The 141,926-nt window shown below is 46.3% G+C and overlaps 4 protein-coding genes across 12 annotated transcripts; 1 reads left to right on the top strand and 3 right to left on the bottom strand.

The window, feature by feature from the left end:
- Positions 1-33,695: 33,695 nt before the first annotated feature.
- On the bottom strand, positions 33,696-73,979 carry PFKFB3 (6-phosphofructo-2-kinase/fructose-2,6-biphosphatase 3). Of its 6 annotated transcripts, none has more exons than XM_040062199.2 (16): positions 73,808-73,979; positions 48,929-49,054; positions 48,492-48,588; positions 48,190-48,256; positions 47,981-48,055; positions 47,631-47,687; positions 45,828-45,952; positions 44,878-45,085; positions 44,443-44,589; positions 44,198-44,302; positions 43,097-43,226; positions 42,861-42,923; positions 42,199-42,263; positions 40,565-40,735; positions 39,511-39,533; positions 33,696-36,624 (listed from the first exon to the last, which is right to left on the bottom strand). In XM_040062199.2, exons 1-16 carry the CDS (start codon positions 73,821-73,823, stop codon positions 36,618-36,620), a joined length of 1,482 nt encoding a protein of 493 aa, XP_039918133.1. In that variant the 5' UTR covers positions 73,824-73,979; the 3' UTR covers positions 33,696-36,617. The 6 variants fall into 6 exon arrangements, with proteins under 6 accessions (XP_039918133.1, XP_039918132.1, XP_039918134.1 ...); XM_040062198.1 differs by lacking the exon at positions 73,808-73,979 and adding an exon at positions 53,241-53,847; XM_040062200.2 differs by lacking the exon at positions 39,511-39,533.
- Positions 73,980-86,195: 12,216 nt separating this feature from the next.
- Positions 86,196-97,211, bottom strand: RBM17 (RNA binding motif protein 17). 4 transcript variants are annotated; one of them, XM_040062306.2, is made up of 12 exons: positions 97,148-97,211; positions 95,823-95,963; positions 94,581-94,697; positions 93,587-93,753; positions 91,609-91,706; positions 91,028-91,084; positions 89,240-89,381; positions 88,149-88,300; positions 87,442-87,515; positions 87,005-87,103; positions 86,621-86,693; positions 86,196-86,475 (listed from the first exon to the last, which is right to left on the bottom strand). In XM_040062306.2, exons 2-12 carry the CDS (start codon positions 95,943-95,945, stop codon positions 86,372-86,374), a joined length of 1,206 nt encoding a protein of 401 aa, XP_039918240.1. In that variant the 5' UTR covers positions 95,946-95,963; positions 97,148-97,211; the 3' UTR covers positions 86,196-86,371. The 4 variants fall into 4 exon arrangements, with proteins under 4 accessions (XP_039918240.1, XP_039918242.1, XP_039918241.1 ...); XM_040062308.2 differs by having other exon boundaries at positions 91,609-91,703; XM_040062307.2 differs by lacking the exon at positions 97,148-97,211 and adding an exon at positions 96,359-97,074.
- A 16,629-nt stretch (positions 97,212-113,840) lies between these two features.
- Positions 113,841-128,517, top strand: LOC120751999 (interleukin-2 receptor subunit alpha-like). The gene is made up of 7 exons (XM_040062595.2): positions 113,841-114,036; positions 122,504-122,689; positions 122,896-123,018; positions 123,323-123,550; positions 125,275-125,328; positions 126,228-126,300; positions 127,572-128,517. Exons 1-6 carry the CDS (start codon positions 113,961-113,963, stop codon positions 126,278-126,280), a joined length of 720 nt encoding a protein of 239 aa, XP_039918529.1. The 5' UTR covers positions 113,841-113,960; the 3' UTR covers positions 126,281-126,300; positions 127,572-128,517.
- An 8,826-nt stretch (positions 128,518-137,343) lies between these two features.
- Positions 137,344-140,218, bottom strand: LOC120751500 (endonuclease domain-containing 1 protein-like). Its single transcript, XM_040061434.1, has 2 exons — positions 139,934-140,218; positions 137,344-137,889 (listed from the first exon to the last, which is right to left on the bottom strand). Exons 1-2 carry the CDS (start codon positions 140,216-140,218, stop codon positions 137,344-137,346), a joined length of 831 nt encoding a protein of 276 aa, XP_039917368.1.
- Between the last annotated feature and the right edge of the window lie 1,708 nt (positions 140,219-141,926).

Genomic DNA, 141,926 nt, shown 5'->3' with positions numbered 1-141,926 from the left:
AAAAGTGCTTTCCAGTGTCTTAGACCTTTTTCTTCAGCTGGGAGGCAACATTCCAGGATGGACAACATTTTCCTTGGTACACCCTAGACCTTGACTTGCACTGTGTCCATGTTCATCCAGTAAAAGAGAGGAATACATTGCTTGGATGGAGGTAGAGGGGAGTCTGATATCATTAAACCCAAACACAGATGGTCTCTGACAGCTCAGAATGATTCAGGTTAATTGTTATGGAAAAACACTCCCCCCTAAAAAATTCCCCAACAACCCACAACAAAAAATAATAATTAAAAAAATAAATCAAAAAACAAACCAAACCCAAACAGAAACATTATTAAATCCAGGAATGTGAAAATGTTTCCTTTGGACTAGAAATACCAACATAAGGTCTTTCCAGAGACCTGTTTAAAGGGAGGGACAGCTATTCTGGAAATGAGAATATTTCAGACTGGTTTTGACTAATTTGGGAAAAAAAATAATGGCATTTTTCTGGGCCTGCAGCTCTTGTTTCGACTGCCTGTAATGCAGCGTCACATCCAGCATCTCCAGACCTTCTGGAAACTGGAGAATCCACACCTTTCATGAGAAACACAATTTGCCCAGGTTCTTTGGAGGTTGGCTCCTGTCCTGGTGGGTGCAAGAAGAGATGGAGCAAGTTTGAGGAAAGCACTGCAAGAAAAATGGAGAAATAGGATCTGTGGAGAGCTTGTAGAGCCAAAAGATGAAATCATGGGAGTGGACTTGTCTTTGTCTAAAAGGAGGAGGCACAAGTTGAATATGGAGTGCCCAACTGGAGCCTGCACCAACGATTCCCTTTCCAGGATCATATGAAAGGCACGAGTCACACGCTGTCCCCATCCCTACCTTGGAGGGATGAAGTGCAGCATGGCAGTTTGCAGAGCACTCAACTGGAATTAATCTCTTTGGGACAAAAAGGCGTTGTTGGAAGCGGCTGCCATTTCCAAATGCCAGCATTTGGGAGCGTGCAAAGAATGACAGTCACAGGAACTGGGATTCGAACAGGAAAAGCAGTGCCAAGTGCTATATTTGGGCATGATTATTGCTGTGTTTGTTATTATTATTATCACCACTCGAATTATATTCTGGTTGGAGACCGTGCTCGAGATCAGATCTCCTTTTAGTGAGAGCTGTCTGCAAATATTGTGAGAAACAGTCCCTTCTCCCAGGGCAAAAATAAACAAAAATGTTAAAAAATATTCCTTTTCAGTAACATCAAGGTTGCCCTTCATGTACAAGGAGAGGGGACTTCAGGATATGCAAGAAAGTTCTGATAAATGCAGCCTAAATTGTCTATCTGAGAGATAGCTCCTCTTATCAAGATTTTTCTCCTACTAGAAAAGAAAGAGTGAAGTACTGCCATCTCCTTCTGAGGCACAGGGAGAGGAAGCAACTTGCCCCCAAACCCACCAGATCTCCCTTAGCTCAGAGGAGCAGAAACTTGGTTTCTTCTAAACTGGAGTTTGGTCACAGGTGGTTTTGATTACAGATGTCACTGCCTGGACCCAGAACCCACTTCTTAAAGTCAAGCTTCCAAGGAGACTCTCTAAGGGAATCTGGTTGGCCTGGTCTCCTTGGGGTTTCCATGCCAATCACAGCCTAGCTGGTGTTTTTAGGGGCTACTTTAAAATAAGCATCTGTTTTCTAGGGCAGCAGAGTATTGGGGTGTATAGGAGACCTACAGTGCCTAAGGTGACACAGGGACAGGACTCGACTGAGTAAATACAAGCATTTGTGTCATTCTTTCCACCCTTTCCCAGCAGCTCTCCAGCTGCTCCTCCTCAAGGCATGGATCTCTCACAGACCTCTGCCTGCTCCATGTGGGGACATCTCAAGTGAAAACAGACACTTTTGTCCAAGCAGCAGATCCTTCTCTATGTGCAGGTGCCTCCCTGTAACCTCCTGTTACAGCCAACGGAGAGGGCTCCACCAAGCACTTGGAGCTGCCAAGTGTCAGGTGAGGTGTTCTGGCTTTCCTGAAACATCTAAGCAGCACAAATACAAAAGACATAAGACCTTCAGGAAAATTATTCCCTTTTGGAGAGGCAGCTGGAAGGTGGGAGGTCCTCACACAGGGCACAGGACACTTCTGGGAAGTTGAATCGTGCCGACAACCTCTGAGGGAAATCCCTCCCATCCAGTGTATCTGTCCCTGTTGGGTCTTAAAAATCTCTCTTCATCTTTCTTATGAGCTCATCTGTCCTTGTGACTGTTTTCCAGCAGCATCCCAAAAGACTTTCCACAGGAAAAGAATCTGTTTCATGGGTGAGGGAAGTGTGGCACAAGAGGTGAGCTGAGATGCCTGTGGTCATCCAGAAGGCAGAGCTGGGAACAAAGCCAGGTACTCTTGACCATCAATCCAGGCCCTCTAACCACAAGGTGTAGCTCTGCATCCCAGCCTCCTATCCTCAGATCCAGCACAGGAGTCAGTGCACTCCAGCTGCTGCCTGAAGGCTGCTTTTTTCCTGTAAGTGGAGGTTGAAAAGTAGTGAAGTTTCCAACATTCATTTTATCTAAACCCCTAAGCCTCACTCCAGAACTGACTGGAGGACAAATGTCCATCCCATTTACGTTTTGGGAGCCTCAGAGGAAGGTTTGAAGCACGTGATTATATCCCAGTGCTTTGATGCACCCGGAATTCCCACTCCCTTTTGCTGCTGGGCACTGAAAATTTGAAAATTCCCTCTGCCCGTACCCCCTCCTGGCTGCATTGATATTCTCCACCACCCCAGTGCACTGATGTGACTCTGTGCACTGAATTTCAATTAGTGGGTAGGGGGTACAGTCCTCATGCAGAAATCCATTAGAAGCTGCTTGCTATTGAAGGGCAGTGAGCAGATAAATGTGATTGTCTGTGAGTCTGAAAACAAAAGGAATGTGCTGTGATTTTACTGGAAGAAAGGCACTGTCAGTGGAAATAGTTCGATATGAAAAATACTCTCAGCCACTGCATTGAAAAGTCTGAGAAAACTGAGATGAATAAGGAAAGCAATTTAGCTAGGAGGGGGAAAATAAAAGAGGAAAAAAATGAGCTTTATTTTATTAAATTACAGCTGTAGTTTTCCCTTTTTTTTTTTTTTGCCTTTTTTGCTTTGTTTTTGTTTTTAATTTTGTGGGATGGTTGAGACAGAGGTCAGGAGCCTCATTCTTCAAAGCCAGTGTTCAAGCCCCATGCACAGCAGTTCAGAGCAGAGGCTGCCTTTTCACACTGCGTTCCTAAGGTGCCAGACATCCCTGGGGCTTCCTGGGCAGCTTCCTAAGAATTTTCTGACAGATTCTCTCAGCTTTAGCTGGAGCAGCCACTTTCCCCGGGTGCAGGTGAGTCAAATAAAGCCTCCATACAGACCTGTGGGTGGCTGGCTGCTAAAGGAGGCACTGTGGGGTTGTTACCTTCTTTTCTTGTTAGAGCTGGGACTGATGCATGGGAGATGCAGTTTTTCACGTTTGGACTCGGTGTTTATTAATTCTTATCTAAAGTACGAGTCGTGACCTGTAACTAACAAAGTAGAAAATAGATTCCTCTAACCCTTTCCAAGGTCTTTTTAAGAATAAACTATCCAATAACGAGATGACACCTATATTATTTTTACTTTTAACCTAATAACTGACAATTCAACATCCACAATGCAGACCTTTTCCACCTAATTAGAAAAAAAACACCTAAAACCACGAAGAAGGAGAAGAGGGACTTAGCCAACACCTTAAATGCTCCATCTTGCCCCATATATAGTACTATATATTAAAACCTTAAATTCTAAGTTTTTCACCCAGTGAGATCACAAGACACCATTCAAACCACACACCCACAACCCCAGTGCTATCACTCAGTGTTGAAAGCCTCAGGTCAAATGCAGTGCTTGCTTGAGGGTCAGTGCCTTTTAGCACAGAAAGCCTGAAATTCTCAGCTTCCAGGGTTTCAACAAGACACCACATCTCGTTATCCCCATGGATCCAGCCCTTAGAATCCCACTTTTACCGCCCTTATTCTGGGGAAGTCCCTTGGAGGGAACACCCAGTGTCAACCAACAGGACCTATCTGGCCTCCAGCTGCCAGCCCCAAAGGCAGCCTTGTGGTCATGTAGATCTTGGGTCATACCCACCAGCTCCACGTGGATGTCTCACACCTGGGGTGAGTTTGAGCTCATGAATCAAGGTCCTGAAGTGGGGTGAGATTATTGCCAACCCCAACCCTAAACAACTGGGCAATTCACCTGGAGCTGGCGAGGGCTAAAACAAGACAAAAGCCTTGCCAGCAGCAATCCCCTCAAGCTGTGCTGGCATCTTCACCTTCAGGTCTTCAAAAAGGTGTGATATTAATTTAGTTTTAATTCTTCATAATGCATCTCAGTGATGAAAAAGCCCAATCCCCAGCCAGGGCAGGAATAAGCTGCAAACTGACTCAAACATCTGTGCTTCACCTTCCTGTGCCCTCTAAATGCAAGATTTTAACTTTTCTGCCCTGCAGGCTCCATTTCCCTGCCTCCAAACAGCAGCCACGGCACAACATATCTGTCTGTAAGTGTCAGAGCTATAATTTACATTTTAGTGCAACCCTCCAGGGTTTTACAGAACCACTAAATAGGGATGACTCTTTAAAGCAGGGGAGGTGTCTGCTGGTGGTGTTTTCTGCATTGTATCTTCCTCTGACTTTTTCATAGGTTGGCAGGAAGGAAATTCGTCATTCCAACACAAATTAATACCCAAAACACACAGTTTTCTGCAAGGTCCGCGCTGGTATCAGCAGCAGTGCTTGAAACAGGAAACAGATGAAATGAGGAAGGAATCACAGAACAAGTGTAGAGAACTGCTTTATCTGCCAGAGCACTTCCCTCCTGCCCTTTATTTCTGCTCTCACCCACAGCTGTGCGACCTCACTGCCTTGAGGCTCCCTGACACATCCAGATCCCACTAATCAGCTCTTCCAAGCAGACACAAAAATCCCACTTGTGGTCCCTTCTGCCTTGTGGAGTTGGCTGTGACCAAATCCAGGTTGTTTCAATAGCACAGAGGCACCCAGGGCCACTTGAGACACCCACGGGTAACAGAAACCTCTGCAAAGGACTTGCAGATGTGACACATCATCTGTGGGAGGTCAGGAGCAGATGAAGAAGGTGGGAAGACCCACTTTGGATCAAACATCTGTAAAAGTTCAGAATCCCACACTAAAATATACAAATAGCTGTACAGTAGACACGTAAGATCTAGACATCAGAATGAAAATAGTGTGAATCCCTATTGCTCTTCCTGCCTCTTTCCCCAGATTTCTCCACCCAAAACACATCAGATGGTTTCCCTTTTCCCTTGACTTTTAAGACCTTTAAGCTTCCATTCACCTTCTGCAGCATGTTCACATATCCCAGCCTTCCCTTCCAATCAGGACAGGGTTACACATCTGCTCTCATTTCTTACCCTTCCGCAACCACACAGCCTTCTCTGCAGGAATAAAGCTACTCCATGCCTCCATCCACAGTCCAATTCCTCCTTCAGGACACTCTGTTCCCTGCCTGGCAGGTCTTCACTCAAACACCTCCTTAAAACAGACATTGGAGCATCAGTTTTAGGATGACACATCCCATAAAGGAAACAAACAAGGGGAAAAAGTTCTACAGAAACTAAATTTGGATTGGTGCACAGTTGTGTCACCGTTAAAAGACCTGAAGACCTGGTGGGGCTGATGGAGAGCCCAGCCTTCACTGTTGCTTTTTTTTTTCCTAAATTATTCTCTGTTTTTGCAAAGAACCCAATTTTAAGGGTGCTGATTTTACTTCAAAGATCATGTGATAAGAAACATCTGTGTCCTGCGGGTTAAATAAAAGCATCGAGAAACCCCTTGTGTGTGGCTGATCCTTTTAGAAGGGCAAATAAGCAGTCAGGCTCTGGTTTCACCTTTCCACCACGTATCAATACAGAGTGTGCCACTTTTTTAGGCTCTTTACTATAGAGAGAACAACCAGAAATGCTGTTGCTGTCTCCCATGGTTATTTTTTTTTTTTTTCAACTGGGCTATAGCAATGAGAGATAAAACTGGGATTGGCAGGGTGGCCAAAATATTGGAGCAACATCAAGTCATGTGGCATTAATGCACCAGAGAGCTTAATGCTAAACTTTTCCTTTAATCATTAATCGTCTTGTAAATAGCATTAATCTGAGTCTCGAAGGAATTACTCTGCACAAAGCTTTGATCCCAGCCTTTTTGGGGAATAAAGCCCTTTGGGAGTGATTTTAAAACCACTTTCATTCTATCAAATATGATGAATTGAAGAGAACCGGCACCTCCAGTCGTCTTCACTGTGCTTTAAAACAGGACAAAGATTTCCTTAGAGCTGGCCAAAACAGGGGAAATTGCAAACACCTGAATTCTCCTGATTTTACTCAAAGTTTTTATTTCCAGACGTACGTACAAGAGATTATGCCAACCTTCACTGCCTTATCCAGAGTCAGCTGTTCCAGCTCCCCAGAGCATATCACAAGCTGGCATGAGGCAGAGATAAGCCTCGCAGGAGGTCAGAAAGAGTTCAAAAGAGCAGAACGAGGACAAAAGGCGAGAAGCACCCACGATAAAAAAATGCAAATGCATGAGGCTGAGCAGAAAGGCACATGAAATGCAGCTGTATCCGCTCACTCTGAAGCTCGTGGAAGGGCAGGCTGTCTAGACTGTGCAGCTGCAGGACTCAGTGAGGGATGGAGCCACATGTGATGGAGGAAGGGCAGCAGGAGAGCAGGGGGAAGCGTGGTCTGATAGCAGCCCCTGCAATTCCCATCTTCCTCAACCTATTTACATCCAGAGAGTTCTGTTTAAAAGAGATGCAGCATCAGCTTTGGGATTTCTGAGGGGCTGGAGATTATAAAAAGCTTCTCTCAGTAACTTTGGGAAACTGGAGAACAGGTTCCTGATTTCTGGTGCAGGCCAATCTCGCTGGGACATCCCTCTTAAATTTGTTCACACACCACTCCATCACGTCTATACTGCACACACACATCCCTCAGAAGCAAGAGATTTTCTTCCTGACTAAAAAGATTTTTAATTTAGACAAAAAAAGCTGTTAAAAATTACGTGGCAAAGATGGGCACAAAGTGAGTCACGCTGTGAAAGGACACCTCTGAAAGGAAACTTAAACCAGCAGCTTCCCCCACACAGGCTGCAGTGTGCTGCCACATGCGAGGGGTAGAGAGGAAAGTGTGAATGTTCCTTCTGCTCCTTGGCCAGGCACATCCAGCGTTGGAGCCAAAGTCCTGGGCTCTCCCTGTGCTCACACCCCATTTCCCCAGTCAGGGCTGCGGATGCAGAAGTGAGATCAGATTAAATCCTGCCGCACTTCAGCACAGGCGAACGAAAGCTTTGTGTCAAAAAACACCTGATGCTGCAAGTGACGGCAAACTCAGACCACAGGCAAAGTTCCCACAGTGAAGTGAAACTCAGATTTCTTCAGCAGATCAAGCAGAAACACACCAGGGTTACCTGAAGTCAGCAGACAGACGATTTCTCTTCACTGATGCAGGAGAGGACAAATCTCTTCTTCCCTGGTCCTCTGCTTGTCTATACAAAGCCCTGCACCCCTGTAACTAAGATGAACTCATAAGGGAAAACCGGAATTTAAAATAAGAGAAATGTTAAAAAAAAAAAAAAAAAAAAAAAAGTAGCCTTGGGGTTTTGCTTGTGGTTTGGTTCTGTGGGTTTTCTTCAACTTTTTTCAGAAGCCACAGTCTGCCTTGGCCCCATGTGCTTTCAGACACTCCACCAAGCCACCCAGAACAGTGGCAGCTCAGTCTGAATTTATACTCAGTGCAGACCATCAGGGTCTCGTGTGTCCTTGGTTTCTCTTCCCACCCCAAGATTGACCCCTCTCTCCTAATTATCTAGTGACAAAACGCCTCCCACCAATCCAGTGGGTAAAAATGAGGAAGAAAAATTAAAACTGCATGGATTTTAGCAGGCAGTGACTATTAAAAGATGCCTGCATCCCAGATTTTTAAAAAATTATGTTTCCAAAATCTTCACCTGTGATCATTTGCTGAATTCATGCAGGATCCACAGCAATTCAAACCTCTGATTCATGCCAAGACCACCTTCTCAGCCCAAGTCCTGAGCCTTTAAAGTCACTGGGACACCAAAGCCCAGTCCTAACCCACATATTGCAATTCTGGGTCAGTTAGGAAAATGAACAGAGAGGGAAATGTGTTCCTCAACCCACCACGGAGGCACTGGTTGCTTTCTCACTTATCTGAAGTGGTGAAGAGAAACGACACTTTACAATACAGGACCTCAGGTCACACACGAGCATGTTGCTTCCCTTTTCCGTTCCATCCTTAGAGAAATCATCACAGGGAAATATTCTGCCTTAATTTGTCAGCCAAGCTGAATACTGACATTTAACCCAAGGCCACAACTTGCTCTGAACACTGTCCAGCTTCCCACCACTTCCTACAGGAAGCTGCCACCAGCTTCTAACATCTTTCACCTTAATATTTACTCCTCTTCCTTCTGCTGACATTTCCTGGCTCTGCACTTTCCACATGACTCAGAGATTTCCCAGACCTCGACTCGGGGGTGACATCAGCTCTGAGAGCTGAAGTTAATAAACACCGCTCATTATGTCAAACTAATTACGGGGGAGGCAGGGGGAGAGGTCGTTTGGCTTTTTTTTTTTTCGAGTGAGGATGTTGAGTTTCCTCTAAAGCCATATTTAGACCTGAGCTGCAGCACGCCTGCTGTAAGGAATCACTGTGATTTTAATGGCCAAAGGAGAGAAAAGGGCATCACAAGGCTTTGTTTTGGTGTCTCAAGTGGCAGAAATATGTGTAAAGTAAACGGTGCTGCAGAACACCTGGTACAGACATAAGGCAAAAGTCCAGCAGAGCTTCGAGGTGATTTCCGTGTCCTGAAGTCACCTCTGAGAGTGACTTCATCTCCAGGAGACTCAGTGACTTAAAAAAAAAAAAAAAACACCCAAAACAAAACAGTGAAGATATTTCAGACATGCCCAGCATCTGCCTGCTCAAGCAAACATCAGTAACTCTATAAATACATCTGCTTTCCCTGCTAGGATGTCGTACATTCACTTTTTTACTTTAAAAAGCAGCAAATATCTCATCCTACACGGGCAAAGTGAAGCAGTGCTGGGGCAGCATGTGAAGGTCAGAGAATCATAGAAAGGTTTGGGTTGCAAGGGACCCTAAAAATCATCCAGTTGCAATCCCCTCCCATGGATGCCCCCCACTAGATCAGCTTCCCTCGGACCCCATCCCTCCTGGCCTTGAACAATTCCATGGAAAGCTGTAGTATTGATACTGTTTATAGTGGGTTTCAGCACAGCAAATTTTGCACCAGTTTAAACACAAGTCCCCTAAAACCCTTCATCATTTTAGAGATTCTGAGTTTCCACTGAGATTTACTTGAAATCACAACATTTTTGTACCTTTTTTTTAATATATATTATTTTTGCATGGGGTTTTTTTTGGTTTTTTTGTGGTTTGTGTGAGGTTTTTTTGTTTGTTTGGTTGGTTTGTTTGGGGGGGTTTTTTTGGTTGTTTGGTGGGTTTTGGGGGGCTTTTTAAATGTGGGGTTTCTTTGCTTTGTTTTGTTTGTTTGTTTGGGGGTTTTTTGTTTGTTTTTTGGTTTTTTTGGGGTTTTTTTTGTTTGTTTGGATTTTTTTTGTTAGGGTTTGTTTTTTTTTTCTTTGCAGGGTTTCCAGGTTCACCTCCCTGATAATCTCAGTTCTTCAGCTGGAACTCAACCAGAGCCACTTGCAACCACGTCACCTTTTCTTTCCAAGACAAGGTGACACACCTGCAAGCACTACCTGGGGCTGGGACTCGGCTCTGGCAGGAGTCACGAGCCCCAGGGACCTGGCAAGCCCCAGGGAACACGTGTCCACACAGGGGGTGACCTGGGAGCTGTCACGAGAACAAGGCGTGAACCTGCTGGAAATGAGAGCCAGGCATCTCCTGTCAGCACAGGAACCAAGGAGATTACCGAGCTGGGGAGGTTCTTGCAGTACTTCCAGGCTGCAACAGGTGACTTTTAATCTGGTTTATCAGCAGGTTGTTATCAATTTCAGAGAAGCAGTTGAATCTACCTCACCACCACGCCCCATTTAAAAAAAAAAAAAAAAAAAAAAAAAAAAAGATATATATAAAAAAAACTAAAGGGAAAAAAAATTCAAAACAAAAAAACCCCAAACAACAAAAAACAAACCAAGCAAACCAGACTTCATAACATAAGCAAGATGTTATGAGAAACGCCCTGGAGTTCTGGTAGAGATATTTGCTTTTTCAGCCTGGATTTTTTTAAAAATTTTTTTTTTTTTTTCCCTTTTTCCTTTTTGGGTGTGTTTTTTAATCTTTTAATAACTCTGTCTGGAATTATTTCTCTGTGAAAACTGCCACCCTGCTCATAAAAGGTAGAAATAATGTTCTAAGCAAATGCAAACAGGCACTTTTTCAATGTCTAAACTATTTGGGGATTTTGGGGATGAGGGATCAGAGCAGACATGTCCAGGTAGGGAAATCTTGCCTACCTGGGGATGTAGGGAGATTCAAGCTCCCCTGGGTTTCAAGGTGGGATTTTGGCAAATATCAGACTTTCAGGGCAGGGATTTTGGGCTGGCTTTTCCTCCAAGGCTGGTGGTTTTTTGGGCCAAGTGTGGCAAAAATGGGTCAGCAGCACCTCTGCCCCTCTGTCATGGACGCAGTTTGAAGCATCTCCCCCAGATGCTTCCCACATTTCTGGGCCTGGGCTTGAAGGTGACAAAACACCTCTTCAGTGCTTGCAGAGGTGAACCTGTCCTCTACCCTGAGCCCTCCCAGCTCTCCCAATTTATCCTCTCCAGTGCCTGTTGTGGATACAACCACCTCAACACTGCTGCTCACAGTCCCCCATGAACTTCTGCACATTTTCCTTGTTGATATTTAAGGTCAGTGCTTTACGCTGAACAGCTGAGACCCAGTGTGGAAGAAACAGGATCCAGAACAGCCAGCAGCTCTGTCCAGAGCTGAACCTCACTTTCCAAGCTGCTCAGACCACGGCTTCCCCTCCAGCCTCAGCCCCTCCCTTGAGTATTCTGTGACTCACAGCCACAGGAAGGCTGTCCTAGGAGAAGGTTCCCATATTTTGCTCAGTCACTGCTGGCAGTGCTTCATGTGGACCATCAATGTGATCCTGTACGGCTGCTCTCATGCTCATCCTGTTCTTACATGTTTGTTTCCTTTAATTTCTGGGATGACATTGGCCTGATCCTCTCTCATCCCACTCTTGTGCTCATCCTGTGCACTGTGGGCTGGAACCAGAGAGCACAAACACAAGTCTTGTACTTATTTGTAGGAAACAACATTAAAATGAGTAGTCAAGGGCCATCTAGTCCAGTATTTTGGTTTACAGCAGTGATCTAAGGGAAAATATGACAAGATAAACACATGGTCACATTTTTCCTGAATGCTGTCCCAGTGAAATTGTGCAAATAACTTTCAAAATCCTGAAAGCAGCAGGATTCTGTCCGTGGCATATTTGGTGATGGAAAATATGTCCCTGGCAATGGAGAACATCTGTGGATACACAGAGCTTTGCTTTTTCGTCCCCTGTGCTTTAAAAAGACTGAGGTGAAGGCGCTGCAGCTCCGAGAGCAGCACCAGGATAGGGGTGAAGGTCTCAGGGAAACAGAGGAGCAGCACACAGCACAGAAGAGCCTCAGACGATAACCCTGTTCCTTTCCTATAGCCAGATTTGGGTTATTTGGGGATGTTTAACGGGACCACTACTATCAAATAGAGAGGATTTTGCCTGAGCTGTGTTACTGGAATAGCTCTGTGAAGGATAGTGCTGCTGCATGAGCAGCAAAGGGTGAATCCAGATGTTTGATGTGCCGGATAAGAAACTCTTCGTGTCCCCAAAAGTTGCCACATCTATGTTGGGCATCCTCATGGGCAGACTTTAGATTTTGCTGGCAGGTGTGTTGGTTGTTTTAGTGTTTGGCTGCAAATATCCCAGAAGAGAGGTTACAGCATGGCTGTGACTCCTGGAAACAGCAACAACAAAAATCTGAGGCTTTAAAGTCAGCTGAATCATTTTGGAATTTAAATGGTGTGGGGAAAAACTTTGAGAAAGTGTGAAAAGGAATCTACAACAGGCTCCCCAGGGAAGTGGTGGAGTCACCATCCCTGTCAATGCTCAAAAATCTCTGTAGATGTGGCACTTCTCAATGTGGTTTAGTGGGCATGGTGAGATTTGGCTGAAGATTGCACTTAATGATTTTGGAGGTCTTCTCCAACCCTAATCATACTATGATTTATGATATTACAGGATCAAATAACTCTTCTTTAAACCTTAAAAAATCCACAAAAAATTACTTGCACTGATTGAAACTGTCAGTGCAATGTCAAGATTTGGTTCAGATCCGGATGCAAGGGAAATATTAATACTGCAAGCCTGTGTGGTGAATATCTGTTTCTCAGACAAGATGGTACTTGAAGAGAGCCTGCTGAAGCAAAATAGGTCCCTTCACACCACTTCACTGGAATAATCCTTGCAGAGGGACCATTTCTGCCTGCCTACTGGCAGAGAAGCAAAGGATTCCGTGGATGTATGAGAAGCATCACTTGGAAGACCTCAGTATATTTAAAGTTTGGGTTTTAGCCCAATCATGGAAGCAAAATTCCCTTGACAGTGTCTTGGTCTCTGGAGCCTCATCACTGTCCCTGTGGGTGCTTCCTTCTGTCTGTACCCAGCAACCCGGAAAGATAAAGCTAATGATAGCAGGAGTAATCTGACTTAGAGGAGGGAGCCTTCAATGAGTCTGACCCATTAACCTTAATCTCATAATTACCCCGCCATTGATCAGGAAGTGTGCACTAATTAGCAGAGCCATAGAGCAGAAATTCCGCACCCAAGGCATGAGTCACAGCCTAATTATCAACATCTCCTCCCAGGCCTCACAAAGGCTGGGACTGCAGCAGGTGATGTGATTGTGTCCCTCTCCTTTTGGGCAGAAATAGCTCACAAGAACACGAGAAAATGACTCTTGTCGCTTGTCTTGCACCATGCTATCCTTGTCAGCTGCTTTAGGGGCAACCTGGTCCCAAAAGAATTTGTGTGGCAGAAATGTCATTATGGAACCACAGAATGGTTTTGTTGGAAAGGAACCTTCAAGATAATTTCATTCCAACCCCCTGCCATAGGCAGGGACACCTTCCACTATCCCAGGTTGCTCCAAGCTCCATCCAACCTGGCCTTGGACACTTGCAGGAATGGGGCAGCCCCAGCTTCTCTGGGCAGCCTGTGCCCTCAAAGTGAAGAATTTATTCCTAATATACAGTGCAAGCCTATTCCACCAGTTTCAAGCCATCCTTCCTTGTCCTATCACTGCACACCTTTGCAAAAAAGTCCCTCTCCAGCCTTCAGGGTCAGCCAAGCAGAATCCAGCCTTGGTTTTTGGGTCACAATAACCCAAAACCAAAAGCTGGAGGACTAATTCTCATTTATGTTGTCTCATTTTCTTATGCAAAATAATCTGCAGCCCCTGCACCAGGCAAAGCAGCTGTATAGCAATGACTTAAGACCACCAAGCTGCAGGATCCACTTTGGATCCCTGTCTCTCTTGCTTTCTCCAACCTCCCCCGTGCCCCGCAGGGCTGTAAGTCCTAGCGGCCCACTGTAGTTGATCCTTGAAGAGATCTTCCACTGAATTTCTCTAGGTGACAGGTTTGCTCCTCCTCAGAAGGGATATGAGCTTCATCCAGCCACGTGTTCACCTGGAAGGGGTCCTGTGGAGGTCTTGAGGAGGGGGATTGAAAGTTTTCACCAGAGAAGGACCAACTCTATCCCCAGTGCTGTTCTCACCAAGATAATGGGAGCTTTGGGGAAGGAAACTCCTCCCTCCTGAGCTCTGCTTGTCCAAGGAAATGGCAGGAAAGGGAAGATCACCCTGCTGTTGCTGTACAGTCACACCTGGGTTTTATTTCAGGAGTTCTTAGAAGAGTTCTTCCGGTAGGCACAAGGTCCAGGTAGAGGCATCACCTCTCCATGTGTTGGTTATCTCCAGGGGAGGAGCTGACTCTTCCCACCATCCTGAACTTTGGGCCCAGGAGATCTCACAGAGCCTGGGGAGCTGGGCCAGCTCCAGAGCTCAGATGGGGGCCAACACAGAAGAAAAAGGAGCTCTGGGCTTTGCAAACTTGCGCTTCTCACCTCTGTTTGTCAGTGAGTGCCTGAGACCAAAAAAACCTGATTTTCAACCAGTTGGGCCTTGTGCAGTGCTCAAGAGGAAGAGCCAGAGACAAAAGCCATTCCATTTGACATCAGCATTCCTACTGAAGATACAGCATTTCTGATCAATGAATCAAAATAAGGCAGTTCTCCTTGATTTTTTTTTGTTAATTTTGCAACCAGAAGCAATTGCAATGTGGGATTGGAGCACTCCTCAGCCAAGGTCTCCAGCAGTCCTCAGGGCCAGGCAATGAGCTCCAAAATGCTGCCCATATCAAGCCCTTCCTTGCTGCATGACCATGATTTAGGAATGGGTACGTGCAGCTCCTCATGTGCTAAATGCAGTTTTACTCTTGGTTTTATTTCTTCAAATTTCTGATGTGGAAGGAAAGGAAAGCAAAAGCAACAAACAAAGGAAATCTGACAAGAAATGTGTTATTTTGCTAATAAAGCCTGAAAGGTGAGAATAAAATTTTCCGGTATTCCAGGAGCTGTCCAAGTCCAGGTCAGCTCCCACACCGAGAGATTAATTTGCTAAGAACAGTTTTATTCTTCCTTGGATTTTTGATAACGACTCGGAATTAAATCTCAGGGTTTTTTTACTGGGCTGACAAATTATCTGCTTGCTTTAAAACTCCATTTTCAAGTCCTGTAAGCAACCTGTGACAGGAAATGTTGTCCGAAGTGGTACAAAGTCCAAATAGCAGCTCACCCTTCAGGAAGGATCAAATTCCACCGATGAATCTGATGTGCAGCTCTCTTTTGCCTTGACCTTGGGATCTTGCTATTTCATGTGCCTAGAAAGCAGAATTTAAATTGATAATAATGGTAATTAACAACTGATAATAATTGCTCTTATAATCTGTTTTTCTTCCAAGAATCTTCAGGTGCTTTAGAACTCCTGGAAGGCTCTGGCCAAGTTCAACATTACACTTCTCCCTGAATTGTTTTTGTTCACTATTGTTCCAAGCATGTTACAAGAAACAAGAGGGAGTGGTGAGAATAATGGAAACTCTTTGTGTTGGATTACTTTGTACCACATGTGTGACTCATCTTTATTCCCTGTGATTTTGGTGGGATTTTCTACTGCCAGTTACCACGATTTCATTCAATCCCTGTGTAAAGTGGCACTGAAAAGGCAGTTCTGCCCCAGGTCCTCCTTGAGGATGGGTGAAAGGCATGGCAAACCGTGTCCTTCAGGAGCTTTTGTTACTCTTACAAAATACTCTCTGTGTGTCTTCCACAGATAACTCAGAGTAGACAAGAACCTGGAAAAATAAAATGAAAAGGAAATAAAGAAAAAAAAAAAAATTGCTAAAGCACTACTGACAGCAAAGGATGAAGGGTAGGTGTAAGAGATGATCCTGTGGTGGGTAAGAACAGATTAAACCTGTCCCTTTTTTTTCCCACAGAGGAAATTTGGGCTGCTCTTAGCTCTTTGCTTGGAAATGTTTATCTCTAAATACGGAAATAGCCACATCTCTGGGAAGGTGCCCCAAAGTTGTCATCTGACTAATTTAACCTGTGTTGGAGTAAAAGAGAAGCAACTTCTCAGTGGAGAAATTCCCTGTGGAAGTCACCCACAGGTAGAGTCAACATGACAGGCAGCTTTAGCTGAGACCAGAGCCCAAATCAGCAGAATTTGATTGCTGTGGCTACTCATAAAGAGTCACTTCTTCATCGAGTTAGAGCCTATTAATATACAAAGCTTTTAAAAATCACTGTTATTGTGTGTTTGGAACAGAATCACAGAATGGTTTGGGGTGGAAGGGACATTAAAATGCTCACCATAACCAACCCCCCTGCCACAGGCAGGGACACCTCCCACTACACCAGGTGAAAACCCACATTCAGCCTGGCCTTGAATAGAGCAGAGTAATCCAAGCTTTTACCTCTTCCCCCTGATTCTGGAGCATTTTCTACCAGAGGTGTGGATCTCTTTGCTTCTGTTGATTGTCATAAGCCAAACCCAAATTTGCCATCACAGGCCACTCCAGAGCATGGAGTGGATGCTGAGGTCACAAACTGAAGCCAGAAACTGAAAGTTATAAGGACCTTTGCATTCCCTGGTACTCGAGGCTTCTCCTCCAGTCAAGCTGCAGACAGTGAGGAATTCATCCCTCCTGCAGAGTTCTCGTTGTTCCTCCTGTTTAGCACACTGGTAATGTGAGCCACAGAGATGTTTAAACGTCCTGGCCAAGGTCTTGGAGGAGTCTCAGCCACAGACTCTGAAACAGAGCTCAGATATCTCCTCTCCAAATCCTGCTGATGGAGCACTGTCAAAAGCTCCTTGCCCCATCACCTCAGGTAAATTCCTTTGTGCTGAATCACTGGTAGCAAAAGGTATAAAATAATTAGAACAATTACCTCCTACATAAGCAAGGCATGATGCAGTTTGCAGGGATCTCCAAGAATTCCTCATCAGTAATTCACATCTCCATAAATGGAAGCACTGGAAAGTCAAATCACTCAACCCCAGGCCTGTCCTTTTCGGTCACAGGCACGTTTGTGGACTCCTGGAACCCAGCTCTCCTCATGCCAAGGTGCTGGGCTGCCAAAGGGGGATGTACAGGGGGACACCAGAGGTGGGTGAGAACACAAGTTAATCTTATCACATGCCTACAAGCCATCCCAGAAAAGCTGCTTGCAACACTTTATCCTTGGAGCATTCAGCACGTGATCAAGGTCACATTTTGCACATCAAATTTCCCAGCTGGAGACCTGGGCAATGCCCATGAGGAATTTGGGTGTGTTTGCAGAAGTGTAGCTTTGTCCAGACATTCAGCATGCCAGGAGGAGCGGCACAAGCACGTCGGCTAGGAGAGATGCTACTCAGGATTTGTAAAAAATGTGTTTTTTTCAGGAAGTTATGCATGATTGAGAGGAGACTGCATTTCTCGTGCCTTTTTGGTCTGCAGGACTAGTCTTCGGAAATGGGACAAAGTCAGTGTTTCAACTGGAGTTCCATCCCTGCAGAAACCACACTGAGGTTTTTTGTTTGTTTTCATTGGAAAAAGCCTACAGGTTGCTATTCAGAGCATTCCTAATTTACCCAGCCATCTGCAGCAGAAGGCTGGTGGTGAATCAACACCAGCTGGGGCTCAGAAGAAGCTTTTAGGTTGCAAATATGCTGGGCTGTGTTCTGAACCTTCATTAATGGGAGCCTCCCAACTGTTTCTAATATCTACTGATGTCCTGATTGATCTGATCCTCACCACAAGAGCAAGCAAGAGGTCCTGACATTGTATTTAACTCCCAGTCCACAAGCACTCCTAGATGACTGTTGTCACTAAGCAAGCTGGTTTTAATAATCTCCAATTTTCAGTTCATCTTGCAAAATCTGCCTTCCTTTTGGGCTACAAGGTCCTCAAAAGCTGCTTCCTTCAATTCTTCAGGAGCCAGAGAATCTGACAGCAGATGAGTGTTTGTTTGTTTGTTTGGTGTGGGAGCACGCTGAAATCAGCTCCCAAATCTCTCAACCAAGATGTTAGATGATGTCCAGGCCCCCTGTAGGATTCCTTGTCCTGTCCGTGGAACACAGGAGAGGAACATAAAGTTGAATGTATACATTTTGTCAAAACTGTGACTTGGTGTCATCCCACAGCCCTTCTCATTTGGTCACACTGATCCAAGTTCCTAATAATTGTTTCAGTAAACAGAAAAATTAAGTGTAAGCAAATGTATGGGGCTCTGCCTGGTCTAGTGGAAAGCATACCTGCCCATGGCAGGTGTTTGGAACTACATGATCTTTAAGGTCCCTTCTGACCCAAACCATCCTGGAATTCTCTGATCTTGGCTATTGGCAAACACAAGAGTATAAGATCAGTCATTGACTGAGTCAATGAGTTGAAATCTGTCATTTTTACATCTCAAAGATTTTGTACTCCATAAATAAGGGCAAGTTCAACTAAAAATCATGGATGTTTTCTCTGGAGCCCCAAACATCTACGCTCACACCGGAGGAGACCTGGGTGTCGCTCATTTCCCTTATGTTGAAACCCTTCTAATGCTCTCTGATGGTTTTATAGGTGATGTAAACCACTCACACTTTGTGGTTCATCTTCCCCTTTGCCTTGCGTGTGGACTGCTGAGGACTGGGAGGTGCCAAAGCTTCTTCACGGCCTTTGGCTTCATCTACAGGACCAGGAGATCTGAACAGAATCAATTTTGAGTCATCATTTCATAAAATTAATTACCACATTCTAGAGCAGGTAGAGAGGAACGTGTGTATATTGAACTCCTGCTACACCTGAGAGTGAATCACAGAATCACAGGGTTGGAAGAGACCTCCAAGATCTTTGAGTCCAACCCAGCTCTAACACCTCAACTAAACCATGGTACCGAGTGACACATCCAGTCTTTCTTTAAACACATCCAGGGATGGTGTCTCCACCACCTCCCCAGGCAGATCATTCCAATACTTTAAGATCATTCCAATACTTTAAGACCAGGAAGGGCAGGAACACACTCACAAAATGCCTTAGAACAACTCCAACTCCTAAATGATGGAAGAGGTGGATTTGGGGGCTGGCTGTCAAGGCTCTGCTCACAAGGATTAAATCCTGGGACACGTCAGAAATAACTTGTTGCCTTGTTCCATAAATTTGATCTTCTTAGGCCTGGAACAGTTTTGAACCTCTAGGTGTTTTGCCCTGGGAAGAGCACAATCAAGTTCTGTTCTTAATACAGGGGCTGGAAATTCAATATATCTTCACTGAGCTGAGCTGATCTAGTTCAAGTTGGTTGAGATTGGAACATGACATAGAGACAGAAAAATTGCTTCAGATGCATCTGTCCTCTCACTTGTCCCTCTAATATTTCTTCACTGTTTAATGTGAGGGATGTTTTGTATCTGTTCACAGGTAACTCAATAAAACTATATTTAATATCCTCTCTGTTACAGAACCACAGAAAGTTTTGGGTTGGAAAGGACTTTTAAGATCATCCAGCTCCAACTCTCTGCCATGGGCAGGGACACCTTCCACTGTCCCAGGCTGCTCCAAGCCCCCTCCAGCCTGGCCTTGGACAGGTCCATGGATCTAGGGGCAACCACATCTTCTCTGGGAAATACATCTTTGTTTCCCTCTGACCTTCACTGAAGGATCTGCTCAATCTTCACAAGTTTTTGCTGGCAATAGGGAACATCCTCTAGGCAGACAGAGATCAGAAAGAACAGCACTGTAGCTCCCTGTCACTATCTTCTGTCTGTAGCTTGCTCATTCTCAGATAACACTCCTTAGGTGTTTTCTTTTTACTTTCCTATGAATTTTTAAGGGAAACGGCGCCAGGTTTTTATCTCCAGACACTGGAGATTATATATCTATATATCTATATCTATATCTATATCTATCTATCTATCTATCTATCTATCTAGATATAGTTTTTATTTTATTTTATTTTAATTTGCAGTCAGCCCATAAAAACAGCATCTAGCTGCTAATTATTCAATCCGACGACCCTGGAAGTGTCCTCTAAAGCCACTACTGGAGGGATCACAAGGGAGCCGAGACGTGGCATGGCAGTAGATGGCGCTGAAAGCCTTGGAGCCCATCAAGAAGCCCTGATCATCCCACTCCCACCTTGCAGGGCTTCCCAAAAAAACCTTCCCCCACTCGGTTCCCCTCTTACAGAACACAGGGGGACCTTGCCACCGAAACTCGGGACGTTTTGAGACCACAAGCTGTGGGTGATGGTTGGAGGGTCTAACTGGGAGTATGAAAATGGCAACAAGCCAGGGACCACAGAAGATCCCTGGTTTTGGCCAGCAGTCCTGTGCCTCTTCCACTACCAGTCTATTTGAAGGGTTCCACTCGGCCACAAAGCAGCTGATGGCTCCTTGTTCTGATCTCGGTAATCTCCCCAGAGGCAATTCACTTTTATAGGTCCGTAAGTGTGTCTCCAATTATAGAAGTGCGGCAAGGTGGCTCCAAGGCACTGTGTGCCACTGTCACTGTGAGACCCCTGGGGACTTGGGACAGCTCCCAGGTCAGGAGCCATCCTACTTCCTCTTATCTGATAGAACACGCTGTATCTCAGCTGGAACTTGACACGTGATTGAAAAAAAAAAAAAAAAGGCTGTTGTGACCTCCCAGTCTCCCCTGCCTGTTCTTCTGATGGTTTTGAGAAAGAAAAGCAGAGGGAAGTGTTCCTTTGGCCTGCTCTGTAGATGTTATACACGTTGTGGGGTGGCTGGAGGAGGCTGTGTCTCACAGTGATTCAGACCTGGGACCATAACATTTTCTTTAGCTGAAAAAAAAAAAAATGCAAATTTGTGTCTATTCCACTGGTGGGTGGAAGAAATGCACATTTCCCAGGTGCCCACAGCAAGGAGCATGACTTCAGGTGGAGCATGTGTCATGTTGAAGCATTTTCTGGCATGACTAAGATGAGTTGTGCCTTCTGTACATCAGAGAGAGCAGAGGAGATGGCCAGATCTGCCTGATCCTGGCTCCCTGTCCAATTGAGTCAAAGGCACATGGGCATTTTGTCACCTAAATCTAAACTGGACATCACACCCGCTGCTTTCTCTGGGAGCTGGGCATCACCCGCGTTTCCCTTGAAGCTAATTTGCAATATGGGAGCTGCTGGGGCACCTCAGTTAAGTACTGTGTGTTCCTGGCAAATTGGTGTCATAAAGGCTATAAAAGTAGATAAGGATAAAATATGTCCTTAATTGCTTGTGAGGACGGGTGCAACCAGCCCTGGGCCAGACAAGAATCTCCACCTTCCCTTAATGCTTCTTTGAGTTACCCTTTTAAATTCAGGAGCCTCACCAGAGCAGTGAAGAAATACCCCGAGGATCATATCAGAACAAACCCCAGCTCCATAAAATACTCAGGATAGCTGAGAAATTCCCTCTTTTTCACACTCTTGTAGACATTGGGAAAAAAACCTTCCCCCGGGGCCAGTTCCCTGACCTCCAGCAGCCCATGATTACTCATCACATCTCACATCATTGTGACCATTTCAGATGGGAAATTAAGCTTCTCAATAAACACCCCTTATCTAATCTCCGTGGTCAATATTTCCACCTTGCTTGCTCTAAAGATATTTCCCTTAACATCCATAAAGCTGGGACAGATCAAAGCAAAGCTATCACGGGGTCGTGGGTGCTCACAGTGAGGGGAAGATTTCTCACAGCTGCATCACCTCCACGCTTTACCTGCAGCCTCATTAAATCAGACCTTGGATGGAACTCTTCAGCAGTCATGTGCTCAAGCCAGGAACTTCCCCTCTTTAGCCACATAAGGACATTTCATTCTTCTCATGGCAGTTACCTTGAGTTGATCAGGAGATTGATGCCTGCACTGGATCAATATTGATTCTGAAAAGTACAACAGGTGTATGATTTTATTATTTTTATTGTTTTTTTAATGAACAGGAACAAGGGCATGTGGTGACAGGTCAAGGGGGAATGGTTTTTAACTGAAAGAGGTTTAGGTTCAATATTACAAAGAAATTCTTCACACTGAGGGTGGGCAGACCCCAGCATAGGGTGCTCAGAGAAGCTGTGGCTGCCCCTCTCTGGAAGTGTCCCAGGCCAGGTTGGATGGGGCTTGGAGCAACCTGGGATAGGTGGAAGGTGTCCCTGCCCATGGCAGGGAGCTGGAATGAGATGGAATTCAAGCTCTATTCCAACCCAAACAGTTCTGTGACTTTTAATTAATTGCCCCTGCTGAGGTTTACTCTGGCTGGGATAACCAGCACTGTGTGTTAACTTAATTCATCCCAGAGACACTCCCATAAAAGCCCATGCTGGTGTTAAGCACACCTAAATGTTCATAACTAGACAGATGGAGAAAAGATGCACGTGTGTGTGCCAAGACTGAAATGGCATCATCTGTCATGCGTTCACTCTTGCAAACATCTGATTTATTCATTATTAATGCCAAGGCACCCAGATTATCATTTCCAGCGTTGTGTACTCATACGTAGGTGAACGTGGGTGGGTACAGATATGGGTATGTTAAATACTTTAGCATACACACATGAATATGTAGAAATTTCTGAGTGCGAGATTAGAAATGGATAGACAAATGTGTGGTGCAGAAGTTTAGATATCCAAAAAGAACTCTTTTGCATCTAGATGTCAAATTGCTAGAAAATCCCAGCATATTTATAACAAATCTTGCCAGCTCCTTTCCTCCCCTGCCTTAACAGATGAAAGTGTGCCCAGGTTTGCTGGGATCAAAGGCATCCATCATCCACGAATGAGTGTGTGCCCCCGTGACACAAGAAACAAATACTTGGATGCTGACTGGCAATAAATAAATACCTGCCAGTGTTTATTCCACACCCCAGGGTGGGGCTGGCACTCAGGCTGATCAGGTGAGTCTCTTTTGTGTTTGTTTTGCCAGTCTCCAGGGGGCTTTTCCCGTCCTTTCCCAACCCTCTGGTGGGGTTTGGCAGACAGGGTCCGACCATGCTGCTCTGTGTAACAAGAAAAGCTGCAGAGGTGGGCTGGGCACCAGCTCATCAGGGAGGTTTAATGAGTAGTGTGGGGAAAGGAGAAGCATCTCCCTAAACACAGAGTGAGTCAAACTCACCTCTGGCGAAGGGAGAAGAAGACCTGGAGCAGAGGAGGCGTTGACAAGGCACCATATGTGCTCTCAGTCACATCCTCTGCTGTTTACTCAAGCTGCAGGGATGTGAGCAGAAGTAAAACCTGATTTAGGTCACATATGCCTTTCTCTTTGCTCAGTGCCAGAGTCAAAACATCCCGTGGGCAAGAGGAGGAGATGAGGACCCAGTGCATTGTCTGGGAGATGAGATAGGACTTGATGCATAGTCCTGGACTAGGAACCAGGCCATTTCTCCCAGCAGAGAGCTGGTTTTGCTTCTCTCTAAAACATCTTTTTCTGTTGTTGTTGATTGATGACAGGTACGTTTGGCTTATCTGAGACTTTATTTTCATAATCAAGCAACTTTGCATAACTAATAAACTCTGTTCCCAGCTTGTTCTGTAAAGCAAACACTAGTTGGCAAGGATTTTTTTTAGATTTATGCACCTTAACAATGGTATGGTTTGCTTCCTCATTTCCTGCCCACCCACCCACCCATGCAGCCTTTCCAGTGCAGCCCCTGGGCTCTGCATAAAACCATGTGCCCTCGGAGTCAGGGAGTCACTTTGGGCCCTCTGACATCCATCTGCTGAGCAAAGCCAAAAGGAGCTGTGCCAGGAGCCCCACTCCAGGTAATCCAAAGCACCTGACCCCATCTCACATGATTTAGCTGTGGGGCAGAGGTAGGGCCATCTTTTCCAGGGATGGGGCAGCAACAGCTTCTCTGGGCAGCCTGTGCCAGGACCTCACCACCTTCCCAGCCAAGAATATCTCCATTTTATCTAATCTGAATCTCCCCTCTTTTAGTTTAAAACCATTCCTCCTTGTCACCAGATGGTGATCAGCCTATGTAAAAAATCACCCTCCTTTTTATAAGCTCTTCAGGTACCAGAAGGTGTTTTAAGGTCTCCCTGGAGCTTTCTCTTCTCCAGGTGATCACCCCCAGCTCTCCCAGCCTGGTTGCAGAGCAGATCCAGGCTCTGGAGCCCTTGGAGCATCTCCATAGTCTCCTCTGGGTATCTCCAGCAGCTCCAGGTCCTGCTGCTGTTTGGGTCCCAGAGCTGGAGGCAGCTCTGCAGGTGGGATCTCCCTGGAGTAGGGCAGAGAGGGAGAATCCCCTCCCTGGACCTGCTGCCTACAGTTGTCCTGATGCAGCCCAGGATGTTCTCGAGTCACAGCTCCAGTTGATTAACTGGGAGGAACCCTGTCACCAGTAGGCCACACGTAGGGACGAATCACAAGATCAGTGCTGCTGGCTGTCTCCGCTGCGACAACAGCAGAGGAGAAAAAGGAGACTTCGAGCCCTGTGACCAAGCCGTGGGAGAGCTCTCCACCATCTGCCTGCTGGTAAATTAAACATGAGCTTTGCTTAAGTACACGGCGGTTACTGGAAAAGGCTGACGGTGACATGCGGTGACATCCTCCCCCTCGCTTCCTCTCTCCCCCCGTGTGAACGCAGCAGTGACTCCGCTTTTGAGCAGCTGAGGCAGCGCCAGGCGAGGATGCAAATCTCAGTCGCTTCTTCCACTCACCACGTGCGGCAGGGCTGCATCTGCCGGGGAAATAACCACGCACTGTCTGAACCACTCACAGCCCCTGCCTGCCTCCAGGATTCCTCCTACCAGGGAGAAGCCAGACCTGCCTGCCTCCTGCAGGCTTTGTAGGAATGGATGGACAGAACGCGCCCGAAGTCCAGCAGTTTCACGGCTTAGCCTGGCTGCTGTTAACATTTTCCAGCCTCGTGGAGAGTTAGGAATACGACAATTAACGCCTGATTGTCAACTGCTGAAGGAGCTGCAAATTTTTCCACTGGCAACGCCTGCCAGGCAAGGCACAGGTTGTAAATCAAAGCATCAGCACTGATAAATGCAATGTCAAGAAGATAAAGAAAGTAAATATCCAGTCTGGACATCAATTAGAGGTTCTCCTGTGTGCTTTATGACTCCTCTGGTCCATCAGCAGATAGTGATAGGACAAGGAGGGACGGTTTTGAACTATAAGAGGAGAGATTTAGATCAGATGTTATGAAGAAATTCTTTACTCAAAGAGTGGCAAGGTGCTGGAATAAGTTGCCTGGAGAAACTGTGACTGCCCCATCCCTGGAAGTGTTCAAGGCCAGGCTGGATGGGGCTTGGAGCAACCTGCTCTCATGGAAAGTGTCCCAGCCTGTGGCAAGGGGTCAGAACACAACGATCTTTAAGGTTCCTTCCAGCCCAAACCACCCTGTGATCCTGTCAGCATCTGCTGCATTAGACAACATCCCTTCCTTCTGCTGCAATCCCCCAATCCCAGCAGATCCTAAACTAGAAGGCAGTGACCAAAGCGAGGTGAGAGCACAAGGTTGATGTGCCCCGTGGAAACACTGCTTGACTGGGATTGCCTAATAGCAGGTCTCAGGAATGCAGAAAATCCCTGACTGGGACCATGGGGGAGGAGGGGGGTGCTGGCTCTGGAGGGCAAGGAGGATGTGCTTCCACCTTGTCTCTCTTTTGAGAGATGCCCTGGCTGTGTTTGAAAGCAGAATGTGCTCCACGTCTGAGCCCTGAGTTTGATCTCTTCCCACGCAGGTTCATGAATCAAACTGCTGGAGGTCCAGGTGGGTGTGTGACTGTTTCTAGAGGCTCTAACAGAAATTTATCCCTCCAGGAATCACTGAAGTACCCCTGGGGATCACAGAGAGTGAGAAATGAGGCAATTCACCACTTCTGTCAGACCCTTCCTGAACAAATAAACCAAACACAGGGTTTGAGCTCCAACAGATCTGTCCTGAATCCACTCCTGGCTCCCAAGGTGCACAGGGGAGCTCATGCCACTCCCAGACATAATAACAGTGATAGTAACAAAGACAACGGTGATAACAGCAATAATAAAAATGCAATTTTTCTGTCCATCAAGGCCAGACCTGCCTTGGGGTGATTTGCACACATACAGACACCAGCGCAACAGGCAACTTTCAGTGGCTGGACAGCCAGAACTGGCAGCTCACAGGGGAAATATTTCGTGCCTCTTGCCCCAGAACTGTGTAAAAGCAGGTGTTTTCCCACAGCTCTCCCCTTCCATGTGCAAGCAGTGGGGATGGAGTTTCCCTCTGTGTGTTGGGGCTTTCCTGGGGCTGTGCACGGTGTGGCCATGCTGTGCATCACGCTCATGTGGCTGCAGCTGCTCCCAGTCCAACCCAGCTCATCCATCACGGTCATTGTCCCCCTGACGGCAGAATGCTGCCCTCAGCTGTGTTCACAGACCCTGTAGTTACAATCCACACAACCCTGTGGTCCACAGGCTGCACCTGTGGTCAAGATGCTTCTCAGGGCGCCTCAAATAAGGAGCTGATTTGAGCACTCTGTTTTGTTTTGGGAGAATACCTTTGGGTAACAGACACACCCAGCTGCTGCATGTACCCAAACTGGGTGATGGATACGGTGTGACTGCATCCCTGAGCCCTGGCATTCCCTGCACTGCTCCTGTTTAATCCAGGCCACACACCAGGGACACACCAAAACACCACTGATGGCCTCTGCCCTGACCCCGTCGGTTTGCCAGTAGAAACTCAGCCTGGCATGTTGATGCAGAGAGTTTCAATTTTTGACAAACCAACATTTTCATCTTGGAAAAAAGCTCACCCAGAAGAATCCTGCGTGGCTCTGCCTGCATTCCCAGCCTTACTTAAACACAGATGATTTCTCCCAGCAGCCACAGCCCTGCTGTGATCCCTGCCTGCTGGGATGAGCTCCTACAGACAGTGGCTATAAATAATCCCAGCCAGCATCAGGAATGACCTCCCTGACGGATTTATTTACTGCAGGCATGACCAAAACACAGTGATTTAGTTTGCTCTTTACACATAGTTGCTTGGGCCCTTTGTTTAATTACCTAGAAGAGGATCTACCTACTGGATCTCCAGCCTGGAATGTATCAGTTTTTGATGGCTTCAGTGCTATACTCTATCTCAGCAGAGAGGATGATAAGCCAGAGAGGGTTGCAGCTAATGGGATCTGTCTGAAACACGTCTAGTTCACCCGAGGACACCAGGCCTGATTCTGATACGGCCATTAGGTCCATTTCCTTGGGTGGATTTATTCCTAAGCCCTCCCAGTAAATGTTTCCTTATCCAGAGGTATCTTGATCTCTGGCATTTGCCTACTGAGGCATGAGGTGATTGTGAGTGAGTGGATCTCCTGTGCAGCCTGGCCTTGCGACTCCACCCTTCAAAACTGGACCCTGACCTCTTCCAGAGATGGATTCCACAGCTGTTTATCTCAAATTAGCTCTTCAGAACAATCGAGGAACTTGGCAGCTGCTCAGTATTTCCCTTTACCTTTGGACAAGGGAAAACACATCCCCTTTTGGAGCAGTTTGCTTGTGCTCATTTAGCAGTTCAACACCGATTTTCTGTCGTTGCAAACACTGTTTATTAGCTGTTTCTTGTGTTTCTTTTGGTGCTGATGGTTTAGTTTTAGGTGAGTCTGTGAGGAGCAAGGAGTTGGATGTAACGATCCATATGGGTCCCTTCCAACCTGAGATGTTCTACACTTCTGCAGCTTTGATCCATAGCCTGCAAGAGTTGCACAGACATGAGAACTCTATCCACAGCCAATGGAAGGGCTGGACCTTGGGATTGAGTGGGCACCTGCACGCTCTTGGCAACCATCACACTTCCCAAAAATCCTGGCTGTGCCAAAGACAAGCCATGAAACCAAATCCTCTCCCCCAGGCTAGCAAAAAAACCCCTTCAGGGCACCCAAAAAGAGAACTGCTTTGCAAAGCATTGTACTGTCATTGGGAAGTACCTGAGGGGCAAATCCCCAGGCTGCATTTGTGGGGGGAAAAAAAGATTAAAAAAAAAATTTGAAGATGCTCCTAAAGAAGCTGCAAAACTCAAATGAAAGTCTCAGACACACAACCAAACCTTGGCAATGACCCCATCAGCCAAACCCAACACGTGCGTGGGCTCAACCCGTGGCATCCCTGCGATTGCCTGCCTTAGCTTAACCCTCCCAGCTCTCCTGAGCCAGCCTTTCTGCAGGAAAATCACCTTCACAGCTGAGGCAAAAAGCCATCCCGAGCTGGCTGACACCCTCACAGCCCTTCATCACCGTCCCGACCCTCGGAGCAGGCACAGGGCAGCAGAGCTTTGCTGGGAGGGGCTTTGGGAGGAAGGTGCAGACAGGCTCAGATCAGCTTAGCAGATAGGAAGGTAATAATTACCCGTGATAAAACCACCAAGGGCAGACAGGTGGGCTTTGTGCTTCAGCCTAGACCTCCCAGCCTCTCTCCCTGTCTGGGGCGCTGCTGACAGAGCTGCCCAGAGCATTTCCAGGGATGACAGTGAGGTGCCAGACACCGCTGAGTCACATGTGCATTCCTGAGGTTGCTCCTCTCTGCTGGGTCTCCCAGGAGGTGCCTGGGGGTGGCCTGGTGTGTGGACAAGGGGGGCATCCAGCCCTGTGCAAGATAAGGGCAGTGAAAACCCCATTTCATCTTGAATGAGTGATAAGGGGTCACCCCCATCCTCCCACCAGTGGTTCTTCTTCCCCCAGCGTTCATTACTCCAGTGCAGCGTTTTCCTACAAGGGAATTTTTTTTTTTTTTTTTTTTTTTTTTAAAAAAAAAAAAAAAAAAAGGCTGAGGTTTCTTTAAAAACATCTTCAGCAAAACAGGGAAAATGATATGTCAGTTCACGAGGTCAAAAAGAGTTTCAGAAATTTTGAAAAATATCAGTTTCCATCCCATTTGGACAGGAAGGTATTTTTATTTTTATTTATGTTTAAAAAAGAAGATCTCTGGTGAACCGAGATCCTTGGTTTTCAGCCAGCTGTAACCAGAAGTCCTTCAAACCCTTTATTACAACTTTTCTGGCTTAATTCACTTTCTTCCCAGTCCCATCTCTCTCCAGGGTTTGCTGATTCCTGCAAGTGATTTTATTTAAAGGAATGCAGGTGGATTTCTTTCCCCTCTGCAACAGACCCAGGCAAAATTTTGCAAAAAAAAAAGGCTTAAATCAGTCTCTGTGCAGTGGTCATGCTCAGAAATATTCACCATGAACCAGTTAGCAAGTCTGGAAAGGCATCCCAGTCATTATTACAAATTAATTATGGTGAATATCAATTATTATTATTATTTTCTTATGCCTTGCTTATACAGCAGCCAGTCCTTGCTGGGTAATTTACAGCCAGATAATAACCTCCCTGAAGCAAGTGACTTCAAAAAGGTGGGCTCATTCACACCAATGATGGTGTGAAAATGTCGCTGGGAATGTGCCCAAATGGATGGTAGGAAAGGCTGGGCCAAAATGCTAAAACAGTGCTGAAGAACGAGGCAGGCAGAGAGAATAAGGGAGGAGAGCACATCTGAACTTGTCATAGGTGAATCAGGGCTGGCAGGAGGAGAAGTGAGTGGGTCAGGGCATCTCTGTGGTGTCACTGATTGGAGCAGGTGACATTAATGCTGTCTGAAAGGGAAAAGAGCAGCCCTGGACTGCCAGGGTAAGTCACAGTCCCTGCAGCAGCACCAGTGGGAGAGGCAGGAAGGAAAAGAGCTGTGAGCACTGGTGCCACCACCCTGACATCCAGGTGGGTTGGCTGAAGAGACACCCAAGGACAGCGTGCCTGCAGCACGGAGTGGATGGGGTGAGCAGGCACCTGTGTGAGAGCCACAGCCTCCTGTCCCCCTCTGTCACTGATGGATCTGTCCCTGTCGCTGATGTCCCTCTGTCACTGATGGATCAGTGCCCTGGGGTAATGAGTGGGTAGAGATGGACCAAGAACCAGAGAAATGCAAGGTGATGTTTGCTTCTGCCTGGTGGGACTCCCGAGGGAGGACATTGGTATTTTTAGGTGCCACCAAGCTCTAAACCAACACATCCCCTACTAGCCAGAAAGCCTGCTCCAAAGCCTTCTCCTCTCTTCATCTCCAACTCTGCCCACAGGTTGGCACCCAGCTTTGGAGGAGGCATCCAACACAGGCTCTCCAGTCTGGTTTGGATGACATTTATCAAAATGCTGGGTTTTCTTTCTGCTGATGCTCAGGCAGTCATTTGGGTGGACGAAGGCAGCAAACGGCAAGACCCAGCTCTGGAAATATCTCCTCATAATGACCAAAATCACAGCTTAATTGTGGGGTTTGAGCTGCAGCTAGAAATATCTGGATTTGGGGCTGTGCTCATTCTTGAGCTGCCCTCCCCCATGGTAATTATTCGTTAGGTCTTAATTACTGTTTCTCTTTGTAGCTCTAATTCAGCCACGTTTTTTGGTCACAACCTCTGCTGCCACCCACTTCTCTAACTCCTTTTCTGAGCCACCAACATCAAATCAGTACAAAGAGCACCCAGATACCTCCAAAAGTAAAGACCAAATAATGTTTGCTGGTGCCTGGCCAGGAGTGGGTGCAATATCAGAGTCTGCACCTTCTACTAGAGGGCAAAGCAATTCGTAAAGCCTGGGGTGTCCTGAATGTTGTCCCTTCAGACAACGTTAGATCTGAGTCTCAGATCAGCAAGACAAAAATCTTCTCACTGTGCAGCAAGCTGGATGGACAGATGCCTCAGCTGGGTTTTCTCGGGCTTGCCCTGGAGTTCCCCAGACTCAGGAACATTGTCACCTGTGTGCCAATTAGATTTTCCTTAGGATTGTGGGAGATAATATCCAGAGGAGACCTCTCAAGGCATTTAGCCCACTATCAGCTGAGTGGGAGCTGCTGGGTCCACCTGTGCCCTCCCCCAGAGCAGACACAGCTCCTGGGGTGGACCACAGAGCAGGGCATGTCCCGATGGAACACGAGAGATGAAGCTGGCTTTGATGCAGGCACTGCAAACTAATTCCCTAGAATAGGATCATAGGATAGTTTGGGTTGGAAGGGACATTTCAAGGGTATCTCGTCCAACCCCCCTGCAATAAGCAGGAACAGGTATTTTGGGGTTATGTCACTCTCACCACTACTCCTCCATCCACATGACGTAGTGTCTTCCAGCATTGCTGACAAATAAATTCAATTTTGATACACTTTTTCTACCCACTACACCGCTTAGCCTCAAAGAGGACACAGCTGGCCCACGAACAAGGGAAATGTGAGGAGCAACCATTCATATCCATAAAGCTCTCCATTAACCAAGAATGCATCCCCTGGGGATGGGGAAGGGACCTTGACATTTGGCATGGAGCAGCCAGGCTGTGATTTACACAGAGCTACAAAATAAATTTTCTATATCTCAGCATAAATATATTCCTTCCCAGGACATCTTGGTTGCAGCAAAACCATGTGAGTGCATCCAGACACCTGGAAATATTGCAAATAATTCCAACTAGAGTCCTTTGCAAAGCAATTCCCAAAACCAGCCTTTTTTTTTTTTTTTTTTTCCCCCTCACAGATGGATAATAAAGAATAAAAATCCCCTCCAATCCCAGATGTGAGGGCCAGTCACTCCCAGCCAGAGGCAGGTGAGCCTGCCGGCTGTGCTCCATCCAATGTGTTGCACTGTGAAGGTTTGCCCGTGGTTTAGTTAATCCCAGACACATTCCTGAGCCATCAATCAGAGCTGAGTCAGCCAGCGTGACTGGTCTGCCCTTTTAATTTTTTTTTTTTTTTTTAGAGCCATCACAAGTTCTCTCGCCTTGTTTGCCAGCAGTGAGCTGGGGGAGCTGGGGGTTCATTCCTTTTTTTTTTTTTTTTCTTTTTTTTTAAATTTATTTAATAAAAATAGGACTTGACTGGGAGCAGGGAAATGTTCCTGCTGTCGAGCATAACCTTTAAAACTGCGCTGCCTCGAGGAGATTCTCGTCTCTGGGATGCTGTTACAAAGTGCATCACATCGAAGAAAAATAAAGGATGCAGCCAGGGATGGCACTGATTCCTCTCCCTTACTTGGGGGTGATGTGACACAAGCCTCATCGTGCACATGGAAAGAGGAGAACAGATTTTTGTATTTTTTGGGGTGAGGGGGATTTTCTCCCAGAGCAGCCTTGGAAATGGTGCCCAAAGCCATTCTCAGGGAGGCAAAACCTTCTCTCCCCAAGTGCTCTTCCCACAAGGACAAAGTTTTATCTCGGCTTCCAAACAGCCCCTGGGGAGGGCAGGGGAGCTGCACCGATGTTGTGGCTCCGTGTGACCTCAGCCCACCCCGGCTGGAGGTGTTATCAGAGCCCCTGCAGCGCTCCCTGTGAGGGGGGAGCAAGGCTACGCTCCTTGCCCTAAAACAAGGCGAGTGTTTTGTCTCTGCCCGCTTCAAGGAGACAGCCAGGTTGCTAGAGATAAAAATGAATAGCTAAAAAAATTTTAAAAAATAAAAAAAAAAATATAAATAAAAATTTTATGGCTGCTGGATTTCCCAGAGAGCGGGGGGTCCTCCCTGCCCTCAGGATGCACGCAGGGAGGAGCACGGCCACAGTCTCGCACCTCAGCACGTCCAGCTAGAAAACATTATTACAAACACCTCAATCGCACTTAAAATGAGAGAACACCCTCCTTGGTGAGAGAGCCCGGAGCACAGGGCAAGTGGGAGAAGCGAGATGATCCCTTTGCACCCCAAAAAGCTGCGGCCCTAAGCAAGGCCTGAGGGGCTCTGCCAGCCCCGGGGAGAGCGGAGCAAGGGCTGCACGTCAGCCAGCAGGAGCCAAAGCACAGAGCGGAGCTGGGATGAGCAGCACTCCCAACCTTTTAGCCTCTCACAACTCCTAGAGCGGGACAAGCCTCTAATCACCGAAGCAGCATTCACCCAAGGTGTGCTCTTGTCAGGTTTGTTCCCCGGCATTCAGGTGGTTTTAGTGTCTTTTTTGCCCTCTGCAAAGCTCTGAGCCAAACGGATGAAAGAGATGGAGCCTTCAAGTTCTGATTTTTCAAGGTTGCATGTTTCGTTTATTGTTTCTTATCTTACAATTTTCTCAGTGTCCAAAAAGATGTTTGCAGCTGCTCGGACATCTGACGACTCCTGACTCCTCCCGAGCTGGGCAGTCATTATCTTTTATACTAATTGCTACGTATTCTTTATTTACCATTAATTGCCAATACCTATCACTTATACTAAACAGGTCATCTCTACTTTGACCCAATCTCCTTAAACTACTTTGTGCCACCGTCACTGCTGAAATGGAGTGAGGGAAGAAGAAAGAAGCAGTAGGAGACAACACCCCAAATTCTCCATCTTGCCCCCATTCACTTCAATGCTATAAACCTAAATTTAATGTTTTTTCACCCTGTGATAAGCTAAACTACAATCTTTCACACTCTTGTGGCCTGCAACCCTTCCTGCAGTGCAGGAAGCCTTTCCCATGGACTGAGATCAAAGCCAGTGTCACTCTGAGATTTGGGCTGGGGTCCCAGACCCCCCTGTCCAGGTCTCTGACCTTCCAGGGCAGCCAAAGAAATGCCCTGGACTCCAACATGCTCTAAATCATGTCAAATTATACCTTTCTCTGCCTTCTCCCACTTTTTCTCTGGAACAATTAATTAATATTAAATTAATGAATAAAACCCCACACACATCGTTACAGGGGAATTTTTTTTTTTTTTTTTTTTTGGCAGGTGGCAGCTGCTGTTCTCTTGCCTTTGGGGCAAAGACAACCCTTCACTCAGCACACAGGTATCTGATTTCAAGAGCTAGACTAGGTTTGAATAAATGCCTAGTCCTGCCTAATTTGCAGCCTAGATTTAGATCTTTCTACTCAAGTGATGTGCATGTAGAGCTTGGATGGCATTTGCTTGTCCTAAGTAGGTGTCAACACTTATAGAATTCATAGAATGATTTGAAAAACACCTTCCACTAGACCAGGTTGCTCCAAGCCCCCTTCAAGTTAGACTAGAACACTTCCAGGCATGAAGAATCCACAATCTCTTTTTTATGAGAATTTTTATGAGGCACAGGAACACATGTGACGAAACACATGGTGACCCTTAGGGCCTGATTTCTGACACAAGGAAAACCAGGTCACATCTGTATTTCAACAAGATGTTTTATTGGTCCAGCAACTGCAAAATATACAAATTTCTGAAAGGCATACCCTGTTTTTAAGCTGGCACAGCTTTATATCAGGCAGTTATTCCAGACATATATACAGAACAGTTAACATACCACAAATTAAAAAAAAAAAAAATAAAAAAAAGTAATCCCAGGTAACTATACCCTTCTCTCCAAGCTTTGCAGTATACATTAAATAAATAACAAGCGCTTTGCTATTAAAAAAAAAAAAATTTAAAAAAATAAATTCAAGTATCACAAAGGAAAACAAACCAGAGAGAAAAATAAAGGTGGGGTAAGAAATCATTGGTGTGGTTTGACATATCCTCTCTCCCCATCCGCCTTGGCTGCGGCATCAACTGCCCAGTCTTTGGCTCCATTAACCAAAAAGATGGACAACACGTTTTTTGGGGCAGATGTGATGGCACAGGGTTGACACCATCCCACCAACCCCTGCAGCACAAGAGGAACTCAAGAGAACAGTTTTCCCAGTGCTGGAAAAAACCACCATGTTCAAATTTCAGGTCTTTGTAGACCTACTGAGACATCTATTATTACTAAAAGATAAAAGTTTAGGGCCATTTTGTTTTTTTTTTCATTTTATATATATATATGTTTATATACACCCACACACAAATACACACCAAAACATCTGTGCAATTACACGTGCACATGATTGATCTCGGGGCAGCCAGACGTCACGTTTGTATTCGCTGGCTTATCTTTTTGCAGCAGGAGGAGGAGGAGAGAGATAAAACTCCCCAAGAAGGAGGAAGCTGAAAAGAGCCAAGTGAGTGGCCTCCCCAAAACATTCATTTATCTGAAAGGCAGAGAAACCAAAAGCGCCGATGCCAGCCAGGGCACAAAGGGAGAAGTCCGCTTTTAATGAAGCTATTAAAACAGAAATAAAGCGAGGGGGTAGAGTGTTCTTTATCTGTACAGGAATATGATACACATATGCACAAGCTCACACAGGCAGGGCACTGCCAGGGCTGTCACCCCTGTGGGACACGGGCTGAGCGTGGCCCCGGCGCCCTCCCGCCGTCGGTGCCGCTCCTGCGCGAGGCCGAAGCGTGAGGCACTGTGGTTCACCTTTTCCCAAAGGAAAAACAGACCAAACCCACCCCCAAAACATACACACGTGCTCACCAAAATCATTTCTCCACCAAACCTTCCCGATCCCATCTCTGGGGATGGTGTTCCCTAGATGGGACACTGGGGAAAGCCACAGGAAGGATGAATCCAAAGGGCTGTCCCACCCCCAGTTCCCCAGCCTAGTGCTGCAGGAGGGGTGGCTGCTTTCACCTCTTGCCTCCAGCAAAAAAAACCAAACAAACCCATGAGATGGGCACGGAGAAGATGCTGCACACTGTGGGGGAAAAAAAAAAAATAATCCAAAACTCTTAAAAAAAAAAAATCTAAAATCCACAGACTTTTGCACAAAGCAATAGTGGTTAACTGCCATCTTTAACTGCTGTCTGCCAGCCAACAAGGGATCTTACAGATCAAACCACTGGGAGTTGGCTGATGGAGTCAATCAAGACCTCACCATGTTCCCCCCCACACCTCAAACACTGTAACTACTCTTATTTTGTAGTCCCAGCTTTCCAGCATGCAAAATACAATTAAAAACAGAGAAAGTCGCCTGTATTCAGGCTTCCCCTGTTAAGGGGTACAACTTGGAAAAAAATAAAGTAGTTATGCTTCTGCCACGATTAAAGTGCAAAATCCAAGCAGTTTCTAAGTATACACATATACACACACACGTGTGCATGTATACATAAAATTAAAAAAATACAGACAAAACTGTCCCTTCTTGTGGCTTTTTGCAGTCAGACAGGGACTCCTGCAACCCAGCCAGACCTCTGGCCACCTTCATGAGACCTGTGTGTCTACAAAATGCATCTCAGCCTAGGGATTCAAACCTTTCCCAATACCTCCACTTCCATCTAAAAAAGAAGAAAGGGGAGATGAAGTACCAGCACAGCACCTCAAACAGTGCTCAGCCTTCCCAAAATTCAGCCCAATGCCTGAACTCAGACCATACCTGGGTGCTCCCCAAGATGAAAGCATCACCCGAGCCCATGCTGGCATGGTTCCTCATGCACTGCAGGCAGCTTTCAACCAGTTTTAGTAGCAGATCTACATTCTCTGCAAACCCCTTTAAGGTATGTTGATTTAAAAAAAAAAAAAAATAGTGAAAGAATGGGTTGTTGTTTTTTTATTGAATCCAGCAGTTCCTGCAGTGAAGGAGTTCACACAGCTGCTTTTACTGGTGCTCACAGCTCTGCATGAGCCAGGCTAGCACGTGCGACCAGTTGTAGTGTGTGTGAGGGACTGCAGCACAGCATGTTAGGGGCTTATTCAAAAGTAATTAACAACATTAATAATAATAATAAAAAAAATGCAAAACCCCTTTACCCACCCTCCCTTCCCCCCATTTCTCCGCTAACCCCGCACCATCCACATATATACACACCCCACCCAGAGATCGATGGGTACCAATCATCTATACAGAAGATCAAAACCACTGAAAGAGAAAATTAAAACTCCTGTGCGCTACAGAAGCACTTTACAGCTTGCTACGACCTAACAGGACGCTGGAGAGGAGAGCAAATGCTGCAGTCTGAAGAGCTGGTGGTGACCCCAGGAGGGAGCCGGGCTCTTCCTCCGCTCTCCTGCATCCCTTCCCCGTCAGCAGCGCGGGATTTTGCGGATGAACGGGCAGCAGCAGCGTGTGAGCGGAGCCAGCCGAGGGTCGGCCTCGCCGCAGCCTGAGGGGGCCGGTTTGGAAGCAAGCTTCGGGAATGGTGATGGGATGAGAAGCTGGCAGCGCCGGCAGCAGCGCCGGCGGCCTCACCACGGCGCCCACGGAGTCACGACGGCTTCTGGGAGTTGTTCATGTTCTGGAACGAGAAGGGAAGGAGAGGCTGTTGGGGGCTGCGCTGGGGTCAGGCTTCAGCCCAGCAGCACCTTCCAGGAACACGTGAACAACGGGATGAGGAGGAACAAAGCCACGCACGGGTCACTACAAAGCACCCAGCACGGAGGAGAGGGCACTGCCCACCTGAGGAGAGGCTGACTCACTGCCCACCCCCTCCTCAAGCGTTGCCTGGTTTTAATTGCAGGGTTAGAATTTAGATATCCCTAAAAACTGAGCTGAACCCAAGGCTACCCTCCCACTCCACCCTGTGTGCCCCTCTGAAGCTGCTCTTTGGTCCACGCAAGGCAAGGTGATGGGACCACAGTGTTTAATCGAGCAGCCCAATTAAACGTCTCTCTCTCGCTCCCCTTGAGGGTGGGCAGTGTCCCCCCTGCCTGCCAAGGACGAGGTTGTTGTTTGTCCATCCTTGGCAATGCCAAGAGCAGGCAGCTCCCACTGGCCATGCCAAGGACCAGCTACCACCAGTGGTAGAGCAGCAGCACAACTCCCCTGGTGACACCCCATGAGATTTCATGGGCCCAAGAGATGCTCCAGACACAGCCCTGGTACAGAGTGACAACAACAGGTATCCACCAGCACTTGGTGAGGACCACAAAACCAGAGACAACCAGCTAAACACAAGCAGGACCAGCCCCAAGGAGAGCATCTGCTCCAGGAGAAGCCCAGGGGACCACAAGGACATTTCCCAACTCACAGAACTACATGAAACAAGGTAGGGAAAAAAAGGACTAGGGAACAGCTAGGAAGGTTTCTCTCTCTCTCTTTTTAAGGGTTTTTTTGGGCTGCATTTTTTGGGTTTTTTTAACTGCTTTTACTACCTAAGCTGCCTCTTACAAGCACCAGGAACCCCAGCCAGGCTGTGAGGCAGAGCAGGCTGAGCTGTTCTCTAAGGAGACAGGAGGAGGGTTAGGAAAAGCCACATGCACCACAGCCGTTTACCTTGGAAATATTAGCAAAGAGAAAACTTTGAGAAAGTGACAAACGGGTCTTCTTTTTAAGCATGAAAAGTGAAGGGGAGAAGAAGGGAGGGGGATCAGGTGACTGTTCAAAAGTGCACTTTGGATCACAAACCAAGCAAAAGGAAAAGAAATCATCACGCCACAAAGTCCCACGACCCCCAGTCAGCTCAATCCCACAGCCAGGAGGACTCTGAGGTACTCGGCCATGTCCCCAGCCTCTCCAGGTATCCCCTGGTCCTCCTGGATGGGGGTCAAGACCCCAGCTGCGTGAAGGCTGATGCAGGGAAGCTCCCACTACCAACCCAGGCCCATGATGCAAGTTGTGAAGGAGGGAACTTCCACCTCCCCAGCCCCATACAGGTGGTGACAAGGAGGGAGCAAACCAGTGTACAAGACAGCAGCCTCCCAGAGCTAACAGCAGCGTGAAGGTCACCCAGCCCCGGGTTTGGCACGTCCTCACAGGTCCCAAAAAAGCAGCCCTTAAGTTCCACACTAGGAGGTGGAGACAGGCTCCCAGCAGCTGGAGGTTTTAAACTTGCTGCTGCCAGCCTACACCTGGCATGGGTAAGCATCAGTGCCTGCTCCAGCAAAATCTGACACCTCCACCTCCCAAACTCAACACCAGAGTGGGTTTTCAGTGTCCCAGCCAGCACCAAGGCATGCAGTGCCTTCTGTTACAATACAGATGTGAGAACAGTGGAGGGAGGGATGGACAAAAACTAAAATGCTTTCAGAGCAACCCAAGAGGATCAGGTTTCATCAGGGGCTTTAGTAGCCATGAGCAGCAAGGGAAGGATCACAGGCATGCAGGCCATGCTGAGCCACTCAACCCCTACACTCACCCAACCCATCCACAAGCAAAGCCAAAGTCCTAACCTCCCTTTTCTCAAAAAAGTTTACTCTAGAAAGGGAAGAAATATGAGATTTAACAGCTGCTAGAGGCAAGCAGAACTGAGCTCTGGCCTGGCCATGTTAGAGCAGATCCCTCCATCTTCAGCCCATAATACAGCCCAAGCCAGGGCAGTTCACAGGCCGATTTGAACTGGACTTGCTGATTTGAACTGGCCCTCAGAAGGCAAAAAGACCGCCTGGACACTACCCAGCATCATCTCAGCCCCAAAGTCTTCCCAATCTTTGAGAAAACACCTGAGCACTTATCAGCAACTGCTGCTCTGGACTCAATGTAGCATTAATTAAGTCCAAAGTCTTCAAGTTTATCCAGGAGCTGTCCTGTTCCTGTTACTTAGGGATTTAACAGCACTAAGCCAAAGCCAGAGCCAGAGCCTTGATTATTCAGAATTAGCGCATCAAATGCTCAATATTTTGCTTTCTTAACAGGGGTAGAGAAGAGCAATTTCCATTCACTCTGCTCACAATATCTAGGCTGACTGTTTCCAAAATCCAAGTCTGCAGAACTGCAGATGGCTGGTCTCAGGATCACCCAGCTCCAGGAAACACATTAATGAGAAGGTCAGAAGCTTCTCACACACCTCTCTGGTGCCATCACTCACAGACACAACTCAGAGCTCTCAGGAGGGACACAGCACCCAGCTCTCTCACCTACAGTACAATGTGCTATCACAGGGGAGACAACTCCAGGAAAACCCAACAGCATTGCCCATAGGCACCACCATCAGAGAGAAAGTCAGAGTTTGCTTAATTTCACAACAAAACTGGAACATCTCATCAAGCTAGGATACGAACCAGCACCCAGAGTCTCCTCTTTGCCTTTCCTAAAACAATTCTCCCCGAAAACAGCAAAATATTAACTCCGATAAATCCGCACCTCATCCGGATTTTGCAACAACAAAACAACCCAGCATGGGATGGCAAGAGAGACATGGAATAAAAGGGTTGGAAGGGGGAATAAGACGCAAGAAGGTACTTACAGGCATGCCTTCCCTAGTAAAGGCTGCAGAGAGACAGAGAGAACAGAGAGAGGCATCAGTAACTCCGCGCCACACCGCGCAGAGGACAGCGGACAGCAGCAAGGGGTACCGGGGGCAGCCAGAACTGGCAAAAGGTTTCCTGTGAGGCTCAACCAGCCCAAGCAGAGCCCTGGGAGCTGAGACAGACCCAGCTGTCCCGGGAGGCTCATGCAAAGCAGCAACCAAGCAGAGCAAGCCGGGGGGCAGCACAGAGCCATTCCTAACCTGGCCGGGAGAACACAGACAACAGGGAGAGGGGCTGGGCAAGACGGCGAGATCCAACAGGCAGCTTGTGGGAAGGGCAGCGTGGCAAAGGCTCCTATAGATTATATAGGACTCCTTAGTGAGCTTAGGGGAGGGGTTTGTGCCTAGAGAAGTGAGCAGCAAGCAAGGCCTCTCTTCCTGCGTCCCTTCATGGGTGGGTGAAAGAGGAGAGGACACATGAGCACCATGGCAGCTAGCCACAGGGTTTCACCCAGGTTCACCACACCAAGAGCCTTCTACTCCATTTTGCTCCGTTTCGCCTACAGCTCCAGGATGAAGGAGACCCTTCCAGCCAAAGCTGAGACTTGGCAGCTCCTCCTTAAGAGAGGCACAAGAGCATTTGATTTACTGTCATGCTCAGGTCTACACCGGAGCCAAGCGCACCCAGAGGGAAGGCACGAGCCTTTTGTTCCTGCTCACTCCAGGGAGGAGACCTCTCAGGAGGTTGATGCTGGAGGGTGAAGGCGCTAAATTAATGCAGCCTAGAGCCTGGTGGAAGTTCATGATGCTCTCAAAACCCAAGAGAGGATCAGTGACCCAAGGCAGGGACGGACAGCGGCCATGGGAGGAAGATGCATCTCAGACAGCAGCACAGGTTACAACAAGTGCAAGCAGTTCCTCAACTTCAGGAGTGACAGGAGGACAACAAACAATAAAACAACAGGAACAACAACAAAACAAAAAAGAGAAAAACAAAAAAAAAAAAAAGGAAAGAAAAGAAAAAAAAAAAAAAAAGAAGAGTTCAACTAACTTGTCCCGGCATCTGCGTGGGCACTTCCTGAGGAACACAGCCTGGCAGGGCAGAAGAAACAGCCACATGCTCCTCAAAGCTGTTGATGCGAGGTTTTTTGGTGGGCTCTGGGCTTGCTAGAGGGGTAACGCTATTACGTCTCATGAGCGGGTTAGGTCCCTTCTTTGCTTCCTAAATTAAAGTGAGACAAAGAAAATAAAAGTAAATATAAAAAATAAAGCAAAATAAAGAAAAAGAAAGAAGGCGACAGTTATAAAGGGAAAAAAAAGAAGCAAGTTGCTTTGGTTTTTCTTTTTTTTTTTAATCTTGAAGTGGTCTCTGCTTTTCCCCACAGTCACTGTCAATGAGCAAAGGATGCACTGAAAGGCTCTGGACAAAAAAAAAAAAACCCAGTACAAAATGCTTAAGAGCACAGCAGGGGAGGGGAGAAAAAAAAAATGGCTCTGCACTGAGACATGAGACAGATTTTCTCCTCACCTGAGTCTCAGCTGACAAAAAAAAAGTAACTACAGGTAACTAAACACACCTAGCAGCAATCAAGCCATGACTCTGCAAGACACAGAGGTGCCCATCAGTCTCCTCCTCGAAGCTCGTCCCTCCACCCAGAGAGAGGAGTGAAAGCAAGAAGAGGGAAGATGAGCCAGCCCAGGCTGATCAGGAAGATTTGGGACACAGGAGCAAAGCAGCCAGCAAGGGTCGGCGCCACGCCAAGCTCCAACTCAAGCGAGGAGGGACGGAGGCGAAGCTGAGCAGGGGCACCCAAAGCACTGGGCACGTGTCTCACCCCAAGGCCTTGCTGCCATCCCCAGAGAGGGTGGCAAAGCAGGGCATCAATGGCCCCATGCAGGGGGAAGGGCTGGCTTCCCCCACAGCTGTGGGGAGGGACAGGTGGCTCAGGTGCTGCCACCTGACAGGAAAAGCAAAGGAAAGGAGACGTGGGCTAAAAGGGGAGAGCCCCAACTGGTCAGCATCACTTTGGGCTCCACCACTGCTAAACACGAGTTGGAAATGTCCCAGCATCTCGGGTCGTGGGTTCTGCCAGAGTTCCTTATGGCCCTGACACAGAGCTGGCATCCTCCTGTTCTGGCCTTTGAGCTCCAGTGGAGCACTTGACAGATAGACCAAGCCTCACGGGAATTTTTCTCCACAGGCATCTCCTCCACAGAGCATCCCCAGCCCAGCACTGCTACATCCCACCCTGCAGAATGACAGGGAGCCACGGGCATACCAGGAAAAAGACTCAGGGGCAGATGTAGGGCAAGCACTGAGCCCAGGCTCTGCCAGCCAACTGGGAGACCTTGGAGAAGTCACCTTCTCCATCCACAGCTTCACTCCCTGCTCAGGCAAGGGGGTGACCGTGCAGGTGAAAGTCAGAGACCAGGGAGGAGTTTTCCCTGGGCAAACACACTGGGAAGCAGGAACATGCAACAGTCCTTTTCCCTTGGAAAACCCTCAATTGGCGAAGACTTTGCAGAGCAAGAACACATGGGATGCTCCAAGTCTTCCAGCAGCACTTCCAAGCACCCAGCTGGAGCAATCTCCCCATGCCCATCCCTGGCATTCCCACTGCCAGCTGACCACAGGGGACAGGAGGGGGACACCAAAGGACAGCTCCAGGGAAAAGCAACACTCACCTCTGGCCGATCTCTGTGTGTGTTGACTGCTTCAATGTTCAGTGAGATGGATTCCACTCGGCAGCCTGCAGAAAGGAGCACAAAGAGACAGATCAGGAAGGCCAGCAGGCACAGGATGTTACCAGGTGTCCCACCACAGATCCCTGCTTTTCTCTCAGACAGCTTGGATTCAGGAGTGATGCCTTAAGTTTCAGCTTTTGTGTTTTTCAGGTTCTGTGCTGCCTAGGGGTGCAGTTCTGAGCCTCGCATCAAGTGTCACTCAGCTCTCTGCACAGAGTAGGGAGACAAAACAAATCCTTTTCCTGCTGTAGACCAGGGAAAACAAGTACCAGTTTTCAGGCCCAAAAGCACTAACAACGGTGGGTCAAAGAGAGATGAAGGATGAGACCTCACAACCTGAAGCTGTAATTGGGCAATCAAACCCCAATATGCAAAATAGACCAAAACTTATAAAAGTATGAGACCTCATGACCAGCCATCCATTTTGTGACCATTTTGGGTCCACCTTGGGTGTAGCCCTGGCCTGGCTCTTGTCCTGCCCAAGGTGTACCCTGAAGGCCTTTCAATAAATATCTACTTTGTTCTCTAGCTCTGTCCAGTCTGTTCCAGGTCAGCCTTCCCTGAGTCAACCCCCCTGGAATGTTTGGGAAGGTCTCACTCACCATAGGCTACTGGGGTCAGCTTCAACACCGTGTGCAGGGGACATTTCAGGTAGGGCATTTCATCTGCAGAGACAGCAAAGCAGGAGGGTTATGCCACCTCCTCTCCAAAGGCAGGCTCAGACACCTTCATCCCACACCAACGGATGCTCCAGGATGTGAACACTACCACCCCAGAGCTGTATCCATCATCCCTCCTCCAGCAGGGCCCATCCTCCTCCCAGGGACAGGGAGCTCACCTGCGCTCTTGTCCAGGAAGTACGCCAGGAGACAGCGCATGACAGCCTGGTGGCAGATGACAAGGACGTTCTCTTGCCTCTCCAGCTCCATGATGACTGGCTCCAGGCGCTGCACCAGGTCTTGGTAGGACTGGGACAGAAGGGAAGGGAGATAAGGCATGGACTCAATGCAACAAGCATCCCAAAGAAACAATAATTCTTGTCTTGGTACACCTCCTGATTTCATGCCTCTGAGTAAAACAACAAACTGCTAAAAACATAAATCCTCATTCTCAGGCTACTCTGGAGCTTCTAATTCCTCTGTCAGAGAAGGAGCCATTCACATCTCAGTGAATCACAGCTCCGTCCTGGAGGATCAATTAAGGTAAGTAACAAAGGCTTTGAAGACAGAGCCTCCCCATCATCTTGATATTTGATTTTGCACAGGATTTCAAAATTCTGAAAAATCTGGAGCAAACTGAGAAACCCCAGGTTTTTGAAGGGCCTCATAAAAAACCATGACAGGCAGCCAGAAGGAGCCCCAGACACCCAAGAGCTGGTGTCTGATATCCTCACATATTCTTCTGTTAGATACAGGGTCATGAGGATGTCTCCTGAAATATGTTTCTGAAATGTCTACTGGCATGACTTTCAATTTGGGGATAATTAGCTCAATTCACAGCCTAAAGTATCATCCAGAACTGATGTCCATTCCCACCTCATCGGGTCACACCCTGAAAGCAGGCTGCCAGGAACAGATATCACCACCAACCCCTAGGGAATGATACTGAGAACAAGGTGAAAATTACATTTTTGGAAATCAAAGGAAAGAAAACTGGGGCAGCACAAAACCATGAGCAGATATAATGATGGAGGTTGGACTAGAAACCTCCAGGGACCTTTCCCTACTTAATTTGCTATAAAGTCAGTGGGACTGTTCCTTAAGTGACACACTTCTTAGCAAGATCTTCATATGCCAAGTATGTAAACATGAGCCTTGATCTCTTAATTCTAGTTTCTTGGAGCTTTCACTGCTCCTCTGCTCAAGAGTAGAGGACAGAATCATGAAGACAAGCATTTAAGGCAGAAGTCCTGTCTCTGAAGGGGCCCCTGTAGACCTACCTCCCCAGAAGGATAACGATAGTAATATTTATCCTGATCACGCAGGGCAAATTCCTCTGGATGTTGCTCCCTGATTTCTTCATAGGTCATTTCTTCACACACACCCTGTCAGGGCAGGACAACCATGAGGTTACTGGACATGCTCGAGTCAAACAGCATCAGCACAGCCACCAGATGAAACCTCACTTTCTCCCATTAAGCAATAACCAGCCCCATCCAGCCATTCTGGCTGCACAGATACTCACAGCATCGATTTCATTGAGTGCCTTCCACTGCTCATAGGGCAGCTGCAGAGCTTCTGCTGTTTGGATTGTCCTCTTTAGCTGGCTGGTCCAAATTTTGAGGTCCTTCAGGTTCTGCTCTTCCACAAATTTGTTCAGTGCCACTGCAAACTGGGAGGACACAGGAAGAAAAAAAAAAAAAAAGGTTGATTCCTGGTCCATAGCTTCCCAATGGGCCTTCTTCCCTATTTCCCTGTAAGTGTTGCCTTTCACGGGCAGCAAGATCAGCCTTCTGCTCTGAGGAGAAGGGCAGCCCCACATTCCTTGATCCCCAAGAGCTACAGATGGACCCTCAGCAGCCCACTTGCCATCAAACATGCACTCAACCCAAGCCACAGCATCTGCTGCAGCCAGATCACTCCTGGAAGCCACAGGAGAATATTTTTCCTTCTCCCTCACCTTCTTGCCCCTGTTGGAGAGGCCAGAGTCCCCTCCAATCCTCCCCTTGAGGTTGAACTCGCTCTCCCCGTGCCGACAGAGGTAAATGGTGCGGGGCTGGACGTGGATGTTCATCAGGTAGTAAACAATCCTGCTCTGGATGTGATCCTGAACCCTGTTGACCAGGAACCGCCGGCCAACGTCGATGACTTTGATGAGAGAAAGCTCCCTAGGGGACAGACAGGGACATCATTCTCAAAAGCAGCCCTGTGAGTTATCTCTGTCCATGTAATCACCCCGCTCAAAGGATTTCCTGTGGGCTATTTTCAGCAGGGAGCCCAACAGGTGATGGGGTTTGGTGGAGAGCTGAATAGCAGCGGTGTAATCGCCACCCCTCCTCTTGCAGCAGTAAAGAGGATTAAACAGGACTAACAGGGAACATGCTCCTCCCCAGGACAGGGATCAGCAGGACTGGGATAATCTGTGCAGGGCACACAGATGTGTTTGTGAGCAGTGGAGAGGCTGGAAGGTGCCTGCAGAGTCAAGCAAGACAGCAAAGCTCTTCCAAGGCACACAACAACCAGGCAGAAGCCACGGGGCTTGCTCAATCCTAGGGTTTGAGCCAAGCAGCCCCTTCCTTTAACTGGGACAATGAAAAAAAGCACCTCAACCACTCAAACGCAAGTACTTTCCCAAAGCCTTTGTATTTAGACCCACAGAACAAGGCTGAAAACAGCTCATCTGAGCCCAGAACAGCATGGGAAGGCATCAATGCCCATATCCCTGGCACAGGACCTAGGGAAACCAGCATTTTCCTATAAAAAGTCTGAATTCAAGGTGAGGCCTGGCCACAAATCATTCTAGCACAGTCAGGTGTTTGAAGACAAAGTGAAATACAGCTCCACCCTTCACTGCTCCTCTGCTGGGAGAGGGCAGGTGCTCAAGGCAGCTCAGGAGTCAGGGTCTCTCACCTGTCATAGTCATCAGGGTCAAGGGGCTGGTAGCTGGCTTGGTAACAATTGATCCTCTTCATGAAATCCTCCATGGCATCGGTGGAATTACAGTCCCGGTAATCTGGGCTGGACAATTTGACTTCCTGAAACAGAAAAATAAAAATAAAGCATGCCACAAGGACAGGTTAGGAAGCTTTCCAAGCCAGATTATGCTAATCTGGAATCTCAAAGTCCTGCCAAGTCCCAGTGATTAGCTGAAACTAAGTGATGACTACTTTATAGTCATCACTCATCACAGGGCAGAAAAGCAGCAAACTAGACCCAAAACCAGGCATAAGGTGGGAGAATTTAGTAGACACTCAGCTGTCCACTCCCATTCTCCCAAGAGCTGGGGTAGCACTTCACCACCCAACAGCAGGAAAACTGAGCTTCCTAAAGGCCTAAAAAAAACCCCACAAACCTCCCACCAGGTTAAAATTCAAGCTGAGAACGGGGAAGCGCACGAGCTTAGACAAAATGCTTAACCCCAGCTCAGCAGCAGGATAGCAACATTCAACCCCTTTCTGTGCATTATTTGCTGCAAGACACTGGAAACGGGCAATGTGAATATCCACAACCCTCACAGACTAAGTCCTGCCTGAACTAATCCAACAGGCTGTTTTTCCTGAAGATTTGGGTTTGAAGAGCAGCATTACACATTGGTAGCTTCACAGGCAGCCCTGAAACCAACAGGATGACACAATGGATCAACATGTGTGGCAGCATCCCAGGCCTGGGGTGCATTTTCCACACTGATCCCAGCACTGAGAGCAACATTCATCTGCAGTTCCCTGTGGAGCAAAATCCCACACTCAGCCAGGAGCTCATTTTTCTCGCCCTTCAAGCATTAGTTTCCACGTAAAGGGATTAAAATCCTCCAAAAAAAAAAAAAAAATCAAATCCAGCTTGTGGGAAATAAAAAAAAAAGTAGCAAACTGAGCATTTTGTTGTAGAAAAGGCTGTGTGCAACCTCCCAAAAAGTTGGTCACTGGGACAAGAGCTCCCAGCAGGAGCAAAAGAGACTCTTCAGCCCCAGCCCCTGGCTGACAGCACAATTTCCCTCCAGTGAAGCCATGCTAGCTGTCACCATCACCTTTGCATTTTCCCTGTGCCTCAGCAGAGTTTCCAGGATTATCTGCTCCATGATCTTCCCAAGCACTGATGTGAGGCTGAGCTTGTAGTCCCCCAGTTCTGTCAGGGCTTTGTCTTTCCTAACCAAATCCCTGACTGCTCAGGCAAAATCTGTATTCCTCCTAGGCTGCCTTGTCCTTGCCTCCATCCTCTCTCTGAGTTTGTCCAGGAGCTCCTTGTTCATCCTGGCATTTTTGATGGCTGCTCCTTTGCTGGGAATGTGCATCACAGCTGAACTTGAAGAAGATGATCCTTGAACATTAACCAGTTTCTTGGGCCCCTCTTCCCTCTTGGGTTTTTTATCTCAGAGTACTTCAGGCCAAAATCTGCTCTCCTGACATCTCACTTCAAATCCACTGCAGCCCAGGCTGCCCTGGAGCTTCACATTCCTCACCAGCCCCTCCTTGTTGGTGACAACAAGGTGCAACACAGAAGAGCTAACAAGGAGAGGTGCTATCACTTGGAGAAGGAAGTCATCAACACATTCCAGGAACCTTCTGGAATGCCACTGCCACACTGTGCTGTCCCTCCAGCAGACACCAGGGTGGTTGAAGTCCACCATGAAGACCAGAGTTTGTGAAGGTGATGACATTCCCAGCTCTCCGTGGAGGGAAAGCAAAAGCAGGGCACTTCCACCAGCTCCACACTTACCATTACGTTGGTGGCCACTACATTGGGATCGTTGCAGACAGATTCGATGAAGAACACCTGTGAAGCAAAGCAAAGCTCAGCTGAAAGCCACCAACATTTGTAACACTTAGCCAGCTCCTTGCTCAACCCAACCTCCTCCCTGCTTGACCAGAGAGCTCTGCCCCACTCCAGTGATTTCCTTCCCCAAGGCTTGGTACAGGGAATGAAGGAAGGGTTTCATATTTTAAGGCAAACCCAGCGGTGAAATCTCCCTCACACAGGAGCAGCATAAGGATAACACATGAGTGAAGGAAGATACACCAACTCTACAGTGGACTTCACGATGCAGGCATCAGCCCCACGTCACTGACCTTGAATCCGTTCTCTTTGGCAAAGTTCAGGATCATCCCTCTCCTCTCCCGCGTGGTATTGGTGGCATCAAAAACCTTTAAAAGCAAAAGATCTCAGTCAGCACCACAAGGGCCTGGTTTCCCAGTGAGCCCCTCCTCAGAGAAGGGGCTGCAGAGCACCTTTGGGGCTGGCACAGCTGCCAAACCCCATAGCACAGCAGGGAGCTCACCGCAATCTGCCCGGCCTCCTCCGTCAGGTACAGCTTCACATCCCTCAGGGCGGCCATGGCACATTGCCTGCAAAAGAGGGGACAGACATGTGGCCCTGATGTCCTCCAGGTGTGGTGCTCACCCTGAAGTCACCAATCCTGGACAGATTCTGTTTTCTCCTTGAGCAGGCAGGGGAAATTCAAATCCAGGGGAAACTCAGAGACCAACTTCTCTGCTCATCACCCCTAGACTGGGTAACTGTGCTGCCAGCCACGGGCTTCACCACCATGTGGGGTTCAAGGAGGGGGTGCCCCACGCTCACCTCCTGACTTTCATGGCCTCCTCGTTGTCAGGACGGAAGAAGTCATAGGAGCTGTAATGCTTCACGGCCTCACGGCGATACTCCCCAACGTTGAAAACTAGGTGGGAAAAGCAAAACCAAAAAAAGAAAAAAAAAAAAGAAAAAAAAAAAGAAAAAAAAAAAAAAAAAAAAAAAAAAGAGAGGCATGATTCAGTTGTGCAGCTTCAGCAGTTCAAGCAAGCTGGGACCAAGAAATTACATCCTCTGACCAAAAGGCACAGTGCATCCCCTGGTCTTTAAAAGTGAAGGAGAACCTGGGCTGCAGCAGGATGTGAAAACACAGATATCTGGCCTGCAGGATCTTGGAAACATTTCCCACTACCTCCCAGCTCCCAAAGCACTGATCTAGAGGAATTCCCAAGGACCAAAATCCTCTTGGAAGCCAGTGCAAGCCTTACCTTTTGTGGGAACACCAATCCAGTTGAGGTAGCGCGTCAGCTTCTTGGAGATGTAGGTCTTGCCACGGGCTGGGAGGCCAACCATGACTATCACCGTGGGGGAATTGGCAAGCTGAGGCCCACAGGCTGCAAGGAAAAAAGAACAGGCGCTGTTAATTCTCCAGCTTGTCCTGCATCAACCCTACAAGGCACTTGTTTTTATCCAGACTCCCTCCAAGTCCTTCAGCAGCTGGAGGAAACCTGAAAGCCACAGCAAGAACATCCTGATGGGTGCAAAGTAGGCAAGGAGCCAGCAGCTGGCCCAAGCTCCCTGAAGAGCCTCTGTGCCTTGGTTTCCTTATTTACAACCAAAATAAAAAGTAATTTAAAAAAAATTTAAAAAATAAAAATCAAGGCAAGCACAACTTCACATTCCAATGGCTTGGCCAATTCCATGAAAAGCTCAAGGATAGCCAAGGACTTTGGACCCATCCCTGCAGAAGAGTCTGTGCTGAAATACCAGGCCCAGACCAAGACCTTCACGCACAGAAAGCATCTCCCAAAAATCTCTGACTCGAGTTTTAGCTGACACACAAACAACTAGCTGGATTTTCTGAAGACAAACAAGGCAAGAGAACCACAGAACGACCAGCATTTAAAAGCAGATATTCAAGTGATTTATCCCTTTTTTCTTCATAAACCCAAGCTGGGTTGTTGAGATTTTTTTTCTTTTTTTTTTTTTTTTTGTGGTGAAGAGGGTTCATGTCAAACAGCTGGCAAGAAAATCCAGAGGCAGCATTTGCAGGACAGATGGGACCCCGCAGAGGATTCCTCACCCACCCTTCCATCCACCCGGTGAGCCCAGAGACCTCATAGGAAAGGAATGCAGGGAGTGAGTGGCTGGTGGCAGAGCCATAAAACCCAGCTTAATTATGGCCTGGGTGGAGAGCTCTGCCTGCCTGTCACAGCTGCCTGAAGGTGGGACCAGGGATGGCTCCCAGGTTTTTGTCAGCGTGGATCTGGAAAGGGCAAACAAACTGAGAGGTACCCACAGAACACGCAAAGTACGTGGGGTTTCCTTCCCCTTCAAAGAAAGGAAATAAATCCAGCAGCTGGAGAAACCAAATTAAAGCCACAAGGAAGAGTTATGGCACTGGTACCCAGATGGCAGAGAGGAACCACCCATCATCTTCCTAAGTTTCTCACTAAAACAAACTCAGCAGGCAAGAGATTAAAAACTACCTAAAATACTTATTTCGTTTTTCTTTTTTGTTGTTGTTGTTTAATAAATTTCACGTTCCCCAGGCTGCAGCTGCCCTCACCCTCACTCCTTTGTGCAACCTGCCTCCCCCAGTGCTGCATTTCAAAACCCCAGGGCAGTTCCCAAAGATTTTGGCATCAAGTGCCAGTTTTCTGTGCTGGAGGTGTGTAACATACCCAGAAAAATACCTTCCCCCTCTAACAATCTCACATCCTCATCCAAGCTGTGAGTGCAAGTCTGTTTTACACAAAACCCACACAATTATTAGAAAAAGGGAGGAGGAAGGAACAATACCTGAATAAGGAAACTCTTCATTTCCCTACCTGCCAGTGGACAAAGGATCTCAAGGAGCAGAGCCAAGAGGATTTGGGGCCATTAAACAGCACTCAAAGAGTAAAAGGGACAATGCTGGGTACTGTTCATGTCCCTGTGGCTCCAGACAGCTGTGACAGCCCCAGGGCTTGGCACTGTGAGGGCACATGTGTCACCTCCAAAGGGTGCTGCAAGAGTTAGACATCCCTAATTCAGGAATCTCCCCCCAGTTTCTTCTGCCCTTGGACAATGGACCAGCACCTGAGAAGCACCTCCCAAAACACCATGGCATCAGTGAGCAGCTTTTCATCAGGAATCTGAGCGCAAACCAAAAGTCCCCGGGAAACTTTGTATCAGGGATGAAACAGAAGCCAGTGTTTTGCTCCCAGTCTTTCACAAAGGCCTCATTCATCATTTCCTTTCACCACTGCTGGGAAGCTATCAGGGATTTCAATCCATATTCATTACTCCTTATCAACATCTAGCCAGGTAAGTCAAGGGCAGGGATGACTTTCAGGCTCAACCAGAGGCTGTTTAGAAGGAGCTCATCACTTTTGCTACTTGCAAGAAAGTCAGCTTCACCAGTGGGTAAAAGGAGAAGGGGGGGAAAAAAAAAAAAAAAAATCACGAAAGGGAAGGAAGTTTGCTTCTATAAAAAGTCGGATAAAACAGCCACCTCCCCACTTCAGGCATTTTTATTGTCTCCTCATTCCCACAAGCCCAGACCGCACGTTCTGTTCGTCCCATTCCTCTTTTTCCCCCGCTGCAATCCCAACACCTTCAGGGATGCCGGATTCCGCTCTCCCCACGTGGAACCGCGGCGAGCCGGGGATGGACGCGCACAGCCCGGCGTGCTTCCCCACATCCACCGAGCCGGAGGGACGGGAAAAAGCAGCGAGGGGATGGAGAGAGGCAGCGGCAGCCCCCTCCCTCCCGGAGCATCCCCCTCCCCTCGCCCGGCTCTGCCCAGCCAGCGCCTTCGACGGCTCGGCTTTCCCAGCCCCTACGTGAGAGACGTGCGGCGTGACAGCAATTTAATGGATCGCCGTCAAAAGGCCGGCTGAAGGAGCCACCGCAGCCTCCCCTGGACGAGGCGATCACACAATCGGACTCATTATTGCACACCCGGGGAGCGCCCTGCCCGGGGATGCTCCCAGGGATGCGCCCGCTCCCTCCCGGCATCACGCTGGATGCGGTCTCCGTTATTCCTCCCTGCCCACCCCAGCTTTGTAGCCCTTCGCTCTTTGTGGCTGCCGAGGAATTAACAGCACCTCGCGTTTAAAATACCTTTGAGTCAAAAAAAGAGTAAGCTAAAAAAAGCCTAAAAGTCATCCTCTCACATTGCACAGCGTGGCTTGTTCCCACCCCAAGAAAAAAAAATAAAAAATCATTAGAAGCCGCGTTATGTTATTAATGTGCCCCTCGGTGCCTTAATATATTAAATATGTGAGGTTTTTTTCCGCTACCAAGAGGGAGCTCTCTCTGAGAAACCAGGTGAATGAAGCGGCAAAAAACCACTGCATGCACAAGGGATTTCTTTCAGAGGTGCCAGTCCTTGAGAAAAATCCAGCCACAGAGACACACGTGCAAAGCATTAAGCCGGGAGACGTTTTACCCCACTCCCAGCAAAGCCCCTCGGCTACCCAGATGTGCAGCCTGTTGCCGAAATCCATTTCCCCGGCAGCTCCCGCTGCAGAGCTGCCCTTGCCAGGCACAGGCTGAGCATCCCAACATCTGCTCCAAGGTGCCTGACCCACAGCCACGGGCAACAGCATCCGGCAACTTCATAGGATGTCTATTTTTTTAAAAAAAATATTATTTAGCAGGGGAAAGTTTCTAGCCAAGCTAAATAAACATAGGAAGCGACTTTAAACGCCTGATGAAGACGAGCATCGGAAAGAGTGATTCACCCAAGCCAAAGCCACTTCCATCCCGGCTCCGCGCATTCCTGCCACGCTCATTTAGAGCTCGGAGTCGCACAACGGGCAGGTTGTCAGCGTAGCTGCTGAGTGACTGCAAGGATCTGCTTCCTGAGCTTTCGGATTGGGTCATGATTCATGTTTTGGTTTGTAGTAACACCGGGATGACCCAAACGTTCTTCTATTCCCAGCTTCAGAGACAAGGGGAAAACACCGCAGAAGTTTCAGCACTCATTTCTGCTTTCCCCTCCACCTGCCTCCTATCTCATCCCCACAGGGTTAAGTGGTAAAGTGCAAACGGCTGGCGTTTGGTTGGTTTTTTTTTTTTTTTTCCCCCTAAGTCCATTGCCCTAATCCTCCCTCCACAATATAAATAAATAAATGGACGGGATTTGTAGCAACCCGTGTCTAGTGAAAGATGTCCTGTCACATGGCCAGAGGGTTGTGGAACGAGATTATCCCTACGGTCCCTTCCAACCCACACCATTCACGATTCTGTCATTAATAAATCCCTGCTGAGCCGGCTCCCCGGCTGCGAGGTGAACAACCTGCTGCCTTTTCCTTTCAATCCCAGGGCCGGGAGCGGAGAGTGGAAGCGGGACCACGCGTGTGGCGGCACCTCCCCGCATCCTGCGCTCCGCCGGGGCCATGTGACGGCTGCACCTTCCTCCCGCTGCCACTGAGTCACGGGATGGCAGCGGGAGGGATGCGGGCACGGCGAGGAGGAGGGAGGAGGGATGCTGCAGGGATGCTGCAAAGAGCGGGGAGAGCTTCCCACCACCCATCCCGTCCCTCCATCCCAATCCCCATCCCTCCGGGATGCTGCCGTGCCCCTACTCACATCGGCGGGGCAGCGCCGGGCGGTTGTCATTGGGAAGCCAAATCTTCTGGATGCGGCTTTGCGTCAGCTCCATGGGCATTTTTAAAACAAAGGTCTTTCTACGCTCCGCGTCCACCTTGATGCGTTCGCGGGAGGGAGGAGGAGAAAAAAAAAGGGGGGGAGGGGGAAGGGGGAAGGTGGTGGGGGAAATATATGGTTTAAAAAAGAAAAAATAAAAGGGTTTTTGTTGCAGTCAGTGGTTCGGGCGAGCGGCTGCGGCGCTTTCGGATGCTGCTCCGAGCCTCGTTAAGGTTTTACGGCAGGAGGGGGAGGAGGAGGAAGAGGAGGGCCGGGTCTGCAGGGCACAAAGCCGGGCAGGAGCGGCCCCAGCGCAGCCGCTGCGCGCTGGAAGGGAGCGAAGGCGAGCCCCGCCGCGAACCGCGATGGAAAGCGGGGCGAAAAAAAAAATAAAATATAGCTATTAAAAAAAAATTAAAAATATCTTCCCTTTTAAATCGAAAAAAAAATAAAAACAAAAGAAAAGCAGGAGAATCTCCACGCGAGGCAGCCGGGAAAGGAGCGGTGCTGCAATCCGGGCTCGTGCTACGTCCGGCTCCGCTCACGATGTGCCGGCAGCCGCCGGGCCGCCTATTTCTATCCCCACAGGCCGGGACCGCCTCCGGGGCGGGGCGGGGAGGCAGCCGGGGCCGGGCGGGCGCTGCGGAGCCGCGGGGGAGGAGGAGAAGGAGGCGGAGGAGGAGGCTGAGGAGGAGAAGGAGGAGGATGAAGATGACGGAGGGGCCGGCGCGGCCCCTGCTGCCCCCTGCCGCCCGCCCCCCGCACTGCAGCGCGGACAAAGGACGCGCTTTGTTCCGCGGGGGGGACGCGGCACCGACCCCTCCCATCCCATCCCGGGGAATTTGGGAGACCCCCCAAACGAAAATATTTATGGTTAAATAAATGCCCTATTTCATTCGTCACGTCTTTCCAATCAGCGAGGGGAGTCGGTGTAAAACGATGTAAAACGATGGAAATTTGATTTTTTTTTTTTTTTTTAAGGGAACAGTAAAATTCGACGGTAAATCACTTTTTTAAAAAAGCTGTTAAAAAAAAAAAGAGAGAGAATGGAGTGAAAAGCATAAAGAGAAAAAATTAAATAAATTAAAAATTAATTGAGAAAATAGGATAGGGAATAGAGGCGAAAATAAGGAGAAAAACAAATAAACAGAAATATGGAATAAAGTTGAACTAAAATAATAATAATAATAATAATAATAATAATAATAATAATAATAATAATAATAATAATAAAGAAATAAACTAAATACATAAAATAAAAAATAGAGGATAAAAAAGAAAAAGGAGCCCAAGTACACAGTGGTGGGATGGGGGGGCTCCGCTGGCGCGCCGCTTGCGCCCCTCACTCTGCGCTCCGCGGGTTCGGACCAGGGGGTCCCGCGGGGGGCCGGGGGATGCCGGGGGGTCCCGGCGGGCCGGGGGATGCCGGCCCTGAGCTCCTGCACGTCCCTCACGTCGCACATGCGGTGCCGAGCCGCCTCCCCCGGAGGGGATGCCCGGGATGCGGCGGCTCCGCCTCCGCCCGCGGCCACCGCGGCTGCTCCGCCCCGCTCCGCGCCCGGGCGGGGCCGGGAGGCTGCGGGACTCCTCCGCGTCCCTCCGCGGACAGCGGCTCGGGGGCGGCCGCAGCGCTGGGGATGGTCCGCGGGGAGCCCTCAAACGGGCGAATTTTTAATTTTTTTTTAATAATATCAATTTAATTTATTAATCTCGTTTAATTATTTATTATTTAATGTTTTCATGGAACTATTATTTTTATTCTTTTTATCGTGTTAATATTATTTAATATTTCTGAATTGTGTCATGTTCAAATACAATAAATATGATAATAATAATACCAATAATAATAATTATTATTATCATCATTATTTTATTAGTTTATTAAACTTCTTAATCCACTCGCCAGGTTCCTGTAAGCTACATTTCCACTGTAAATTAGGGTACAAATGGCCCCCCAGCAATGCTGACGCACCCACACAGCCTCTCTTTGCAGCACAGAGGGGTTGGGACCACCCTGGGGTGAGACCCAAATCCCAAACACACAGGTGCTCAAACCCCTTTGTCCCCCAGCACTGATGAGGATGATCCCACCTGGCATGGAGGGCTCTCTTTGGTAGGATTCTGGGTGGGAATTTGCCACAGCAGGGAAATGTGGGAATGTGTCATGGGTGGGAAGGGCTGCAGAGGTGGGAGCATGTGCTTTGATGGTCGTTAATAAAGCAAATTTTGCTTCAAAAATTCAAGCCGGATAAGGAGCATCTTGGATACCTAAAATGTTCAATAACCTTTTTTTTTTTTTTTTTTTGTACTTAGGGCATTTTCCTCTTCTGGAAGCAAAAGCTTGTATTTTTATAACACATTTAGAAAGGAGATATTTCTGGCCAATTCCTTACATGGAGCCAAGATGGAGTAAAAAGTGCACAATCTTTCCCTCTCCTACACAGGGGAAAAAATATTCACAGGCAAAAATGAAAAAAAAAAAAAAAAAATTAAAAAAAGCTACTATGAGGGAGCTGGAAATGAACCAGAGATTTGGGATGTGGGAAGGAAGATAGGAGAGAGCCATGAGTGCTCCAGTTGGCAAGGATGGGACGGGAGTCAGGCACAACAGCCCTCCCTGGACCACTCTGCACAAAATCCCCAAATCCTTTTCACATATAGGGCAACAGAAAGTCTCTTCCCAGCTGGAGCATGAGTCAGAAGGAGGACAAAAATTCACATGATTTTACAGGACAAGGAATTCAGGCATCATCCCCCTTCCTCCAGCAGCTCTCTCCCCTCTCCGTGGCTCTTTTCCACCTCGCAAATCACCACCCCCACGACATGAAAAGGAGCCCGAAAGCGAAACCCTGCCTGAATTAAAATCACAGTCGCTTCAAATTAGATCCACCTAGTGACTCTTGGCTTAGAAACTCCTAAATAACTGGAGCGGAAAGCTTCAACTCCTAAATAAGTGGCCTGGATTTCAAAGGCACCAGCACCCAGCTGCTCCGAGGGAGGTCAGCTGGAAGAAGCACTTCTATTTATAAGACACTTGCACCTCGGGGAGAGGGCGGGGAGCAGGACAGCACTAGGTGCACTCAGAGGATTATTTTTCCCCCTTCCAAATCGTGCCGTGCAAAATCCCAGCTCCCTAAAAATAGCACCTGGACTGGTAAATAAGATACTGCTCGCAGCTGCTGCGAAAAGAGCCCCAAGGGGTGCTTAGCCCGGCGATTTTTTTAGGAAATCAAGTCACTGATGTGGCCTGGATGTTGTCAGGAGGAGGCGTCAGCTCCTCGAGAGCCTCCACAGGCACAGTGTGACACTGGACAGCCCGTGATGCTGTCCCACAGCCTCACTGTGTGAACAGAGGGTGGAGGGAGGAATGAACCAGACAGTGTAGGCTGGAGGTGCTGCCATACACACCCCAACCAGGAATGGGCAGATATTTAATAAATGAGAAAGGACAGGGGTATAAATGTAATGCCAGCGTTTGAAATATGAAAGTTCCAGTGGTAGATGGGGGAAAAAATTACCTTGAGCATCCAAAGGATGAATGCAGCAGGTCCAGAGAGGCGGGAGAGGGAAGTACAAAAAGGGAAAGTTTGGGAGAGAAGGGAGAAAACTCCCATTTTTGTGAGAATGGGACACCCACTTCTTATGGGGTTTACGGTCTTCAAACTTCTCTGAAACTCCAAAACTAAAACCTCTCAATTCCCTCTTTTGTTCCACTGCTGCTCCAGCTTCAGACTCACCTAGCAACCCACCCTGAACAGTGGCATTAGGCTCTGGATGCATCCCAAAATAACAGCTCCAGACTTTATTCTCCATCCTCTTTGGAAGAACCTACCGGTCACCAGGCAGCCTTCCCCGACATCCTCCCCCCGGCATCAAAATGCCAGCACCAGCAGCGATTGCTCTGGTGAGCCCCAACTCTGACTAAGCCATGATTCACCCTCCTCTTTTGATGTCTTTTTCAAAATTATTTATTTGATTCCCTCTAAAGGAAACTCGGAAGGGAAGGGCCAGTCACGTTCTTGCCTACATCCAGTGCAACACGCATCCTCTCCTTTGGACATGGCACGGGGGTGCGGGGTGGGGGGAGATGCCTGGTGGGATCTGAGTCACACATCCAGGAATTCTTTGCATGGTTAGAATTTGGAGAGGGCGGCTGGGAGCTGTGTGTACATCGCTGTGTGGATGCAGCCACACATGTGCTCTGTTCATGTCCGGGCAGCTTCATCTGCAGCGGGTTCCAGTGTGGCCTTGTGTTTGTCAGCCTGGAATGTGGGCATAAAGTTCAGACTCACAGAATGGGTTTAAAGGGATTTTTGAGATCCTCCAGTCCCACACCCCTGCCATGGCAGGGACACCTTCCACTATCCCAGGCTGCTCCAAGCCCCATCCAACCTGGCCTCGGACACTTCCAGGGATGGGGCATCAACTTCTCTGGGCAACCTGTGCCAGGGCCTCACCACACCACACCCACATGAAAGAATTTCTCCCAAATATCCCATCAAAATCTACTCTCATCCAGTCTAAAGCCGTTCCAAAGTGCTCCCTACCCCAGGAGGGTGGTTGCAAAAGTCAGGCAGCAGCTGCCCAGATTGTTATTAGTGCATTAATGCCATTTTCTTGCAACCGAAAAATGCATTCCTCTGGGCTGACCAAGGGGCATTTAGATGGTTTTCAGGGGAAAGAAAAATAATAAAAATAGCGGGGTGCTGAAGAAGCCAAGAAAATTGTGTGCAATATTTTTCAGGGAATTAGATGCTTTCAGAAAGGTCAGGAAGGAAACCAAGTGGTTGACCCCTCGTCTTGCCTGCTGGATGCTGAGTAGTTTCCACTGCTGATGGTGCTTTATTTGGAAGGACTTGAACAAAAGCTGCTGCGGGTCAGGCTCGTGGCAGGGAGGGTGACAAATGTGTGATTTTTATCAGGCTGATAAAAATGTTTGGACTTGGAGAGGCAGCTGGAGTTCACGGTCCTTTGTGCCTGCAGTTTTCAATTGCCTCCCTCGCCCAGGTATTTCGGTTCCAGGAATAAACAAACAAGGAATGAAGTGTGAACTGTACCTGCATCACCAGGACATCACCGTTCCCTCTCCCTCATCCCGCCCAGCTCCTGATGTCCGGGAAGGAACACCAAGAGCTCCTGCCTCTGCCCCTGTAATGGATCGGGGTGCTTCTGCCATGAAAAAGAGGTTTTATTTCCCCTTCTGTAAACAAGCTGTGTTTTCCTTCCTCATTTCTTGCCTCTCTCCCCGCTGTTCTTGCAGCCTAACACTGCTTTTCCTCCTCCTGCCGCATCGGCCTCGCTGCCGGGCAAAGCGGAACAGAAACCAAGCAAAACCATCTCTTCACGACATTATTTGCAGACAGGTTTTCCTGCAAAAAAGGGATCGAGGGGTGTTGCTCGGCACGAGATTTACAGACCCCTGCCCTGAAAGCAGGGGAGAGCTCCTGGTCCCTCTGCAGCGGTGAGGGCTGAGCCCTGCCCTGGGCACAGGATGCAGGCAGGGCAGGGAACATCGTGTGCCCTAGAGCTCTCCCTGCTTTCACCCACCAGTGCAGACACGCGTTCTCCTGGCTGCAGACAAGCCGTGCAGTTTTTAAGCCCATTGCACCCTCTAATTGCGCCTGATGTGCTCATGAAACTCCTTCCTGGGCCGGTTGTGAGAAATTCCGATCATTGCTGGCAACAGCCGGGCAGTGGGACACCGCTGGAGCAAGACCTGGGCTGCCACACGCCTGCCTGTGGGTGCAGCTTTGCCCAAAAATAGCCACAAGCAGAGAAAAGGGGGAAATTCAACGGGGTTCAGCTTCTGACATTGAGAAACCAGGGCTGAGCTCCAGAGGGGGAAATTCCCACAGAGGCATAGGGCATTGCTCACCCCTCGGTATCAGCCCCAGTCAAACACTGCACCCAGGCCTGACCTTGCTTTCCTGGCAGCCCAGGGACAGGAAAAGCCAAGAAGGGGTTGCAGAAATGCAAAACTCAGCCTCATCCAGCTGATTCCAGCTCAGGGAGCTGTTGCTTTTGCTCAGCCCTCTGCTCTGAGCTCCCCGTGTGTTGTCACCGTCACACTCAGATCCATGCAGGAATTCTCTCAAGGACAGGAAATTCTTCCTAAAGCCAACATTCTGCAAAGTTGTTTGTTTGTTTGCTTAATTTCTTTTACCTTATAACTCTTCAGGCAGGAGGACAAGAGTTCAAACCCTATTTCGTCAGATTTGTGCCCTAACTAGAGGTCTTTGGTTATAATTGGCTGAGTTAAAGGGTAGCAGGAAAGGAAATGGGAGAGTTGTAAATGCAGTGCCTGGCTTTGATGAATACGGGGAAGAAGGAAGGATGAAAGCCTGGATTCAGTCAAATTAAAAGCAAAATAATTCAAGGTTTCCTCCACTGTCCTCAGCGAGGTGACATCCTCCAAATGTGTCTTGGATGGTCCTTGGGAACACCCAGTAAACTTTAAGACCAAAAATGGGGAGGTGTACAATGGGTGCCCATTAGCCAGCGCTGATGACCCCAAAGGAGCCTCCCAGACAGAGGTTCGTATTTAAGAAAGGAGGTTTATTTGTAATTTTTAAAAATAATTATACTCTGTAATTCTCAAAAAAAAAAAAATTTGGAGATAACATTCTGAAGCTGCAAACACCCATTAAAGCAGGGACATTTCTCAAAGCTGGCAGGTCTGCTCAGAAACGGGTCCAGGAGGATTGAGCAATGTCCTGTGAAAGTTCCTGACCTTACAAGACTAGTGCAAAACAAAACTCACCCCATAAATGGGCTAAATCATAAACGTAATTGACTCCATAGGTTGCAGAGAGGATAGATTTAGGGTAGATATTATGAAGAAATTCTTTACAGTGAGGGTGGTGAGGTTCTGGCACAGGTTGTGCAAAGAAGCTTTGACTGCCCCATCCCTGGAAGTGTCCAAGGTTGGACAGGGCTTGAAGTAACCTATTTTTTGGAAGGTGTCCCTGCCCATGGCAGGAGTTGGAACTGGATGATCTTAAAGGTCACTTCCAACCCGGCCCATTCTGTGATTCTATGAAACATGGGTTTCTAAATGTAGTTAGAGGGTGATTAAATGGCAAGGGTTTGGGATGTTCTAGTCTCAGGAATTTAATACTGGTTTTCATTGAAATAAAACTTGTCTGCAGAAGTTCAGGCTTGGTCCCAATAGCAAGGGTCAAAGGGTGCAGATCAGTCAGAGAGCCACAATTCAGGTTTTGGCATTGTCAGAGCTTTTGAAAAGACAATTTCACCTTGGCCTGACACTGGGTTGAGCCTTCTGCTCCCAGGTACTTTTAGTTACGTGAAAGAAACACTTCCCTGTTTGCCCTGTTATTTTAAGGTGTGAAATTCCCCACTGAAAATCCTGGGATTGCTTTAGGGTGTAAATCCACAGGATGTTGAACTTGACTTTAGGTTACCTCATCCCTAATCAAGAGGCCACAACCACCTGCGACAAGGCACTGATCCAGCAGAAAAATCCTGCTGGTCTGAGAGAAAAGTGTGTTTACAAGGCTACTCTGTCCCTGCTGCCAGATCAGATTTTTCCCTGTGCTGCTGCTGCCAGCAGAAGTTGGCGTGTGTTACCACAGTGCCTTCTCCGGGAAAATCAGCAGAATTACAGCTCACACCTGAACAGACCTAATTTAGGATTTTCATGGTTTAACCCCGGCTGGGAGCTCAGCCCCACTCGCTCACTGCCCCACAGTGGGACGGGGGAGAGAACTGGAGGGTAAAAGAGAGAAAACTCATGGGTTAGGGTACAAACAGTTTAAAGGGAAAAGCAAAAGCCACATGCAGAAGCAAAGCAAAACCAGGAATTAACTCCCCACTTCCCACAGGTGTTCAGTGATCCCCAGGAATCCATCACATGTAGTGGTGGCTTGGAAGGCAAACACCATCACCCCGAATGTCCCCCCCTTCCTAAACATGACAAAATGTGTTATGGAATATTTTTGGTCAGTTTGGAGTCAGCTGTCCTTGCTCCGTCCCCTCACAACTCCTTGTGCCCCCTCCAGCCTCCTCACTGGTGGGGTGAGAAGCAGAAAAGCCTTGCCTATGTTAAGCCCTGCTCAGCAAAACCAAAAAAGCCTCTATATTATCAACACTGTTTTGGTCACACGTCAGAAACACAGCCCCAGAGCAGCTACTCTGAAGAAAATCAACCTGTCCCAGCCCAAACCAGCACAGCGCTGCAAAGCAACGCTGCATTTTGGAGATGTGATGGGAAGAACAAAGAACTCCAGCCCTCCTGTATGCACAGGTTGTTATTGGAGTTATTTTCATGGAGGTGCCAAATGGCTGAAGTTGATTGTGTCCAGGAAGAACTTAATTCCCAGCCCTGGGATGCAGCGCTCCGCGCTGGATGTGAACCCCCCAGGGATGATGAGTCTGTTCAGCCCATTCACGGTGGAGGATAAGGATTTTCACCCTCCGGAAACCACAGCCTGTCATTATCCCATGGACTTCGCTACTGAACTGTTTCCTAACTTCTCATTACCACCCACCTTTCATTAAGAGCCCGGATCGTTATCTCGTCATTGCAGGTTATTAAATCAAACAATGGCAAAGGCTGTGGCCTTTCTGGGCCTGACTCACCTCATTATGTAACAAGCCCGGGCCAGTGACAACCTCAGCATCGTCATGGTGACAGAGAAGCGTCTAAAAAGTCGTAGGCAATGATGTGGGGAAGCCAGACGCCCCAGAGATTCAGGGGAATCACTTCTAAGTAATGCAAAGAACCTGAAAAAACAAAGCTCTGGGCAAGAACCGGTGGAGGTTTGTATTTCTGATGATCAAGGAGGACGTGCTTGTAGGCAGCAGCGGGCAGCAGATTAATCACAGCCTGGGAGAGAGGGTATTTTTTTTTATCTCAGGTCTCAACCCCCGCTGATAATCAGTTTGGCTCCTGATGCAGGGGCTTTTGAAGCAGCATCCCAGAAGGATCTGCACTGCCTGGGAGGCTCAGATGGAAAGGTTCCCCTGAGGGATGCTGAGCAGGGAGGAGGCGTTGAAGCTCTCAGCTCTTGCTGTTCTGCCTCCATCCACAGCAAAGCTGTGGGTAGAGTTTGGGAAGGATTTATGTAATTTTGGGGTGTCTACAAGGAACTGGTCACCTCTGACCACTTCTACCACCTGTGGAGAGAAATGGGCACTCACTTGCACAGAGAACAATTCAGCTGCCCTGCTGTGGGCGCTGACTGCAAACCAGGATGAGAAGTGTCCTGGAGGAGTTGGTGTCCTCTGAGCACGCAGGAAACCTCAGAGCTATGCCCAAAACCATTCCATGCACATCTCAGTGCTCTCCAGCACGAGGTGACACAAAACACAAGTCCTTGTCCGATTCAGGATCCCATGCAGGGAGGAGGAGCAGAGCTTTGGTGAGGCGCTGCATTTCAAAATCGTGTACGTGCTGAGCATCTTCCCACCCATGCCTCAGCTCTGCGAGCATGTCTGCCCCATGGACAACCTGCTCATCCCTGCTTCCTCACAGGGCTGGGATGATCCAGACAGTGGTTGCCCAACAGTGGCCCACACACCTCAGCTCTGGCCAAGAAGAGCCACTTTTGGGACCAGCACCACTCCTGGGGTTGAGCTGCTCCCTGGATCAGCCTCCCCAAGGGCTCCCCTCTCCATTCAGCTGGTGGAAACCACAAGGAATCCAGAGGTGAGGTCTAGGTGTCCCACTTTTCCAGAGTGTTGCCATGTGCTTTTAAACTCGAGACCTGCAGGCACTGCTTTTGGGAGGTCTGTGAAAGACAAGTAAGAGGGAAAGTGTGTGATCAACAAGCTGAAATTTAGAATAGTACGGTCCAGTTTTGTTTACCTATCTTTTGCTGGAGTTCCTTACAGTCAAAACCTCTCTCAGGGAACCTCCAGTTTCCTAGCACCTCTCCCTAACCAAGTTTTGGACCCAAATCGCTGGAATAAGATCACACAAATCGCTGGAATGCAGAAATTAAATTACCAAATTTCCTTATCATGTTTTTCTTAAAATCCTTCCACTTAGAGAACAGTGATTTTAATGCATTTAAGTCCTAGCAGATGTATTTAATTTACTTTTTTCTACGCCATGGAGACCTGGCTGGGAAAGAAAAAAAAAAAGCTGAAATTGTTCAAAAACATCTACAGAATTTTTTTCATCTTTCCCTGATATTTTCCAATCAGAAATGAAAAAATATTAATGGAAAAAATTCTCTGGAATTTTGGGGGAAGCTGAAACAATATGGGGAGCTTGCTGCCAACATATTTTCTCAAATACATTTATATTTTCCAACCCGCAATGACAAGCTATTAACAGTTCCTTGGGTGGAAAAAAAAAAAAAAAAAAAAAAAAAAAAAAAAAAAAAAAAGCTGAATTCAAAGTTTATATTTCTGCCCTGGAGTTTACCAGGGAGTAGCAAAGCAGCATCTGGATGCCTGGCAGAGGTCACAAGGAAGAAGCTTCAAAGCACTTGGGAGGGCCTCAGTTTTTTCCCAAACAGCTGCTGTTACTTGAGCTGAGAGACAGAGCCAGGAGGGCAGGGCACAGGTGGAAGCACATCTTGGCCATTGATTGTGACTCATCCTCACTGAATAACGATGGAGAAGAGGTAAAAATGCTTTTATTGTGTCTGCTTCAGCGTTTCCAGCAACACCACTCATTAGGGAATCACAGAATGGTTTTGGGTTGGAAGGCGCATAAAAGATTTTCCAGTTCTAACCCCTTCCACCATCCCAGGTTGCTCCAAGCCCTGTCCAACTTGGCCTTGGACACTTCCAGGGATGGAGCAGCCACAGCTTCTCTGAGCACTCTGCTCCAGCACAAACTCTGTGCCACCAATAGGACACCTCTCAAACCAAACAGCTGACCCCAGGAGAGGGGCTCACCTCATGTGTCCATCCCCCCGTGCCCCCCTACACCGCTCGGGTGGGTTCGCGCTCCCCGCACGTCCCTGGACTGCTGCCTGTAGTGACAGCACGGCCACAGCCAGGGTTTCACATTTCCCAGCCCAGCTGTTTACCCAGGGCACAGCCTGAAGGAAAACAACTGCTAGACAGTCAACAAGAGATCTGAGGGCCACCTGACTCCTGGGCAGGCTTTCCTGCCAGCTTCCCTGTAAAGAGGGAGAGCTGGGCTGGGGCTCAAGGCACAACCTTCCTTCAGTTCATGTTGTCATTCCCAGGCTGGGACAGCCCCAGGCACTTGAGTGACGGGCACCTTTCACCCACTGCTGGGTGAAGATGCTTGTGATGCCTCAGGGGTTCCATTGGTGGTCACTGAGGCAGTGGGAGATACAGTTTGTACCCATGGAGCAGAGCCCAGGGCAATTCCCAAACCTGCCAGCTATGCAAAAGCAAGGCCTTTCTGCAGCTGTGGCTAAGGGGGATCCCACCAGGATGGGTTTGGGACGAAGGGGGGGTTGCCAGAGGGTGACAGGAGCTGTAGTTTCTACCAGCTGAATATCCCTGAAAACCCATCTCAGCCCAGAGACTGAGCAGGCACAGCTCCCCTGCACACGTGCAGGAGCACACACAGCTACCCCAACCCTTGGCAGCCACCAGTGCCTTCAGATGCTGCTCAAAAAAAATCTGGTCCTCTCACATTCAGGCAGAGCCAGTCATCGATGACAGGGGTGAGGAAAGCTCAGCTCCAGCCTCATCCCACGCTGCCTTGTCCCATCTTGCCGTTACCTGCCAGGCCAGCCAACCCCACACCGTGCCTGCCAGCACGGTGTGACAGCACATCCCAAGCCAGGATGGCAAAGGTAACCTCAGGTCATCCAGAATTTGGGCTAGGAAAGTCGCATCCATAAAAAGAATGCTTCCCACCCTTCGTGCCTTCCACCTAATTGCTGCTGTTGCAACAGCTCTACATGATTTAATGGTTTATTGCGTTGTTCTTTTATTTATGGTGTAAATGTTTTGGACGTGATCAGTTTCTCAGCAGCTCAGCTGCGCCCAAAAATTATTAAGAGAAGAAAAAAAAAAAAAAAAAAAAAAAAAAAAAAAAAAAAAAAAAAAAAAAGCAAAGGAGGAACACGGCAGCAACCAGAGGTGATTTAATGTTTAAGGGAAACAAAGGCTTTGCTGACTGTGTTACTCCATGCACATGATCTTCACAGCTGGCAGGAGGTGGAAATCCATTCCCTGCCTTTGGCAAAGCCACCTTGGAGAAAAAAATAAACACAAAAATCACTGCTGGCAGGTGCCTCTTCTGTCTCAACTCATCCTGCTCAGCTTGGTTCAGCAGCATGGAGATTTTGGTGGTGGGGCTGCTTCTGAGTCCCTCTTCCCACCCCAAAGGCCTGGCCTCGGCCATGAATGAGATCCAACTCTCCAGCTGGGAAATGGACACAGGCTGGAAAACAACCCAAAACCCTACCATTTATTTTTTTCTTTATTATTGTTATTCTATAGGCTGTTTATCCTATGAATAAATTTGTTTTTATTTTGCCCTGGATGGGAATGTTGTTTTGCGAGCATGGATCCATCCCTGGAGCACCTGGTGTTGGCATAAAGCCATCCCACATTCCTTTTGCGGAAGGGTTTTATCAGGCTGCCTAAGCTCAAATCACAGCCTCAGCTGTGTCCTACTGTCCCTGTGAGAAATCCCTTGCTAATAAGGAGGATTTCTAAGAAAGTCACTGAGAGAAAAACAAAACAAAACAAAAAACAAACAAGTCAAATTCTCAAATTTCTGCTCCAGCCATGTTAGAGTCTCCTATTGGCATTAAGGTAGGGTGTTTGCCTGGGTCACACCTGGCATGAAGGCAAGAGTTTCCTCCAGATAAATTTATATTGGTGACTCAGGAGCCTTTATTTTGCACTTGTGCCAGGTGACCTGGTAGTGCCCACTTGCATTTTTAAGGGGTGGAAAAATTTGGTGTCCCAGGCACAGAAATGAGCAGGTGTTCAGTCCTCACCTTAGAGCAAGACCCAGTGCAACCCTGCTTATTCCCCAGTAAAGGCAGCTGGAGCATCCTGGCTCGATAGAGACCGAAACTGGGAAGCCACAGCCCTCCTTGGGGCTCCTTTGGGAGCAGGAGGGTTTTGGGTTTTGACAAAAGATCAGTTTTTCTGATGCCTTTTTGAGCTCACCTAGAAACAGACGCCAGACAAAGTTAAAAGAATAAAAGCAGATAAATTTAATGAAGGGTGTCTTCAGGTGCATTAAGGGCAGACAAAGCCTCCCCAAGGGGCTACACCCAGGAGGGACGATGGTCACTGAGATTTTCAAGCAGATCTAAGTTTGGCCTATTTACATATCAGGGGTTAATCGTCCAATTACAGCTTCAGGTAATGAAGTCACATTCCTCCAGTTCGCTCCTCCTAATTCACTTTCGTCCAGACTTTTCACGGCACTAGGGTGCTCGTGGATCTCGGACCCAGAGGGATTGTTCTGTCTGACCAAAACGGGAAAGCAGTTAATTAACACTTTACACGGAGCTTAGAGTGATGCACTAACGCACTGCAGGATCTGAAAATTATAAAAGCTAAGAACCGAGGCATCAGTTCCGCTGGGAAAAAAAAAAAAAAAAAAAAAATCCCTGATACGGGCGGGTTATCCCAGTTGTTTACCAGCCTCAGCTGCTCTCCGGGCTTCCTGGAAGGAGCGGGAGAGCGCAGCTCGCACGGCTCTCGCACGCTCCTTTCGCGTGTCCCGGGGGAGGTGCGGCTGCCGGGGCAGAGCCCGCAGCGCTCCCTCCCCGTGCCCACGCCGACGGGACGTGCACAGCCCCTCCGCCTTCCCCCTCATGCCGGCTTAGCCAATAAAATAATAAATAAAACCGGTAAACAAGTTCACCCCGCTGCCGCGGGAAAGGTTCTCCCCACGTCAGGTCGGATAAACAAGCTCCGGAGGAGCCGGGGAGGGGAATAAATCAGGCTGGCTGAAAGGATGCAGCTGGTTCACATCAGCCCTGCCCGAAGAGAGCCCAAAGCGGGGCCGGGACTGCACAAGGACACGGCAGCGCCTCCTTGTCTCCGTGGATTTACTGTCACCTTCCCCATCGTCCCTTCCCCAGCAGCATCGATTCTCCCCCAAACTTTTTCACAAGGTCTGTCTCAGCTTGCCCCCACTGTCCTCAGATAATCTTTTTCAAGGCTGAGCAAAGCTTTCCTTGATTTCCAACCCAAATCAGCCTGCTCCTGCTCACGGGGGCTGATTTGGAAGCTCTGCGCTGCACTGGAATGAAGTTTTTTCACCGTTTTTTTCACCCCGAAAAAGTACCTACGCTAGGAATACACCTCAGGATGCCCCAGCACGGCCAGGATTGGTGCAGAGAGAGCTGGATCCGTGGATAAGAGCGGCTAAAGGCACCATCAGCGCAGCCTCCAGCCCATCTCTGCACCCTCCCGTGCCTCAGTTTCCCCCGCCTCAATTGGTAAAGCTGGAAAGCATCCCACACAGAGTAAAGGACTGGGGAACAAAAAGGTCTCAGCAATCAATTCTGAACAAACAGCATGAAGTCCCAGAAGAAATTTTTTTATTATTATTATTATTATTATTACACCGGGAAACCAAAAGGAAAGCCCAATTCCATGACATTTTAGCGAGAGGGTGGCATACAAAACGCAGGAGGTTGGGTTTTCTGGACTGGATGGTGCTGGTTCCTCAGCACCAAGGAAGGGCACATCTCACTCCAGGCCCTGTGCTTTTGGAAAAGGTTTGATTTGGGATGGGGCAGGGTGGACAATACCAAGGAGATGTTTTCAGAATGGGGTATATGGGAGAGCACAAAATGAGAGTGATTTTGTTCTTCGGGAAGAAGAAAACTGAGGGATAGTTTTCGGCCTGGAAGAGGATGCTATGGAGAAGATAATAGCTGTTATTTATAGCAAGGAATATTTAAGGTTTATACAAGATATGCTGTTCCAGTGGAATCCTAATACCCTGTGCCAGGACAAGGAATTCTTCAAGGGAGAACACAAAGGAAACCTAAATCTGCTTGTGTGGGTTTGATCTTGAGTCCCAACTGGGGCTTGTGCTCCATCCTTTTTTTTTCCCCCCCAACCTTAAAATGTAGTTATGATGGGGAAAAGAATCAGGTGCCCTGCAGAGATGTGTGTGCCTGCACGCACACACCAGGAAAACAGGGATCACACCTTGCTGGCTGCTGGTTTTGAAATCCTCCCACGTCCCTCCATGAAAAAAAAAAAACCTGTGGTCATCTGATTTGAAGCGTTTGGAGCCGTTTGGTGCCGAGATGAATTTCTCCATCACAGAGGGTGTGTTAGGGGAAGGCTCGGCAGGGCAGCAGCTCTGCTGGCACAGGCTCCCAGTGGCACAAGGATGGTGGGATGCCAGGTGGAAAAGGGACGTGAGGGCGGTGTTGGTGGTGGGATCTGAGCACTGGGGTGAAGCCCAAGCCTAGTCTGAGCTGCTTTCCTGTGTGACATAGACACTGAGCTTGGTTTCAGATGGTGGCTGGAAATGCAGCAACAGAGAGTCCTTCCCCATCCCTGCCAGGAGGGAGGCAGGACACCAAAATGAGGGTTTTTTCCAGCATCCTGAGTTGCTTGGTGGGATGCTGGCCCTGCCAGGGAGGTTGTAGGTGTGTGTGCTTGCTGCCAGGTTAGGACATGAGGATATACCTTCAGTATTGTTACGTGGTTTAATTCCCAGACTCAGGAGGTCTGAGAGGTGCTAACAACCCAGATCTCTCCTCACCAGCTGATTTTTGTGGAGTGATCAGAATGGAGAGCTGGTCTCAAAAGCCCCACTGGGCCTCACAGAGCTGCACAGCCTTTAGAAGCCTCTGACAGGAGTTTCTAGTGGAGTGGTGGTTCCACCTGCAGTTGGTGGCAGCCAAGGTTGTCCCACCTGGCCACCACAGCCCCCCTGCAACAGCACCACAGGACGTGGTGGACTCTGCTGCTTGCTTGTGCCTGACACAGTGAGCAACAATGGGAACAAAACCGGGGATGTGACGCTGAAATCCATTAAAAACTCCTCATAAATGTTAGAGAAAGTGCAAAGGCCAAGAGGCAGTGGAAAGGTCGTGCTCACCAAGGGGTTTCTTAGAAGTGGAGGGAGGTGCTGGGAGGGCTGTGATGGGGTGACAGACACCTGCTCCTTTGGGTCCTTTGGCTCGAGAGGCTGCTGAGGTGAAAGGGGGTGAAAGGAAGCCAAGAGCCAGAATGAAAATACCGCAGTGAGAAACGGGCCAGGGGATAAAGCAGGATGGGAGGGGATTTCCAGCCTTCCAGGAAGGGTGATCAGTGAAAACAAGGTGATGGTTTGACTCAGGCACGAGCCAGTGAGTCAGGAGAGCCAGGGCCAGTTCTGCCACACGTTTCCTCCCTGCCCTTTGAGCAGACACCCTCAAGCAGACACCCACAGTGACACTGTCACTGGGACAGTCTCCATGGGGAGGTGCAGCAGGCAGGACCCCCCTCAAGCAACTCCTGACTCCTCACACGGCTTCTCTGCATCCATCAGTGCTTAAAAATCCTGTCCAGTGCCTCTGACAGGAAATGCTGGACAAAAACTTTTCCAGAGCTGCCAGGAAGTCACAACATCGAGGAGTGATGGGTGACGTGACCAGCAAAGGCAGCAGCATGTGGGTCTGCAGGGCATTCCCAGCAATCCAGAAAGTCTCCCAAAGTGACAAGATTATCCTTTCCAATACCTAAAAAAGGCTGCAGGAAGGCAGTTCTCCACCTTCAGCTGTAACCACTCTGCAAAATCAGTTTCCCATCGGGGGTTGTTATAACCTGAGTCACTGCAGAGCTGGGACAGCAAGGAAGTTCTCGGTGGCACAGGGGACAGGCAGCAGAAAGAGCAATGCCAGGATGTGGCATAGCCCTGCCCTTTCCCTTCATGCTCACAGGCAAAAGACACGTCTACTCCTGCTAACAAGAGCCTCCTTGATCTCAGCAAGCAGAAATGAGACCAGGGGATGTTGTAACTTCTGCTAACAGAATGTACAAAGCAGTGAGAGCAGTAGGAGAGCGAGGGGTTCTGCCTTCTACTCCACTCTCATGAGGCCCCACCTGGAGCACCGTGTCCAGCTCGGGGTCTCCAATATGAGAAGGATGTGGAGCTGTTGGAACAAGTCCAGAAAAGGCCATGAAGATGTTCTAAGGGCTGGAGAACCTTTTTTATAGAGGCAGACTGAGAGAGCTGGGGTTGTTCAGCCTGGAGAAGGCTTGTGGGAGATCTTAGAGCCCCTTCCAGTGCCTAAAGGGAGCCTATAAGAAAGATGGGGACAGATTTTTTACCAGGTTCTGTTGCAGTAGGACAAGGGGTGATGGTTTCAAAGTGAAGGAGGGTTGATTTGTATTAGATATAAGGAAACTTTTAATTACAAGGGTGGTAAGACCCTGGCACAGGTTGCCCAGAGAGGTGGTGGATGCCCCTCCATCCCTGGAAGCGTTCAAGGTGAGGCTGGAGTGACTTTAAGTAACCTCATCGAGTATAGGATGTCCTTGCCCTGTCAGAGGGCTTGGAACTAGGTGATCTTTTACGTCCTTTCCCACCCAAACTGTCCTGTGCCTCTATCACCATGTGTTCAATCTCTGCTCGCTGGCTTTCAGTCTTATCTCCAGCTCCTTCCCAGCCAGCATTGCCGGGATTTCATTTGTCCTTTCACAGATGACAAATGTCCTGCTCCCTGGCAGAGCCCTGCCAGCTTATCACCTGCACACTCCCAGGCTTCCTCGCGTCAGCTGCAGTAATTAAATCATATTTTTCAGGAAAGGCACTTTAGGTGAAAGCTCCCAACACCTCCTGCCAGCAGAGCTGCAGCCACAGACAGGCTTTTGCCAGGGTAATGGCACCGCTTGGGGATCTTGCTCTCTCCAGTGCTCCCAGCTGATGCAGCAATGCTGGAAGGAATTAATTTCTGTCCTAAGCTTGTTCCTCCTGGCTATCCTTGAGCATCCTTGCTAGAAACAAGTTCCTTTAATATCTGAAACTGCTAAATGCCTTGAGGTTGGCTAAATGGCAGCTGTTACACAGCCATGAAGTGCAGATCCTGTGGCAATGCCACTGGCTACGATGCCTGAGGAAAAAGGAGGCAGAACAGAGCCAAGGCAACCAGGATTTCACACAGACTTCTCGGGGAGACACAGGAAAGTGATGCCAAGGCTGCAAGCAGTGAGAAACTGGCCAAGACAGGGGTGGAGTTCGCATTTACCATCACAGGATGCTCCGTTGCCACACACAGGAGTGTGCAAAGACAGATGAGAGCCTCCAAAATGCCCATCCCAAAGTGTCCCAGTGCCTCAAGCTACCGAGGGTCTACAGGCAGAGCCTCCTCTTTGCATCCTGGATCAGGGTGGCTGTGAGCAAGCCCTGAGGTGAGATGCTGTTCCCAAAAGGTTCCCAAGAGAAGGCTCAGCCTCCTTGCCAAGCTGCTTGGAGAGCCCATATTCCTCTGGGAGGGTGAGGAACACAGCCAGATTCCAACCCAGCTGAAGCCACCACCTTGAGCAAGGATTTTTATGCACCAAGTCGAATAAGAAGGAAAATACCTTCACGCCCAGCTCTCCTGCAAACTTAGGATGTGCAGAGCTTGCTGTGGGCAGCTTTTGAAGGGCAGCCACAAGGCCGTGCTCTCCACAACCCTCCTGCCTGGTGGCTTTTGGATGTGTCCCTGGGGAGCCCAGGCAGCCACTGAGCAGCGCTCCAGGCAGGGCTGGTGATGTGAGGTCCCACCAGCCCAACCAACCTCTGAACTGAGGTTAAAGGCTGCAGCCAGGTCACAGCACTGCTAAGCCACCACTAAACCATGTCCCCAAGTGCCACATCTACACGTCCTAAATCCCTCCAGGGACGGTGACTCCACCACTCCCCCAGGCACCGCTTTTCCAGTGCTCGACAACTCTTGTGGTGAGGAAATTATTCCTAAAATACACAAGCAACGGACAAATCCCTCTCTGGAGCCGCAGGCTGATGCGCGGAGCTGCTGAAAGCTGTTCTGGCATTTCAAGGTTGACCTCTAGAGGAAGTTTTGTAGGCAGACGAGCTGCGGCTGCGACGGTGACACAAGGGCTGCAGGACCGAGCTGCCGAGCGTTTGCTGGCCGGCTGTGCCCCTCGGTTCTGGCAGCGATGATAAGCGCAGCTCGGAGTCCCAAAAACGGGTCCTCCCCGGTTTAGGCAGCACTGCACGGAAAAGCATCAATTGCCGCAAATCCGCCTCGTGTCCCCGAGTTCTGGAGAGCTGCCCGTCGTTCCTACCCCTGCTGCGGCTGCGGCAGGGCCACGGGAGCTGCTCTCCAAGGTGGGAAGTTCCCCCCGGTCTCTCCCTGCTCGCCAGCTCAGCGCTTTTAAAGCCTCGCACGCTCTGCTTTCCTCCCACCGCCCGCCCCCAGCATCTCTCGCTCTGCTCCAAACGGATCCGTTTATCACCTAAAATTAAATCTAGCCCTGCAGTCTGCTGCGCTGTCAGGATGCGAGGGTGTGAACCACATCACGGCTCCGCCGTGCCTTAAAAGGCAACACAAACCTCGGCGCCTGGGATACGCGTTCTGTGAGCATCACCGCGGGCACTGCCTCACCCCGAGGTGACATCCTCCCCAGAGCAGGCAGAGGGGGGGAAAACAAACCTTCTCCCCGCCAATTTCATTCCCTCCCTGCTGCCTTTCGATGCCGTGCCAGTGGCAGAGTGTGACGCCTCCGTCCCTGCCCCAGCACGGGGGTGCCCTCCGGCCAAAGCACCTGTGTGCGGTGCTGAGCAGCACCTTCTGCCCGTGTCCTTGCACATCCCGACCTCACCCTCCCCTGGCTTTTTTTGCCTCATGAAGAGGACTTTTCCCCTTCCGTTTCTCCGCCCAGTAGAGCTGCTGGGAGAAGGGACCACCACAAGCATCCCACTCTGTGTCCCACCGTGCCCGCACTTCCCTCCGGAAAGAGGAGGAAGTGACATTTAAGGGTCTCTGCTCCACAGCAGCCCGGAGAGGATGGAAAATTCATCTGCAGCAGCACAGGAGCACCCATCGGGGCTTTAGGTCCCATATTGGGTGCTTCCTGCCCACACTGCCAAGCCAGGTGCTGGCAAGTGGGGATTTCTGTGGAAAAGAGATGCTTTGGGATGCAGATCTGCGGGCACCTCGGCACGGAAGGGGCTTGCCCAGGTGAGGGCCTTTTCCCTCCCCAGCCTCTCCTGCCAGCCCCTCAGCCGAGCGCCTCCCAAGGACACAAATGCGCGCAGGTTGCCAGTTCTCAGACCTCACCCCCAGCAGCATCCCGTGCCCAGAATCATTCCTGCTGCCCTCTGTGTTCATCCCTTGCACCGCCCTGAGCAGCTCATTCCCCTCGCCCGGAGACACACGAAAAACCCTCCAGGGAGGGCGGAGAGGGAACGCTTACCCTTTTCAGGCTGCACAGAACCCACACACCCGCCCTACACACATCCTCAGCGGGGTCCCCCATCCTCCTCCAAAGCCGGCGGAGCGGCACAGCCCGGTGCTCCCATCTCCCATCCCTGCAGGAGGCACCGCCAGGGGCACGGACCCATCCCTGGATGCCCGGGTATTCCCTGGGCGAGCATCCCGGGGTGCTGCCCACCCATGCAGCCCTACCTTTGCGGAACGGCATGGAGCGGGAGGAGGCAGCGCTGCGCTCGGGCTCCTGGGTTCCGCGGACTCGGACGCGTTCTCTTAGACAGGTTTATAAATATATATATATGTATTTCATCGGTATCTCTCTTTCTTTCCTTCCTCCTCCTCCTTCTTTCAGGAGGAAACGGACATATTTGGGCAAAGCCCGGCAGAAACCAGCGTCATTCCGAGGGTGGCACTGCAGAAAGGAGGAAGTTCTTGCAGTTTCAGAGCTTTTAACCCTTCGCTTCCTGGAGACAGCGGGGATGGGAGGGAGGTGACAGGAACAGGACAGGGAGCTGATTGCCTAAGAAAGGGGTGGAAGGTACAGGGAGAGGGTTTTTGAGTTGTTTTGTGGTGTTTTTTTTTTTTCTTGGTAGGACCAGTACAGAAGTGAGTAGGTGCAATAATGGAGTTTTGGCCTCCAGCATCACTTATGCAAATTTCTGAGCTCATCAGAGCACCATTCCCATCTTCTTCGTGGTGGCTCTGGCAAACTGGGAAAACCCAGCTGCATCAGAAACAAGGGGGTCGGAAACTCAGATCCCCTTGTTCAGCATCTCCTGCCCTTGCACGGGGAACTGCAAGTTCAGATCCTGCTGTGCTGTGCTGGATCCCGAGGGTGAGCAAATGCCCCTTGCCTGGTCTCACAGGGCTGGGATAAGCCATGAGCTTTGCAATAGCATCAGCTCTGTGTATTCTCGTCTCTGGAGCTCGGGTTGCAGCAGGAGGTGAAGGTGGAACATATTAACCTGGGAGGGTGATTTATTTTTACAGTGGTTCCTTTATGCCCACCCTGGAGGTAGAAAGAGGCACTGGCTTGGAGGGAGTTCAAGAGAAACTCTTAGAATGGTGCACAAAGGACCCCATCCTTTCATCTTGGTGCTTGACAGCGGTACCATGAGCTGCATGCTGTGTCTCTGCTCCATGCAAAACTGCTTTTTCCCTCCTGGAGCCAACAAGACTTTCCTGAAACCAGTCCTGGTGTGCCCTAAAGCCTCCTCAGACATCTCCTGAGGGCTCCAGCCCCATCCAGACCACCTCGTTGCTCCATGTGAGTGTTCTTCATCCTTCCCAGGGCAAAGTCTGCCAGGTTTGGCTTCACCCCCACTGGAGAAAGGCCAGTGGGTGAGGAGCACTCCAAAAAAACTCCCCCCAGGCTATTAGGAGAGCTGTGGCTCCAACAGGAATTGCAAGGACAGAACACCAGTGTCCTACATGGCTTTGCTGCCTCTGTCCTGCTCAGGGAGTGTTGGCTGCTGCACGTGGAGATGTTCCTGAGCCCCAGCACCATGTGAGGAACAAAAGTGTTCAAGATTTGATGTAATGGGCTGCTGGGCTTCTTCCAGTGACAGGTCTGCCCAAGCAAACTGAGCAGGCAACCATTTCCTTGGGGAAAAATCATCCCAAAATGGAATTTCCCAGGATGTTTAGTAACCTTAAAGGTCCATAGGCTGGGAAAATTTAAGGCAGGTGGGTTGGACATCCACGTGCTGTTGCCAGACAGCCCAGAAGGTAAAGGAGAGTCCTCCTTCACCCCATGTGTCCCAGCACCCAGGTGGAAGGGAAGGACACCCCAGCCATGCCCAAGGCCAGGGCAGCAGGACCCAGGAGTTCTTCTGGTCCACCTCAGCTCTAACCCAGCCCTCTGCTCTGGCAAACGAGTGAAATTTCTTGGAGTGACGAGCTTTCAAATCTCTACAAAACCCAGATTTTTACAGTTTTATTTCCCAGGATAAATGTGGATTAGCAGTTCATCTCCAGAAGGATATTTCCAGCACGTGATTCCAGGGCTTAGCAGAAGAAACTTCATGCAATATACACAGGGTTAGACCCCAAAATGAGTGTCTTATCCATGAAAATCCATGTTTGGAATGCTCATGTCCAAGTTTGTTGTCAATAACATCCTGCACATCTTGGAAGGGCTTAACTCCTCAGATTTTTTTTTTTTTTTTTTTTCCCCAACACTGACCTTGCCTGAACAATGCCACTTCAGCTCCAAAAACTTCCCAGTAGGAATATCCTAGAGTTTTGTAGTTGTGACCAGGACCTGTATTAGAGGATGATGGTTCAGGTCCTCATTAAGTTGCTTCTGTCACCTGGTCCTTGCCCTGGGGTTTGCTCCAGTTATTCTGTGACCTAGAAAGATCTCAGGTGGGACCATCCTTGGTGTCCATGTATCTGGTTTCCATTTTCTAGAAAATTCCAGAAAACAGCTTCCAAGCTCCAGCCGAGGCCATCACAGGAGTCAGAGCATCATTCCTTATATCAGATATCATTGGGTTTCACCCACAGAAAGCACCTCAGGCATCTCAGTGGTGCCAGACAATTTAAACAAGCAGAGAAGAGTTCAAACAGAGTCTGTGGATTTCTGATCTTCACCCCTTACTCACAGTTCAACAGCATTTCTGTGTGGCATCTAGAAAGAACAACTTAAAAGTAAAAATAGTAATAATAATTAAAAAAAAAAATAAAGAGACTCAAGCTGGTCAAAACAAGATTCAGATGAAACTAAACAAACTCTGGTCTAGGATGATGAAATGAGAGCATTTCTCCTCCTGACAGAGCACAAATGCCAGGCTGCATGGCCAGAGAGGGTGGCAGTGGCTCAGCATCACTTGAGGTTTTCAGAACATGTTGAGCAAACATGGGGGGAAGGGTTTCAGCACTGATTGAGCCCCAGGGCTGAGGGATGGTCCAGAAAGCTTCCTGAGACCTTTCCAAGTCCTGGTTTCTGTGGGAGAGGCACTTGGAGCCTCAATGGTTGCTACCAGCTTTCCCAGCCGTGTCCTGTCAGAAGGTGTCCCCAAAGGAAAAAACCCCATAATTTAATGACTAATATGTTAGGGGGGGTTTAGTTAGAACTGACCCAGCAAAGGATCCTTTTACCTGTCTCACAGGTTTAAAACCCATATTTCATAGAAACATGGACAAGTTTGGGTTGGAAAGGATTGTAAAGGCAATCTAGTTCCAAATCCCTGCCATCGACAGGGACACCTTCCTCTATCCCAGGCTGCTCCAAGCCCCATCCAACCTGGCCTTGGACACTTCCAGGGATCCAGGGGCAGCCACAGGGATTCTGAGCAGCCTGTGCCAGGGCCTCAGCACCCTCACAGGGAAGAGTTTTTCCCTCAACTTCATGCTTAAGCCCAGAAAAACCTCTTTATCCAGGATGGAGATTTAATTGGCCTTCCCCACCTCGCACTGAATCCATCTGTGTGCACCATCAAGCTTTGCATCAAGGGGCACGGGGATGAAATGACCTGCCCTGCACATCCCTGCACATCCCTGCACATCCCTGCACATTCCCAGCCAGGAAATCAGTATTGAGCAATTCTCCCTATCCATGTAGTGGGATAATGGGTGGGAGCAGTGTGAGACAGCAATGTCAGTGTTTTCAGCCTGAGAAGCAAACACGGGGATCTCCTTCACTGCAAGGCTTGTACTCTACAAGCAAGTAAGAATGCAAGCAGCTCCCTTGAAATATTTATAACATTTGGTATGACTTGCATGGCACAAACCCAAGGAAGACGAGGGTGCTGGGAATTGCTGGCACTGGATACACCAGGGGACTTGATTACATGATTGATCTGGCTTGCAAAATTCTGTTTCATCCTTTTATAAAATGTCTGAGTGCACAGGCAGGCTATCAGGCAGGCTCTCCTCCTCCTCCCCTGCATTACACATCTCCTGCAGGTCCTGCTTTCCCTGTCAGCACCAGACCCCTTTTTCCCACTGCTCAGCTGTTCTCCGGCTGAGCTGCTGTGATCACACCTAAGCCAATCTTCAAGGTCACACTTCAGTGACCAAGCACTGACCATTACACTTCTGCCTTCAGCCCGTGCCCGGGTTCTCAAGGCCCTTGCTGATCCTCCCCAACTCCAGCAGCCAGACTCTGGTACCCAGCTCCCTTTCTCACAGCGCGCTCTCCGCACATCCTCATCACCAGCCTGGTGCTTCAGCCTTGTAAATTTACCAGGGGAAAGCTGCAGGGAGGCTCGTGGCCTGGTCCTGCTGGGAGAACAGGCAGCACAACCAGGTCATCAGGGCTTAGGATGCAGGAGGGACTGGGAACAATGAGCTTTTGGAGAGTTTACAGCCTATCTCCCCCTTGTAGCCTGACCTAGAGAGATTACTTTTGTTAACCTCTGGTATTAGTGCTGGCATCTTCATATCACAGAGATTAGGTGCTCTATAAAGGTGTGGAGACAAGATTGGATTAGAGAGATGCAGGTCAAAGACTTAGGACAAGGAGGAATGGCTTTAAACTAACAGGGGGCAGGGTTAGATTAGAGATTAGGAAAAAATTCTTCTCTGGGAGGGTGATGAGGCCCTGGCATAGGGTGCCCAGAGAAGCTGTGGCTGCCCCATCCCTGGAAGTGTCCAAGGCCAGGTTGGATGGGGCTTGGAACAGCCTGGGATAGTGGAAGGTGTTGGAATGAGATGGTCTTTAGGGTCCCTCCTAACCCAAATCGTTTTGTAACCAAGTACTCTTGGTCCTGGTCACAGATCCCAGCTGCAGGTCCCAGTCTCCTGTTTTGCACAATTTTCAGCTTTTGGGTTTTGGAGAGAAAGGACTGGACAGCGTTTCCCAGGAGTGATCTGCAGGCAGTAATTACTGCAGCTGTCAGGGACAAACCTTCCTGGCTTCTCTGCTGCTGCCAGCTCCAGCAGGTTTCTAAATTTGATTTTGCTCCTTCCATGCAGGAAATTCTCCTTCCCTTTTCCATTGATTGCTGTGGCTTTGAACTGCTACTATATGCCCACCTGGCTTTGAAGAGGAAATGTCACATTTGGAGAAACATCTGCATCCTTCTTCTGATGCATCAAGAGTGACAGATGATCAGTTCTATTTCACACAGTCCAGGCTTGCTGAGGCAAATTCTTGCCCTGCATTTAACTCCCCCTCTTTTATTTATTTTTTTTTTTTTTTAAAAAAAAGGATGTATTGATTTTATGATGCCAACACCATTATTTTTTAACATAAATGCTGATAGCAGCCGCAAGTTTCCAGGCTTTTATGTTCCCCAGCACTGCAGGAAAAATAAAAACCATTAGGCTTTGCCCATGAATAAATCAGCCTGCTCGATAGAAATAAAACAAAGCAAAACACTTTTAAATTATCAGGTAGAAATCTATGTGAAGAAAGGGGAAGAAACTGTGACTAGTATGTGATAGGTGAAAATATTTTCAGAACTTAATTTCCTTATTATCCCTAAATTCCTGACTTCCTCAGAAGAGCTGAGTCCTTGCAGGTGAATGTGATACTTCTGGGACAGCGTCTTTGGATGCAGTGGTGTTGTGTCATAGGGGATGATGGGCAGGCTGAGATGGATTTTCCTCTGAAATCAGTGCTTGAAGCAAATCTCTGAACCCCAGCTTGAGTACAGTTCATTGCCACAGGATTACTTCCCTGGAAAGGTCTTTAAGTGTTGCTGTTTGAGGGCAACATCCCTTCCTACAAAGAGGGAAGACGAGAGACTGGGAATTGCTCCAGCTCACATCCCCCCCCAGTGGTGACTGCCTCTCTCCAACTGCACAAACCCAGCACTTTCCCAAAGTGGAAAAACTGAAATCCCTCCACTTTTCACTTCCATCCTCCCAAGAGGAGCTCGGTGTGTTTTGCCACAGTTTCATTTGGGTTTTGGTTCACAGTTGCTGTACAAGTTTTACAAGTCCAAAGCAGAGAAGTCCAGAAGTGCTACACAGCTCTGTGCCTGCGGCAGAAGGCGGAGAAACCCAAGATGAGTGGAAGACCTTTGTCTTGGCAGGACCATGTGGATTCCTGAGCTGTTGGCTTGCTGCAAGCTCTCAAATGGAGGCCAGAGATCAACACCTCAAGATGCTTAAAAGCTGCTTTGAAAAAAACCCCATGGTCTTCCCAGAGGAGGAATAAGAAGCAGGAGACAAAAAAAAGGAAAGGGTTAGGCATCTTCCTGGCAAAGATCTTGCTTTCCATTGAGCTGGGGATGTCTTGGGCTTTAAGCATGTGCTGCAACTGCTGGGGCTGCCAAAGCAGGGCAGGGGGATGTCCTGCATGGGAGACAGGGCATGGTGGGTGCAGGATATTTGTGCCCTATTCCCTGATTCCCACAGCTACAGGGCTGAAAGCTTGGGGTGGGTAATGTGTGGATACCAGACATTTGTTTGGACACAAGACATAAGGCCGTGTTTTTACATTTCTGTACTAACAACCCCGTGCTCTGGGATTTCCCAATTTCCTGATGCTAAAAAGAAAAGAGAAAAAGCCATAAAGCCATAACCATGAGCTCAGCAGGGATCAGGAATCGGGGTGTGAGAGGAAACCTCTGCAGGAACACACACACAAACACTACCCCTTCTTCAACTTACAGAATGTTTCCTCTGGCTTTCATACCTGTTCTTCCATTGCACCTTTTCCTCTTCAACATCCATTCTCCCCCCATTCAAACAGGACTTTGCTTACTGACATGGAAAGCTGTGTTTATACCTGTGTATAAAAAGCCACCGGCAGGACCCATCCCCACCTGACACAAACAGGCAGCAAGATCCCTAAAGGAGCACAGCTGACAACAGGATCACATTTGTGTTTATTGTCAGCTGCTACACACTTCTGGTTAAAGTACCAAACACAGGCACACAGACAGGGACTTTGTCATTCATTCTCCCTCGTCAGAAACAGAAGTGAAAGACTTTGTCCAGCAGTTAAAAGTCCTGCAGAATTTACAGCTTTTTTTTTTTTTTTTTTTTTTTTTTTTTTTTTTTTTTTTTTTTTTTTAATCCTTGCCACTAACTGGCTGAGTTGCACCTCAAGTGGGACAAAATATTTTTTTGCAGTTAATAGAAGGTAAAATCACACTGGACATTCAAGGCAAGCAGCACTTGTAACCCACTGATGTGCAGACAGAGAAAGGCAATCTTACCAGCCCAAGTACTCATTTAGAAAAGGTTTCAGAGTTAATAAATCCTTCATTGAGGAGGAGAAAAGAGCAGCTACTCCTTTACTGCTCTTGACATAAGGCATGAGTGTCTATGATTACATCCAGGGCTGCCCAGGGGTTAAGGTCTGTCAGCTCTGGCTGATGTTATGAGCAACTCATGTAATTACCAGGTTTTGCATCCTTAAAAAAATCCTGTTGTCCTCTGTGAAGCAGGAAATGTCACTACAGTATTTTGAGGAAAAGGTTAATTTTTGAGCAACCTGGTCTAGTGGAACTTGTCTCTGCCCTTGGCAGGGGTTTGATGGTCTTTGAGATCCCTTACAATGCAAACCATTCTATGATTTTATGATTCAAATTAAGGCAAAGCAGATGAATTTATCCTCTAAACTACATCATCCGTAAGAAGCAGCTGTGTTCACATTAAACACGAAGTCAAGGGCCAGGTGTCCTGCCAGGAGCTGCCTGATCATCTCCAGCTGGAATTCAGAAGCACCTTCTACAGCCACAACCAGAAGCCAGTGGTGATGTGTGAGGATAAACCAAACTGAGGGATGATAAAGGCACTGGGATTGCTCTTTAACTGCTCTGCACTTTGAATAAAATCACAGCATCACAGGGTGAGAGGGAAGTCTTTTATTGAAACTCTTGCCTATAGCACACACCAAAAAAATTCCCAAGCCCAGGTGCTACTTTCAAAGCTATCTATGAAGAACATACATCTCCCCAGAGCAGCCCAGCAGGAATCCAAATCTCCTGGCTGTGTCCTCTCATTGCTCAGTGACAGCAAATTAACAGAGCACACACGGCTAGACACAATCAATCCCTGTTTGTCTTGAAGGACAACTGCCTCATCACATAAAGGCAGGAATTCAATCATTACAGTACTGAACTTACTGTGCCAGAAAGTGCTTGTAAGCAACACTAAGTCCTCCACGATCACAAGCATCTCCTGCTTTTTTGGGAAAAGGAATAGGGTCAGTCTTGCACCCAGCTAGGAAGAGGTCACCAGTGCCAGATGCATCAGCTGTGTGGATGTTCTTGCCCTCTTCCAGTTTTTAGGGAATTTCAAATAATTTCTACAATTCTGGGAGTAGCTAATCTAACGTTGTTTTTGTGAAGGACAAAAAAATCAGCAAGAGTCAGCTTGGATCCACTGAGGGGAAGTCATGCTTGCCCAGCTTAACCTTCCACAATGAAAGACTGGTCTGGCAGAGGAGAGCTGTGGGGGTTCTGTCTACCTGGACTTCTGTAAGACCTCCAAACATTGTCATCTGTAAGATTGCCCTCACAAAGAAGCTCTTGAAGCTGCAGGAGCAGACACCAAAAACTGTCTGAATGCCTGATCCCTGTGATCAGTGGCTCAGGGTCTGGCTTGAGGCCAGGAGCTGTTGGTGAACTCCAGGGGTCAATGCTGGGTCCAGCCCTCTTCAACACCTTCATTAAAGCAAACTTGGCAGATCACACAGACTGGGAGGAGTGGCAGCTACCTCAGAGGGTCATACTGCCACCCAGAGGGACCTGGGCAGGATGGGAAGAGGCTGGCAGGAACATCAGAGAGCTCAACAAGAAGTTCCAAGTCCTGAACCTAAGGAGTAGCAATCCCAGGCACGAACATGGGATTTAATTCCATGTAACATAGGGTGAATCTTAGGGCCTCTTGCACTAAGTGCTGTGAGGACTGAAAGATTCTCACTCCCCCATTAGACTCCTGCTTGTGGAGCAAGAAGGATCTGGGAGTTTAAGATCATCTTTGAAACATGCCCTATTTGTCTTTCTATCTTTAAGAAGACTGTATGAGGTTACAATACATATTTTCTCTTGCACATAAGGGTAAAATACCCTGACACAAATCTCCCACAGGAACCTGGTTTCAGCTAAGCCCCTCCAAAGGCAATCACTTACAAAGACTGCAGCACATGAATTAACACCTCCTTCTGAACTTGCTTCAGAATCCAAAGCTCAAGGCTAAGAGATTTTACCATTTTCTGTTGCCACAATAAAAAGCAGCTCCACCAGGAATGTGGGTTTTGGTTGCAGAGTTGCAAGTACAGGGGAATAGGGTGTAATACCAACTCTCTAAACCACCTTCTGCCTGTCCTTGGGCAAGGAATTTCTTGTACCTGCCTCCCTCCCTCTCTGGCTATTCAGACAGAAAGTTCTTCGGTGTAACAATTCTCACCTTTCATGCAACAGCGGCAAAGCGAACTTACTTAGACAATAGTAATGTTAAAAATGTTCCCTGCGAGCTCCATCTCACATCTGATTTTAGTCGGACACCAACCAGGCAAAGTGATAAACTGACAGGTGAAAGTCAGCACAGGTTAAGTGCTGAACAGTGCAGGTGAGAAAACAACTCGTGTGCTTAACCATGGGCTCTGAAATAGCTGCTAGCGCTCAGCAACAACACCTTGGGGTTTTAACAATTAGCAAAGTCATCAAGTCACTAAATCCCCACTATTAAAAGCCAGTGTTCTGAATTAGGAAGAGAACGAGGCAGCAAATGGTGATGCCACTGAGCAAATCCCTGTTCTTAAGACCTCAGGGTTGCTAATGCACCAGGCACCTCATTCAGCTCCAGGCTGACATGTCCTACACATCCCTCTCAGCTTCCTGGTGGCTTCAGGACACTCTAATCTCCCTAAGCAGGCATCTAATCTGAATTCCTAGAAGCAATGAACAGTTCATACTTAGCCCAAGAGAAGATGCAGTTATTCAACACATTAGAGAATCACAGCCTTTACATAGGTGCTTAAGCCAAGGAATTAAAGCTTAAATTTAGGAAATCATACCTGAAGAACACCCAGTGCTTTACCTGAAGCACTATGACCAATCCTGCACTGCCAGTAAGGTAAATGCTTTTAACAGCCCATCATCCTCTTTGCTTCCTGTGAAATCAGAACCTTTTAGGGCACCACACACAAAAAAAAAAAAAAGAAACAAAAATATTATTGCTTCAGACCAGTCACCACGTACTTACACATGACAATGAGGTGGCTGCACAATTTCCAGGGTGTAAAGACAAACCACCAAATAAAACTCGGTAGTTGCAAAGAGCACCAAATGAAGTCCTGCTGAGCCTTTGGAAAGGGCACTGAGGAAACAGGAGAAAAAGTGTAAGCAGGAAGAGCTGGAGGTGTTAGATAAAAAGTTACTTGAGAAATGACTAGAAATAGAAATCAGTGGCAAGATTTCAGAGGAGGCCAACCCTCCACCAGAGAAGCAAATTCAGAATCAATTTTTTCAAGGCATCCAAGATACAAACATGCCTGAGGAAGTCTGAGACAACACATTGAGTGCTGAAGAACAGGGAGAAGGTGCATTTGCAAAAAACCGCTTCCTGCTAAGGAGATAAATGAAGTCTGACCACAGAGCTGTGTCTGAACCGCTGCAGGTTTGTTTGCATCACCTGCTGACACACCTGGCTCCACTGTCAGGTGTTTGTACAGCAAAACCACACAGATGGAACTCAGGGGATGTAAATCTGCTCCAGGTTTGCTTACTTTAGTGTCCCCACGGTACAGAAAAACACTTCATTTATAGCATGAATCTCCTACACAAAATATAAATGAGTAAACCCTCTCCCCTACATTTCCATGGATGAACTATATTCCTCTCTTCAATTCTCAGAAGGAAATGGTTCAAAAGTTAACCAATAAAGCCATCCTCAGCAAATGGAAAACCTCCAAGTTACCAGACTGGAAGCTCAAAAGCTGGTGCTAAAAAGCAGAACAGCTGGTTAAAGGCACAAAAACCAGTCTGTGTACCTCAGGAAATGCTTACAGCCTAGTCACTCAAGAGGTATTTGCTGAAATAAGAGCCATAAATAAATCACATTGCTTAAAGCCAAGTCATATTTCAAGCTAAGTTCAGATCACACTCAATCTGTTACCAGTGGTTAAACTTTCTACGGCAGCCACTCAAATTATTTGAGTACTACAAGCAAACCTATGCTAATTCATACCAAGTTAATCTCTTTGTTTTACTACACAGCAGCCAAGGCCTTAAAGTGTTGCTCAAAGTCAAAATGAAAACGAAGAGCAGAGGCAGGAACAGAATCTAGATTCTGTTTTTGCCCCAAGCCCTGTGGTTTTGGCATCAGGCCTGTTCCTCACCTTTGCTGCAGCAAGGGTGGATCAGAAAAAAGTGCCCAACTCTGAGGGACTGCCTTGCACAACACAAGAGCAGAGTAAGGAAGCCAACACACAGCAGGTAAAATACCAGTTTTTTTAAAAAATTCTGTTTTACAAGCAAATGTTTGTACAGAGGTCGGTGGAACACAAGAGGACAAAATAAGCAAAACACAAGGCCCGAAGGTTTGTCACAAAAATCTGCAGCCAAAACTCAACAGAAGGGAAAGAACTGGAGATATTCACAGCGTTGAACTACAGGTCTGTCCCCCTCCCCCCAGCCCGTGTGTGTAACAGGAAGAAGACATCCAGCATCAGCTTTCAAACAGCTAAAATGCCCTCAGGGCTCACAGCCACTTCATTATCTGCACAATTCTGGGTGCAATGGGGCACAGAGACCACAGCCACCACTGCAGAGTCACCTCTTGCCAACTCTTTGTCACATACTGTTCCCAAACAAAAACAAACATAAAACCAGGAGCAGAGAGAGCTGTGTACTATTTTACATCAAGTTAAAAATAAGAGTAGTAGTGTTTAGTAGTTTTGTCAACTCTTCAGATTTTCATGAGAACTTCCCTCCATGACCTCCTACTTTGAAAACTTCCACAGGCACTGCTTCCCAAAAGAAAAAGCAAGCCTAACTCGGATGGTATTTGAGCTCAGATATAGAAATATAAACAGAAAGAGCAAATGCCAGGTTTGAAATGATTATACAAAGTAAGTTGCCTATGTGTGAGTTAGAGAAGTGAGATTCTGACAGCTGACCAGATACAGGAAGGAGTTTCCCTTCTCTCTCCCTAATGACCTGAAATCAGTTATCCCTGGATATTCCCAGCAGAATGCCTGAGAACACAGAGCTCCTGCTAAGAGTCCATTAAATTCCCTCCTCTTTCCATTTCCCTGGATTAGACATGGATTTTCTTTTGATCTGTGAAGACAGACTCAATCCTTGTTATTTTTGTCTCCATTCTGGCACAGAAGCTTTGTCCTGGAGTCAGGAGAACAACCCAGCTGCAACTGTCCAATGATCCAAATCACTGGTGTGCAGAGATCAGGAGAGCAAGGCTCTAACTCTAGGAGAGACCATCAGGGAAGAGAAGATCATAGCACACAGTCCTTGTCCAAAGCTTCACACTTATTGTGGATCCAGCACAGGGACTCCATGATGAAGCACCAGAACAAAGAAAACAGGAACACAGAGAGAGTATCTCCTCAGCAGTGGGTTTTCAACAGAGCAAAGTCATCTGAAAGCTCAAAAAAATAACCGGGATCCCCAGAGCAGAAAGCAGAAATGTGCAATTCAAAACCACACAGACGTGAATCTTACTTTCAAAGGGCTTTATATTACAAAAACCATAAGTCACAATGAATGTGTAAAATCCATTCAATGAGGCTCGTTTCCAGTCTGCTAGGAAAGCTACTTTTCTCTTCTGTATTCCCAGCCTACTGCTGAAAACGTGATTGCCAAAACAATGACACCTCGAGCTAGATTTTTAAAATCAAACTTGTTCCGCCAGATCCAGCACTCTGAACTTGTCCAGGTTGTAGAAACAAGCCTTCACCACTCTGCCTCCAAAATATCTTCCATTTAGATCCACAACAGCTGGAATTGAAACAAAGAGCAGATCAATAAGCAGCAGTTCAATAAAATAAACATCTCTTTAACTAAAGAGCCTGACCACTGAGACGGCTTAATCTCTCTGCAGAAGTTAACTCTGAGGTCCACAGGACACCATTTAGGATCCTACCTTTGATGGCAGATTCAACCCGTTCAAACTCTAAAAATATTCTTACAGCTTCATCATCAGGGGCACCAGGGATCTGAAACAAAACAAAAACCCCAAGTCACTAGAAAAGCAAGAACATTGTTTTCAATTGCTGTTCTTCACAAAGGCAGCGAAAGAACAAAATAAAAAGGTTCCAAAACCACAATACTGGAGTGATTTTTGCACAGTTGCTATTTTTAGAAGCTTGTATCTTACAGATACAGAAATTCCAGAATTCTAACACAGTAAAGGACCCTGAGAGATCTTCTATGCATGCTCCTCTTAGGCAGTAACATTCCAGTTGTGAGGGATGAGTGCCCAGTTTACTTTCAGAGCAGCCAAAAATAGAGACAGATTATCTCTTACCTCAAAGATGACACATTTCCCAACCTTGCCATATTTCTCACATTCCTCCTTAGTTTCAACTTCAAGGTCTTCATCCACCTCCCCAGCACCAACCATGTTCTGAAAGTCAAAGAATAAACCCAACTCACTGCATGGAGTCTGTGCAGGGGATCGTGTGGACAAATCACAGATGCTCTGTGAACTGTGACCATGAATACTTTAAAAGCTTAAGAGCTACAGGAGGAGACAGTTCCCTGTCCCTAAGACGAGGCAACTGCACAATTTAAAGCGGTGTTGATTTAAAGTCATAGCTTGTACCCCAGGAAGTCACATAACTTCTCCAGACACAGAACACCATGTGGGTGCAGGCCAGAGCCATTTGAACTGTGCAGTTTTGTATCAGGAGCCGAGATTTGAACATTTCAACACTAAGACACGTTCCCTTTCTCCCAACTCACCCTCAGTAAGACCACTTTAGTTGGGCATTTCAGTATCTCAGTCAAGGGGTTGGAATCCGCCTTCTTGCCTGTTTCTGTTTGAAGACATTGAATCATGGAATAATTTCAGATTAAAACTCAATTGCAGACTTTTATCAGAATCTTATTCATCAAACAATGGAATAAAAGCCACAAAATGTAATTTCATATTGGTGAGGAACAGTTATTCACAGCTTGTAGCTACCTGGAATGACAGTAAGCACAAAAATCAATTCCAATGGTGTGAACTAAGCAGTAACACTGATGATGTTCCCTTCTCTGAGGGAAATAATTCCTAAGTTCAGAATTGTATCATAAGACTAGAAGTATTCTGACTCCCACTGCTTGTACTCAGAAGCCTGGAGGTCATCTTGAGATCCGACAAGAGCAGGGAAATGAGAGCAGTGTCAACAGGATGAGACAGGGAAAAAGCCATCAGGGCAGAGCAGGATCAGCCCTAGAAGTGAAGATGCTTCCCCAGCATCAAAGGACAACTGATGGAGGAAAGGGAGGATGAGCTAAAAAAAAAGCATACAGGATGACTTTACAAAAAGATAAAAAAAAAAAGTCCATTTCCACAAGAACAAATATGAGTCATTTTTCCAACTCCAATGTTCTCAACAAGGCCAGATGGTAAACAGAAACCCAGGAGCTTCATTTCTCACACACGTGGTGCAGGACACAATTACCTTTCTCTGTAGATTCACCAACAATGATCTTGCCACCCCTCTTGCTTGTTTTCTCCACGGACAGCGCTGTGCTGAGCCCCTGTTCATGTTTGCCCAGCCCCTGGCCCTCTCTGAAACCATACTTCTGCATGATTTTGTGAGCTACTGTCCCCCTGCAACGAGAAAAAAACATCAGTTCACAACGGTTTCTTCCACAAAACATTAACACTGCATTTCTCCTGAGTGATCAAATGTTCCACCTCCCAAAATTTCCTTACACAGGGGCAGAAAGTACAGGCGCTTTTACAAGTTACATGATTTTTTTTCTAAGCAAAAGGCTAAGAAATCTGGCTATGCAATGCTCAAAGATTAAAACACTAAGTCACAGAAGAAATAGCCAACTGTGTGGCCAAAGTAAGGCAGGTTACGTCAGATTTTTAGCCCTTCCTTCTGTGAAGTGAGGGTTCCATGGTACTATTAATTAGAGGTAATAACAATGCACAAGTTGGTCCAACAGTACCAAGTTTGGTTATCTTTTTCTGGACAATTAACAAAACCACACCACAGCAAAAAATGAGGTCTCTAAGCTGCTTTTATCTATAGATTCACCTTCACTTTGTTGCCACAGTAGTTAACACAAGCATCACATACAAGGCAGGAAAGTAAATGGGCAGATTTGCAGCCACAGCTGCTACACTCATGCAAATACACTCTGAATTTTTGAACAAAGCAGAGCTGAAATGATTTGAAATATCAGTTTGCTGATATGCACCAAATAGAAGACAAAGCTGGAAAAGAAACCCCGAAGAACTAACATGCCACCTGTGTTTTCAAGTACACTCAATTGTTTGGCTTGTACAAGCCATAAACAATTTATGCTGGAGTGTGGCTTAAAAGCACAGCCTTGAATGCAAACACCTCATGTGTGTTTCCCCCAGTCCTGTCAATCCACATTTTCTCCTGTATCCTACCAGTCTGGTCTCTCTGAACTCAGACTAACCACATACATGCAATGGGTTGTGCTCTTCTCTCCTGACAAACTATTTCAGCTTTGGTTTCTGCCACCTTCCAATGTCTTTTTCCTACAAAATGTGCAGGAGTCGCTCATTTACCCCATGTTGGCCAGGAAGGAGTTGCTGGGTCCCGTGGGGGAACGAGGTCTCTCTGGCTCATCATACACTGGGGGAGGAATTGCTGCTTTGGAAGAAGGTGCCCGAGGTCTGGACTCCTCCTCATATGGGAATGATGCTACAGCTGGAGAAAAAGAGACATTTAGGGGTTTTCTTCAATAAAATCCTAACAAACTAGGAAAAGGTCTTTCACATAAATCCAAATCAGAAGAATGTTTGCTTTGCACATGCTGCTTTAACATCCCCTTACCTCTCTCAGCTCTATTATGCATTTATTAACCTCTTATTAAATGGAGAAAAGGAACATTAAGAGACTACCTGCACTACCAAAAGTTTATCCAGAGGACAAACTCCCATTCATCAGAACGGGATTATAACAAAAATGGATCAATCAACACAACTTGAGGCCCAAGGACTGTAATAAAAATACAGAGCACATTTGCAGAGAAGAGAAACCAGTCTATTAAAAAGAATGAATGCAGCTCATCTCACTGGGAATTTCTGAACTGCAGCTCTTCCTGGGGACAGAGATGGATCTGGATAGCTCAGTCATACTGGTTAGATTATTAAATCACCTTCCACTGACAAGTCAAACAGCAAAATGGAAAAAAAAAAAAGGTCTATTAGAACACTAGAAAAAAATCACTTTTGAATGGACTTATGGACTTTTATCAGACTGACCTAATTTTAGAATATTTTCTTGTACACTAGCTCTTCTATCTTATCAAATAAAAGGTCAGACCTGAAGTTCGAGGACATGAGGAAAAAATACATCCTATTTAAACAGCAGATGGACTGGACTATGGGACTTTTTCTACACCAATATTTTGTTATTTTCTTCCAGTCTGGATTTGAGCATCTAGTAAGAAGCCATACAAAGGTTTCTTTGTGGGATCATGTCACATTTTAAAAGCTCTCCCCTTAAGGATATTTCTACTATTTCCAGCCTATATTTACTTTTCCTTGACACTGATCAATTGTTCTTAATTATTTATTCAAAACAATGCCTTTCTGTTTTGAATGCTTACACATGTCAAATGCTTTCACTGTATCATTCACTTAAGCTTTGAGGTATTTTTTACATTTTCATCTTCTCAAAAATAAAACAAGGACTCCCAAAGAAAAGTTTGGAAAGCAAAACAAAAGATTTTTTCCTTATTATTATTTTTTAAAGTAGACAACATACTGGTAATTATTTTAATTTTTAAAATTTACAACATTTAGACATGGAAAAATAAAAGTGAATGGGTTTGTTCCTACAGCAGCATGATGCCATCTTGTGGACAACTGAGATCCTCACACCACCACTTCACACAAATCTTTTCAGCTACATTGCATCCTTGAAAAACTTAAAAAATTCTGTCTCTAGTGCATAACTCCCTCAGAAAAGATATTCATTAAGTACCTCCTCAAGGAAAGAGCAATGGAAAAATTCCCTCTCCACACTGTGGAGCTTTCTAGCCTACCCAGAGAAACCTGCCTGTGACAATTCTTCCTTCGTATCAGAAATGAGTAGCTGCACACGGTTCTGAGAGCTCAGTTTTCCAAACCAGTTGTCTAGCAATACAGAAAGATTTCTTCAGAACAGAGATATGAAGCAGGACAGCAGAGGTCCCTCACAGCCTCCCCCCATGAACAAAGAACTTTGTTCATGTCCTGCTGCTACAAAGACCCCAATGGGAAAAGCAGAAGAACTTAACTAAATAAATAGACAGTTGAGTGAGAAATTAACACTGCTGGGTTTAGAGAAGGGGGTTTTGGAGTACTCACGTTCTTTGTCCTTCTCAACAAGAGAAGTGGGTGGTGCAATGGCGGCTCCTCCCATACCTATGAGCAAAATAGAACACAACACATTTGGAGGCTATCACAGCAGACCTGAATTATTTACTGTAACTTTGTTGCTGAAAGAGAATAAAGACTAGTTTTGTTTATGCAAAGATGTATATCTGATCCACATCACTGACAAGCTCTAAGGGCACTGATGTAACAAATGCAGGAATGAAAAGTTGCTACAGTGAAAACTCATTGATTATCACAGCCTGATTTTATGTCATGCCTCATCCCCTCCCTGGAACCTACACCATGCAGGAACTTACAACACGTACCTACAAACTAAGGTTCAATAGAGGTATTTCCACAAGCAATTTGGCTGCCATCTGCCTCCATGGAAAAATATCAGTCTCTGGCATTATATTATGTTGTAATAAAATGCCAGATTTATTCTAAAGGCTCAGAATTAAGAGTGTACCCATGTGAGGACAGAGAAGTACAGAATCCATGAAATAGGGCTGTGAATTTCCCTCCCTCTTTTTCTCTTCTTTCCACACCAAAACCACAAGCAGTTCCCTTACTTCTTTTCCGCCTCTCCCTTTCATAATCTTCATCTTCGTCAGAGTCTGGATCGGGTCGTCTTGAAAACCCACTGGCTTCATGTCTGTCTTTACGCCTTCTAGGAGACACAGCAAGTCAGGATGAGAAACCATGGAAGTTAACTCTTTAATTTGTCATCCCAGCTCTGCAGGGTGAATTATCCAACCTGCATTGAACATGTTTCCCATCAAAGTGCAAGTTAACACCTTCACCACTTGTTTCTTTGCTTTTACCCTCATGGGACATTTTTGGTAAAAGAGAAGATGGATCTAAACCAAGATAATAATACAGTTTTAAGTCAGCCAAGAAGTATGCATGGAAAGGAGGAAGCACCTGAATAAATCCTGTCCAGACAGACCAGAGTGACTGAATGACTACCATGGAATAGGTGTTGGATGGAACAGAAAGCAAAGTAACAAACATTAATTAATCAATCAGCCTGCTTTGGACAGAATCCCTTTTACATTTCCCATCACAGGCTATACAGAGTAAAATTTACTCAATTAAAAAAACAGCCTCATGCTTAAATATCAGATTTGAGAAGCTTGCCTGGCAATTAAAATAAGATTCAGGAGTAACTTCTAATGTGAAGTAAGGAATGCTTCAAGATTTGTTTGCACTTCAACTGTTATCTGATGTGATCAGGAAATTATTCATTTTAATACAACAAAAAGGAAAAGCATTTTTCCTCAAAAGTTAGGAGCACCACCTGGTGCACAAAGCACATCTGACTCCTAGCACAACCACCAAAACTGTGCTAAAGGATAATAAAAACAGCCCTACAGGGGAACCACACAAAACTTCTGAATCTCTGCTACACTATGAAGTCAAAACAAATGTACAGCCTGTACTCCCAAAACACATCTGATGCAGGATTGGCTGAGATTGTTTCCCTGGATTTAAATCAGGATTTATTATGCATTTTTCGCCTCTTTTCTCTAATCTTTATATGCATAAAGACTCTTGGCCCACACAAAGTACAAGAACAACCAAAGAGCAGTCAGTGCTGAAGCTGTGGGAATGACATCCCAGATTGCTGAGGTCTTGCATGCCAGTACGGCAGAGCCTCAGGTATTCCTTCTCCAACAAAACAACAAAGATATAACCAAGAGAAGACAGAGAAGACCCAAGGACTAGAAATATTAATTTCCACAATCTAAACAGGGCAGCAGGACTGTAATTCCAGACTTCAGATGATTCATACTGTGATGAAGATGGTTTATTCGCTTCACTTGAAATGAGCAAATGTAATCTTCTGCCTGGCTGGCAGACGTTTTACCACTTAGAACAATCAGATACTGAATCTTCATTCAACTCCCTTAACATGATTACAGAGATTTCTTATTTCAGGGAAAGGCCATTAAAAATAAAGCTGTATTTTCTTTTGTCCAGAGACAATAGACTAATAAACACATCATTAACTTACTTAATAATTAAATTACTGACTGCAGAGTATTAAAAAAGGAAATGCAACTATGCCTCTCAAAGGCTGTGCTAGTTACATTTAAAACTGAATGCATTCAGAAATCAGTTTGTAGTTTTTAAAAGCAGAAAGGATGGTTCATCACTGAGTGTAGAAAAGGTTTTTCTGTAGTCAGGTGACACTGACATCAAATACTCTAAAACATCTGCAAGGTCAAAGTCTGATAACGATGCATGAAGTACCCAAACACTGCTGCTATTATTGAAACAAAGCAAATTTAGAATAATTTTGACAAGGGTCTTTCAGCAGAAGAAGCTGCAAAGCTGATAATTCTTATTGTTTTCACACTGTTAGGTGATTTCTACCAAGAGCATTAAAGCATATTAATTAAAACAGTGCAGGTGTTTCTACAAGCACACGGAATTCACAAAACCTCTAAGAACTTCCATGAAAGTATAAAGATAAAATTAAACAAGTTGACATGTCTACTCTTTAGAGAAGAGTCAATATGTCAAGTGTTTAAACAAAAGCCTTACTTTTCTCTCTCTTCAATCTCCTTTTGCCTCTCCAGCTCCCGCTGCCGCTGCCGCTCCTCTCTCTGACGCTTCACCACTTTTTCGTAGTCATTTGGGAACATGGGATCATACTCATCTGCCAGGGGAATCAACACATCTCCTGCAGAAAAACCACTAGGGACAGGATCCTGAAAAATAAATTATTTTCTTTAGCTGAGATCTGAAAACAACACCCAGTTGGAAAGCAAAAATTTAAATTTAACACTTCCAATTCTTGACTTCTGTAATGTCCTAATCCCAGTGGTGCTAGAAGAAATCTTGGCTTTATTTAAAACTAACATTTCATCTAGTCTCTCATTACATCAATTTTTTTCCCATGAAGGAATAACCACCCCCTCTCCTTGCAAAATGCAAAGCAGCAAATCAGCATGGACAGGAATTTTTTAAACCCCATTGATGCATTATTAAAAGCTTTATGGCATCTTGCTGCTGGAGCCATCTGCCAGGGTCCTCCCACACAAACTCATCAGGCTTTTTATCAGCTGCTATTAATATAATACCAGGAGAGACACAAAGACTGTTCTCCTCTAATCTGAAAGAACCATTTCAGAACTTTTTCTTTAAAAAAGCTGCAGGCAGAGGGTTTCTCTTGATTTCTTACCATGAGAAATCCATTTAAAAGGTGAGGTGGCTTTTCTTTCTTTTTCACTTGACTGTTATACAGGTCCAGTTCCAACACTGGTGCAATCACAATTATAGTCATTATTTAGCTGCCCAAATTGCCAAGTAATTTGAAGCTGTCCATGATTCTAAGAACACTGTTTTATAACTGCACATCAACCGTGGCAACTCCATGCTGTACCACACAGAAGTCTGAATACAGTTGAAATGTTAATTAAACAACTCTCAGCAGAGGAAGACATTCTCAGAAAATAATCACTTTTTTCACCACTAGGAAACATTCAACTTCCAAAACATTTGTTAACAGCTGCACTTTCAGCTGCTCTGCTCTTACCTTTAGCCCAGCTGCTACATGAGGGGGTGTGTCCACAATCTGTCTCTCATCAGAGGAGCCACCTCGCTTCAGGTCAATCACTGGAGCAAGGACTGTGGTCTGTTTTGTTCTCTGACTCTGCAAAAATCACCAAAAACACACAGTGTCTAAAAAGGACAAAGCAGTTTTCTAAAAATCAGCTTACTTGATATACTTTGCAGTGGTAGGTGAATGGTCCCAGGTTTTGCCTGGGACCAGAAACACACTTTAAAAATTCATCCAATCACTTCAGGTGAGTTTGAAATGAGTTAGTTTCTAAGAAACTCAGATTTATTTCAAAGATCTATTGTTCTTCCCATTTCTCATCTGATAAAGTATTCTAATCTCTTCTGAACTCTTGAGTTTTCTAATCCTATCTTATTCTTCTGTTAGGCTACGGATATATAGTTACATGGACAAAGAATATAACTAATACAGCACTCAATAAATTTCATCCATGCAGTTTTTTCCAATTATCAACTAAATCCTGTCCCCAGTTTCAGCCACATAAATCAGGAGTAATTCCAATGAAAAAATGCTGTGGCTACTTAAGTATCTGGCATCAGTGCTACTGCTTTTTCTTTTAATTAAGAAGTCTCACTATAGAATCTACACACACCAAAGAGAACCTGTGTCCTACCAGAACCAAAATATCAACACTGCTCCAAGCAAAAGGGTGAAATAAAAAGAAGCAGCAATAAAAAGAGAAAATGGCTCTGTCACAGTCTAAAAAGAATCTGATTGCACTCCTCCCTTTCATCTACTCTGGAAATACTTGCTGAAAAAATGTCTAATACATAATGATTTGCAGGTTAGCACCAAGAGCCTTTTAAATAACAATCATAAAATGATGTAAACATATAAATAATCAATCACAGTGTGACTCCTACTTACATTAAAAAAAAAAGTACAAAGCTGAATCTCATTATCTTTAAAGCTAATCTTGAACATCAGCTTTTAGCTCTGCTGGTTAAAAGCTCAAAGGTTTGCAGCACATACATCAGTGCTTCCTTCAGTTTTAATTTTGCAACACCCCCTCTAAGAGACATCAACAAAAATACTTTTTCCCTTTTTCCCCTTCAGGTTTGCCAGGCTCTTTGTTACTAACTCACAGAGAAATGCCAGCAAAATTCCCCCAAATCGGTATTCTGAGGTCACAAACACAACACACTGAATACGAAAGAAGTCTGAAAAACAGAAAACAAAACCACAGAGGGACTGTACCTTTGCTTGTGTGAGAGCTGCTTTCTTCACCTGCAACTGAGACTGCAGCAGTTTGAAATTTTTGGACCAGCCTTCTGTTTTGGAATCGCTGGTCTCAACCCCCAGGTCATCGTAAAGTGACATTTTCTCTACAATTTAAAACTGAAAGACAAAAGAAAACAAAAACAAAACTCCAGATGACACCACAAACCTTACTCCAGGTTATTTGCTAATGGTTTGCATATATGGATACAGCACCTTTTATTTCACTTCTCCTAAAGTTAAGAGAAAATTGACCTTTTTCTGGTTAGTGCTAAATACACATAACCAGAGCAAAGCTGTATAAAAGTAACAGTTTGGAAGACAATGAAAACTGTTCAAGAATTAAATTAATCTTGCAGTTGAATATAAGCAATTTGAGCTCAACAACAAGAAGTTTACTGCAAAAAGAAAAAGGTTTTGAAGGTTATTAAACATCTGGCCTCGGGATGAAACACAGCTGGGTTATAAAGGCACAGATTCACAGGATGAGGACAGGGTGCTTTAGGAATTCCCACCTGCCACAGAGCAGTGGGATTTCGGCAGCTGGAGTGATGCTATCCAGGGGGAGAAGGGATGCACTGGGGAATCACAGAATCAGTCAAGTAGGAAAAGACCTCTGAGATCATCGAGTCCAATCTGTGACTGAAGACCACCTTGTCACCCAGACCACAGCATTCAGTGCCACATCCAGTCTTTCCCTGGACTCCTCCAAGGATGGGGACTTCACCACCTCCCTGGGCAGTCTGTTCCAAAACTTAACCACCCTTTCTGATAAGAAATTCTTCCTGATGTCCAGCCTAAACTTCCCCTGGTGCAGCTTGATGCCATTTCCTATTGTCCTGTCGCTTGTTACTTGTGAGCAGAGCCCGACCCCCACCCAGCTGCCCCCTCCTGTCAGGGAGCTGTGGAGAGCGAGAAGGTCTCCTTTTCTCCAGGCTGAAGCCCCCCAGCCACCTCTCCTCACAGTTGTGCTCCAGACCCTCCCCCGGCTCCGCTGCCCTTCCCTGGACAACGTATGGACGTATGGATGAATGCAGGGAAGGCGCAGTCACCGCGGGGAACGAGGGACCGAGACAGAGGGGCTGTCCCCACGAGAAAAGGAAGGGTGGGCTGCGATCTCCGTCGCTCTGGGAACAGAGGGGGCGAAGCAGGCCCTGACGCCACCCCCACCTTCCACACAGGCCCGCAGCCCTCCAAGGAGCCGCTGAGCGTGGCACACCCGCCCTGCCCTGCCTCCCCACACCCCGCGGGGCCCGGAGCCGCCTCCCTACACGGCCGGGCCCGGGCCCGCAGCCGCCGCTCACCCGCCCCGGCGCCGCCGCCGCCATGAGCCCGCGCTGAGCACGCCGGGAAGGGCCGCGCCTGCGCACTGAGCCCCGCGCCGCCGCGCCAGCGCCCCCCGGCGGCGGGAGGAGGGAGCGGCAGCGCCGCCATTGCCGCCCCTCACAGCCGGAGCGGTGCGAACGGGAGGGACTGGGAGGGACTGGGAGAACGACACGGACGCTCCCGGAGACTGGGACAGGCGGCAGGGAGTGAAGGAGGAGGCTGGAATGCTGCCCCCGCCTCAGCTGCCCTCCCGGCGGCGAAGAAGCTGCCTGCCCGAAGAATAAGAAGCGCGGGTTCCTTCGGCTTCTCACAGCGCACGTCGTATGCGCTCGGAGCTTTTATTTAAATCATAGAATCCCTGAGTCACGGAGAGCGTCCGAAGGAGGTCACGGGGATGGGGAAGGGTCTGGAGGGGAAGCCCTGAGGGCACTTAGGTTGTTCTGCGGGAGAAAAATCTCACTGGAGTCTTCAGCATCCTCCCGAGGGCAGGGGCACAGGCTCTGATCTCTGTGGTGACAGCGGCAGGAACCGAGGGCAGGGCTGTGTTTGTGCCCAGCATTATTTGATGAGGCAAGTGAACGTGCAGGACTGTCTGCAAAGCCAAACACAACTTCCAGCCCTGAAGCAGACAGGTCTGGCACCTCAACCTGAAAGTATTACAAGCATTATCTCTGTATTAATCAGGAAGTCTTTATCTCTGGCATTGCTTCCGACTGTGCTACTGTGCAGTTTATTTCCCCGTGGTTAGCTGAAAAAATAAATAAAGCTACTGCTTCCCTTGCTACTTCTGGTGTTTTCTATTAACCCAGTCTTTCTAAACACATTTACAGATATGTCTATTTTCATAATGACAGTGAAAGCTTCTAAAATATAAAAATAAATTATCTTCACTTTATTTACAGTGGATCTACCAAGCATATCCCTATGCTTTCTTGCTTTAGCAATGCCTGCATATTTTAAAGGAAGGATAGATATAATTCAAATATCTGTAACCTTGTGGAAGAAAAAAAATCGGCAAGGCACTACTTCTACAACGTAAGAATCCCAATGAAAAGAGAACTATGCATCGTATGTTAAAGGAAGGAATCAAATAATTTGTTGCATCAAAAGATACTGAGAGAAAACCCCATGGATTGGAATGTCAGAGCAGCATCACAGCCTGACAGCCACTGGGAGAAACTCAAAGGAGATTCGAGTCTGCAAAGGTGGAAAACATGAGAGCAACAGATTTCAGTTCCTTTTCAGAACAAGTCATAACAGGGAGGACAAAGGTTGAATTATCAGACCTGTAAATAACTAGCTATTAAAGCCATGGATCACATAACTCACAAGAAGAGAAGCAGCTCTTTGTTAAGGCTGGAGAGTGCATTAAGCATGGATCAAAACCGACGCATCACTGATTTTAATAATGGCCACAGTATATTTGTACACACCCATTTAGGAGCAAAGGAGCCGAGAAAAATCTTTCTCATTAAATTCAGGGAGGCTGCAGGCAGATAGAGAAACCTCATCCTGCTGCCGAGGTTCCAGACAGATTGGAAATGGAGGAGAAATATGTGAGGTCATCCCCAGCCCTACACATCTTGAAGGTGTGTTAATTGTGGCTGAAATCTCCTTTTCAGCTACATCTGCAAAGGTGGGGGAGCACTGGCCAGCTCTGTGCCTCCTACAGACCCTCACAGATGTTGAAGTTTGATCTTTCAGCTATTTTTATTTTTTTTTCATTCGTATTTCCATGTTGGTGCTTTTCCCCTCTTGAATCCCACTTGCTATCGCTGTGTCACCAGTTTTACCTCTGTACCTGCCTTTCTAATCTCATGTGGATCTGTCTCTACATTTTCTTGCAGCTCTTTCCTCCCAGCTACACAATTTTCTCATCATTTTGAGATGAGTTTGATGCATCTGGGAGGGGAGGAGAGGAGAGGAGAGGAGAGGAGAGGAGAGGAGAGGAGAGGAGAGGAGAGGAGAGGAGAGGAGAGGAGAGGAGAGGAGAGGAGAGGAGAGGCGAGGCGAGGCGAGGCGAGGCGAGGCGAGGCGAGGCGAGGCGAGGAGAGGCGAGGAGAGGAGAGGAGGCCCAAAAAGCTGTGAATAAATTGATTTTCTTACTGTGAGAAGAGCCACCTGCCTTGATTGGCATCCCTCATTGTACAAACAGGCCACCTAGAGAAGGTGAACAGCCAGGGTGGTGAAATCTGCTGCAAATCCTAATTTTTTTCAGAGTAATCAGCCAAAAGCTGGAAGCAAGAAGTTGCAGAAGGATGGTGTGGCACTGGCTGGGTGATGAGATGGCAGATGGGACCCAGAGTTAATGAATGCAAAGCAATGCACACAAGAGAAAATAGAACTAACAAAACACACACAGCAGCAGCTCTAAATCAGCTGCTTCCATTAAGGAAAGAGATGCTGCATTCATTGTGGATAATTTTCCAGAAATGCCTACTTAGTGAAGGAAGGAAGCAGGAAAGCAAACAGGCTGCTGGGAAGATTAAAAACTTAAAAAAAGGAGAAAGTATCATCATAAATCCAACATGCACATGCACGTTTGAGTGGCCACCTGCACTCCTGGGTAGCTCATCCTCTCCAAGAAGCAGCAGTGCAATAAAAAACCTAAAATCAGATGTGTTGGGTGAAAAGAGGCAGCTGAAAGGGACCCTGGAAGAAGCAAGCACCCAAACTGGTCCAGAAAAGGTAAATAGGGAGTTCTCGTTTTTGTCCCTGATGGTGGTCTCTAATGTGTAAAATAAATAATTGGTTTTGGGGGGGTGGGGAAACACAGCCTATAAATGTCTCATTTATGTCTCATTTCCCTAAAGCATTGACTGCAGTTTTTGGTGGGTGTGGATGATTTGTTTTATGTTACAGATCTCCTCTGAGGGTGAGGGCTGCTAATATGCCAAAATGGCATTAGAGGGCAGTGCATGGCAACCTAACTGGAGTTTTTTGGGGTGGCTGTGAGAAACCATCCTTCAGAACCCCTGAGGCTCAGGACAACAGAGCGGATCCCACGCACACAAGAGGGAAATGGTGGGGACCAACACGTGGCACAAAAGCAAAACATGAGGGCTGATCAGAGCAGTGTCAATCTGCTCAAAGAGTAGTTCAATCCCATTAAATGGTGGTTTCCAGCCAATGGTGGAGATCCCAAGCAGAGAACCAACCCTGCTACACATCACACTTTTAGTGGTGATCCTGGCAGAACCTCCAAACCTTTCTGGATTTGATTTTCCATTTTTAATTTCCTCCTCCCCCCCCCGCCCCCCGCCCCCCCCCCGAAAATGCTTGCTGTTGTCTTCCCAATGATCTTCAGCTTTGCCCATAAAGCAAAATGAAATGTGAAGAGGAAAGGAAAGTCCCAGTGGAAAATTTATCCTGGCTTGGGAAGATTGGCTTAGGTTTGCTGCCTAAAAAAACCCAAAAAAACCCCAAACCCCCCCAAACTTCAAGGAGTAGCAACCTGAAGGAATTGAAAATGGTTAGAAAGGCATTTGAAATATTCTTTCTTCTGCTAAGGGAACAGCTGAAAATGTGACTGTGAAAGCAGTGAAGGAAAGCAGTGCCTTTTGCCATATATAGACTAACCCAAACCCCCAGAAAATTGTGGGGGTTTTTCCCCTATTTTTTACATGCTTCACATTTTCACCTAGTTTCAGACTTTGGCTGAGTTCCATAACTAAAATGAGTAAGAAATGTCTCAGAACAGAAACATTTCATCACCAATTAAGTTTCCAATACACATACTTCAGTATTTTTGATGACAACTAAAGAAAACTCCATTGCTTTTGACACTGCACAGGCAGTGTTTTTGTTTGGCCAGCCATGGGGGAGGAAAAAAAAAAAAAAAAAAAAGGAAAAAAAAAAAAAAAAAAAAAAAAAAAGACAAGGAAAAAACCAAAACAAAACAAAAAAAGGAAAAACAAACAAACAAACAAAAAACCACAAAACCCAAACATGCTTTAAATGAGGAAATTACCATTTTGTCCTACCACCACTGTCTCAAGCTTGTTTGAAGAAGCGAGAAAACGTCAAAAACATAACACTGAAAATATTACACATGACTAGACTCAGTACAGATGGGATAACTGCCATCACTGAGGAAAAAAAAAAAGGTTGTGCTGCTCATCTAGAGGAAGGATTTGGACGAGAATTCATTCAGAACTTCCCTGTGTTAGCCACACAGTGGGTCTCTGTGCCAAAAAATGCAGGTTTCTTACATGCTGAAAAGCCCATGGCCTGAAAAGACAAAAACTGGAGGGATTTCAGGAGGTTTGTCTTTTTGGAATTCTAGAAGATCCTGAGTTGAAAGGGACCTACAAAGATTTGGATTAAAGACTTTTGCTGGGAGTTGGACTCAGTCATCCCTATGTGTCACTTCCAGCTTAAAATATTCTATGATTCTGTGATTTTATGAAAATGAAGGGGACGGGGGGAGTTTAAGCCTCTATTGCATTGGTCACCAGTTTTAAAACTAATAACTGAGAAAGATGCTGGAAACCAAAGCAAACAGTGAGGGAGGGTTTGGAAGTGGAGAAGAAAATCAGCTTTACAAACATCTGAATGAAAGCTCTATCCAAATTTACAGTCCTTTTGGACTGAAATAAAATTCTGGATATGAAATTGAATTCTAGAAGCTGTGGGTTGTTACTGAGCAGAGCTGCATCGCTCTGGAAATGCCTCTGCTCTGATGATTCACAGGTAGGTGAGGTTACCCTTCCACTTGCTCAAGATTTATATCAAGTTCTCATGAACCACTGTTTTTAGCTGAAAACAGCTGAGTCCAAGAAGTTGAAGTTCAAATAGACTTCTCTGATGTCCTGTCATGGTGGCTGTCATGACCTTCTTGGCATAAACAGAACTGTTTGGTGTTAAAAGCACAATGATGGGTGCTGAGATGCTCATGGATAGTTACAGGTTTGCAAACCCCAAGTGGATAAATCCAGGTGGGATCCCATTACCAGCATTGTTTCCAATCTGAACTGTCTGATGCTTATTTCTAATTGATTCTAATTCCTGTGATTATTTCTGTGGCTTTGTTACTTGCTGTACTTCTCCGGAGAGATGAAGTAGAAGATTTAGCATCTGCACTTGCTTTGGATTCACACTCCAAATGCTCTGAACACTGGGAAAATGTCAAAAGGAGTTCTCCTCCTCCATTAGGGATCCCCAGCTTTTAAACAGAAATTTGGGTTATTTTCCATGTAGAATTTTGTACTGGGACACTGTCTCTTTTGTCTTTTTGTGTGGATTTCTTCCCATGGATCATGTGCAGCGCCCTGGGCCCTGAAGTATGTCCAGTGGTGTTGATATTCCAGATGAATTTTTGAAACTAAGACAGATGTTCAAAATCTATTGAATGAAGAAATGCTGGTTTAGAGTAGCCTTAGAGGACTTACATGCCAACCCTTCCAGATTGTTTCTGCCACAGAGGTGTGTGATGCCAACAGAAACAGGAACACTAGAACGTCCTCATCCCTGACCAATCTGGTCTAAAGGATATGACTCTGGTTTAGGATTTGGAACTTCTCAAGCTCCAAGCAGCATTTTCCAGCTGTTTAGAGGTTACACTTTCCACCTCACAAGAGGACCATATATATGGATACATGGACTCAGAGATGTTGTCTCATCCAAGTTTAGCTTTCTAAAACTGAGATGCCCAAGACGTTTTCAAGCATGGGCTGTGGCCAGGTGGTCAATCATTTCTGGAACACAATCCTGGGAACAGCACTTTCCTAATTTACTGGGATGCTTTCCATATTCCACTTTATATCCAGGACTTGGTTTTGGTCATAGTTTTAATTTTATGAAAATGCATAATTGTTTGTCATGCAGTTCTTGATAATTCTACAAATCACAAGACGCAGCTCAAGTAAGAAAGAAAGAGCTGTGTGTTTATTCTGAGTGTAGATCTCATTCAAGGCAGAAAAACATCTGTCATTCAAGGCAGAAAAGTTTTTATCTTTTATCATGTTATAAAACAACCTAATGACTGGAAGTTAAAAACAAGATTAGGAGCAAGGGCTGATTATTCTGCATTTTTTCTCGGCACAATTTCTTGCCTCTTTTTTCAGAAATAATATCCTGATTATTGAAAAGGGCCTGATGTTGGACTACCCTGATGGTAATGTAGCCCAACCTGTCAACTCTTATATTTCTTAAAAAAATAAAAGCAGTGTAGCCAGAGATAGAGTCCTCTAAAGTCCTTAATGATCTGATCCCGCCATGGATCAGATCATTGAATCATGGGAGGCAAATGATGGAAATTGAACACTGAGCCTTCATCTTTTTCAACCTGACAATGTTCACCATGTGCATTGTTTTTCCCTTCTACACTCATTCCAGTGCCCTAACCATAAAGGAACAATGGTGTGAGCATTGTCCATCCTTCCGTTCCTGAAAAACAAGGAAGACATAAAAAACACCCACCTCAAACCTACTTTTCAGGTAAACAGCATTATCTCCATCATCAGACCAGACCACATGTGCGTAAAAGGATGTGCTATCAAAAATATCTGTAATGGTGACCTTAAAAAAGTACGAGCTGTGCTAATGAATTTCTTGTTATTTTAGAAAGGGACTTTCTTCTCCGTTGGTGCAGAGAGCTTCCTGAGGCAAAAACAAATGAAGCTTTTCTCTCTTTCTTTTTAAATGTAAGGCAGGTAGAAACATTTTGACTAAACTTCTGCTCTGTTGTTTCCTAGTTATTCAGAATTAGGAGATGTTTTCAATGATCCTTCAGCCCAGAGAAGAGAAGGGTCTGGAGAGAGCTTCAGACACCTTCCTGTATCTAAGCAGTTTCCAAGAGAGCTGGAAAGGGACTTTGCATGAGGGCATGGAGTGACAGGGCAAGGGAGCTGGCTTTGAGCTGACAGAGGACAGGGTTAGATTGCATATCAGGAAGAAATTTTTTACTGTGTGTGTTTAGTGAGCTCTGGCACGGGAAGCTTTGGCTGCCCCATCCCTGGAAATGTTCAAGGCCAGGTTGGATGTGGCTTGGAGCAACCTGGGAGAGTAGAAGATGTCCCTGCCCATGGCAGGGGAGTGCAATAAGATGATCTTTAAGGTCAGTTCCAACCCAAATGATTCTGTGATTCTAAGACAAGAGTCCTATCTTAGCTCAAAGACTGCACATGGCATCAAGCAGGAGAACAGAGACATCTCTGCAGTTAACATGAAGGTTTTTATCAAGAATTTATTGTAATCAAGAGTTTACAGGTGTTGGGTAGGGGGAAAGGCAAGGAAGTGACATCCCCAATCCACACTTGAAGTTAGTGGAGGAGCCAAAATTAGGACAAGATGCTCTTAGTTGTCTCCTCTGGGCTCCTTCTGAAGCTTGTGTTGCCTTTGGCAGCCAGTCCTTCTCATGAAGTTCTCCCTCTCTTAGCTCCTCTGGTATCCCATGTATCAGAAATTCCCATTTGTTGGTTATGATTTCTCATTTCAAAACTCCACATTGGAGCTGGATGTTGCCAAAATGAACATTCCAAGGGCAGAGCCACGCTGTGCCACCATGGTGAGCTCACAGCAATGCCTGTGACAATCAGTGAGTGCCAGCAGCTCAGGCAATATCACTTTTTGGGGAATGTGAGAAGCTGAGGTTTGGCTGTGCATGGATGTTTGAGATGCCCCAACAACCAGGATGCAAACCCAGTTGCATTAAAATGGGTCGGTTACTGTCTTTGTGCAAATATTTAATTTTTGAGTTTTCTTGATCCCACTAAAGAGATGATACAGATATAATCATCTTGGTGAATACTGAACAGCCAGACAGGTAGGTACTATAATTCTATTATGATTTTTTTTTTTTCATATTATCTTTCATCTATTATTTTTTAGTCTAAGCTGCACATATCTGGCAGAGCATCTAGAGTACTTTCCACTTCTAACTTTAAATGACCTGACAAAAACACTCCAAATTGTGAAGACTCAGTGTCTAGCTTTTATTAGTCACATCACATATTTCAGGTTTTCCACTTGCTCACCGTGAAAATGGCTAATGAGATTTTTTTTGAGTGCTACTCTTTGTATCATGCAGGTGACAGATATAATGAAGATGATCATGAGGGCATCTGAGCCAGGAGCAGTGTGGCTGAGAGGAAGTAAAAAAAGCCCTGGAAATTGTCCTCTCTTTGTTCCTTCAAGTGACATCAGCCTCTGTGTGACATGGGTACATGTGAAATTCTTTAATCAAAACATTCTCATTTCAGAGACTTATTTAATAATTCCCTATATTAAAAGTGAGTTGCAAGTCAAACTCTTGAGATGAGGGAATGTTGATCTCTCAGAACTAGAAATAAAGAAATTTAGGAGTTGGAATCATCCACCTTAGGACAGAGCCTAAAATTATAAGATTGTTTAATGCTTTCTTCCGTGTCCTCGGTTATCCCCATGCAGTGATCAAAATAAAGAGGACTTCAGAGGGGCTGAACTGCAATAATCAGAGGCATCAATAGAGAAGAGGGTGAGTCCTCTTCCAGAAAAGATAGAAAAGATCCTGCATGTTGTTTTTTTTAATGTGATTTCCTGCCTGCAGTGTCACTGTACCCTTTCAAAGCACAAGACCATCCTACACATGATAGAATTCTGCTGGATGAAGGTGGCCTCCCACAAAATTTGCACATATTGTATGGTTGGTAAATGCAATCAGATTCAAAGCAAATTGCACTCACTGTCTGAGCTCAGCATTTTGGGGTAAGGACTCCTTTCAGCACTGAATGTCTTTAAGTTACAATGAACTTTGTCCTGATCTCTGTGAGGAAGCTTGAGGCTGTTTGCCTCACATGAATGATTCCTCTGCAGCTTCTGAAGCCAACCACCAGGCAGTTCCCTCAGTTGGATGGATGCAGGTGGTGAAATAAGGTCTGGCTGTATAATGTGGATGGTTTAATTCCTTAGGGTCTGTCTTGGATTATGTAACCTAAAAATGTGTATTCTATTTCATCTGTTGAAAGCTGGTTTTTGGGAGATGTTTTATCCTTCTTACTCCGGGGTGGGGGAGGATGATGTCTGCTGATAATGGCCCAGCCATTAAATCCAGGTGGGGCAGTGTTTGTTATCTCTTTCACCTCCCCTCCATCCTCCAGGGGGACATCTTCTGATAATGGGCCATTAGGGCCCACCAATGACATGACACATTCCATCATCCCATTGGGAGATGCTCCACACAGTGGGGAGGAGCCAGCTGTTCCTAGCTAGATAAAAACTGGGAATGAAGAACACAAGGTATCCAGTTTTTCCACTGGATTCCCAGAGGAAGACCAGGACCATCTCGTCACCACTGGACTTTCTACAGGACCATCTCTACTCCACAAAAACACATCTGTTACTCCAGGAGGATTTATCTGGGCTGCTTCCAATAGCCTGACCACCAGGTCGTATCCCTGACTCTGTCAGGGTTTTTTTCATGATTTTTGTTTGCTTCCTTGCTTGATTTTTTCTACTACTACATTTGTATTTTCCTTTTTTTAAACATTCCTAGTAAAGAACTGTTACTCCTATTTCCCATGTCTTTGCCTGAAAGCCCCTAACTGCAAAATTAAAATAATTTGAAGGGAAGGGGGTTTACATTCTCCACTCCAAGGGAGGCTCTATCTTTCCCTGGAAGACAACTGTCTTTCAAAACCAAGGCAGGGTCAGAGGAGAACTTCCTCAGGGTAAGAGTACAATGTGTTCAACAGCCTGATGTATAGCTGCTGTTTTCTTGGAAGAACAGCTTGAGGGCATGAAATGTGAACTGCTTTACGGAAATAACTACCGCATTTCATTAGCATGCTTTACAGTCAGCTCGATCCTGTCTCGGCCACCTTCCTCTTTCCTTTTCCTCCCAAACAGTAGAGAGGCATTGACCATCAGAGGCCTTGAACAGAACATGTGTTTGGACTCATGTGGACATCTTGGACCTTTCCATACTACAGATTTGCCAGCTGCAGTCCATTGCTTTTACCTTTAATTGCATTACCCTTTAAGAATGAACCTGTCCAGAATTCAGCCCCAAACTTGCTCTGCTCCAGCATTTATAACCTGTGCACAAGAGTCAGAGAGATAGTGGGATTGGTGGCAGGGTCTGGATCCAGACAGCTGACAAATTTCTAACTCATCTGATTGAAGAGATTAAAGCTGGTGGTAGGGAAGCCGTTTTTGCCAAGGTCTCTAAGTGCTGAGAAACTGTTACAGACACCAAGGCAACGCAGGTCAATGTTTGGTGCTAATTATAGCAGGCGGAGTTTATTCATGGCAGTTGAATGCCAAGTGGGAGGTTTGGTGGGTATCCTCAAACCAAATGTGACATCTGCAGCATTTGGGTGTTCATAGCCAGTGCAGAGAAGCAGCCACTTCACAGTGGAGCTCATTTCACCCCAATGCAGACATCAGAAATAGGTCATCTGAGCTGCTGCTTCTCCTCTGCTTTCACCATCACAGCAGACGGGTGACTAACTCAAAAGTCTGTGTCTACACCAACACCTCATTGACTGAGAAAATGTGAAACCCACCTTGTTGATCCAAAATTATTTTCTCATCTTGTCTCAGCAGTTGAGCTCCCTCAAGAGAAAGACAGAAGATGTCCTGGAATCCTCCACAGCCCTGTCAATTTACTCAGAGCTTTGCATCTCAAACATCCATCATCCCATGGTCAGGGAGACCTTAGAGCCCCATTCCAGTATCTGAAGGAGGCTCACAAGAGGGCTGGAGAGACACTTCTCACAAGGGCGTGGAGTGATAGGACAAGGAAAAATGGCCTTAAGCCAAAGGACAAAAGAGTTGGATTAGATTTTAGGAAGAACTTCTTTACTGTGAAAGTGGTGAGGCACTGGGAGTTTTCCCAGAGAGACTGTTGACTCCCCAGCCCTGGAAGTGTTTGAGGCCTAGTTGGACAGGGCATGAAGAAACCTGGGATAGTAGAAGGTGGCACTGCCCACAACAGGGGGGTGAAACTGGATGATCTTGAAGGCCCCTTCCAACTCAAACCATTCAGTGACTATATTTGTATGATTTGATAACGTAAAGATCCCATCCCAACCCCACCCTTCTTCGCTGCACAAATAGTTCTCAGTCAATGAAAATGATTTTAGGTTAACTGCACCAAAACAGGCCATGGAGGTCTGACTTGATGGAAAGGGTATCCACCAGTGAGCTATTTATTTAATATCTCACCCATAGTTTTCTGTCTTCAAATGTCCAGCTCTGCTGAACATCAGTGCTCCCTCATTAGTGCTTAATTGTCCCATTTTTGTTTGACTCATCTACAACTGCTTGAAAACTGATGTCACTGCAATATTTGAGAACCACTGAATGTGCATTAGAAAAATGCCCTACCAAGAAAATCCTACAGTAACCACAGGAAATAATGGTTTTGAATTTCTGTCCCAAATCATCAGGTCTGACTTCTGTAACAAAACTCAGCCTAAGTTACTCTGGCAATAATTGGAAGGATTGAGCTTGATTCTGTAAGAAGAGGATTTGGGATTCATCACAAAGATGTTGGACAAAGTTCTGAGCCTCATTAGTAGCAAAGAAACATGGCATGAACCCTTACTCTGCACTGAATAAAAGGGTCAGCTTTAATAATTTCTGCTCAAGAAGGAAAAACTCCTATTATTTTCTGTTTCTTTAGTCTGTCTGAAGTAAAATGCATCCCGAGCTTTCTAGACAGATTTTCATTTTCTCACTATGTACTTGTTTCCTGACCACACCCATTTTCACATTTGAACACCAACTTTTCTTGGTTAGTGGTTAGATCTAGAAATTTTTCAAGTTACTCGAGCTGAAGAACTTCTCTAGGTAGTTCCCACTGCTATTTGCATTTAGAAGTTCTAAATTTTTTGTATTTCTAGTTGTAATCCTCAAAATCCATCCAGTTCAGAAGGTTTTTTTCACTCCCAGGGTAAGGAATTATGTTAGGGTCTAAGAACTGAAATGCAACTGCTTGCTTTTAATTTCTGTGGCACAGAACTTAGCCCTAGTTCTTGGAACATCTATATCAGCTTCCTATGAGGTGGTAAATTCAGAGCTGACTCAACAAAATTTGTGCAGACAAGATTAACTGTGCTTTTACTGAGCTAAAGGAAGGCACTGAGCTCTGCCTTCCTAAACAGAAGCATCTACTCAGCCCATGAAAGTAAAGAGGATGCAGAAAGGTTCCTTCTGACATATAGCAAAAAGATTTGTAACGGTGATCTCCAACCAATTTGGCAATTTAAGGGCCAAAGGTGAGATGGGAATAGTGGGATGTGCCAAACTGAGCATTGATACTTGCTTGCATTCCTCTCTCTTGATTTTAGATGCCTCTAATAAAGGGGATGTGCCCTATTTAAATAGTCCCTAGACTCCAGGGCTGGAAGGAGACTTGAGGGCTCATCTAGCCTAGACAAGCTCAATCACTACCATGGCTAAGGCTCATAGCTTGTCGTCTTTTGTCATTATTCCCCAGATAGCTTCAAGTTATTTGGTCCTTTCTTTCAGAGAAAGTTTTCTAGGCCCTTTTTTCATTCCCATTGCTGCTCCATGCTTTTCTCAGTGTGCAGTGCCCACAAGTAGGGCAAGCATCCTATCCATAGTTTCACTGTCACAGCACAAAACGAGGGATTTCTTTGCATGTGCTGTATGGTTCAGAGTTAGATTTATTTTTTTTCATGTGTGTATTGGAATATGTAACCTAAAAATGTGTAACTGGTCTTCATCATCCAGGGAACTGCTGGAAATACTGAATAACCAAAGACTCACTTGAGCACCACCTTTCAGTGCATCCTTCTCTTCTGGCAGTTAATCAGTGCCTGTCAATATGCTCTTCCATTTTACACAGTTTTGAACCATTTTAAGGGCACTTTCTTTTCAGGGATTTTTCAATAAATTTCATACTCTCCTCATAATTCACCTAGGTTATATTTCAATAACTTTACAGATAATATAAAAAAAAGTTACTGAAATCAAGCATTGAAATGGTGTGTTGGGTGAGGAGCTCACTGCAGGCGCTGTCTTAAGACTTGTGTACTTTATAGGATTAAATATACTTGATTCACTATAAGTTCCTGGTACTATAAAGAAGAGAAGGAACAAATATGACTTTGCAACAACCAGTTCCTCATTTTTCCTTCATTTACCAGTTCCTCAATTTTTTTTTTTTTTTTTTCCTCAGGCCAAGGGAATGATTGCAAATAAGAATAAGAAGGAAGTTATCTGCACTACTCAGCTGTATTCGCATGGGGAAATATTAAGGAACCCAGTCTAGGCATTGGTGTGTTAAGAACATTGTAGCAGTACTCACTACATGGAAACTAAATATATCCAAGAGTTTTTCATATTCCTCACATGTTTATCTCACAACTCAGCATCAAAGAAAGGAATAGTTATTACGAGCCATGATGACCCATATCCAGGATGTTTGGCAGAAAAGACTGTTCTCAGTCACTAGACAATAAATTCAAATTCTATTTTCAAACTCAGTATGGATTTTCGGGATGGATTTGTCTCATCCAGCTGGGGCTACCTAAAAGAACTGTTGTGCTGGTTTAACAGTTGTGTGCAGATGGAAGGGAGAGAGGAAAAGAAGATAAGAGTGACTCATCTGGTGAATGCAGATGTTCAGAAGAGGAGGTGATTCACTCTCTAGATGCCCTAATTGATTCTCCACTGACTCAAGGGGGATCTCTGAAAACTGAAAACTGTCCATACAACTCTCTCTTGAGTTGAACCCTGGATATAGTAAAGATGCTCCATCTAAGGTGTGAAATTTGTGTGCCTTGTGTCAGCTCCATCTCACTTTTACAGGAAATAAAAAAATTATTAAAATCTGTTTGACCTTTAGCGATAATTAGGTTGGATGAAAATTTTCTGATGATAATTTCAAGGACATGGTATAACTTGGGCTTCCCCAAACCTCTGCCCTGCAGCAGAGCTGGATGCAGCTGTGGAGGTTGGGAAGGGCCCTTGTGGGTGCATAATATGAGTTCACAACCACAATTACAGCAATTTTTAGGATGCATAAGCAGTATGCTGATTAACAGAGTTCAGGTAGCTGCTAGAGCCACCCCCACACCCTCCCTGGGAAGGTCCACATGAATTGTTATTCCCTTGAACAGAGGACTTGTGTAAGAGTGATTCACAGCAGAAAAGTTGAATAAAACACAAAGCTTGTTTATTTCAGCGAGGTACATGGATGTTTACAACTGCTCTGAATGGGAAGGGCTGCAATAAAATCACAGTGTTGCCCTTTCATCAAGCTGGCTGAGAGACCAGTTTAAGGAAAGGAGTGAGGACTTTGTGCAGAGTTTTAAAAGCACTTTCAAAAGGCTCTTGTTAAACCTAGACCTAAGAAGGCTGTAGCTGTGTTTGTGGTTTACCCCCTGGCAACTCCATTTCTATACTTGTGGTCTTGTGAATAAAATTAATCTTTATAATCTTGTCTGTGGTGGCCTGAGCTACGTGACATGCTCTTTTCCTTCCAGCTCTCTGATGAAACAGAGAGCTTACCTGAGTAGCAAAACTCTGCTGATCAATGGAGAAAAGTCAAGGAGCAACAGATATCCCAGCACCACCTTCTCCTCCTCCATCTTCCTTAATTCTCAAGATGACTTTTTTCTTCTTTTTTTCCTCCACCACTTCCCAGATACACACTGAGTTTTCACAGCACCTCCCTTCCTTTATTGCCACCCCTATTTCTGTTGCTAACATCTCATGCTAATAATGTAAATTATAATCCTAATTATATTTTTTTTGCTCATAAACCTCAGTTTTTATCTGTGCCTGGATGCCTTTTCCCCTTGCTGGGTCTCTCTGTTCTCACTCTCCCCCTTCTCTACCTTGCTCTACTTTGGGTCTGTTCCTTGCAGAACCTGACCTGTTTTCTTTTTTTTTTTTTCATAGTATCATTTAGCAAATTGATTTCCCAAAGCTGATCTGGCTGATTCCTCTCACGAACCATAACCGTTTTTTCTGACCTTTAAGAGGTGTAAATGCTGAGTTACAGGTCTTTCTCATGCCATGCAATCTGTGTTTGTAGCTACCTGAAGTCACCATTCCTTCCAGTACAGCTGACTGTACTTTCCATTCATTCCTGGATACAAGCTCACCTTTTCTGATAAAATCTTAGTGGCTGTTACTCACCTGTGCTGAGTTTTGCTGTCTGCAAACAAATGGCTGCATGAAAGATTGAGCTGGAGGACTGCAGAAAACATCCCTCATCTCTGTGTCCATCATTAAAATAGCTGTGTAATTAAACAGTTAGACCAAGCAAGAAATTGAAGCCAATGTTGGCAAGAAAATCCCTTCACCTCAAAAAAACAGAACCTCTATTGAGATAGGAAAGGATAAAAAGTTTGGGATTTCTTTCCAGACAATGTAATAGATGTGTTTTACCAGCTCAGATGACTGCAGCGTTCAGGCAGTTACATATCTCCAGGCATCTTGGTAAAAGGTGAAGGATTGGGGTCTAAGACTTTCAGACAGATTTTTCAGGAGTGAAACTCTCTTAAGTCCTTCCGAGGGCTTTGGCATGAGCTTTTCCTATTACACTGTTAAATATGGGAGATGATTTGGTACTAAAGCAAAGGCAGTAAATACCCGTGGAGCATGAAGCAGCCCTGGGGTGAGCAGAGCATTTTACCCACAGCAGTTGCTTCAGAAGTCTTACTTCTTCTCCACGCCCTGTTGCGTTTGGATTTGAGAAGTAATCTCCTGGCAAAGCCTCACAGCTGGCAAACCCTGCAGGAGGATTTGTCACCTGCATCACAAAGCTGCACAAAATCTGTCATGGAAAGAGCAAAGGGAGCTTTATCAGGAGAAAGGTGGCAGACTGATGGATGCAGCCATAGTAGCAGTTAAAAATGTATCACATATATTCCTTAGCTTGCCTGTTAGGGAGATTTAATTCCTTGAGGGTTTATAAAGGAGAAATAAATGCCCAGCATGTAATGATCATGATAAAATACCACAGATAGTTTAAATTTCTTTTTTTCTATAGTCTATCCCAATTAGTTCTCTAGTTACTAACAGGAAATAATTTCTGTGGAAATGGCTGAAGATAAACTACATAAAGTGTGATATTTCCTTGATAATTTCCAGTTTTTCACTGGCATTTGGGTGAATTTCACTGGAGCTTGTCACACCCAGACAATTTAGGAGCAAGGAAAACTTTTTCAAAACCTGCCAGCCCCACCCTCTTGGTTTTTGTTTGGTTTTATTTTTTAAATCAAGCTGTCCATCCTTCAGAAGCTCAGCTGTAATTCAGAGAAACTGCACACATACAATTAACAGAAGACCTCTGAAAAGCCAAAAGGATAAGCCATAGAATTTTTTTTTTTTTTTTTTTTTTTGCAGGTAGAGCCCACAGATGTTGCCTGAGATCCATTGTCATGCACCAGACATCTATTCCACAGCCATGGTCCCTCTCTAATACCTGTCCAGGCACAGATTTGGGGCTGAGTGCCTGAACAAACCTATTAAAGTCTCCCCCTTTCTACTGACCTCATCTGTAGTGAAATGTGAAAGAGATCTGGAGCCAGGAGCTCTGATCTGTCAAACCACTTCCTACACACGATGGCACACTCCGCCACACTGAGCATTGAGTTTGGTTTCCTGGATAACAGGCTAAAAGCTGAACAGAAAGCAGCCTTTGTTCTTTCCAGTGGAGCCAGCAAAATGAGGATTTGCTGACCAAAGCCATTGCTGCACACATGGGTGACGCTCCCAGATGTGATCAGGCACGACAGATGCCTCATCAAGCATTAATCAGCTCCTTGGCTTGGTTGGCAACAGCTCGTCACTTCTGAGAAACTTCACCATCCTCAGAGGTGTGGGGAGAAGATGTGGACAAGTCCCATGGAGCTCAAGTGGCTTTTGATGTGGCTCATGTTTGGATTAATCAAGGGGAACAAGCCAGGTAAAAGACTTTTTTTGCCATTTGGGGAGGGAAAATCTTATTTGGGTTTTTTGGTGGCTGTTAGAGGGTGTTCACAACATCTTGACTCCTTTCAGCAAAGGAAAGGTGTTAAGGAGCTTAAGGAAATTATTATTCTAAGGAAATGAGAGAAATGAGTTCTGTGCCCACAAACTTTCAACTCCAGAAAATCCAGAGCTTTAGAGGATATTTTTTGTCTGACTAATGTATGTATCCTCCAACCCATCATTGGATCAGTGGGCAGATCAAAGCAGCCTGAGGCAGCCCATCAAATTTCCTTTTTCCATTTTACTTGTAACTTTAGGGAACAAAAATATACACTGAGATGCCAGTATCTCTGTAGGTAAAATTGATGGCAATGCTATTAATTAAAAGGCGCCATCCAAATTTGCTATGAGTATTATGGGCATGAAATATTTTTTCAGCCGTGCCTCTCAATCAGCAGTGCCTGTGAACTGTGAATGGAGACAGCTAGTCCAATTCAGCATAATTTTACACATTTACAAATGGTGACACTGCTTATTTGGCTTATTTATCGTGACAAGTGTGTGCATTGAGAAACGGTCTGCTGACACATGAGTGTATTTAAATTTAAACTGCTTTGTTCAAAGGTAGGAAAAAAAATCTTCCATTGTCAGAGCTCCATAAATGTGACGTTTCCTTCTGTGTCTGATGATGGTGTCCAGACTGAGAGGTATGAACAGACACAGCCTAAGGCAGGTTCTCAGATATTCTGGTACTATAATTGCAGCTGGATCATCTTTAGCAGGGTTGGGAATTTTCCTCAGGGCTGGCTGTCTCAAGGGAAGAGTGTGTTGCTAATGACCGAATTCATTAATGCAGGAAGGACCTTCGCAAATACTGAAGCCCCGGGTGATTTTGTTCTCGTTATTTTGCCAGTAAGTGCTGCACCTTCTCCTCCATGGGGCATTTTCACTGCCAGATGGGGTGCCAGAGCCCACGGGAAGTGTTTTGTGCAGCGTGCAAGAGCAGCATTGTGAAACACTCAGCCAGAGATGTGTCAGTGGGATCAGTTCTGGGATGAGTCAGGGACCTCAGATCACACTTTCTGTATTACTCTGCCTGGAACATGTTGTGAAATTTCTTGCTGGCAGTTCTGGTTTATCAGAAATCTTTCTGGTTTTTTGGAAAAAAAATCGAGGGGTGTAAGAGCAGTTGCATTTTATGCTATTTGATGTAATTTTTTCACCACTGAATAAATAAATGCACAGCATTGCATTCTCCACTGTATCTCTAAGCTCTTATTTCCTCAGCTTCCTGTACTTATTTTCAATGTCTCTCCCAATGTTTAAACATAATATTTATATATATATTTGTAATTTCTCCCTGCAAATAATATGCTAGGGTAGAAATGCCACCTTTTACCAATTTAGGGGGTTTTAGTCATGGAGACACTTAAGGTGTTGTGGCTGTAAGACCTGTTGGTCTTAATTCCTTAGGGGAATCAACAAGGAGACCTAGGAATAGACATAAGCAGAGCAAAGGGAAAGGGACTGGGTCAAACTTGTCAAAAATCAACCAGGCTTCAGCACATGCAGTGCTTTTAAAATTATTTTGCCTCAGTATTTTCAGTTTGTCCCAGCACTGCAAGTTCAGTTTTGTAAATAGATCCAGCCCTAGATGGTGTTTTCTAAATGCACTATCAGGAATAAATATAACTAGAGGGAAAAGGAAATAAAAAGCATTTGTTTTGCAGAACAGTTTCACTGATAGTTCTCAAAGTCTTTTGAGAGGACAAAGTCCTGGGGGACTGGGGAAGTTAAGGCATGGGATGACAATTCATTTAATAAAAATTAAACTACACCATAGTGCTAAAAAGAAGAGAAATGCTGGTTTTCCTGTGAAGAGCATTAGATCTATCTCCTTTATTCTACACAGCCGCAGTGCCTAGAAGCTGCAGGCATGGGTGAATCTTGAAGTGAGGTTTAAACACAAGGTAAAAGCTGGTCTGCACCCCTACAACCTTTCCATCTTGCTGTTCATCATACAGGGATACACTGAATAGATTTGCAACTTAAACCTGGGAAGGATTGAAACTCACAAAAGAAAGAGATTGATTCAAGTGAATTTCATTCACACAAGATGGGTACCAGATCTCAGTCATTTAAATGAGAGGAATTTCTTTCCCATTATAATTGCATATTAGTGCTGGCTCCCATGGATTTGAAATGCAATGCAGAGTACATTAAAATTGTCAAACACAGACAAGTGCTTCTTGTAAGGTCAACTAGAGAGCAAATACCTTTATAAACCTTTCAGCTACAGTGGCCTTCAGCACCAAAGGGCTCAATATGCAGCTACATTTTAAAAATGTTTTTAAAAAATCATTAACAAATGTGATCCTGCTGAGGAAAAGCAGATATTACAGATGGAGATCTTGCAGTACCTGCTTCTTCAGTTGGAGGAACTGTTTTCCCACCTCATCAGAAGTGAGATGTTATGTCCTTTTTCCTTTTATTGAAGAAAAAAATCCACTCTTCATCTATTTCCAGAAAGCCACTGCTTCTGACTTTGCTCACTGTTGCCTTCAGAGTGTTATTTTGGTCTCTGTATCCCCTCAATGTTCAGCTTTGTCTGCCCTGTTTTCCTTATTGCATTAATGCTATCTTCAAAGCCCAGCTTCTGGGTATTTTCTACCCACAGATTCCATTCCCTGACCTTGGTCCTGAATTTTGGAACAATGTGGCTCACTGAGTTTTTGCTCCATCTCCTCCAATGCTTCCCAAAACCCCACAATTCCAAAGTCCTTCCATGACTTTCCTCCCTTGAATCCCTGTTTCTCAACTCTGCCAGGGGAGCAGCACTCTGTCATCTTCTGCGCATTTTTTTTTTTTTTTTTTTAATGTTCTTCATTTGTAAAGTGTGAGCCCTCACATAGACACCATATAACCCTGTGTGTGGAAAATACTTCATTCATGACATCAGAAAAATCATTGCCAGGTACAGAAAATTTCCATCTTGCTCTTGAGATCTTCAAGGCGAAGCTCCATGATCACACTAAGTTCCAAAGTCAGGTGAGATGAGTCCTTAGGGCACATTTGAAATCAAAATTTCCTCTCTAGACCTTTTTTTTTTTCACTTTTCCAAGACTGGGACACACGCTTGTCAGACCATTCAATTACTTTCAGAGAGGATATTCTCTACTGCCCTTTCAGCCCTAAGAAATGCAAGGCTGAGAAAGTTCCAGACAAAGGAAAGAATCTGTATCTCTGCTGCTGTTTAAAAAGAGGATTTTTGTTTCCTTTTAGATGAAAATATCAAAGAAAAGTGTGTTACTGAGGTTACCTATTTAAACAAAAATGTCACACACCAAAACAAGGTTTTCACGTATGATATTCTCAAAACTTGGCTCCTTGTTCTGTGACAAAACCATGTGCTGTGGTTGCATTCAGAGAGTCTGAGCTCTGCGGCTTTACCACAGAACCAAGGATGTTATAAACACCCAGAAACAAAAACAAGTGTTCCCCATCCTTCACTTAGTGCACTTTCTACACAGCACACTATGCCCAGGCTAGTTTTCCTCCCTCTCCTACTTTCTTTTCTTGATGCTCCCTTTTCTTGATCCCACATTTTGAGTCCAAGTCCCCAGCCCAGCCTCCCTGCTAAGGCAGGTGTGAGATTTATCAATGCATCCGGTAAACCACTCTGATTATCAATGTCAGCATGTAAGAACATTCTTCCACCACTGCAGCTGATAAAAAGAAAGGAGCATCTTAAAGCTTTGCTTTGGAGAAGCTGTACTCTAGAGAGGTTTGCCCAGTTCCACTTCTCACAGAAGGAGCTAAGAAGGCACATTCCTGAGGGTAAATTAAGCTTAGCACGAGAAAGATTAGTCCACTGTGCGACCTGCTCTAGCCTTGCTGTATGTGGAATTTTTTTTTTTGCATTAGATTCCACTGCCTAGGTCAATGGCAAACAGCTGGTCAGCAGGATTAAGCCAAGTGCATTTCTCACAAACCCAGTTTTTTATGGACCTAGAGCTCCTGACAGTTCATATTGCATTTTATTTTACACTGTTTTTCAAACAGAGACATCTGGTACAGCAAACTTAGCAGGGACTGAACTGCCAGATCCTTAGAACAGGACATTCTTTTTCCCCACAGCTGGGCACATTCAAACCCCCCTCCATCCCCCTAAAGCTGGTCTCTCCTCCACTGCTGTTTGTAATAAAACTTGTGCCTGGTCATTTTATCTGCCCTGTATTTCTGTCACTTACACTGCAGACTCACTACTACTCAAATTATTTTTTAAGATAATCTCTCTATATCTAAGATACAGCTAATTATAATCTCACGGACAAATTACAATAAAGCTGGAGTCTGTACCCCAACCCCACATCTGTGATCTATTTCCATCTTACAAATTCACCTAAGCAACAAATTATATTAATGGGGGAAAGAATCCTGCAGAGCTGAGGCTTGCTTGTTAAAGGATCCTTTGGGAATAAGTTTTGAAGTTAGAAAAAGTTCATTACCATTTCAGTCCTGTTGTCAGTATCAGTTCCTTTGCTTTGCCGTATCAGTTTCGTCTTCATGCACCATTTAGAGAGCCCAGTTTCACACAGCACATAAATCCCCAAGGCTGATTTAGCTTTTCAGGCAAAGCTGGGGAAATATCTTCATTTTGGCCTGGTTTGATTTGTTGCTGTCTCTGGGGAGAAGTGCTCTTCATCTCTGAACTGGGCAGGTGTGTGCAATGCCTCGTTTCTTCCACTGCTTCTGCCCAAAACTTCAGAACATTCAGTTTCCTACTATCCCATCCTACTGCCTTTTTTTAAGGGGAAAATCATCCTATTTTTGCACTTTGCTGCTTTAACTTGACATCAGAATAATGTCAGCGCTGGTGACACACAGCCACATGACAGAGGAAGTTCTGAGTTTAGGTTATTGTGGCATGACTCACGGTCTGTGTTTTACCTAGCACTAAAAATACCTGTTACAAATTTTCCCCACTCACTCCTTGTGGACTGAAGGTGTTGTTTTAAAGCTTCATCTATCACTGCTCTGCCAACTCAGACATGGAAGAGAAACAGGCAGGAGGGTTTCATGAAGCCTGGTACTGCCTGCACACCCACCAAGAGCAGTTTTGTGGTTGGGTGAGTAACATACTTGAATGGGAAACGTGAGGGAGGAAACCTGAAAGAACCTATGTTGATTTAGATGCTGGTTTTCTTTCCCTCCAGTGTCCCCTGTGTGATATCTGACAGCTCATGTGGAAATCCTAGATGCCCTGAGACATCTCAAATGGCATCAGCTCACACCTATCTGTTGGTTCAGATGACAAAGCTTGCAGGTCTCAAAAAACCTTTCAAATTTAATTTAAGGAACACTCCAGCAGAACCAATAACTTCTTTTGAATTTTTACATTTCATGGCTGGCTGTTTTCTCAGTACACAAGTCTCCTAATTCCAAGGGTTTGTCTCCATCCACTCCATCATAGTAATTGAAACCACCTCCAGAATTTCCACAAATGCTGTAGGCACCAAAAATCCATTAATATGGGGAGAAACAGAAATTCCCATCTGCCTTGGGAGAGCTAAGTGTTCTCATAATTCTGCAACTGACAGAAGAGCTAAATCCCCATGAACACAATTACACCAGCCTCTCTGTCTGGCCCATTTATTACCTCTAAGTGCAGAGAAATGGAATCCCAAGATACTTTTGGGGTGTGGGAAGTGAGAATAGTTGGTAGGGACTGATGAATTTTGTGAATGAAGGAAAGAGAGAATAGTGGACATCAGGATAGAAAGAGAAAGAAATAGTGGTACACAACACCTTGTCATGGGGACGAATAATTGGAATATTTCTCACAGAGGGAAAATGAGGCAAACAAAACATCGAGACATCTCAAGGTAATGTATTTCAAACCAGTAATAGCAGGAGTGCAACCCTGGAACAGCTGTGGAGGGATGCAGAATCCAGGGAAAGCCGGGCTGTGCAAAACTAGATCACCACAGCCTGTGAGGCAGGTTATGCCCAGATGTGCTGGCCTTTCAAAAGATTGATATTTTCATATCATGCCAACTCAAACAAGCTGATTGGCTAATTACCAAGAAGGTGGAAAAAAAAAAACAACAAAAAACCAGAAATCTAGTGAAGGAAAAAATCTACCCTGCCATTCCATGCTCCCTGGTTTCTTCCAATCCCTTGGCTATTTTACCATTCACACAGCAAGGGCATTGATTTTTTTAGAAGCAAACCATGCAGTTTCCTTGGGCACAAAGATGGAATGGAGTTTTAGGCATGACTCACTCCAGAGGTCAGTGTGGTCCAGACCTCACCAAGTCTGTGTCCCCTCTGCAGTCTTCCCAAACTATTCTAGGAGGTGCCATGACATGAAACCAAAGAAAGACATGGAGATGCTGGAACACGTCCATAGAAGGGCAGTGGAGCTGGGGAAGGGTCTGGAGCACACTTCTGTTGAGGACAGGCTGAGGGAACTCACCCTGGAGAAAAGGAGGCCCAGGGAGGATCTTTTCACTTCCTACAGCTGCCTGGCAGGAGGGTGCATGGGTTACATGCTGAGTATCTACTTTTTCTAGAAAAAAACCACATAAAGAGAAGCACTTCTAAAGGTATATAAGATACTTTGAGATAATTAAGAGCAGCTGTGGCAAAGGATATTTTGCAATATCCGTATTCATATACGGTTTCTCCCAGTGTGAGGACTGGTGCAACAATAAACCCAAAAGCTGATGGCTTTGATATCAAACACATTGGTGAGGAACTCTAGCATGGGTCGAGAAGCTGGAGTTTTAAAAGGTTATGATGGTTGCAAAGGAAAAGGTTCTTGAAAATGGGAGCAAAATATTTTATGTGACAATGAAACAGTTAAAAGTCAAAGGGAGGCAGGCACAAGGTCACAATGAGACCTGGGAAATTCATCTTCCAAAATCCTTTCTGGAGCAGAGAAAAGAATATGGTTGTAAAGGTCAAAGAAGATTCTGCAGTTATTTAGATGTGAGAAGACAAGAAATTGCGAAGTGTGGATGAAATAAAAATGCTGGATCCAAGGAAGGTTGTGTGAGATCCAGCTGCAATGTAGATGTTCACCATCTCCCAAGTGCATAATTTCTGCTCAATCCCTATCTGATGTGTTCAAGTTCAGAAGAACCCAATACCTGATCATCAATTAAAAGAATGTTTGCCCTTTATGATGAATAGGTTAAATGTTTCAGGTTTTCTTAAGAAGAGAATAATGAGCTGTAGGTTTGAGTGCCTTGTACTGAGATTCAGATCTGTGATCTGCTTCAAAGAGGCTTTTGAAGTCTTGAGGGAAACAAGCTTTTAGCTTTCAGGGAAAGTGAGAGTACATGATCTCAACTTGCTGCTGATCTGATAGCTCTTTAATTTTAATCACCCTGACAGTCTGTGGTAAACCATGTGGTTAACTATTTCGGGTGCAGTCGCTTCTCTCAAAGCCACAGTCTGATGTAGTTTACAAGGCAAATCCTTTGATAACACAAAGGTACAAGGGGATTAAAACAACCTTTTTGCAGATTAGCTGTTAAACTGCTCACATACTTTTTGTTGTTGCCTTCTTCAAACTTTGTGACTTTTTCTAAACAGCAAGACAATGTAAAGTGAAAAGGGCAGAAAATATCGAAGGGCTGGGAGTCACAGGTTGAGTTGCTGTTGGTCTTTCGAGGAAAAGGTTCTTTGGGAGTCAAGGGCAGACACCAAATGATGAACAGCTATCAGGGACTCGAGGGCCTTTTGCAGTCATTCCTGCTGGTTGCTGAGGCCGCATTAATTATGGCTGCAGAAAATGCAAGGATATGATGACTAAGAAATTTCACTCCTGATAGCTGTTACTGTTATGCATAAGCGTAAAGGGCCACGGATTTTGCACCCGAAGATCCAGAGTGCCAGCCTTGGTGCAACCAGACTATTTGATCCTTTAATTTCTCAGCCTTTAGGCCTCAAATAATCATTAAGTAGTGCCTTTGTCAATTTTTGGGTCCCCAGCTCAGCTTGATCAGGCTTTTCAAGTGCACTGAAATGTTCTAACTTAATTCATTCCAACTGATTGAGAAGTATATTTAGATATGATCTGCTGATGACACAACACTTCACGTCCTTGTTTTGAGACAAGTTGCATTTAGGTTTGCAAACTTATTTCACAGTAAGCTGCTCTTCAGTGTCCTGAGACAGAACTGAGAGTCTAAGCCCATTCCCAATGCTTGCTTATAGATGATTGCAACTTTTAATTGCTTACTTTTGCCTATTGTGCCTCACTCCATAGACCAAGGGCTGCACACTGCAGGTACATGGACTCCAAAACAATTGTGTACAGCTTCAGTAAGAAAATATTGATAGTGTTTCATGTTGTCCGTCTGCTGGACGTATCTGGTATTGAGAATGGGGAAGTCCTTGATGCATAAAGTAAAATGCCAGGCTGTGCTGATTCTCAGGCTTTCTATTTGCAGGTTTATGCCCACATCTTCCAACGCCTGAATTTGCTGATGTTACTGCTGAAATGTATCCACCACAGACCAAACTGTACTATGAGTGTGACCCTGGCTATGTCAGAAAAGCTAGTGCATACCCAGGAATTCTGTGTAAGATTGAACAGCAGGGTGCTGTTTGGAAATACAGTCTATTTGAATGCTTTGGTGAGTGTGTGTTGTCTTCTTTCTATACATAGCAGTGTTTCTCCAAAGTGTTACTTGATATAAAATAAATCTGGGCACAGAAAGTGCTTACTTTTCTGTGTTAGAGCTTGAAACAGTTCTATCAAACCTCTAAAAGCTTGGGTGCTCTGGCACATTTTTTCTGATTATTGTCCTGCTGTAACTCAGCAAATATAACTTTTCCACAGATGAGAAAAATTTGTTGTCAACGGCTCCCACAATGGAGTTAGGACTTACACAGGAGCCAGAAAGAGAACCAAGGAGCCCTGCACCCCAGAAGCGAGAAGACTTTTCAGAGTCCAAACAAAAAGGTAAATAAGAGCTCATTCAATACTGTAATGCTTGTCCTGCTGATTTCCATGTAAGTAGTGTAAAAATGGTGAGTAATATTTAATTATTTTGCAGACAGAGGGAAAGAAATTATTTCTGTAATATCTTGGCTGAATAAGTGATATGGTGTAAGCAAATGAGTATTTTATATCCTAACCAAAAATTAGAAAGGCTTGGTATATTCTGCTTGTGTGTATTTTCTCAGAACACAAGATTTTCAAGAAAACAGAAAACAGTATAAAAAATCTGTCTGCTTTAACTGTGTGCTGCCTTGTGCTCCCACAGATTTCTGTGGTCCTCCCAAGACTATTCCACATGCCTCGATAAGGCTGCCCCGACTACATTACGTGGGACAAGTCTTACATTTCAAATGCCAGACAGGTTATGATAAGAGACCTCCCACCTTTGGCAGCAGGACGTGCAAGGAAGAGAATGGCAAAATCATCTGGACCCCCCTTGACATGAGATGCACCAATGACAGCAGCCAGTGGCCACCACAGACCATTGGGCCAGGTAAGGTGGTTGTGATTATACCACAACGATGTCCTGACCTGCTTATGTGGGGTTCAGACACCCCCAGCTGTCGTGGGGAGAGTGGGAGCTTCAAAAAAGTTTACTAAAGAAGCCCTGCCCCCGAGGGGAAGAAAGAACTCCCTTGTGTATTTAAATGCCTTCGCAGAAAGGGGTTTAAATGAAAGCAAATCCTTCCTTAGCCTCAGATTTTGTCAACAGTTTAAATTTAAAGAATCACTCTGCCCTGCAAGTTCTATTGATGACAAATCAGATGTATTTATATAGAAATGAGTTGTTTATTAAGACAAATGAACAGGAGGTAACAGACAAAAGATCTTCATCAGGATTACTTACTACATAGTATAAAACTAAAAGAACTGTTAGCAGATTATAGTATAACATAAAACAGTGCACTGTATCAAGGTACCTATACTAAAACCAACAAAAGAAATAGTATTATTTAGAAGTTGAATATAACTTACCACTGAAATGATGATAATATACACAGACAGATTCCTTCACTTAATCACCTGGTAAGTAACCATGAAATAGGTGTCTGTACTCATGGAAGAAACTTCACACATTTCCAGGAAAATGTACAGATTTCTGCTTTGTGAAAGTTTGCTGTGGCTTTTATAGCTGTAAAATGAATGGCTGTCAGTGAGAAATTCAGCCTATTTTGTCATTCCAGCCCTTGTAACCTTATCAGACCACTGCACACACAGTTTCAGCATCAGCCCTGTATTTTCTCCCCTGTTTCATGGATCTGTTTCCCTGTGGTGCCTGGTTCAGAGTGTTCCCAGTACAGAAGTCACAATTTGCTGTCTGGTCTTTCCTCTTCCATTGTGACACTATTGAAAATTTCACTTGATGCTATCAGGATAAAAGTGCTTCTCATTGTGATGGATATAACCCATCAACAAACCAGTCCTAGAAAACATTGCAGCCTATTGAAATGACATATATTTAAAAACTACAAATATTTTTAATTTTTTAAATTGGGATTGTGAAAAACATAGGACTGGATAACAAAAGAATCCCCCTCAGCCTTTAATTCAACAAAACAGTAATTCCAGTTTCCTGCAAAATGCTCTCAATCCTCAGCAAGGTCAGGTTCTTGCAAAGAGAGCACGAAATATTTATTCTCCTAAAATGTTGCCTGGGTATTTGTTATGATATGATGTCTGTAATGAGGCTGGAACTTTCTCAGTTCTCCTTCAGCATTCAGCAACAAAGAAGTTTATCAAGAAACCACTATTACAGAATGTCTTGTTAAAAATCTGTCCATATCTCATGCTGGGGCAAGATCAGAGCTTCCTTTTCAGGATAAGAGAAATTCAATTAATTTCTTGCACCAGGGAAGTTTTAGCTTACATTTCTGGGCAAAAACAGGTCCTCGTTGAAACCGTGTTTGCAAGTACTAGCTTGGCACCTTGAAAATCATTCTTCTAGTCTCATGTGAAGTAAAGATCTTAGATGGATCCCATTCCAGTTCACTTCATGCCCGCCAGGTATCAGATCAGCAGATATGTTGGTGTCCAGGCTGATGGCCAAGAAACAAACATGGCAATTTTAAAGTGTTCTGTGCAGAGGGTGAGCTGTCAGATTCTACCTTGGTGCTGGAATGAGTGGGCTCTTTGCATGACTCTGTCCTCATCACTGCTCTGGTGTTCTTCATCAGAAGAGCAAATTAATACAAAAATCAGGAATTTCTCTCTTCGTAGGTTTGGCTCTTCTGTCCTCTTCCCCTTCTTCGTCAGGGACACTGCCAGTGACAGGTATGCCATTTTATTAAAGACTTCATCACCCAGAGCACTTAGTTGGTTTTCCAGTTTGTTGTTCTATTCCAAAGAGACCCATTTCTGCCAGAAAAGCTACTTAGTGCACTGCAAGACCGATCTATATCCATGTATTGCGTGAGAAGTTAGTAAAGACAGTATAAACAGATTATTTTATCACTTAAGCTTTTATAAAGAAGTTTTCAAAGATTTGAAAGGAATGTAAAAGAAAACAGATCAACCAAAAGTCTGTTTTGTAAATGGAGGCATTTTCAGATTCTTCTTTGAGGCTTTCTGTGAATTCAGTGAATCACTTCAACTGGAAAAGAGCAGAAAAAAAAATAGTAAATATTTCAATGTTGAGTTTTTCTCACATTTTCAAAGGAATAAAAAGAAGACAGGTAAATAGAACATTTCTTCACAGCTAAACCAGTGCATTTATATTAGTCTGAAGAGATTTTCTTCTCTTCCTTCCCATCTTCTTCCCTTCCATCTTCCATTCAGCCATTAGCTGATGAAAGAGAAATTGTGTCTTACTGTGCATATGCACAAGACTTTGCACAAGGGCTCTTGATTCCAGCTGGAGTCTGCCGAAAACTGTAGTGCGCATTATGGTGAGAAGGAATAATGGAGTGAGATGAAAGAAGGGAAAGAGGAGTTTTGCAAACTATTCCAGAGACCACAACATCAGTAGTCCCTAGCTATTTGACTGTGGTCAATCTCTACCTGCCCGAGTCCCCTCTGATTGGGTCTTGGGAGCAATGGGGGAACATGGAAAAATTCCTGCCTCTGGGCAGAGGGGCAAGATGAGACTCTATCCCTAATCTTGCCTGTTTTTCCCAGCTGGAGTAAATGCAATAATTAAGATAATTCCAGGTACTAACCATATTGATTTTTAGGTTTTACAGCTTTATGCTTTGTTCTGCTTATCATTCCCACTGCCTTTGTGTGACTCACCAAGAAGACAATAAGGTAAGTGGGACAAAATGAGGAAAATGTGAAAACTAACAAAAAAATCCCTAGAGGTGGAAGAGTTATCAACGAGATTAGCCTCTTCCTATTGCACTGCTTAGATTTCTGGACATCTCCTTTGGTGTTAAATATGACCCTGGATTTTGGGATTGTCTGATTCAGCCATTAAATACTGTCACAAGAAAAGGAGGAATCAGATTTTGAAATCAAAGAAAATCTCGGAACAAGTTGCCCAGAGAGGTTTTGGACTTCTCATCCCTGGAAGTGTCCAAGGCCAGGTCAGATGGAGCTTGGAGCAACCTGGTCCAGTGGAAGGTGTCCCTGCCCATGGCAGCAGGATGAAATGAGATGGACTTTAAGGTCCCTTCCAACCCAAATCATTCTGTGATTCTGTAATTCTACAAAGCAGTATTTGTCCTAGCCATTGTGGAACAGAGAATGGCAGTTCAAATAATGGGTGGGAGATTAATTCTGTGGGAAAAATAGAGGTTAATTATGCAAACACGTTGTTTCATATAGATTACACAATCAGTCTCTTTCTCTCCAGCTAAGCTGTGGGAAGTCTGGGGGAGCATTTGCCACCACAGCCACATAATTCTGTTTCCTTCATCCCCCTGATTTCAGAGTTGTATCATGACAACTTTGTACTTCAGATTTATTTCAGTCTGGCCTTCCCCCTGTTTCTGTTACTACACTGAGATGCACCAAGGATGTTCCTGTTCACAGGCTCCCCAGCCTACTTAAGCCAAGATGTCCTCATTTAACATTTGGGAATTCTCCTCTTCTTCCCTCTCTTTGCTAATCCTTGTTGTCTGTTTCTCTTCACGTTCCTTATTAATTACTGGTACTTCTTAGCTGAATGGGGATTTTTCTTGAAAAGTGAGAAGGGAGGTCCTCATGAAATCACATCAGAAGTAGACTTCTGTCAATTCATGGCTGGATAAAGCTATATAAAGTGTAAAAAATACTTTGAAACATGCTTTAGTCAAGATAGTCAACCATGGTGCAGCTTGCCTGGGCCATTGTAGGATTTCTGAAAATATCCTTTGTGAAAAAGTGTCAAGAATTATCTACATAATACTGGCTTTGTGGTGGAAAAAAGGTGAAATAGCCAATGCCAGATGAAATAGTAACTGACAAATGAAAGAGTAACTGAGATCCTAAATGGTGTCTTCTGCAAAAAATACTCTTTGTTTCTCAAAGTAAATGTAGAAGAAGCCATAGAAAATCTGCTTCTTCCCACTGATATTAAAGCCTTTTTCCTGTTATAGGGAAGACTTCTCAGGGAATTGTGTCATTCAGATACAAACTCCTGAAATTAATGACCCACCACAGAAGAAACCAGATTGTATCAGCAACCCTAAGACCAGCAGTGGCAAACGAGGAGGAAGCTTGGACATTCAAATCCAACGTGTGAAGGAGACAGAAGATGTTACAGCTAACTCTTGTGGAGACAGCATGACTTTTCACTTACGGAGTCCTGGTAGGAGGACTGCACCCCATCACTGACAGATGGGGAAAAAGCCTGGCTGAAACTGCCTCCCAAACCCACTTCTCCTCCTGCCATGCAGCAGATGTATTTCTAATATAACTGCAGCCCCTCCCAAGCCACCAGGAGTACATATGGACCATTCTCCCCAGAACATTAAATGGTGCCACCATCATTTCAGCCCACACACCACCCTCCTCACACACAGAGCAGCTTTGCTGGACACCTGACGTCCCCTTGCTTCTTCCCTGCCCAGCTGGGTCAAGCGCAAGCACACTTTTCTCCTCAAATTGTTCCCCTTAGAAATTAAACCCCTTCATCCCCTGCACTGCAGCTGAAGATCTCACTGGACTCCCTTATGGTTCACTATATACATGCATTCCTCATCACTCTCCTCTTCCCAATTATTTTGGATTAGTGCCTTCTGTGACAGTTCCTAGATCATTCCTCGAGCTCAGATAAGGATGCTGCAGATTGTGGCAGCTGATTAATTTGACAGCTCCTTTCGTATCTGCAGAGTGTGAGAGAGCCCAGCACAAAGGCATCTGAGGACAGGCTCAAGCACACATAATACTTGACATGTTCTTGTATTATTAGGAGTTTGTGAGGTCTGGATAGTTTTCTGCCTTGTTTTAGCCATGCTCAGCTGGGTAAGATGGTTTTCACCTGGCTGAATGCAAGTATCTGTGTCTGAGGAAGGCAGTGGGGAGGAACAAGTCCTTTTTAGAGAGCAGTTCATCTTACCCTATTGTGTCTCTCTATATAATAATAAATATATATATATATAATTGTTCTATAATATATGTATGTGAATATGTATTTATTTATATACACACAGATATAGTTATTTATGTATATATATGTCAAATGACTCAGGGTCATGACCTGTTTCTCTGCATTGACTTTAGCAATGCCCAGATTGACCCGATTAACATATGCTTACGTGGCGTATGACAAAAGCCAAATGGGATGGATCCCTTCCTTATAATTCAGGAGACATGAGGACATTTTGGTCTAGTTTTCTATTTCAAGATAGAGTGTATGTGTCATTGCTTTACTGGTTAGTATTCCTGTTGAGTTACTCTCACTCTATAGCCTTAATGTTTATATTTCCCATGGCTTTTTTTATTCCTGTTGGAATAGGACTTATTTGTACCATGTGTCTTATCCTGTGAATCCTCAGTAAGTTCATCAATAATGTCAAGTATCCTGGGAATGTTGATCTACTGGAAGGTAGGAAGGGTCTGCAGAAGGATCTGGGTGGGCTGGATCGATGGTGGGAGGCCAATGGAATGAGATGCAACAAGACCAAGTGCTGGATCCTACATTTCAGCCACAATAACCCCTGACTGTGCTACAGGCTGGGACAAAGTGGCTGGAAAGTGTCCCAGTGGGACAGGACCAGGGGGTGCTGGTGACAGCAGCTGAACATGAGTCAGCTGTGCCCAGGTGATCAAGAGGGCCAGTGGCATCATGGCTTGTAACAGCAATAGTGTAGCCAGCAGGACCAGGGCAGAGATTGTCCCCCTGTACTTGGCACTTGTGAAGCCACACCATGAGTGCTGTGTCAAATTTCGTACCTCTCAGTTCAGGAAAGACATTGAGGTTCTGGAATGAGTCCGGAGAAGGACAATGAAACTAGTGAAGAGTCCAGTGGGCAAGTCCTATGAGGAGTGTCTGAGGGAGCTGGGATTATTTATCCCAGAAAAAAACAGGCTCAGGAGAGACTTTATTACTCTCTGCAACTCTGGTGAGGGTCTGTCACTTCTCCCAGGCAAACAGTGACGGGATGAGAGGACACAGTCTTAAGCTGTACCAGGGAAGGTTCAAACTGGACCTCAGGAAGAATTTCTTCACTGAAAGGGTTGTTAAGCATTGGAATGGGCTGCCCAGGGAGGGTGTGGAATCACCATCCCTGAAAGTGTTCAAGAAATGGCTGGACATGTCACATGTTGCCACAAGGTGGTCAAAGATTGGACTTAATCATTTTGGAGGTCTTTTCCAACCTAACTGGTTCTGTGATTCTGTGACATGGCCCTTCACTCTGAATGGAAAGGAGGGTTTGAAGAGAAAAGTACAGGCAGCAAGGGTAAATAGGAAGGCATTTCCTCTTCAGGTGTCCCTTTTCTTCTGAGAAGGTCGACAAGGCTTGGATGGCAGTAAAGGAGACAAACCCGAAGAGGTCAGTGGTGTTGGAAGTGAAGGGAGTAGCTATTCACATAGGCAGTGGGTATTCAAAGAGAAACTCTTCATTTGACAGTGCTGTCTTTTAGATGACTTTGATACATGAAAACACAACTTGGTTTTAAAAGTGGGCTTTTATGTTCAATGTGAAAGTACCTGTTAGTTTAATGCATGCTTTGCAAACAGAGATATGCTCTAGGACTACTTCTCATATTTTCCATTTTATGACCTGCCATACAATCCCTTCATATAGAAAATTCTGGCACCACCACTGGCGCTGAGAAATTTTTACATGCATTATGTAGGAGTGCTCCTCTTGTGCCACATGAGCAGAAGCTGTGGCCTGGAGTGATCTGTGATACTCACTGCACTTCTTGGGGCTAAAGATGGACAGGTTTGGACTCTCTGTCTGCAGCCATGTTCCAGGGTGCACACTGAGACAGCTGGGGGTGTTCAACCTGGAGAACAGATGAGTCCAGGGAGACCTTGGAGCTCCTTCCAGTGCCTAAAGGTGCTCCAGGAGAGCTGCAGAGGGACTTTGGACATGGGCAGGAAGTGACAGGACAAGGGGGAATGGCTTCCCACTGCCAGAGGGCCGGGTTAGATTAGCTATTAGGGATACATTGAATAGGTTTGTTAGTTATTGTGTACATAATGTGTAACTTCACAGGATCCCATCCAGGTACACAACAGATAAGTAGTTCCTCAGAAATCAAAGGAGGTTTAATCTTACAAAACTTTCAATAGGTGTAGCCTTTGTATCCAAGGGCTAAGATGGTTAAGCAAACATCTAATACCGACCTAATTTCTTAACCTGACTTTGGATGTGAAAATAACACATGAAAATAAATATTTGGGTTTTGAAAATTTAACTTTCCTCTCTTCTAATAGCTCCCAGCAAGATAAAGCACTTAGACTAGTGAAAGTAGTCTTTTTTTTTTTTCTTTTTTTTTTTCTTTTTTTTTTCTTTTTTTTTTCTTTTTTTTTTTTCTTTTTTTTTTCCTGGATTAGCATTTAATTTAAGACAGGAAACTCCTAGCAGGTCCTCCTCTGAGATTTGGGAATGAGCCTCATGTCTTTGATCATCATTTCCCAGGAAAGAACCTCTCCCTGCAGGGTGAGATGAAGAGATGTGCATTTTCCCTGGATGAGCAGCTGGAGATTGGCCTGGCAGCACTACAAACAGAACGCGTTTCATTCAGAACTGCACAGAGTACATTTGCTGTCTACATGGGAGAGATCCAGTAGCTCCCATGTGTCCAACCCACCAGATGGGGATGACATCTGCTTTACCCAAGGGATGGCAAAGCACATGAAAGCAATTCCCAGGCTGCCTTCCCAATCAGCAGCCAAAGATATTCCTGGGTGGACCAAAGGAGTTTTGTCCAGCAGAGGCCAAGTTATGCCAATGTCTTAATTTTCTTGTTTCCTCCTCTTCCAGAAGACCACTTGACAAATGGTTCATTTAATGCAATCTGAAGCCTGGTTGTTATTGGAAAAAGACTAAGCAAGCTGCATGATCCAACACTTTGCAGTGAAGTGAGTTTAGCTCCCAGCGTCTCTTCACAGCTCACAGCAAAAATAATTTTTCCTTGCTGTCTAAAATCCCTGTGACACACTGGAGCTCAGAGCTCTCCCCAAAGATGGACAGACTCAGAGCAAACTGCAAAATTACCCCTCCATGTCAATGCAGCTGCATCTTCCCAGGGAACAGGGGTGGAACAATGGCCACGGACCAGCTCTGGGCTCAGCAAATGGCTGCATCCCTATTCCCCATTCACATCAGGCTCAGCAGAAAACAGAGGCAATCCCAGATGAAGGTGCCTGGCAGCATGCTTGTGGAGCTGGAGCAGCCCTCTGCACAGCTCCAAGCTGGGCTCCTGTGAGAAGCACAGAATCATTTCTGTTGGAAAGGGCCTCTGAGATCATGGAGTCCAACCTTGGACCAATCCCCACCTGGTCGACTGGAACTTGGCACTGACTGCCACCACTTCCACTCTCCAGGGACTGGGATTCCACCACATCCTCAGGCAGTCCTTTCCAATGTTGAATCACCCTTTCTGTGAAGAAATTCCTCCTGATGTCCCACCAGAATCTCCCCTGGTGCAGGTTGAGGCCTTGTCCTCTCATCGTCTCACTACTAGCCTGGGACAGAATGCTGACCCCCACCTATCTACACCCCCTTTTCGGGGAGCTTTAGAGAGAAATAATCTCTCAGAGCCCCCTCTTCTGGGCTAAAGAACCCCAGTGTAGGGCGATCCAAGAGATGGGACTGATTGCTCAGATGCAAAAAGTTGGTTTATTGATCACAGAACTTCAGGATATATACCTTTCCAGCTGTTACTAAAAATTACTGCTCACTTAAGCAATAATAGCAGATGTAGCAAGCCTATCTTATATTTCTTAATATCATTGCTCAACTATAGGCAAGCAGAGACCCGTACAAGTGTATACGACCTCACATAAGCTAAGCATAATCAGCATATCATTATCTTCTGCTTCCCTCTTCAGGGTACGGTCTGCCATGGCTGCACTGCCTGCCAAGGGCCTACCAATGCTAACCTGTGCACTTCTGTGATGAGCTGAGCTGAACTCTCAGTCCTGCTCTCTGGCTGCATCTCTACACCCAGCTGCCTCAGCTGCTCCTCACAGGCCTTACCCTCCATGGCCTTCCCCAGCTTCATGGCCTTTCTCTGCACTGGCTGCAGAGGTGACCTCGGCCCATGGATCCAGCCTGTCCAGATCCCTCTGCAGAGCCTTCCTGCCCTCCAGCAGGCTGAGTCTCCCACCAAAGCTGCTATCATCCGTGATCTTCCTGGGGGTTCACTGGATCCTTTCATCCAGATCATCAGTAAAGGTATTAAATGGGACTAGGCCCAACACTGATCCCAGGTGGCCACTGCTTGTGGCTGGATGGCAGCTGGATGTGGCACCATTCACCAACATTCTCTGGGCCTGGACATCCAGAGAGTTCCTGTCCCAGCCAAGAGAGCACCTCTGCAAACCGTGGGCTGACCGCTTTTCCATGAGAATGCCATGGGAGACTGTGCCAAAGGATTTGTGGAAGTCCAGGTAGACACTTGCTCAGCCTCCCCCCTCATCCACTGGGCTGGTCATCTGGTCATTAAAGGAGATCAGGTTTGCTAGGCAGGACGTGCCTTTCCTAAATCTCTGCTGGCTGGGACTGATGCCTTGGTTATCCTGTATGTGCCATGTGACCACACTCAGGACAATCTGCTCCATAACCCTTCTGGGAAGCGAGGCCAGGTGGACACGCCTGTAGTTGCCCAGATTCTCCTTGCAGCCCTTCTTGTGGCTGGGTGTCACAATGGCCAAACTCCAGGCATCTGGAACGTCCCCAGCACTGATTAGAAGTGATGGAAAGCAACAGTGCTCATATCTGAAAGAAGGCAGAATCCAAGGTGATCCTATTCTCTCTTGGGCTACCCATGTATTTCACAAGCTTGCTGTGGATGGCAGGGCATTTCTGATTCCTGCCAGTGGTCAAGGTCCTGGGAAGAGCCTGGGAAGCTGATAGCGGTGGCACTGATGGGCTTGGTGAGTTGGTTTTGCACAGTTTGGTTTTTGGTTGCAGGGATGCCACAGAGGTGGCTTCTGTGAGAAGCTGCTAGAAGCTTCTACCACGTCTGGCAGATCCAGTGCCTGATGGCTGTGAAGATGCATGCAGCTGGCCACAGCCAGGCCAATTAGCGATGTTGCTAATGTCTTTGTAATAACATATTTAAGCAGAAAATCAAAACAAATTTGGGTGTGCAGTTTTAATTCCAGCCAGAGAAGTGGAGGAGTTGAGAGCATGTGAGGGGAACAACACAGAGACACCAGGGGAAGTGGAATAGGAGGGGAAGGAGGTGCTCCAGGTGCCTGAGCTGAGATTCCTCTGCAGGCCATGGTTAGACCATGGTGAAGCAGGTGGTTATCCTACAGCCCATGGGGATGCAGAGATCCACCCGTAGTCCATGGGGGAGTTGCCCACACCAGAGTAGGTGGATGCCTGGAGGGGACTGTGATCCAGTGGGAGACTGGGTGGAGAGAGGCATCCCCTGCCTCAAGGCTGCAGCAGCTTCTCCTTTGAGGATTGCACCTTTTGGAAGAATGACCCATGCCACAGCACTTTTGGGAGCATTGTGTGCCTGTGGCAGGGACTCATGTTGCAGCAGTTTTGGTTGGACTGCTGCTCGTGAGAGTGGAGTCTTGCTGAAGAATTTCAAGGAGAACTGTCTTCCATGGGAGGAACCCCATGATGCAGCAAGGGTGGAACTCCTCTCCCTGAGCATCAGAAGAAAGACCAAATTCCCAACACTCTGTCTCCCTGTGCAGTTGGTGGGAAGGAGGGAAGAGTTGGGAGAAGAAAAGGTGTTTTAGGACCTATTTTTCTTCTCATTATCCTCCTCTGATTTTGTGAGTGATATAGTCCCTTTCTATCTCTAAGTTGAACCTGTTTTGCACAGGGTGTATTTTCTCTAAGTCCTTATCTCAACTCATGAGCCCTTCATCAAAATTTTCTCTCTTCTCTGTCTACCTGTGGCAGGGGAGGGTGAGTGGGCAGCTTTTGTGGGTGCCTGGTGTTTGGCCAGTGTCAAACCTTGACAGTTGGTCAAGCAGCCAGTAGTTCCAGAGCCTGGAAAGCAGGGATAGAGAGTCATGGGATGATCAGTGGTGAGGATGAGTGTGGTCTCAAGCCACAGCCAGTGTGCCGAGGTGGGTGAGAGAGTTAGAGGGATCCCCCTGAGGTACAGCAGAGATGTCTTCAGAGGTGCTTCAGCCTGAAATCACATTGAGGCTTTCATGCCATCATGGGCTGTGTCAACATTTGACCCCAGGAGAAAACATTCATCCAGGCAGAGGATCGGGGATCACAGGAGATGTCCAGACAAGGGAGTGAAAATGATGTCCTCACTTTGTACTCCTAAAAAGCAAACTCTTCTCCTCAGTGTCTGTGCAGCCCAGCTGGCACAAGGCAGGGCTCTTGCTGCTCTGGCAGCGGGAGCTGACAGGAACAGAACTCCAGGGTGCTCCCAGGCAGTGCCCCATGTCTGTGCTGGGATCTGGTTCCCTCTGCTCAGGTGTGCAGAGCCCCCAGAGCTGCCCCTGGGGAATGGGCCTGGCCTGTGGCTGCTGGCCCAGGTGGGGCTGGGTGTTGTCCAGGATCCTGCAGCACATCAGGCAGCCTTAGTGAGGTTCTCCAAACCTCAGGGCAGCTGCAGTGGCCCAGGGTGCATCTCTTTATACAGCTGAGGCAGGCCTGGAGCTCTGCTGGCTGCAGTCAGAGCTGGGACCCCAGCACAGTTGGAGACACCTGAATGGGGCTGCCTCACTCTGCACCTCCACCAGAACCTATGTTTAGTGCAGCTCCCAAACAGGTTGGTCCCGGCTGAGCAATGAGACCCCGTAGGACAATGAGCAACAACTCCTGAGCTGAGAAGTCCAGTCCCAAGCTGGCACCTCTGGTAGTGGCACAGCTTGCATGAGCTGTTGGCACCCTGGCCCACTTCATTCATGCCCATTCTTCAGAGAATAACTTGTGTCTGATGCTGACACTTGTGGCATCTTTAGATTGCATTTGGCCAATCAATGTCCTGCAAGGGTGCTGTGGGCACTGGGACATTACTGGTGGTGGTAGAAATTTCAGTGAGACACAACTTGGGGTCTATATAAGACATGACACTTCAATCCAGCACTGCAGCAAATAACTTTTATTGTAAGCCCTTGCAGACTCAATGATGTGGCACACATTGATCTTTTACAACCATTGAATACATTGGCCCAAATCAGTTTCCCCTAAATCTGCAGAACAGCTTCAGAAGCAGAGCAGAGCATGAAGGTGTCCAAGCAGTGCATCCCAGGAACCGAGCTTTGGCTGCTCAAAGCTTTCTGTATATCTGATGCCAAAGCCTGCCTGTCTGATACATCAGGTGCTGCTCTCAAGATGCAGTTTCCAAAGCAAGCAAACAAAAGCATGTCCCAGGATCACAGAATCACTGAATTGTTGTGTTTTGGAGGGACTTCTCAAGATCTTCTAGTCCAGACTCCAGTCTCAAGCAAGATCAGCTCAAGCAAGTTGTCCAGAATCATGTATTGTTGGGGTTTGGGTATCTCCAGACACAGAGATGTACAGACAAGATCTCTGGGCAACATGAGGCGCCCTAGTCCCACAGCCTTCCTAAGGAGGTGAGGGACAAGTCAACTGCACACTCTCGGGGACAGCTAAGGAGGACAGGACTCATTGCTGAGTGCTCTCTCCTGAGATGGGCAGCAAAGGGAACTGTCACCGAGACACACAAAGCAGTCACACACAGACAAGAGATTTTCGCAGAGGTCCTTCCAATCCAGCTCCAGCCGAGAGAGCGGAGAGAAGAGCCCTTTGTTTATTTTTTACTTTTTATACATTTGTGGGTCTGGCAGAAGATTGGCTTTTTGGGGTTTCCACCCCTCAGCCTCAGTGGCCAGACCAATTGTCAGTTACAATTGTTTTCAGGTTAGAAATATGCAAACAAAGGACAGAGAATGAAAAACAAAGGATTTGTTTATGTTACATCTGTGGGAAAAGGTAGAAAACTGCTCTAATATTCTACAGTAACTAAAAGATCTGACTCCATTTCAAAAGGCTTTAAAAACTCAGAAAAACCAGGGTAACAGCAAAGCAGCTGGAGACTGTGCCCACATCTTTGTGCCTTTGAGCAGAGGAGGAGGTGCTCTGAGGGACAGAGCTGGAAACACACCAGAGAAGGAAGCAGCACAGATGCTGCACAGGACATTTGTCCCTCTCTACTCTGCTCTGCTGGGACCCCACCTGCAGTGCTGCCTCCAGCTCTGGGGCACCCAGAAGAAGAAGGATACAAAGCTGTTGGAGTGGAGTCCACAAGAAACCGTGAAGGTGCTGTGAGGGCTGGAGCATGTCTGGTGTGGAGAGAGAGTGAGAGAGTTGGAGATGTTCAGCCTGGAGAAGACTCCTGGGAATCCAGTGCCTAAAGGATCCCTAAGAGGGCTGGAGAGGGTCTTTGGACAAGGCTATGGAGTGATAGCATAAGAGGGAATGGTTTCACACTGATGAAGGGCCATGTGAGATGGGATCTTCTAAAGAAGTAAATTCCCATGAGCAGGCTGTGGTTTGAGCAAAAGTTACCCTGAGATGATCGGACTGCCTCATCCCTTGAAGCATTGAATGCCAGGCTGGGGAGGGCTTGGAACAACCTGCTGTAATGGAAGGTGTCCCTGTCCATGGCAGGCAGGTCAGAATGAGATGATCTATAAGGCTTTAAGGTCCCATCAAAACCAACCCAATCTGTGATTCTGTGATTCTATGACATATGGCAAAAGCCCCATAGCCTTTTCCATCCAGGATGTGAGGCTTATTTCCGGGGACAGGCTTTGCTGAACAGAGTAACCGTTTCCCACTCGTAGATCTCAGTCAACCTGGCCTCCAGCTCCCCCAGGCTGAGGGTCCGGATTTGGTCGTGGTCATTCTCAGCGATGGCTCCCCAGGCCTTTGTGGGATGTGTGCCCACCAAGCAGCAGGCAGCTGTCCAGATGTGGCTGGGTCTGTTAATCCTCCCTTGAGCGACGTAGGTGTTCCCAGGCACAGCACCCGTGATGACGTAGGTGGTTGTACAGCCCTTGCTCTTTTCTGGCATCCTTGTAAACTCGTAGTGTTTCCACTGACCAATGTACAAACTGCTGTCCTGGGGCACTACGTTGGTGAGGGTGAAGGTAGCCTTCCTGCTGTCTCTGCTATCATGATGGCCACTGGGGTTCAAATAGCCACGTTCCAAACCAAGCAGTTGATTGTAGTCTTCAAGAACAGCCTGGCTCGCTTTGATTTGGTCTAAAGTGAAATTGTAGTATTCTACGAGGACCAACTCAGTTTCCATGTCTTTAAGATCGTTGTCACCTATCAGCTGGACAGGGAAAGAGAAAGAGGTGTTAGAATGGGGAATGGGAGTAATGGAGAAGACTGCCCTGGAGCAGAAGACTCTGGTGGTCAAGATCCCATTTTTTGTCATCTCAGTGTACCAAAATGTATGAATCTGAGAGAAATCATACACATGCCCCTCCTGAATGCTCCACAACAGCTTTAAAGAGAAAGCAGCTCAGAATCTGACTGCTCTCCTTTTGACTTGTGCCCTTTGTGATCCAGCCTGTAGCCTGTGCTGGGAGCATGGATGGATGCATGAGACAAGGAGCATTTTCCACCTCTAGGATTGAAAGGTGACTTTGGTGAGAAATCTCCCCTGCCAAATCTGCTTCCCTTTCCTCCTGTCTCCACGGCCCAAATCTGCTCAGAGCTCTCTCTGGATCCCCTCATGCCATGCTGTGATTCTGTGACTCTCTTGTGTTGTTGCTACGCACAGAAGTCTATCCCACTGCTGGAACACCAGAGGTTGCCTCCCCTAATCCCATACACAGGGAGATGTGTCTGGAAATCATTCCTGGAGCTGAGGTTTCCCTGGGAGTGCTACAGTTTGTTCAAGGTTGAACATTTTTGCTCAGGTAGCAAAAAGATCTCAGTGTAAATGGAATCTGTTACAGCAGGGTTAAGAATGTGTCTCAGAGCTAATCTGGGCCAGGGACCGTCTTCTGCAGCATCACTGAAAATAAATTACAAATGATCAGCCTCTGAGAGGAGACGATATTCCCAAAGTGTCCTAAGGAAGTTAAACCTTCCAAAAAGGTCTCTGGAGAAAGCTAACAAAATCCAAGATTTTTGGGGGTGGCCAGGATCCAAGGTCCAGGAGGAAAATGCCAGGTTGGATAGGGCTTGGAGCATGCTGGGACTGGTGGCAAGGGGCCTGGAACATGCAGGGGAGCTGGATTGAGATGGTCTTTAAGGTTCCTTCAACAGACACTATTCTATGACTCTACAAAAAGAGAGAAGACTTTAATCCCTCACTTTTGTGGAGGCTGTAGTGGTGCAAGACCAGATTAGTTGCTTGAGATCCTGTGTCTAATGAGATACAATTAATATTGGTTTCCTAAATTCAACATCTTTTTGTTGATCTTTAGGGAAACATATTTAGCCTTCCTCTGGAGTAGGGCATGTGGCTTCCTTCTCTGGATCACCTTCCCCCAAATGCCTCCCTGCTACTCTGTCCTTAGCAATGCCAGGAATTGCCTCTTTCTCACATCTGCAATTGGTCTGACCTGTTCTACTGAAGTTTGTCTGAGAGACATTTGGGAGGGCTCTATAGCTTGTAGAGTCCTGTCTGTCAGCTGGATCCTTCTGGACCAAGCCTGAGCCAGAGGTGCTCAGGGGTCCCTGCCCATGGATGAAGATCATGGCCTTCTGACTGGACTGACATGGATGTTCCTCACTTTTCACTGCCTGAAATGTCACTCCAGAAATCTCTCCGCAGTTAACCTGACCCTTGCATCTTCAGTGCCTTTTCCCCTGAGCCTTTGTTCCTGGGCCATCTCACTCCCTTCTGAGTTTCTCATGATTTCTCTTATGTCACTCTCAAAGGCTGTTTGACTCTTCACTGGGAGCAGATAAATTCTGTCAGGGGTGCAGGACAACTCAGGGCAAAGTGGGGACCAGATCCCAGCAGGACTCTTGGGCCCTCAGGTGCAGCCTCTCTTGGATGCCTTTCCCCCACCACTTGGTCACCCAGCACAGCACAGGGCACAGGGATGGGATTCATTGGGCTTTGTCATGTAATGCCAAGCAATTGGATTTGCTGTTCCTGTCAGGCCAAGACAGAAAACTGGGCACCTTTGGGATGTGATTCATCTCATTCTCCTGCTGATATCTGAGATGCAGAAGAGGAACCATGTGGTGTAGGTGTTTGAAGTTCAAGGAGAAAATTCCCATCCAGTGTGTGTCCATTTGCATGTGTGTAGTGGGGAATAGAAGTGGTAATTGAAATGCTGCAGCTCATCTCTGAGGGGCTGGAGGGTGATGTGCTGTAATGTGATGAGATGTGCTGTGATGTGACAGACACTCACCTGGGGCTCAAGATACCACGACAAATCATGTATCCTTTCACTTATAGGCTCGTAGATGTAAGCAGAGTAGACTGGAATTCTCCTGTCTCGGTCGTACAGGGTGGCATAGTGATAGGAGCTGTTGTAACACTGACAGATCCAGGCTGGGTTCTGTGGATTCAGGGCATCACTTGGGCTTGTTCCCTCATAGAAAAACTGAGGACAATGTTGAAAGGATGTCATCACCTCACTGTGTCCCACCCAGAGGCTGCTGGCCAACACCTGCAGCAGCAGCAGCCACAGCATCGTGGCAGGATTTCAGTGAAGGGCTCTCGCTCCCCTGGAAGGCAAATGCAGAGGGACACTCAGCTTAGAGAGAGCTGGTCAAGGCCTAGAGCGTTTGTGTGCAGAGGAGCAGAGCTGTCAGAGGAGGGGATCAGGAGAGACCAGAAAAGCAGTCATTTCTGTTCTCCAGGATATGGAAAAATCATGAGGGCAATAAGGGTGAAACCTAAACCAGGGTTTAGGTGCCCTGAGCAGGCAGCAGTGGGAGAAGTCAGCCTGTAGGAGGAAGGAACCAAACCCACCAGGAATGTCATCAGCTCTCACATTAATGTTAACTTGCAACAGAGGTACAGCGCTGGGACAAGCTCACCTTTTCCCACCTCCCACCTGCATGACCCACTCCATGAGATTAAAATCTATCCACCTAACTTAATATCCAACTTAATAGATATAGAGAAAACACCTACCGAGAGAAAGAGCAGCACAAAATTCTGTCCACAGGCCCAGTGTGCCAGAGGACCCTCAAAATGCCTCTGCTGGAGTCTCAGATTCCCTGAGTTTATATGCTCTGCAGGAGGAGACCGTTGTTCGATTTCCCAAGCAGAGATTAGAGTGCTGACCACACTTCTGGTTTTCTAGAGGGTTTTGCAAAATCATGGGTGGAGGTTTGGTACTCAATAATTTCCTGCTTCCTTCTTTTTAAACAGTTTGATGTTGATTTTCCAGTGAGCTGGCTTGAGTTTCATTCCCAAACCATTCCTTCTTTCCTTGCTGTCCTGACTGATGGAAAATACCCAGTTATAAATTTGCCTCTTCCCATAAACAGGGAATTCCACATAAAAAAATAAGTTTTCTGGGTTGTTTTTAAGGAGTTTGTTCATATCTTCCCTGAAATTGATTGACCGTTTTTTCATAGTTTCTGTAATATTTCTCCAAAATTTGCAGACTTGGAGCAAGGTATATCAGGATCAGTTAACAGGGTCTGGTGACTTCCTTGATCATTTCATCAATGCCACCAGCTGCAGCTGCTGCTGCTCCAGCACCTACATGTGTTTCTATTCCCAACAGAACAGCTCTGGTGACATTAGATGGACTGGCCTGTCTCTGAGAACACTCAGATATTCACAGGTTGCTCTTCTGTAGCCTCCCATTACATCATTCCTATGGCCAGGCTACAAATCTTCTCCTGCCTGAATGCCATGGCTTTGTAACAGCTTCATCCCCAGCAGCCTGGGAAGGAGAAGGCTCTGGGGATAGCTCAGAGCACCTGCTGGTGCTTCAGGAGTCTGCAGGAGAGTGGAGAGAGAGACTTTGGACAAGGGCATGGAGTTGATTGGTGTGCTGGGTACAGAGTTAATTTTCTTGACAGTGGCAGGTTGCGGGCTGTGTTTGGAGTTGTGCTGAACACAGAGCTGATAACACAGAGATGTTTTTGTTACTGCACAGAGCCAAGGCCTTTTCTGCCTTTTGTACTGCCCGGCTGGCAAGGAGGCAAGGTGGTTGGGAGGAGACACAGCCAGGATGGGTGACCCCAGCTGGCCACAGGGATATTCCAGACCATGTGACATCATGCTGAGCATATCAGGTGAAGGGAAGAAGGAGGAAGGAGGGGACATTTGGAGTGGACGGTTTTGTTTTCCCAGGTAACTCTTAGTGGGATGGGACCCTGCTGTCCTGGCGGTGGCTGAACACCTTTCTATCCATGGGAAATGGTGAAAGAATTCCTTGT

Source organism: Hirundo rustica, chromosome 4 (assembly GCF_015227805.2).
Source record: "Hirundo rustica isolate bHirRus1 chromosome 4, bHirRus1.pri.v3, whole genome shotgun sequence".
Taxonomy (NCBI): Eukaryota; Metazoa; Chordata; class Aves; order Passeriformes; family Hirundinidae; genus Hirundo; species Hirundo rustica.
This window is presented reverse-complemented; position numbering and strand designations above follow the sequence as displayed.

Excerpts from the sequence above, each read along its gene's own strand:
- PFKFB3 (XM_040062198.1), bottom strand. The coding sequence starts at position 53,319 with ATGCCCATGGAGCTGACGCAAAGCCGCATCCAGAAGATTTGGCTTCCC. Across the intron at positions 49,055-53,240 it reads CCCGGCGCTGCCCCGCCGAT|CCTGTGGGCCTCAGCTTGCC; the intron begins GTGAGTAGGGGC and ends TTTTCCTTGCAG. Across the intron at positions 48,056-48,189 it reads AGGAGGCCGGGCAGATTGCG|GTTTTTGATGCCACCAATAC; the intron begins GTGAGCTCCCTG and ends TTGCTTTTAAAG.
- RBM17 (XM_040062306.2), bottom strand. The coding sequence starts at position 95,945 with ATGTCACTTTACGATGACCTGGGGGTTGAGACCAGCGATTCCAAAACA. Across the intron at positions 89,382-91,027 it reads TGTTGAGAAGGACAAAGAAC|CTGTAGCATCATTCCCATAT; the intron begins GTGAGTACTCCA and ends CTTTTTCTCCAG. Across the intron at positions 87,104-87,441 it reads CTAAAGTGGTCTTACTGAGG|AACATGGTTGGTGCTGGGGA; the intron begins GTGAGTTGGGAG and ends TTTGACTTTCAG.
- LOC120751999 (XM_040062595.2), top strand. The coding sequence starts at position 113,961 with ATGTGGACAAGTCCCATGGAGCTCAAGTGGCTTTTGATGTGGCTCATG. Across the intron at positions 123,551-125,274 it reads ACCACAGACCATTGGGCCAG|GTTTGGCTCTTCTGTCCTCT; the intron begins GTAAGGTGGTTG and ends CTCTCTTCGTAG. Across the intron at positions 125,329-126,227 it reads AGGGACACTGCCAGTGACAG|GTTTTACAGCTTTATGCTTT; the intron begins GTATGCCATTTT and ends ATTGATTTTTAG.
- LOC120751500 (XM_040061434.1), bottom strand. The coding sequence starts at position 140,218 with ATGCTGTGGCTGCTGCTGCTGCAGGTGTTGGCCAGCAGCCTCTGGGTG. Across the intron at positions 137,890-139,933 it reads CGTGGTATCTTGAGCCCCAG|CTGATAGGTGACAACGATCT; the intron begins GTGAGTGTCTGT and ends TTCCCTGTCCAG.